This window comes from Scardinius erythrophthalmus (genome assembly GCF_964197995.2).
Source record: "Scardinius erythrophthalmus genome assembly, chromosome: 8".
Taxonomy (NCBI): domain Eukaryota; kingdom Metazoa; phylum Chordata; class Actinopteri; order Cypriniformes; family Leuciscidae; genus Scardinius; species Scardinius erythrophthalmus.
Window position 1 is genome coordinate 27287953 of NC_138228.1, and position 144179 is coordinate 27432131.

Sequence of the window (144179 nt, forward strand, 5' to 3'; positions counted from 1 at the left end):
AAAACTTTCATGGACGTCGGGCCATTGGTGGCGCTTTAACTGTCATAAAGGTGAGAAGGCCTCTGTATTACCCTATGCAAAATGACATTTAAATGACTGAAAAATGGGGGGAAAAGAGCAGAGCTTCACCAAATTAGCTGAGCACATGCGCCATATTATTCTAAAGAAGCGTGCAAACTTTTATGGAGATCGGGCCATCAGTGGGGGTGTCACAGTTTAAAAGGTAAAAAAAAAAATGCACCACATTTCCATGATAAATGAGCTAAAAGGGCAACAAACGTTCTTTTTCCTCTCCGAGGCACATGTTAGAAGGCTGGATAAAGTTTTTGGAACGCAGCAGCGCAGACGGCAAGCGCCTAGACCCTATAGTTTTTTTTTAGAGGCCTTTTTTGTGGCCCTTTTTTAGCCACTTATTAGGGGTTCAAGCACTTCAGTGCTGAACACCTATTGTAATTGTTAATTTTCCCATGATGCAACATTCAGACATAAAACTGATCGGGCAGACCAAACCGTAAGTCGTGGAGACTTGAAACTTTGGGGGCTGATAGTACTCACACCGCCTACAGCGTCACCAAGGCCCGCCCCGATCGGCCTGACGGGGGCGCTACAGCGGGCAAAAGTACGAAACGGCTCATAACTCATCAACCGTGAGGCGTAGGCTCAAGTGTCTTATATCGCTGGAATCCTTGGCTCGAGGCGGACCAGATGCATGCCTCGGATTTGCTCGTCACCCTGGGAAAATTTTAGGGTATTTGGGGTTTTTCCAAAAACCTACTTTCGCGAACTAGTCCTAGGTTTTTGGCCCGACCGGAACCAAACCAGTGCGGCAAGATTCTCTGGAGTCTGATTGTCAATAATTATCAAAAAAAGTGTAAATTTCGCTTCACGGTCCCTAAGGGCCGCCAAAATGTTCGAAGTGGGAGGAGCCCATTTTGCTTAATTGGCTATAACTCGTGAACGGAACGAGATTTTTGCACCAAACTCAGCACACGCATGTACGAGCTCATTCTGTGGTCACGTGAAAAAGGGCGCAGCGACTGGCCACTTGGTGGCGCTATAACTGTTAAAAGGGTGTCAAAATGATGTATTTCTATGGAAAAAACACATGAAATGGCTGAAAGCGGCCATCTTGCTGTCTGATTTGCATACAAGCTCACAAAATCGGGCATGCGCATGCGTCACGTGATCCTGAAGAAGCTTGAAAACTTTCATGGACGTCGGGCCATTGGTGGCGCTTTAACTGTCATAAAGGTGAGAAGGCCTCTGTATTACCCTATGCAAAATGACATTTAAATGACTGAAAAATGGGGGGAAAAGAGCAGAGCTTCACCAAATTAGCTGAGCACATGCGCCATATTATTCTAAAGAAGCGTGCAAACTTTTATGGAGATCGGGCCATCAGTGGGGGTGTCACAGTTTAAAAGGTAAAAAAAAAAATGCACCACATTTCCATGATAAATGAGCTAAAAGGGCAACAAACGTTCTTTTTCCTCTCCGAGGCACATGTTAGAAGGCTGGATAAAGTTTTTGGAACGCAGCATCGCAGACGGCAAGCGCCTAGACCCTATAGTTTTTTTTTAGAGGCCTTTTTTGTGGCCCTTTTTTAGCCACTTATTAGGGGTTCAAGCACTTCAGTGCTGAACACCTATTGTAATTGTTAATTTTCCCATGATGCAACATTCAGACATAAAACTGATCGGGCAGACCAAACCGTAAGTCGTGGAGACTTGAAACTTTGGGGGCTGATAGTACTCACACCGCCTACAGCGTCACCAAGGCCCGCCCCGATCGGCCTGACGGGGGCGCTACAGCGGGCAAAAGTACGAAACGGCTCATAACTCATCAACCGTGAGGCGTAGGCTCAAGTGTCTTATATCGCTGGAATCCTTGGCTCGAGGCGGACCAGATGCATGCCTCGGATTTGCTCGTCACCCTGGGAAAATTTTAGGGTATTTGGGGTTTTTCCAAAAACCTACTTTCGCGAACTAGTCCTAGGTTTTTGGCCCGACCGGAACCAAACCAGTGCGGCAAGATTCTCTGGAGTCTGATTGTCAATAATTATCAAAAAAAGTGTAAATTTCGCTTCACGGTCCCTAAGGGCCGCCAAAATGTTCGAAGTGGGAGGAGCCCATTTTGCTTAATTGGCTATAACTCGTGAACGGAACGAGATTTTTGCACCAAACTCAGCACACGCATGTACGAGCTCATTCTGTGGTCACGTGAAAAAGGGCGCAGCGACTGGCCACTTGGTGGCGCTATAACTGTTAAAAGGGTGTCAAAATGATGTATTTCTATGGAAAAAACACATGAAATGGCTGAAAGCGGCCATCTTGCTGTCTGATTTGCATACAAGCTCACAAAATCGGGCATGCGCATGCGTCACGTGATCCTGAAGAAGCTTGAAAACTTTCATGGACGTCGGGCCATTGGTGGCGCTTTAACTGTCATAAAGGTGAGAAGGCCTCTGTATTACCCTATGCAAAATGACATTTAAATGACTGAAAAATGGGGGGAAAAGAGCAGAGCTTCACCAAATTAGCTGAGCACATGCGCCATATTATTCTAAAGAAGCGTGCAAACTTTTATGGAGATCGGGCCATCAGTGGGGGTGTCACAGTTTAAAAGGTAAAAAAAAAAATGCACCACATTTCCATGATAAATGAGCTAAAAGGGCAACAAACGTTCTTTTTCCTCTCCGAGGCACATGTTAGAAGGCTGGATAAAGTTTTTGGAACGCAGCAGCGCAGACGGCAAGCGCCTAGACCCTATAGTTTTTTTTTTAGAGGCCTTTTTGTGGCCCTTTTTTAGCCACTTATTAGGGGTTCAAGCACTTCAGTGCTGAACACCTATTGTAATTGTTAATTTTCCCATGATGCAACATTCAGACATAAAACTGATCGGGCAGACCAAACCGTAAGTCGTGGAGACTTGAAACTTTGGGGGCTGATAGTACTCACACCGCCTACAGCGTCACCAAGGCCCGCCCCGATCGGCCTGACGGGGGCGCTACAGCGGGCAAAAGTACGAAACGGCTCATAACTCATCAACCGTGAGGCGTAGGCTCAAGTGTCTTATATCGCTGGAATCCTTGGCTCGAGGCGGACCAGATGCATGCCTCGGATTTGCTCGTCACCCTGGGAAAATTTTAGGGTATTTGGGGTTTTTCCAAAAACCTACTTTCGCGAACTAGTCCTAGGTTTTTGGCCCGACCGGAACCAAACCAGTGCGGCAAGATTCTCTGGAGTCTGATTGTCAATAATTATCAAAAAAAGTGTAAATTTCGCTTCACGGTCCCTAAGGGCCGCCAAAATGTTCGAAGTGGGAGGAGCCCATTTTGCTTAATTGGCTATAACTCGTGAACGGAACGAGATTTTTGCACCAAACTCAGCACACGCATGTACGAGCTCATTCTGTGGTCACGTGAAAAAGGGCGCAGCGACTGGCCACTTGGTGGCGCTATAACTGTTAAAAGGGTGTCAAAATGATGTATTTCTATGGAAAAAACACATGAAATGGCTGAAAGCGGCCATCTTGCTGTCTGATTTGCATACAAGCTCACAAAATCGGGCATGCGCATGCGTCACGTGATCCTGAAGAAGCTTGAAAACTTTCATGGACGTCGGGCCATTGGTGGCGCTTTAACTGTCATAAAGGTGAGAAGGCCTCTGTATTACCCTATGCAAAATGACATTTAAATGACTGAAAAATGGGGGGAAAAGAGCAGAGCTTCACCAAATTAGCTGAGCACATGCGCCATATTATTCTAAAGAAGCGTGCAAACTTTTATGGAGATCGGGCCATCAGTGGGGGTGTCACAGTTTAAAAGGTAAAAAAAAAAATGCACCACATTTCCATGATAAATGAGCTAAAAGGGCAACAAACGTTCTTTTTCCTCTCCGAGGCACATGTTAGAAGGCTGGATAAAGTTTTTGGAACGCAGCAGCGCAGACGGCAAGCGCCTAGACCCTATAGTTTTTTTTTTAGAGGCCTTTTTTGTGGCCCTTTTTTAGCCACTTATTAGGGGTTCAAGCACTTCAGTGCTGAACACCTATTGTAATTGTTAATTTTCCCATGATGCAACATTCAGACATAAAACTGATCGGGCAGACCAAACCGTAAGTCGTGGAGACTTGAAACTTTGGGGGCTGATAGTACTCACACCGCCTACAGCGTCACCAAGGCCCGCCCCGATCGGCCTGACGGGGGCGCTACAGCGGGCAAAAGTACGAAACGGCTCATAACTCATCAACCGTGAGGCGTAGGCTCAAGTGTCTTATATCGCTGGAATCCTTGGCTCGAGGCGGACCAGATGCATGCCTCGGATTTGCTCGTCACCCTGGGAAAATTTTAGGGTATTTGGGGTTTTTCCAAAAACCTACTTTCGCGAACTAGTCCTAGGTTTTTGGCCCGACCGGAACCAAACCAGTGCGGCAAGATTCTCTGGAGTCTGATTGTCAATAATTATCAAAAAAAAGTGTAAATTTCGCTTCACGGTCCCTAAGGGCCGCCAAAATGTTCGAAGTGGGAGGAGCCCATTTTACTTAATTGGCTATAACTCGTGAACGGAACGAGATTTTTGCACCAAACTCAGCACACGCATGTACGAGCTCATTCTGTGGTCACGTGAAAAAGGGCGCAGCGACTGGCCACTTGGTGGCGCTATAACTGTTAAAAGGGTGTCAAAATGATGTATTTCTATGGAAAAAACACATGAAATGGCTGAAAGCGGCCATCTTGCTGTCTGATTTGCATACAAGCTCACAAAATCGGGCATGCGCATGCGTCACGTGATCCTGAAGAAGCTTGAAAACTTTCATGGACGTCGGGCCATTGGTGGCGCTTTAACTGTCATAAAGGTGAGAAGGCCTCTGTATTACCCTATGCAAAATGACATTTAAATGACTGAAAAATGGGGGGAAAAGAGCAGAGCTTCACCAAATTAGCTGAGCACATGCGCCATATTATTCTAAAGAAGCGTGCAAACTTTTATGGAGATCGGGCCATCAGTGGGGGTGTCACAGTTTAAAAGGTAAAAAAAAAAATGCACCACATTTCCATGATAAATGAGCTAAAAGGGCAACAAACGTTCTTTTTCCTCTCCGAGGCACATGTTAGAAGGCTGGATAAAGTTTTTGGAACGCAGCAGCGCAGACGGCAAGCGCCTAGACCCTATAGTTTTTTTTTTAGAGGCCTTTTTGTGGCCCTTTTTTAGCCACTTATTAGGGGTTCAAGCACTTCAGTGCTGAACACCTATTGTAATTGTTAATTTTCCCATGATGCAACATTCAGACATAAAACTGATCGGGCAGACCAAACCGTAAGTCGTGGAGACTTGAAACTTTGGGGGCTGATAGTACTCACACCGCCTACAGCGTCACCAAGGCCCGCCCCGATCGGCCTGACGGGGGCGCTACAGCGGGCAAAAGTACGAAACGGCTCATAACTCATCAACCGTGAGGCGTAGGCTCAAGTGTCTTATATCGCTGGAATCCTTGGCTCGAGGCGGACCAGATGCATGCCTCGGATTTGCTCGTCACCCAGGAAAATTTTCGGGTATTTGGGGTTTTTCCAAAAACCTACTTTCGCGAACTAGTCCTAGGCTTTTGGCCCGACCGGAACCAAACCAGTGCGGCAAGATTCTCTGGAGTCTGACTGTCAATAATTATCAAAAAAAAGTGTAAATTTCGCTTCACGGTCCCTAAGGGCCGCCAAAATGTTTGAAGTGGGAGGAGCCCATTTTGCTTAATTGGCTATAACTCGTGAACGGAACGAGATTTTTGCACCAAACTCAGCACACGCATGTACGAGCTCATTCTGTGGTCACGTGAAAAAGGGCGCAGCGACTGGCCACTTGGTGGCGCTATAACTGTTAAAAGGGTGTCAAAATGATGTATTTCTATGGAAAAAACACATGAAATGGCTGAAAGCGGCCATCTTGCTGTCTGATTTGCATACAACCTCACAAAATCGGGCATGCGCATGCGTCACGTGATCCTGAAGAAGCTTGAAAACTTTCATGGACGTCGGGCCATTGGTGGCGCTTTAACTGTCATAAAGGTGAGAAGGCCTCTGTATTACCCTATGCAAAATGACATTTAAATGACTGAAAAATGGGGGGAAAAGAGCAGAGCTTCACCAAATTAGCTGAGCACATGCGCCATATTATTCTAAAGAAGCGTGCAAACTTTTATGGAGATCGGGCCATCAGTGGAGGTGTCACAGTTTAAAAGGTAAAACAAAAAATGCACCACATTTCCATGATAAATGAGCTAAAAGGGCAACAAACGTTCTTTTTCCTCTCCGAGGCACATGTTAGAAGGCTGGATAAAGTTTTTGGAACGCAGCAGCGCAGACGGCAAGCGCCTAGACCCTATAGTTTTTTTTTTAGAGGCCTTTTTGTGGCCCTTTTTTAGCCACTTATTAGGGGTTCAAGCACTTCAGTGCTGAACACCTATTGTAATTGTTAATTTTCCCATGATGCAACATTCAGACATAAAACTGATCGGGCAGACCAAACCGTAAGTCGTGGAGACTTGAAACTTTGGGGGCTGATAGTACTCACACCGCCTACAGCGTCACCAAGGCCCGCCCCGATCGGCCTGACGGGGGCGCTACAGCGGGCAAAAGTACGAAACGGCTCATAACTCATCAACCGTGAGGCGTAGGCTCAAGTGTCTTATATCGCTGGAATCCTTGGCTCGAGGCGGACCAGATGCATGCCTCGGATTTGCTCGTCACCCAGGAAAATTTTCGGGTATTTGGGGTTTTTCCAAAAACCTACTTTCGCGAACTAGTCCTAGGCTTTTGGCCCGACCGGAACCAAACCAGTGCGGCAAGATTCTCTGGAGTCTGATTGTCAATAATTATCAAAAAAAAGTGTAAATTTCGCTTCACGGTCCCTAAGGGCCGCCAAAATGTTCGAAGTGGGAGGAGCCCATTTTGCTTAATTGGCTATAACTCGTGAACGGAACGAGATTTTTGCACCAAACTCAGCACACGCATGTACGAGCTCATTCTGTGGTCACGTGAAAAAGGGCGCAGCGACTGGCCACTTGGTGGCGCTATAACTGTTAAAAGGGTGTCAAAATGATGTATTTCTATGGAAAAAACACATGAAATGGCTGAAAGCGGCCATCTTGCTGTCTGATTTGCATACAAGCTCACAAAATCGGGCATGCGCATGCGTCACGTGATCCTGAAGAAGCTTGAAAACTTTCATGGACGTCGGGCCATTGGTGGCGCTTTAACTGTCATAAAGGTGAGAAGGCCTCTGTATTACCCTATGCAAAATGACATTTAAATGACTGAAAAATGGGGGGAAAAGAGCAGAGCTTCACCAAATTAGCTGAGCACATGCGCCATATTATTCTAAAGAAGCGTGCAAACTTTTATGGAGATCGGGCCATCAGTGGGGGTGTCACAGTTTAAAAGGTAAAAAAAAAAATGCACCACATTTCCATGATAAATGAGCTAAAAGGGCAACAAACGTTCTTTTTCCTCTCCGAGGCACATGTTAGAAGGCTGGATAAAGTTTTTGGAACGCAGCAGCGCAGACGGCAAGCGCCTAGACCCTATAGTTTTTTTTTTAGAGGCCTTTTTGTGGCCCTTTTTTAGCCACTTATTAGGGGTTCAAGCACTTCGGTGCTGAACACCTATTGTAATTGTTAATTTTCCCATGATGCAACATTCAGACATAAAACTGATCGGGCAGACCAAACCGTAAGTCGTGGAGACTTGAAACTTTGGGGGCTGATAGTACTCACACCGCCTACAGCGTCACCAAGGCCCGCCCCGATCGGCCTGACGGGGGCGCTACAGCGGGCAAAAGTACGAAACGGCTCATAACTCATCAACCGTGAGGCGTAGGCTCAAGTGTCTTATATCGCTGGAATCCTTGGCTCGAGGCGGACCAGATGCATGCCTCGGATTTGCTCGTCACCCTGGGAAAATTTTAGGGTATTTGGGGTTTTTCCAAAAACCTACTTTCGCGAACTAGTCCTAGGTTTTTGGCCCGACCGGAACCAAACCAGTGCGGCAAGATTCTCTGGAGTCTGATTGTCAATAATTATCAAAAAAAAGTGTAAATTTCGCTTCACGGTCCCTAAGGGCCGCCAAAATGTTCGAAGTGGGAGGAGCCCATTTTGCTTAATTGGCTATAACTCGTGAACGGAACGAGATTTTTGCACCAAACTCAGCACACGCATGTACGAGCTCATTCTGTGGTCACGTGAAAAAGGGCGCAGAGACTGGCCACTTGGTGGCGCTATAACTGTTAAAAGGGTGTCAAAATGATGTATTTCTATGGAAAAAACACATGAAATGGCTGAAAGCGGCCATCTTGCTGTCTGATTTGCATACAAGCTCACAAAATCGGGCATGCGCATGCGTCACGTGATCCTGAAGAAGCTTGAAAACTTTCATGGACGTCGGGCCATTGGTGGCTCTTTAACTGTCATAAAGGTGAGAAGGCCTCTGTATTACCCTATGCAAAATGACATTTAAATGACTGAAAAATGGGGGGAAAAGAGCAGAGCTTCACCAAATTAGCTGAGCACATGCGCCATATTATTCTAAAGAAGCGTGCAAACTTTTATGGAGATCGGGCCATCAGTGGGGGTGTCACAGTTTAAAAGGTAAAAAAAAAAATGCACCACATTTCCATGATAAATGAGCTAAAAGGGCAACAAACGTTCTTTTTCCTCTCCGAGGCACATGTTAGAAGGCTGGATAAAGTTTTTGGAACGCAGCAGCACAGACGGCAAGCGCCTAGACCCTATAGTTTTTTTTTTTAGAGGCCTTTTTGTGGCCCTTTTTTAGCCACTTATTAGGGGTTCAAGCACTTCAGTGCTGAACACCTATTGTAATTGTTAATTTTCCCATGATGCAACATTCAGACATAAAACTGATCGGGCAGACCAAACCGTAAGTCGTGGAGACTTGAAACTTTGGGGGCTGATAGTACTCACACCGCCTACAGCGTCACCAAGGCCCGCCCCGATCGGCCTGACGGGGGCGCTACAGCGGGCAAAAGTACGAAACGGCTCATAACTCATCAACCGTGAGGCGTAGGCTCAAGTGTCTTATATCGCTGGAATCCTTGGCTCGAGGCGGACCAGATGCATGCCTCGGATTTGCTCGTCACCCGGGAAAATTTTAGGGTATTTGGGGTTTTTCCAAAAACCTACTTTCGCGAACTAGTCCTAGGTTTTTGGCCCGACCGGAACCAAACCAGTGCGGCAAGATTCTCTGGAGTCTGATTGTCAATAATTATCAAAAAAAAGTGTAAATTTCGCTTCACGGTCCCTAAGGGCCGCCAAAATGTTTGAAGTGGGAGGAGCCCATTTTGCTTAATTGGCTATAACTCGTGAACGGAACGAGATTTTTGCACCAAACTCAGCACACGCATGTACGAGCTCATTCTGTGGTCACGTGAAAAAGGGCGCAGCGACTGGCCACTTGGTGGCGCTATAACTGTTAAAAGGGTGTCAAAATGATGTATTTCTATGGAAAAAACACATGAAATGGCTGAAAGCGGCCATCTTGCTGTCTGATTTGCATACAAGCTCACAAAATCGGGCATGCCCATGCGTCACGTGATCCTGAAGAAGCTTGAAAACTTTCATGGACGTCGGGCCATTGGTGGCGCTTTAACTGTCATAAAGGTGAGAAGGCCTCTGTATTACCCTATGCAAAATGACATTTAAATGACTGAAAAATGGGGGGAAAAGAGCAGAGCTTCACCAAATTAGCTGAGCACATGCGCCATATTATTCTAAAGAAGCGTGCAAACTTTTATGGAGATCGGGCCATCAGTGGGGGTGTCACAGTTTAAAAGGTAAAAAAAAAAATGCACCACATTTCCATGATAAATGAGCTAAAAGGGCAACAAACGTTCTTTTTCCTCTCCGAGGCACATGTTAGAAGGCTGGATAAAGTTTTTGGAACGCAGCAGCGCAGACGGCAAGCGCCTAGACCATATAGTTTTTTTTTTAGAGGCCTTTTTGTGGCCCTTTTTTAGCCACTTATTAGGGGTTCAAGCACTTCAGTGCTGAACACCTATTGTAATTGTTAATTTTCCCATGATGCAACATTCAGACATAAAACTGATCGGGCAGACCAAACCGTAAGTCGTGGAGACTTGAAACTTTGGGGGCTGATAGTACTCACACCGCCTACAGCGTCACCAAGGCCCGCCCCGATCGGCCTGACGGGGGCGCTACAGCGGGCAAAAGTACGAAACGGCTCATAACTCATCAACCGTGAGGCGTAGGCTCAAGTGTCTTATATCGCTGGAATCCTTGGCTCGAGGCGGACCAGATGCATGCCTCGGATTTGCTCGTCACCCTGGGAAAATTTTAGGGTATTTGGGGTTTTTCCAAAAACCTACTTTCGCGAACTAGTCCTAGGTTTTTGGCCCGACCGGAACCAAACCAGTGCGGCAAGATTCTCTGGAGTCTGATTGTCAATAATTATCAAAAAAAAGTGTAAATTTCGCTTCACGGTCCCTAAGGGCCGCCAAAATGTTCGAAGTGGGAGGAGCCCATTTTGCTTAATTGGCTATAACTCGTGAACGGAACGAGATTTTTGCACCAAACTCAGCACACGCATGTACGAGCTCATTCTGTGGTCACGTGAAAAAGGGCGCAGCGACTGGCCACTTGGTGGCGCTATAACTGTTAAAAGGGTGTCAAAATGATGTATTTCTATGGAAAAAACACATGAAATGGCTGAAAGCGGCCATCTTGCTGTCTGATTTGCATACAACCTCACAAAATCGGGCATGCGCATGCGTCACGTGATCCTGAAGAAGCTTGAAAACTTTCATGGACGTCGGGCCATTGGTGGCGCTTTAACTGTCATAAAGGTGAGAAGGCCTCTGTATTACCCTATGCAAAATGACATTTAAATGACTGAAAAATGGGGGGAAAAGAGCAGAGCTTCACCAAATTAGCTGAGCACATGCGCCATATTATTCTAAAGAAGCGTGCAAACTTTTATGGAGATCGGGCCATCAGTGGAGGTGTCACAGTTTAAAAGGTAAAACAAAAAATGCACCACATTTCCATGATAAATGAGCTAAAAGGGCAACAAACGTTCTTTTTCCTCTCCGAGGCACATGTTAGAAGGCTGGATAAAGTTTTTGGAACGCAGCAGCGCAGACGGCAAGTGCCTAGACCCTATAGTTTTTTTTTTAGAGGCCTTTTTGTGGCCCTTTTTTAGCCACTTATTAGGGGTTCAAGCACTTCAGTGCTGAACACCTATTGTAATTGTTAATTTTCCCATGATGCAACATTCAGACATAAAACTGATCGGGCAGACCAAACCGTAAGTCGTGGAGACTTGAAACTTTGGGGGCTGATAGTACTCACACCGCCTACAGCGTCACCAAGGCCCGCCCCGATCGGCCTGACGGGGGCGCTACAGCGGGCAAAAGTACGAAACGGCTCATAACTCATCAACCGTGAGGCGTAGGCTCAAGTGTCTTATATCGCTGGAATCCTTGGCTCGAGGCGGACCAGATGCATGCCTCGGATTTGCTCGTCACCCAGGAAAATTTTCGGGTATTTGGGGTTTTTCCAAAAACCTACTTTCGCGAACTAGTCCTAGGCTTTTGGCCCGACCGGAACCAAACCAGTGCGGCAAGATTCTCTGGAGTCTGACTGTCAATAATTATCAAAAAAAAGTGTAAATTTCGCTTCACGGTCCCTAAGGGCCGCCAAAATGTTCGAAGTGGGAGGAGCCCATTTTGCTTAATTGGCTATAACTCGTGAACGGAACGAGATTTTTGCACCAAACTCAGCACACGCATGTACGAGCTCATTCTGTGGTCACGTGAAAAAGGGCGCAGCGACTGGCCACTTGGTGGCGCTATAACTGTTAAAAGGGTGTCAAAATGATGTATTTCTATGGAAAAAACACATGAAATGGCTGAAAGCGGCCATCTTGCTGTCTGATTTGCATACAACCTCACAAAATCGGGCATGCGCATGCGTCACGTGATCCTGAAGAAGCTTGAAAACTTTCATGGACGTCGGGCCATTGGTGGCGCTTTAACTGTCATAAAGGTGAGAAGGCCTCTGTATTACCCTATGCAAAATGACATTTAAATGACTGAAAAATGGGGGGAAAAGAGCAGAGCTTCACCAAATTAGCTGAGCACATGCGCCATATTATTCTAAAGAAGCGTGCAAACTTTTATGGAGATCGGGCCATCAGTGGAGGTGTCACAGTTTAAAAGGTAAAACAAAAAATGCACCACATTTCCATGATAAATGAGCTAAAAGGGCAACAAACGTTCTTTTTCCTCTCCGAGGCACATGTTAGAAGGCTGGATAAAGTTTTTGGAACGCAGCAGCGCAGACGGCAAGTGCCTAGACCCTATAGTTTTTTTTTTAGAGGCCTTTTTGTGGCCCTTTTTTAGCCACTTATTAGGGGTTCAAGCACTTCAGTGCTGAACACCTATTGTAATTGTTAATTTTCCCATGATGCAACATTCAGACATAAAACTGATCGGGCAGACCAAACCGTAAGTCGTGGAGACTTGAAACTTTGGGGGCTGATAGTACTCATACCGCCTACAGCGTCACCAAGGCCCGCCCCGATCGGCCTGACGGGGGCGCTACAGCGGGCAAAAGTACGAAACGGCTCATAACTCATCAACCGTGAGGCGTAGGCTCAAGTGTCTTATATCGCTGGAATCCTTGGCTCGAGGCGGACCAGATGCATGCCTCGGATTTGCTCGCCCTTTAGGCGTCAATTTTGATTAAATTGAGGTTTTTTGAAAAACCTACTTTTGCGAACTACTCCTAGATTTTTCGCCCGATCGAAACCAAACCAATGCAGAAATATTCTCTGGACAGAGACTATCAATAATCATCAAAAAAATTCTTAATTTAAATTCACGGTCGCTAAGGGAAATCAAAATGTTTGATGGCACCAGGGCCACTTTTACTAAAACAATTATAACTCGTGAACGGAAAGAGATATTTTCGCTAATCTTGGGAAACGTGTTTATGAGATCAATCTGAGATTACTTGAAAAAAATCGTGACGATTGGCCACTTGGTGGCGCCACAACATGGAAAAAACTTTATGAAAATGGCTATAAACGCACCCAACCGTTAGTCCTTTGAAATCCTCAATCCTTCCCGAGTCCAACAATACCAAATATGCCAGGTTTCTCCTTATAGTTTGTGTATCATTGTCATTAAGCACTTAAAAAACTTGCAATTATCTTCGAAACCGTTAGTCCAAATTTCGTGAAATTTGAAAACATAGATCAATAGCTAAACAATAACGCCCAAATGTCACAATTAAGATAGGAACTGACAAAAATAAATAAACAAATAAAATTTTTAAATCATTGTCACCCATGGATCATTTTTATTCTCTCATAAACAGAAGTGTCTAAACTTCAAAACAAAATGAGATATTTACAACAAATTTGACAGACCTGCATGGGCACACTTTGAGGACACTTAACAAAAGTGGTGGAGATCAGGCAAGATGTGGTGCTATAACTGTCAAAAAAACTTTCCTCAGTAAATTGCCTGTATTGGCTGTAAATGGTATTTTCCATCAATGATATAAGTTTATTTGTCTATTTGGATCCCCATTAGCCTCTTTCTAGGCAGTGGCTACTCTTCCTGGGGTCCCAAAAAGTAAATCATACAAAACTACATTTAATCAACAACAATTAAAAGTCAAGTCAATGAAACGCACTAACCCATCATCCATTCCAAATATCAAAATCAACAATTTAATATATTTTGCCATTAAATATTCCTTTAAATATTTTTTATAAAACTAATTTTTCTTGTAAAAATGTGTGATATCAATGGTAAATGATTCCATATTTTCATTCCTCTATACATTACAGTCCGTTGGTTTCCAGTGGTTTTCGAAACAGGAAATAAAAAACATTCCTTTTATTCATGCCTGGTGTAAAAAAATATGACTAGTACTATTATACAAAAGTTGAGAGTACAGCGCATTAGGAACTCTAGACACAGAAATATTTCTTATAAAATAAAGCAGAGAGACAATCCTTCACCAGTTCATTCTCAGTATATTAGCTCTTCTATAACAGTTTAAATTCAGTCCTGTCGCTCTGTTCTGGACAAATTTATTTTTTCAATTACATCCATTTTTTTTATTTACTTGATGCACTGGTAAAAACCACTGGGCAAAAACACGCGAGTCGTCCAATCACTGATTGTGCTGCAGTGACTGCCACCCCTGAGAGCCAACAGTAGCGGCATATTCTTAAGGCCCGCCCACTGTTCGCGCAGGCGCTGCCGCTGTCAGCATGATGAGAGAACAGAATAGATCAGATGAGACAGCAGCACGGAAACTTTCTTCAGAAACTCCTTGTACTAAATGATCATCATAATCTATCGGGAACTGTGATTGTGTGCACTTGGAAACTTTGGATGCATCAACTTGTCGTCAGAGAAAGATGTAAAAGGTGAAATCGGAGTAAGATTTATAGTGTGATAATCTTTATTGAACAATCTTCTTAAATTGAATATGTGATGCAGTCTCGTTTTGGTGAGTGACTTTTTTTGTCATATGTTATCTTATGACAGATATCTATTTCAGAAATGATTTGATATGAGCTGAGTTGACTAGGCCGCAGTCACAGCGCGAGCTGAACTAGTTAGCCGTGGGCTAAAGCTACCGCGTGTAGCTAACATCTTTGTATCATGAGTTGTGACAGTGACTGTTTTATGAGTGTCGAATCGATGTGTTAAATAAATTTGGATTAATGTGTCATTTGAGCTGTGCATGTCATTTGTTACTGAAATGTTGAGTCAGAAATTAATTATTGTACGTTTGCCTTGTGTTTTCCAAGGCTGCGTTTTCTTGTTCTCTATTTTTTTTCCCTATGTGAACGTGATCGTCAAGTGTATCCTGTTTTGTGCCATAAATAATCCTGTGAAGGTGAATCGTCTGCCTAGTGGATGCAATTACATGCACAAATGCTAACCAGTGCCCATGGACCTGTTTCCCATTTGAACTGTAATTTGAAACCATCAACTGGTAGGATAACTACAATTTTCTTTTGTTTGTTTTTGTTTTTTATATTTATGTGTTGCTATATAAATAAGTGTTACGATGTGTATAGCATGCACAAAAATCAAGGACATTTTTTGTAACGAATGTAGCGAAAACTAAACAGCGTCTCTGCGCATTGAAAGGCTGTCACTCAGTGCACAGTCACATTGTTACAGCAACGGATTGTCTTTGAGTCATTAAACCGCAGAGGTGGAAAGAGTAACAAAATTTTGTACTCAAGTAAAAGTACTGTTACTTATGTGAAATTTTACTGAAGTACAAGTAAAGTTACCAGTCTAAAAAATTACTCAAGTAAAAGTAAAAAGTAGCTCATTAAAAATGTACTCAGAGTAAAAGTTACCGAGTTACTTTTTTAACAGCTGGGTGGGGTGCGGGATTCTAGTGTAGTTAAAAAAAGACAAGGGAAAATAAATCTCAATCTAGTTGTTTTTAATTGAAGGAAGACCTTTACAAATTAAAGTGTTATAGTAAAAATAATACAATAAAAATAAAAGAGATAGATGATTTTAGTGCAGATCATCCAATAAAACATTTTAAACATTACTACAACCACTAAATATGGCATGAACTGTGGATTCAGAAGAGCATCCTTTTCTTAAACAGAAAAGACAGACTAACTACAAAACATTAAATCTAAATTGGGTCAGGGACCTTCAAGTATTTAAAGACCAAACTGTGCCATTGTCAGATAACAGACCTGTCGAATAACAAAACATCAAATGAACAACGTGGTCTATTCTTTTCTGTATATCTTTACACTATGAATTTTTTGTTAAGTTTGAGTAGCAGTTGGTTTTCAAAGTTAGTAGATTTCATCCTTGCCCGCTTTGCAGTGAATAACAGTCCAGCACTGCTGAAAAGACGCTCACAGGCAGCTGAGGCAGGAAGACCAGTGTTGAGTTTGAGAGAGAGGTTTTTGATGTGTGGAAATGAGTTCAACAGATCCATTTTGTTTGAGTTACAAGCAAGGTACCCATCTAGCTCCCCTGTACCTTGTGACCTTCTGGACTTCATTGAGGAGAAGAAATCTTCTTCATCTGATGAATGTTGCCCAACTTGCTCCACTTCTGCCTCTGCCATCTGGTCAATGTGTTGTCTCACATAGACCAGACCTGTTGAACGACAACACAACAATGCATATTTAATATTTCTATCAATGCAGAAACTGCAAAGATTCATTTTACTGTACTTACACAACACTGGATTATTAAGTAGTAACAAAATATACAAAACTGGGATTGATAATTAGCAACTGATAACACTGATATAAAACAATAAAATTATACCTGCTTCTATGATTTCAGTCCTCTCAGTCCAGGTGTTCTTGAACTTTGGCAGAAGGATTGCTGCAGCAATCAGTTCAGGGTCTTGCATCATCCCACCAAAACGCTTTTGGACACCATCCTGCACTGCTCTGATAAGGGGCAGACACATTTTGGAGGATGTCTCCAATCTGCTGAGTTTTGCTTGTAACTGGAAGATCACCGGCAGGAGCCACCCCATGTGTGTGTTGGTCTCAGACTGAAGAATGTTCAATGCCTTCACAACAGGTTTCATAACAGTGCAATACTCAGTCAGGAAAACAATTTCAGCTGGACTCAGCCTGTAGGACATACAACAAATGCAATTTTTAGACATTTCTTGCAGGAATAGGTGTGGATTAAATGTAAAAAATATATATATATAAGAAGAGGAACTTTGGGAAATTATTTTAATTTGTGTTATTTTATACTTATTTGAATATATTGATTATATTGATTAAATTATATTTAAAAAAAACTCACATTTTCACTTTGAATTCTTCACAGACATTTCTGATAGCGTCTTCGCCTTTGTCTTGTATGATCCTTAAGATTCTCTCCACAGCCATGTATGTAGAGTTCCACCTAGTCTGATTTGGCCGGATGAGCTGGAGCTTGCATTTCTCTTCAACAGTTTCTGCTGCCATGTATGACCGACCTGTCTTGTTCCACATTGCTTGGCATTTCCCAAAGGCAGCTCGTGATAGCCGTTTGTATGTGTCATTGTTCTTTTCTGCCAAGGCAGCATCGGTTGTGGCGACTAAATTTAACAAGTGGCATGCACACCTTTGATGTGGAGGAAGCTGGTACTCAAGACCGCTGTCTTGTTCCAGGATGTCAAATGTGTCCAGGTACTCAGCTTCAGGCTCTTCAGAAGAGTCTTGTTCTGATTCGGACTCTGCTTCCTTAGTTTGGCTTTTCTCACCAAAAATACTAAATGCCTTGATAAAGTTTGAGCCGCTGTCTGTTGTGGTTCTTACCACTTTTCCCCTTATTCTGTACTGACAATGAATGTCATCAAGAGTGCCTGCCAGGACATCAAAGGTGTGTGACCCTCTCAATCTCTGGCAAGCAAGTGCGGCGGATCTCCTCTCCAATGTTTCCTCATCAATCCAATGAGCTGTCACCCCTATGAAACTTTGCTGGTGCGCAGTCCAGCAATCAGTAGTCGTGGCAACATAGCTGACTTTACTGAGGTGTGACAGCAAAGTCTTCTTCAACTGAATGGCAGCATCATCAATTCTGGTCCGGAGAGTGGGTCTGGATATGACTTTGAAGTGTGGATTCAGTGCAAGTAAAAGTTCTTTAAAAGCAGGTTGTTCAACCAAAGAAAATGGATGAAGACCATCACAAATAAAGTTGATCATGAGCTTGTCAACCTTTGCCTGTGACACACATTTGTTTGCACCCGGTGCAAATACGTCACTTATTTTTGCTTGCTTGGCTGGGATTTTTGGTGGTTCCAGGGTTCGCTTCCGTGTTGCCACAAAGTCACTGAAGGCCTTCAGCTTTGATGGATGTTTTCTCTGTAACCAAACAATTTTAATCATTTAAATCAATGTCATGTTCATTAAACATGCTGAATTAAAAATATTTACATTCATTGATAAAATGTTTTCTACACACATTACATTTTGTCTTTACATTTCATAGTGCACAATTCTTGCTCACTGAACAGTAAGACGAGAATATGACTATGAAAAAAATGGATATATTAACATGTCTAAATGTCTAAAGGGAAGGGTACAGTAGAAATGTACCTGTGGCCTTCCTACCAGTCTAACATGATATACAGAAATATAAACTGTCTCCGCTGCATAATTAATAATAAATTAAATATGGAATAACTTCTTCTTAAAGCTACACTTTTCTCCGTTACCTTTGTTCTTTGATTTACTTTAAATACAGAAATCGTTAGTGTCTGTCTGCTGTCACTTTAAGATCTGCGCGCTATCACGCGAGTCTAATTTTTTCCACAACTATTATAAGTTCATTTCGTTTTTTTTTACTCATTTAAGACAATACTCGACAAAATGGGCATTTTGGCATAATTCTGTGTTTTATTGTACGCGAAGAGAACTCGATTCTGGCTCGTCTTTCAGACAAGTCTTGCAGTAGTGAAGGCACTGATCATGGATTTGCCACAATCTTGTACACGATATAGCCTACTGATTCACCACCTAGTTAACTAGGAGCTGATTGAGACGCAACCAGGACATTAGAGACAGCGGGTTCTCTTTCGTCTTGTAACACTGAAATGTTTTTTAAAGCATATTGCACGAATAGGAGCGTGATCATATAACGCTAGACGGATGATATAAAAATATAATTGTGGGTTAATTCTGGGTTAATTGTGTTTATATATATATATATATATATATATATATATATATATATATATATATATATATATATATATATATATATAATTAATCGCCTGCGTTAAAGCGCTTATTTTGACAGCACTAATTAGTCTACAGCAATGCTTAAAATGCAAAATCAGCAGATCTAACGTTACACCAAATAACACTTTAATTCATTTTATATGACAGTTAAATAATGACACTGGAAATAGAGCTAGCTTAATTGTGCATTGACAATTTTGCACCAGCTAATCACCGACTCTCATGCTAACAAGCTCACGAACTGATGCAACGCAAGAGTATGCTACTACAACAATTATGTAAACTAACTAAAGTACAAGTAATATTATACAAGTATACAAGTAATATATTAACTTACCTCAACATGTTTGCGGAGGTTTGATGTAGAGTTTTTATAAGCTGCCAGTTCAGTCGACTTGGGCAAACACAGTTTACACTGCATGATAAAGTTGTCGCCTTTCTTGCACTTGAAGTCAAAGTGGTCGCTTAAATATGGCCAGGGGTTTGCTTCAAAAGAAGTTGATGGTATTTCGATTTCAGCTGGGTTTGCATCTGTTTTGTCCGTCTCCATCATTCTTGTTTAGCGCATTCGTTCTCCCGCTCATCAATCAATCAGTGCAGTAACGTTAGTTTCCTGGGCGCGATTTTTTTTTTTTTCTTTGCATTTTTTTTTCCCTTTGCATTTTTTTGTTTTTACTCAGTAACGGATATGATTTAAAATGTAGCGAAGTACAATACTTCACACAAAAAATACTTAAGTAAAAGTAAAATTACAGATTTTAAAAAATACTTTAAAAAGTAGAAGTACACAAAAAAACTACTCAATTACAGTAACGCGAGTAAATGTAATTCGTTACTTTCCACCTCTGTTAAACCGTACATGTACAAACATGTTCAAAAACACTGATTCGTTAAAAAGATAGATGTGATGAAACTAGGTGGTAATTATTTTTAACTTTAAGCTCCACTTTCGAACTTCACCTAATTTAATCGAAGCTTTTAGGCTGTTGAATCATTAAAAAGAAACAAGTCGGTGATGTCTGTTTTCATTTACTAACTCTCTATTGTTCTTATTTGTCACTCATCTTTCTGAAACAAACTACAAAGAGAACTTTTTAATTTATCAATATCATTTTCTCTTTGAATCAGAACAAAATTGTCAACTATTTGCTCTCCTGTTGCACCATTTCCTCCCTCCAGTAGATGATCCTTGCTTCTGATTTAATTATGCCCTACCGAATACTATATCTACGTGTAGCACATCAAGTCAAGTTGCGCACTACATGCTACACAGTGTTGTGTAGGGCTGGGTTTCGATTCAAATTTCAAGAATCGATTCGATTCCGATTCTCAAGATCTTGAATCGATTATCATTATTCGATCCGATCTGATCCGATCTTCGAGATTTAGATAATGTTAATTTCCGCCATGATAAATTTTCCACCATTTTGAATTTTGTCAACAACGTACTTTTACTAACTAGTCCTAGGTTTTTCGCCCCAAACCAGTGCAGAAATGTATAGAAATCCTATAAATGTTAAACAGCTTTAAAACCATGTATTTCCTGTTACATTGCCTGTATTGGCTGTAAATGGTCTTTTCCATCTATTATGTCAGTGGTTACATGCTTGCTAAATAAAACTTAATAGATTTTAAAGCTTTTGTGCTTTAAGGCCTTAAAGGCCTTAACTGCTTGAACCCCGATAAATGCTGCTTGCAGCTTTAATTAGGGGTTCAAGCACGAAGTGCTGAAACCCTATTGTAATTGTACTGATTTTTATTATTATTATTATTATTATTATTATTATTTTCCCCTAAAACGCATTGTGCAGACCAAACCGTAAGAGCTGGAACCTTGAAACTTGGCCAAATGGTAGTCCTCAATTTGGGGAGAACCTATAAAAGTATGACCCCGATTGGCCCATAGGTGGCGCTATAGCAACCAAAAGCGCAAAACTGCTCATAACTACTAGACCGTATGACGTAGACTCAAGTGTCTTATATCATTGGAAAGCTGGACGCCTGACGAACAAAACGTATATCTCCGATTTCATTTCCGCCATGATAGATTTTCCGCCATTTTGAATTTTGTCAAAAACATACTTTTGCGAACTAGTCCTAGGTTTTTCGCCCGATCGGAACCAAACCAGTGCAGAAATGTTCTCTAGAGTCTGAATATCAAAAACTATCGAAAAAAAGTTGAAATTTCGATTCACGGACGCTAAGGGCCGCCAAAACGTACGTTGTGGGCGGGGCCTATTTTACTAAAATGGCTATAACTCCAGAAGTAAATGAGGTATCTTCACCAAACTTGGTACACATGTGTAAGAGGTCAATCTGAGGTCACAGTAAAAAAATCGCGACGATTGGCCTCATGGTGGCGCTATAACATGAAAAAAACATAAAACAGGCTATAACCACCTGACCGTTAGTCCGATTGACTTGAAAATTGGTATGCAGTGTCTTGGTCCAAGGTGCCATGTATGTGTATGAGGACATTGGCGTATCTCAAAAAACATGGCCGCCATCGGCCAATGAAGTTTGAGCACCTATTAGACAAGGTTAACGGAGACCGATCGGAACGAAACTCGATGGGCATGTTCGACTCAAGGCCCTAGAGGTCTGTAAGAATTTTGAAAGAAATCGGCCACTAGTTGGCGCTAACGAGTTTTACGGCTCTGTAATCACGTGGTGTTACAAATATCCACACAATATGTATATCATTTCATAGATCTCCTCATCCTGAACAACTTTGCCTCAAGAACCATTGCTGTCAATCAAACCATTCATTAAATATTTGCAAACATGTTAAAAACCTACTTTTGCGAACTAGTCCTAGGTTTTTCACCCGATCGGAACCAGACCAGTCTAGGACAATTCTCTGGACTCTCTAGATCAAAAACTATCAAAAAAAAGTTGAAATTTTGCATTTGGATGGCTCTAATAGGGTCATTTATAAAATGGGCGTGGCAAAATACATTAAATATCCTATAAATCCTAAATAAAAACTCAGAACTTCACAAAAATCGGTGAGCATATGTGACATAACATCATTAACAAGCATGCCAAATTTTATGGAGATCGGACCATAGGTGGTGCTATAACTGTTAAAAAGCTTTAAAACCATATATTTCCTATGGTAAACTGCCTGTATTGGCTGTAAAAGGTCTTTTCCATCTCTGATCATATAATTTTCATATCATAATGTTCAAAACTAGTGCAATACAATTCTCTGGACTCACTAGGTCAATAATTGTCAGAAAAAGTTGAACTACTTCATTTGGATAGTTATAATAGGTTCACTTCAAAATGTAGCCTTTACCAAGTGTCCCCGAAAGCCTATATCTCTTTAATGAATGACTCAGACCTTCTTAAAAAGCCAGTGAAATATCACTCTGAACATGCATGAAAATTTTCAGACCGATCGGACAAAATTTGCCTCTATAACAGTTAAAAAGGTGAAAATTATATGAATATAATGGCATATTAAGCCAATAAGTTGTATTTTACTGCCCCCTGCTGTTTAAAATTTATAAAATCACTATTTTAACATTTACAATTACAATTACATTTAGTCAAAATCCATCCGTTAAAGCAGGGATCAGCAACTCCGGTCCTGGAGGGCCACTGTCCTGCAGAGTTTAGCTTCAGCCCTGATAAAAACTCACCTGCCTGTATCTATCTAGTAATCCTGAAAACACTGATTGCCTTGTTCAGGTGTGTTTAATTAGGGTTGGAGCTAAACTCTGCAGGACAGTGGCCCTCCAGGACCGGAGTTGCTGATCCCTGCGTTAAAGTATTAGTATTGACAGTTTGATCACATCATATAGTTCAAATGTCTGTATCTACAACATAATGTGTTTGTGTAGTCTTAGGTTTCTGAATAAATTCTGAATCTTCTGATTAATAGCTTACAAAGACTTTGTGAAATGTTTATAGACCATTCAAATATATTTTCATTATGACATATCCCAATAGCATTGAAAAAACAACAACAACATTTGTCTTTGTGTGTGTGTGTGTGTGTGTGTGTGTGTGTGTGTGTGTGTGTGTGTGTGTAAGCATGCATTATTGAGTTAACATGGAAAAACTGATTTGATTTAGTGCAGAAAACTGGTAAAAATAATGAAATTTAAAGTGAAACTGAGCCAATAAGTGGTCTTCTAGTGCCCTCTGCTGGCCATTCTACTTATGAAGTCTTTTCACATGTGCTTTGTGCAAATCACTTATATAACAATAACTATTATAACAAAATCATATTTTGACAGTGTTTATCACTTCATTTGCACTGACACTTCACATAATTGCTAGTAATGTGGTAAATCATGGTAAATCACGCTAGAAACATGGTAAATCATAGTAAATCATACTAGAATGTGGTGTATCAAGGTAAATCATGCTAGAATCCTGGTAAATCATTCTAGAACGTGATATATCATGGTAAATCATGCTAGAACAGGGTAAATCATGGTAAACCATGGTAAATCATGATAAACTATGGTAAATCATGCTAGAATGTGGTATATCATGGTAAATCATGCTAGAACATGGTAAATTAAGGTAAACTAAGATAAATTCATGGTAAACTATGCTAGAACAGGGTAAATCATGATAAACTATGGTAAATCTTGCTAGAATGTGGTATATCATGGTAAATCATGCTAGAACATGGTAAATCAAGGTAAACTGAGATAAATTCATGGTAAACTATGCTAGAACAAGGTAAATCATGGTAAACCATGGTAAATCATGATAAACTATGGTAAATCATGCTAGAATGTGGCATATCATGGTAAATCATGCTAGAACATGGTCTTTTCCATCTATGATGTCATGCTTGCTAAATAAAACTTTATAACTTTTGATGCTTTTGTGCTTAAAGTCCTTAACGGCCTTAACTGCTTGAACCCCGATAAATGCTGCTTGCAGCTTTATTAGGGGTTCAAGCACGAAGTGCTGAAACCCTATTGTAATTGTACTGATTTTTATTATTATTAGGGGTTCAAGCACGAAGTGCTGAAACCCTATTGTAATTGTGCTGATTTTTATTATTAGGGGTTCAAGCACGAAGTGCTGAAACCCTATTGTAATTGTACTGATTTTTATTATTAGGGGTTCAAGCACGAAGTGCTGAAACCCTATTGTAATTGTACTGATTTTTAGGGGTTCAAGCACGAAGTGCTGAAACCCTATTGTAATTGCCCTGATTTTTAGGGGTTCAAGCACGAAGTGCTGAAACCCTATTGTAATTGTACTGATTTTTATTATTATTATTATTATTATTATTCTGCCGTAAAACGCATCGTGCAGCCCAAACCGTAAGGGCTAGAGCATTGAAACTTTGCCAGATGGTAGTACAAAAATCGAGGAGAGGTTCAGAGATTATGACCCCGATTGGCCCATAGGTGGCGCTATAGCAACCAAAAGCGCGAAACTGCTCATAACTCCTAGACCGTATGTCGCAGACTCAAGTGTCTTATATCATTGGAAAGCTGGACGCCTGACGAACAAAACGTATATCTCCGATTTCATTTCCGTCATGATAGATTTTCCGCCATTTTGAATTTTGTCGAAAATCTACTTTTGCGAACTAGTCCCTGGTTTTTTGCCCGATCGGAGCCAAACCAGTGCAGAAATGTTCTCTGGAGTCTGAAGATCAATAATTATCGAAAAAATGTTGAAATTTCGATTCATGGACGCTAGGGGGCGCAAAATAATCGTTGTGGGAGGAGCCTATTTTACTAAAATGGCTATAACTTAAAAAGTAAATAAGATAGCTTCACCAAACTCGGTACACATGTGTATGGGTTCATTCTGGGGTCACAGTAAAAAAATCGCGACGATTGAACACTAGGTGGCGCTATAACATGAAAAAAACATGAAAAGGGCTATAACCACCTGACCGTTAGTCCGATTGACTGGAAAATTGGTATGCAGTGTCTTGGTCCAAGGTGCCATGTATGTCTATGAGGACATTGGCGTATCTCAAAAAACATGGCCGCCATTGGCCAATGAAGTTGAGCACCTATTAGACAAGGTTAACGGAGGCCGATCGGAACGAAACTCGATGGGCATGTTCGACTCATGGCCCTAGAGGTCTGTAAGAATTTTGAAAGAAATCGGCCACTAGTTGGCGCTAACGAGTTTTTTGGCTCTGTAATCACGTGGTGTTACACTTATCGTCACAAAAAGCATATCATTTGATATATCTGCTCATGCTGAACAACTTTGCCTCAAGAACCATTTCTGTCAATCAAACCGTTCATTAAATATTCATGAATATGTTTAAAACCTACTTTTGCGAACTAGTCCTAGGTTTTTTGCCCGATCGAAACCAGACCAGTCTAGGACAATTCTCTGGACTCTCTAGATCAATAATTATCAAAAAAAAGTTGAACTTTTGCATTTGGATGGCTGTAATAGGATCATTTATAAAATGGGCATGGAAAAATACATTAAAAAGCCTATAAATCCTAAATAAAAACCCAGAACTTCACAAAAATTGGTGAACTTATGTGACATAACATCATTAACAAGCATGCAAAATTTCATGGAGATCGGACGATAGGTGGCGCTATAACTGTTAAAAATCTTTAAAACCATATATTTCCTATGGTAAACTGCCTGTATTGACTGTAAATGGTCTTTTCCATCTCTGAATATATAATTTTCATATCATAATGTTAAAAACTAGTGCAATACAATTCTCTGGACTCACTAGAACAATAATTGTCAGAAAAAGTTGAACTACTTCATTTGGGTAGCTATAATAGGTTCACTTCAAAATGTGGCCTTTACCAAGTGTCCCCGAAAGCCTATATCTCTTTAATGAATGTTCAAACCTTCTTAAAAACAAGTCAGAACATGTGAAATATCACTCTGAACATGCATGAAAATTTTCAGACAGATCTGACAAAATTTGCCTCTATAACAGTTAAAAAGGTGAAAATGATATGAATATAATGACATATTAAGCCAAGAAGTGGTATTTTACTGCCCCCTGCTGTTTAAAATAGTCATGTTGTCATATTGTTCTATAATTTATATTTAGACTTTATAAAATCACTATTTTAACATTTACAATTACATTTAGTCAAAAATCCATCTGTTAAATTATTAGTATTGACAGTTTGATCACATCATATATTTCAAATGTCTGTATCTACAATATAATGTGTGTGTGTAGTCTTAGGTTTCTGAATAAATTCTGAATGATCTGATTAATAGCTTACAAAGACTTTGTGAAATGTTTATAGACCATTCAAATATATTTTCATAATGACATATCCCAATAGCATTGAAAAAACAACATTTGTCTTGTGTGTGTGTGTGTGTGTGTGTGTTAACATGCATTATGGATTTAAAATGGAAAAACTGCTTTGCTTTAGTGCAGAAAAATGGTGAAAATCAAGAAGTTTAAAGTGAAAGTGAGCCAATATGTGGTCTTCTACTGCCCTCTGCTGGCCATTCTACTTATTAATGTCTACCCACATATGCTTTTGCATTCATTAGACACTAAAAATCACTTATATAACAATAAAACACTAAAAAATCACTTATATAACAATTACTATTGTAGCACAATCATATTTTGTCAGAGTTTATCACTTCATTTTTACTGATACTTCACATAATTGCTAGCAATGTGGTAAATCATGGTTAAATCACACTAAAAACATGGTAAATCAATAAATGATACTAGAATGTGGTGTATCAAGGTAAATCATACTACAATCCTGGTACATCATTCTAGAACATAGTATATCATGGTACATCATGCTAGAACATGGTAAATCATGGTAAACTATGCTAGAACAGGGTAAATCATGGTAAGCCATGATAAATCATAATAAACTATGGTAAATCATGTTAGAATGTGGTATATCATGGTAAATCATGCTAGAACATGGTAAATCATGGTAAACTATGCTAGAACAGGGTAAATCATGGTAAACTATGATAAATTATGATAAACTATGGTAATCCATGCTAGAATCACAGTAAACAATGGTAAATCATACTAGAATGTAGTATATCATGGTAAATTATGCTAGAATATGGCAAATCATGCTAGAATCATAGTAAATAATACTAGAATGTGCTAAATTGTTGTGGGAGGAGCCTATTTTACTAAAATGGCTATAACTCAAGAAGTAAATGAGATATCTTCACCAAACTCAGTACACATGTGTATGGGTTCAATTTGAGGTCACAGTAAACAATTCTATGGAGATCGGACCATAGGTGGCGCTATAACTGTTAAAAAGCTTTAAAACCATATATATCCCATGGTAAACTGCCTGTATTGGCTGTAAATGGTCTTTTCCATCTATTATGTCCGTGGTTACATGCTTGCTAAATAAATCTTAACTTTTGATGCTTTTGTGCTTAAATGCTTAAAAGGCTTTAACTGCTTGAACCCCGATAAATGCTGCTTGCAGCTTTAATTAGGGGTTCAAGCACGAAGTGCTGAAACCCTATTGTAATTGTGCTGATTTTTATTAGGGGTTCAAGCACGAAGTGCTGAAACCCTATTGTAATTGTGCTGATTTTTATTATTATTATTATTATTATTATTCTGCCGTAAAACGCATCGTGCAGCCCAAACCGTAAGGGCTAGAGCTTTGAAACTTTGCCATATGGTAGTACAAAAATCGAGGAGAGGTTATCAAATTATGACCCCGATTGGCCCATAGGTGGCGCTATAGCAACCAAAAGCGCGAAACTGCTCATAACTCCTAGACCGTAAGTCATAGACTCAAGTGTCTTATATCATTGGAAAGCTGGACGCCTGACGAACAAAACGTATATCTCCGATTTTATTTCCGTCATGATAGATTTTCCGCCATTTTGAATTTTGTCGAAAACCTACTTTTGCGAACTAGTCCCTGGTTTTTTGCCCGATCGGAACCAAACCAGTGCAGAATTGTTCTGTGGAGTCTGAAGATCAATAATTATCGAAAAAAAGTTGAAATTTCGATTCACGGTCGCTAGGGGGTGCAAAATTAACGTTGTGGGAGGAGCCTATTTTACTAAAATGGCTATAACTCAAGAAGTAATTCAGTAAACTTCACCAAACTTGGTAAACATGTGTAGAAGGTCAATCTGAGGTCACAGTAAAAAAAATGCGTCGATTGGCCACATGGTGGCGCTATAAAACAAAAAAAACATGTAGACACCTGACCGTTAGTCCGATTGACTTGAAATTTGGTATGCAGTGTCTTGGCCCAAGGGGCCATGTATGTCTAAAAGGATATTGGCATATCTCGAAAAACATGGCCGCCATTGGCCAATGAGGTTTGAGCACCTATTAAACAAGGTTAACGGAGGCCGATCGGAACGAAACTCGATGGGCATGTTCGACTCATGGCCCTAGAGGTCTGTAAGAGTTTTGAAAGAAATCGGCCACTAGTTGGCGCTAACGAGTTTTATGGCTCTGTAATCACGTGGTGTTACACTTATCGTCACAAAATGCATATCATCTGATAGATCTGCTCATGCTGAACAACTTTGCCTCTAGAACTAATGCTGTCAATTAAACCGTTTATTAAATATTCGTAATTATGTTAAAAACCTACTTTTACGAACTAGTCCTAGGTTTATCGCCCGATCGAAACCAGACCAGTCTATGACAATTCTCTGGACACTCTAGATCAATAATTATCAAAAAAAAGTTGAACTTTTGCATTTTGCGCATGGGTATATTGGGTCATAAAGAAAATGGGCGTGGCAAAATGCACTCAAAAGCCTATAAATCCTAAACGAAAACTCAGAACTTCACGAAAATTGGTGAGCATATGTGCCACAACATCATTAACAAGCATGCAAAATATCATGGAGATCGGACTATAGGTGGCGCTATAACTGTTAAAAAGCTTGCCTGTATTGGCTGTAAATGGACTTTTCCATCTATTATTTCAGTGGTTAAAAGCTTTCTAAATAAATCTTAATGTCTTAAATGCTTATGTGCTTAAAGGCCTTAAATGCTTGAACCCCGATAAATGCTGCTTGCAGCTTTAATTATTATTATTATTATTATTATTATTCTGCCGTAAAACGCATCGTGCAGCCCAAACCGTAAGAGCTGGAACTTTGAAACTTTGACAGATGGTAGTACAAAAATCGAGGGAAGGTTCAGAGATTATGACCCCGATTGGCCCATAGGTGGCGCTATAACAACCAAAAGCGCGAAACTGCTCATAACTCCTAGACCGTATGGCGTAGACTCAAGTGTCTTATATCATTGGAAAGCTGGATGCCTGACGAACAAAACGTATATCTCCGATTTTATTTCCGCCATGATAGATTTTCCGCCATTTTGAATTTTGTCAAAAATCTACTTTTGCGAACTAGTCCCTGGTTTTTTGCCCGATTGGAACCAAACTAGTGCAGAAATGTTCTCTGGAGACTGAATATCAATAATTATCGAAAAAAAGTGGAAATTTCGATTCACGGTCGCTAAGGGGCGCCAAAACGTACGTTGTGGGAGGGGCCTATTTTACTAAAATGGCTATAACTCCCGATGTAAATGAGGTATCTTCACCAAACTTGGTACACATGTGTATGAGTTCAATCTGGGGTCACAGTAAAAAAATCGCGACGATTGGCCTCATGGTGGCGCTATAAAATGAAAAAAACATAAAACAGGCTATAACCACCTGACCGTTAGTCCGATTGACTTGAAAATTGGTATGCAGTGTCTTGGTCCAAGGTGCCATGTATGTGTATGAGGACATTGGCGTATCTCAAAAAACATGGCCGCCATCGGCCAACGAAGTTTGAGCACCTATTAGACAAGGTTAACGGAGGCCGATCGGAACGAAACTCAATGGGCATGTTCGGCTCATGGCCCTAAAGGTCTGTAAGAATTTTGAAAGAAATCGGCCACTAGTTGGCGCTAACGAGTTTTACGGCTCTGTAATCACGTGGTGTTACAAATATCCACACAATATGCATATCATTTGATAGATCTCCTCATCCTGAACAACTTTGCCTCAAGAACCATTGCTGTCAATCAAACTGTTCATTAATTATTCATTAATATGTTAAAAACCTACTTTTGCGAACTAGTCCTAGGTTTTTTGCCCGATCGGAACCAGACCAGTGTAGGACAATTCTCTGGACTCTCTAGATCAATAATTATCAAAAAAAAGTTGAACTTTTGCATTTGGATGGCTGTAATAGGGTCATTTATAAAACGGGCGTGTCAAAATACATTAAAAAGCCTATAAATCCTAAATAAAAACTCAGAACTTCACAAAAATTGGTCAGCATATGTGACATAACATCATTAACAAGCATGAAAAATTCTATGGAGATCGGACGATAGTTGGCGCTATAACTGTTAAAACGCTTTAAAACCATATATTTCCTATGGTAAATTGCCTGTATTTGCTGTAAATGATGTCTTCTATCTTTTATCATATAATGTTCATATCATAATGTTCAAAACCAGTGCAGCACAATTCTCTGAACTCTCTAGATCAATAATTATCAGAAAAAAAGTTTAACTTCTTCAAAAGGTGATTTTATATGAATATAATGACATATTAAGCCAATAAGTGGTATTTTACTGCCCCCTGCTGTCATTTCATCATACTACTCCCTAATATTGTTATAAAATTCATATTTAGACTTTTTAAAATCATTATTTTAACATTTACAATCACATTTTGTCAAAACTCATCTATTGAGTATTACTATTGACAATTGTGTTACACTGAGATATGGAAATGGACGAAAGTAAATGAATGAAATGAAACGAAAGTATAACGGCATTTAAGCCACGCCCCCGAATACAAATCCATTCATAACTCGAAAACGGAAAGTCGTTGCGCGCTCAAATTTTGATGGTGAGGACCTCTCCGGGCTCTTGATCGAAACGTGTCGTCGCGGGCCTCGGGAGCGCGCCCCCCGCGCATCGCGAATCCGCGGGACCCCCGATTTTGAACGGCCATTACTCCCGACCCAGACCACCCCGAACATTGTGTGAGAGCTCGTTGGAAAGGGCGCGTCCTTGGCTAGCTTCGATTCAAATGTGGTGTTATTTGCCCTGGGCATTCCAGAGATAATAGCCCGAACAGATATGCCTTATAACAGTCATAACTCCCAGCCCCAATCGCCCAAAAACACATTGATGGTCTCATTCAACAGGGCTCCTCAAGCACTATCTATGCTCTGAGTTTCAGAATTTTTCGCCTTTTGGTTCCTGAGATATAAGTAAAAAAACAAATTCCCATTCATTCAAACACTTCAACTGTAAAATGTAAGCTATAATACCACTGTTGTCCACTAGAGGGAGCAGCAGGATTACGCATGATCTTTTAATTCGCTTCAGTATTGGAAATAAACAAATGCTTTAAGAAGCAATCTTTTTTATTATGATGTTTTTTTTATTATTATGATATTTGTATATATTTTTTTTTTTTTATTATGATTATGAACGGTTTGATTGACATTAGTGATTCTTGAGGCAAAGTTGTTCAAGATGAGGAGATGAAGATATTTTCACAATATCACATCCTAAAAACATTGAAAACATATTTGTCTTTGTGTGTGTGTGTGTGTGTGTGTGTGTGTGTGTGTGTGTGGGTTTGTGTGTGTGTCTGTGTGTGTGTAAGCATGCTTAATGGAAAGAACATGAAGAAACTGCTTTGTTTTACTGGTGGATAAAAAAGTATTTCAAATGAAAGTGAGTCAATTAGTGGTCTTCTACTGCCCTCTGCAGGACATTCTACTTAATAAAATATTTTCATCTGTGCTTTTGCATTAGTTTTTGGACTATATCAAATTACTTGCATGAAAATCACCTATTATAACACAGTCATGTTTTGTCAAAGTTTATCACTTCATTTTTACTGAGCTCTCAGTTTGAACAATTCTGCCTCTCAGTGATTAATTTGAAATCTGAAAATGGTGTTATACAGAGGAGATTTGCAATTATCATTTTGTTACCTATCTTTTATTTTAAATATCTCCATCTACAACAAAATGTGTGTGCATGTGTGTGTTCAAGCATGGTTAGTGTATTAAGTATTATTGTTTAAGTATTATTGTTTTCATTTACATTTTAACCACCAGAAGAAGAACACTCATTGGTTCATTCTGCTCACTAAAATATTATTTTTAATTTTTTTTTCCATTTGAAATATTGTTTAAACTTAATAAAATCATTAAAATAACATTTCAAATCATATTTTGTCTGTTTATAAATCCCACAGACTCACATTGGCTGCAATACTAATGTTTTTGTAAAACACAGACCTGATAGTCTAATCTGTGTGTATTGTGCATATATTATTGATATTATTACTATTGCAAATCATGTTATTGTAACTCATATCTTAATAGAATATTATTTGTAATTTTAATTCTTTATTTCTTAAGTGTTTTTTTTTATGATTACTACAGATATTATCACCAAAGATATCAACTACACCTTCACTTTTAGTATTGACACGCTGCACACACAGCACAATCACACACTCACTAATGCATTCAAATAAATGTAATCTTATTGTGCTACTTTATTTGTACATGATTAGAATGAACAGAAATCTAAGACTATTTTTCTTCTTTTGTTAAAGCCATTTCAGACTCCAAGTAAGCATTATATTACTAATCATCTATTTTACAGGTGCCATACAATTGAAAACTGTATTTATCTTGGCATAGTTGAATGATAAGAGTTCTGGACATGGAACTGACATACCGTGAGCCTCAAACACCATTGTTTCCTCCTTCATGTGTAAATCTCCTGTTTGCAAAAGACCGCTGAAAAATGAGTGAATCCCACCATAACACCGACTGTGACGTTGGAGTCAGGATCATTAATATTTATACCCCCCAAATTTGCATTTTCCAGTCCATGTTCTAGGCCAGGCAGTGTTAATGTGGACCTGCACAGCCGAATCATCAGAAGATCTGCAGGTATTGTGAAGAAGCAAGCAAGGACAATAGTGAAAATGGCAGATCATGGATATAAATGTTATGTCTGAGGCTGTGCTGTGGATTTGAGAACTTTTCATTCCCTTCCCACAAAACTGTCAACAGGCATGGTTGATGTTTACAACAGGATACCTCACCATTTTAATTCAAAGCTGTTAGTTTGCTCTTAACGGAGGCCGATCAGAACGAAACTCGATGGGCATGTTCGACTCGTGGCCCTAGAGGTCTGTAAGAATTTTGAAAAATCAGCCACTAGTTGACGCTAACAGGTTTTACGGCTATGTAATCACGTGATGCATATCATTTGATAGATCTCCTCATACTGAACAACTTTGCCTCAAGAACTACTGCTGTCAATCAATTTGTTCATTAAATACTTGCTATTATGTTAAAAACCTACTTTTGCGAACTAGTCCTAGGTTTTTCGCCCGATCGGAAATATACCAGTGCAGTACAATTCTCTGGAAGCTCTAGATTATTAATTATATAAAAAACTTTAACTTTACCCATTGGGTAGCCATAACAGGATCATTTAGAAAATGGGTATGGCAAAAAACACTCAAAAGCCTGTAAATCCTAAACAAAAACTCAGACAACTCACTAGACTGCCTTATGTGCTTAAAGACCCTAAATGCTTGAACCCCGCTAAATGCTGCTTGCAGCTTTAATTATTATTATTATTCTGCCGTAAAACGCATCGTGCAGCCCAAACCGTAAGGGCTAGAGCTTTGAAACTTTGCCAGATGGTAGTACAAAAATCGAGGAGAGGTTATCAAATTATGACCTCGATTGGCCCATAGGTGGCGCTATAACAACCAAAAGCGCGAAAGTGGTCATAACTCCTGGACCGTATGTCGTAGACACAAGTGTCTTATATCATTGGAAAGCTGGTCGTCTGACGAACAAAACGTATATCTCCGATTTCATTTCCGTCATGATAGATTTTCCGCCATTTTGAATTTTGTCGAAAACCTACTTTTGCGAACTAGTCCCTGGTTTTTTGCTCGATCGGAACCAAACCAGTGCAGAATTGTTCTCTGGAGACTGAAGATCAATAATTATCGAAAAAAAGTTGAAATTTCGATTCAGGGTCGCTAGGGGGCGCAAAATTAACGTTGTGGGCGGAGCCTATTTTACTAAAATGGCTATAACTCCAGAAGTAAATGAGGTATTTTCAACAAACTTGGTACACATATGTAAGAGGTCAATCTGAGGACACGGTAAAAAAATCGCGGCGATTGGCCACATGGTGGCGCTATAACATGAAAAAAACATAAAACAGGCTATAACCACCTGACCGTTAGTCCGATTGACTTGAAAATTGGTATGCAGTGTCTTGGTCCAAGGTGCCATGTATGTCTATGAGGACATTGGTGTATCTCAAAAAACATGGCCGCCATTGGCCAATGAAGTTGAGCACCTATTAGACAAGGTTAACGGAGGCCGATCGGAACGAAACTCGGTGGGCATGTTCGACTCATGGCCCTAGAGGTCTGTAAGAATTTTGAAAGAAATCGGCCACTAGTTGGCGCTAACGAGTTTTATGGCTCTGTAATCACGTGGTGTTAGATATATTGTCACAAAATGCATATCATTTGATAGATCTGCTCATGCTGAACAACTTTGCCTCTAGAACCATTGCTGTTAATCAAACCGTTCATTAAATATTCATGAATATGTTAAAAACCTACTTTTGCGAACTAGTCCCTGGTTTTTTGCCCGATCGGAACCAGACCAGTCTAGGACAATTCTATGGACTCTCTAGATCAATAATTATCAAAAAAAAGTTGAACTTTTGTATTTGTATGGCTGTAATAGGGTCATTTATAAAATGGGTGTGGCAAAATACACTCAAAAGCCTATAAATCCTAAATGAAAACTCAGAACTTCACAAAAATTGGTGAGCATATGTGTCATAACATCACAAACAAGCTTGCAAAATTTTATGGAGATTGGACAATAGTTGGCGCTATAACTGTTAAAAAGCTTTAAAACCATATATTTCCTATGGTAAACTGCCTGTATTGGCTGTAAATGGTCTTTTCCATGTCTGATCATATAATTTTCATATCATAATGTTCAAAACTAGTGCAATACAATTCTCTGGACTCACTAGATCAATAATTGTCAGAAAAAGTTGAACTACTTCATTTGGATAGCTATAATAGGTTCACTTCAAAATCTGGCCTTTACCAAGTGTCCCCGAAAGCCTATATCTCTTTAATCAATGCTCAGACCTTCTTAAAAACAAGTCAGAACGTGTGAAATATCACCCTGAACAAGCATGAAAATTTTCAGACAGATCGGACAAAATTTGCCTCTATAACAGTTAAAAAGGTGAAAATGATATGATTTAATGGCATGTTAAGCCAATAAGTGGTATTTTACTGCCCCCTGCTGTTTAAAATAGTCATTTTCTCATATTGGTATTGGTATCAGCCATGGTAAATCATGATAAATGATGGTGTGTGTGTGTGTGTGTGTGTGTGTGTGTGTGTGTGTGTGTGTGTGTGTGTGTGTGTGTGTGTGTGTGTGTGTGTGTGTGTGTGTGGTACAAATATAACAAAGGTTTTATTTTCCAACATGAAAACAAACATAACAGAGTGCTAGTGCACAAACAATAACCGACAATGATAATGGATGAGAGGGGAACTTAAATACACAGATCAAGACAAGGACAACAGGTGACGGTTATGATGATGAGCAGGTGATGATGAGGAGGGTGATGAGGAGCAGGTGCAGGTGATGACGACAGATGGTGAATGTGATGAAGACAGAAGGTGAATGTGATGAAGGTGAATGTGACACCAATATCACTGAAACATTTGTGTGTGTGTGTGTGTGTGTGTGTGTGTGTGTGTGTGTGTGTGTGTGTGTGTGTGTGTGTGTGTGTGTGTGTGTGTGTGTAGCATTATTGTGTGTAGCATATGTAGCAATTATGCATTATTGAGTTAACATGGAAACACTGGTTTGCTTTAGTGCAGAAAACTGGTCAAAATCATGAGGTTTAAAGTGAAAGTGAGCCAATAAGTGGTCTTCTACTGCCCTCTGCTGGCCATTCTACTTATTAATTAATTTTTTCCACATGTGCTTGCATTTATACTTGAATACACACTAAAAATCACTTATATAGCAATAACTATTATAACACAATCATATTTTGTCAGTGTTAATCACTTTATTTGCACTGACACTTCAAATAATTGCTAGTAATGTGGTAAATCATGGTAAATCATGGTTAACTATGCTCTGTGTGTGTGTGTGTGTGTGTGTGTGTGTGTGTGTGTGTGTGTGTGTGTGTGTGTGTGTGTAAGCATGCATTGAGTTAACATGGATAAACTGGTTTGCTTTAGTGCAGAAAACTGGTTTAAAGTGAAAGTGAGCCAATAAGTGGTCTTCTACTGCCCTCTGCTGGCCATTCTACTTATTAATGAAATATTTCAACATGTGCTTGCATTCATACTTGAATACACAAAAAAAAAATCACTTATATAGCAATAACTATTATAACACAATCATATTTTGTCAGTGTTAATCACTTTATTTGCACTGACACTTCAAATAATTGCTAGTAATGTGATAAATCAGGCTAGAAACATGGTAAATCAAAGTAAATAATACTAGATTGTCGTTTATCTCCTGGTAAATAATACTAGAACGTGGTATATCATGGTAAATCATGGTTAACTATGCTGTGTGTGTATGTGTGTGTGTGTGTGTGTGTATGTGTGTGTGTGTGTGTGTGTGTGTGTGTGTGTGTGTGTGTGTGTGTGTGTGTGTGTGTGTGTGTTTGTGTGTGTGTGTGTGTGTGTGTGTGTGTGTGTGTGTGTGTGTGTGTGTGTGTGTGTAAGCATGCATTGAGTTAACATGGAAAAACTGGTTTGCTTTAGTGCAGAAAACTGGTTTAAAGTGAAAGTGAGCCAATAAGTGGTCTTCTACTGCCCTCTGCTGGCCATTCTACTTAATAATGAAATATTTTACATGTGCTTTTGCATTCATACTTGGACACACACTAAAAATCACGTATATAACTAACTATTATAACACAATAATATTTTGTCAGTGTTCATCACCTCATTTGCACTGACACTTCACATATTTGCTAGTAATGTGGTTAATCATGCTAGAAACATTGTAAATCATAGTAAATAATACTGAAATGAGGTGTATCAAGGTAAATCATGCTAGAATCCTAATAAATCATTCTGGAACATGGTATATGATAGTAAATCATGCTAGAATCATATTAAATAATTCTAGAATGTGGCAAATCGTTGTGGGAGGAGCCTATTTTACTCAAATGGCTATAACTCAAGAAGTAAATGAGATATCTTCACCAAACTCAGTACACATGTGTATGGGTTCAATTTGAGGTCACAGTAAACAATTCTATGGAGATCGGAGCATAGGTGGCGCTATAACTGTTAAAAAGCTTTAAAACCATATATATCCCATGGCAAATTGCCTGTATTGGCTGTAAATGGTCTTTTCCATCTATTATGTCAGTGGTTACATGCTTGCTAAATAAATCTTAATAACTTTTGATGCTTTTGTGCTTAAATGCCTTAAAGGCCTTAACTGCTTGAACCCCGATAAATGCTGCTTGCAGCTTTAATTATTATTATTATTATTATTATTATTCTGCCGTAAAACGCATCGTGCAGCCCAAACCGTAAGGGCTAGAGCTTTGAAACTTTGCCATATGGTAGTACAAAAATCGAGGAGAGGTTATCAAATTATGACCCCGATTGGCCCATAGGTGGCGCTATAGCAACCAAAAGCGCGAAACTGCTCATAACTCCTAGACCGTAAGTCATAGACTCAAGTGTCTTATATCATTGGAAAGCTGGACGCCTGACGAACAAAACGTATATCTCCGATTTTATTTCCGCCATGATAGATTTTCCGCCATTTTGAATTTTGTCGAAAATCTACTTTTGCGAACTAGTCCCTGGTTTTTTGCCCGATCGGAACCAAACCAGTGCAGAATTGTTCTCTGGAGTCTGAATATCAATAATTATCAAAAAAAAGTTGAAATTTCGATTCACGGTCGCTAGGGGGTGCAAAATTAACGTTGTGGGAGGAGCCTATTTTACTAAAATGGCTATAACTCCAGAAGTAAAAGAGGTATTTTAACCAAACCTGGTACACATGTGTAAGACGTCAATATGAGGTCACGGTAAAAAAATCGCGGCGATTGGTCACATGGTGGCGCTATAACATGAAAAAAACATAAAACAGGCTATAACCACCTGACCGTTAGTCCGATTGACTTGAAAATTGGTATGCAGTGTCTTGGTCCAAGGTGCCATGTATGTCTATGAGGACATTGGTGTATCTCAAAAAACATGGCCGCCATCGGCCAATGAAGTTTGAGCACCTATTAGACAAGGTTAACGGAGGCCTATCGGAACGAAACTCGGTGGGCATGTTCGACTCATGGCCCTAGAGGTCTGTAAGAATTTTAAAAGAAATCGGCCACTAGTTGGCGCTAACGAGTTTTATGGCTCTGTAATCACGTGGTGTTACACTTATTGTCACAAAATGCATACCATTTGATAGATCTCCTCTTGTTGAACAACTTTGCCTCAAGAACCATTGCTGTCAATCAAACCGTTCATTAAATATTCGTAATTATGTTAAAAACCTACTTTTGCGAACTAGTCCTAGGTTTTTCGCCCGATCAGAACCAAACGAGTCTAGGACAATTCTATGGACTCTCTAGATCAATAATTATCAAAAAAAAGTTGAACTTTTGCATTTTTCGCATGGGTATATTGGGTCATAAAGAAAATGGGCGTGGCAAAATGCACTCAAAAGCCTATAAATCCTAAACGAAAACTCAGAACTTCACGAAAATTGGTGAGCTTATGTGCCATAACATCATTAACAAGCATGCAAAATTTCATGGAGATCGGACTATAGATGGTGCTATAACTGTTAAAAAGCTTTAAAAAACACATATTTCCTATGGTAAATTGCCTGTATTGGCTGTAAATGGACTTTTCCATCTATTATTTCAGTGGTTAAAAGCTTTCTAAATAAATCTTAATGTCTTAAATGCTTATGTGCCTAAAGGCCTTAAATGCTTGAACCCCGATAAATGCTGCTTGCAGCTTTAATTATTATTATTATTATTATTCTGCCGTAAAACGCATCGTGCAGCCCAAACCGTAAGGGCTAGAGCTTTGAAACTTTGCCATATGGTAGTACAAAAATCGAGGAGAGGTTATCAAATTATGACCCCGATTGGCCCATAGGTGGCGCTATAGCAACCAAAAGCGCGAAACTGCTCATAACTCCTAGACCGTAAGTCATAGACTCAAGTGTCTTATATCATTGGAAAGCTGGACGCCTGACGAACAAAACGTATATCTCCGATTTTATTTCCGCCATGATAGATTTTCCGCCATTTTGAATTTTGTCGAAAATCTACTTTTGCAAACTAGTCCCTGGTTTTTTGCCCGATCGGAACCAAACCAGTGCAGAATTGTTCTCTGGAGTCTGAATATCAATAATTATCAAAAAAAGTTGAAATTTCGATTCACGGTCGCTAGGGGGTGCAAAATTAACGTTGTGGGAGGAGCCTATTTTACTAAAATGGCTATAACTCCAGAAGTAAAAGAGGTATTTTAACCAAACCTGGTACACATGTGTAAGACGTCAATATGAGGTCACGGTAAAAAAATCGCGGCGATTGGTCACATGGTGGCGCTATAACATGAAAAAAACATAAAACAGGCTATAACCACCTGACCGTTAGTCCGATTGACTTGAAAATTGGTATGCAGTGTCTTGGTCCAAGGTGCCATGTATGTCTATGAGGACATTGGTGTATCTCAAAAAACATGGCCGCCATCGGCCAATGAAGTTTGAGCACCTATTAGACAAGGTTAACGGAGGCCTATCGGAACGAAACTCGGTGGGCATGTTCGACTCATGGCCCTAGAGGTCTGTAAGAATTTTAAAAGAAATCGGCCACTAGTTGGCGCTAACGAGTTTTATGGCTCTGTAATCACGTGGTGTTACACTTATTGTCACAAAATGCATACCATTTGATAGATCTCCTCTTGTTGAACAACTTTGCCTCAAGAACCATTGCTGTCAATCAAACCGTTCATTAAATATTCGTAATTATGTTAAAAACCTACTTTTGCGAACTAGTCCTAGGTTTTTCGCCCGATCAGAACCAAACGAGTCTAGGACAATTCTATGGACTCTCAAGATCAATAATTATCAAAAAAAAGTTGAACTTTTGCATTTTTCGCATGGGTATATTGGGTCATAAAGAAAATGGGCGTGGCAAAATGCACTCAAAAGCCTATAAATCCTAAACAAAAACTCAGAACTTCACGAAAATTGGTGAGCTTATGTGCCATAACATCATTAACAAGCATGCAAAATTTCATGGAGATCGGACTATAGATGGTGCTATAACTGTTAAAAAGCTTTAAAAAACACATATTTCCTATGGTAAATTGCCTGTATTGGCTGTAAATGGACTTTTCCATCTATTATTTCAGTGGTTAAAAGCTTTCTAAATAAATCTTAATGTCTTAAATGCTTATGTGCCTAAAGGCCTTAAATGCTTGAACCCCGATAAATGCTGCTTGCAGCTTTAATTATTAGGGGTTCAAGCACGAAGTGCTGAAACCCTATTGTAATTGTGCTGATTTTTATTATTATTATTATTATTATTATTCTGCCGTAAAACGCATCGTGCAGCCCAAACCGTAAGGGCTAGAGCTTTGAAACTTTGCCATATGGTAGTACAAAAATCGAGGAGAGGTTATCAAATTATGACCCCGATTGGCCCATAGGTGGCGCTATAGCAACCAAAAGCGCGAAACTGCTCATAACTCCTAGACCGTAAGTCATAGACTCAAGTGTCTTATATCATTGGAAAGCTGGACGCCTGACGAACAAAACGTATATCTCCGATTTTATTTCCGCCATGATAGATTTTCCGCCATTTTGAATTTTGTCGAAAATCTACTTTTGCGAACTAGTCCCTGGTTTTTTGCCCGATCGGAACCAAACCAGTGCAGAATTGTTCTCTGGAGTCTGAATATCAATAATTATCAAAAAAAAGTTGAAATTTCGATTCACGGTCGCTAGGGGGTGCAAAATTAACGTTGTGGGAGGAGCCTATTTTACTAAAATGGCTATAACTCCAGAAGTAAAAGAGGTATTTTAACCAAACCTGGTACACATGTGTAAGACGTCAATATGAGGTCACGGTAAAAAAATCGCGGCGATTGGTCACATGGTGGCGCTATAACATGAAAAAAACATAAAACAGGCTATAACCACCTGACCGTTAGTCCGATTGACTTGAAAATTGGTATGCAGTGTCTTGGTCCAAGGTGCCATGTATGTCTATGAGGACATTGGTGTATCTCAAAAAACATGGCCGCCATCGGCCAATGAAGTTTGAGCACCTATTAGACAAGGTTAACGGAGGCCTATCGGAACGAAACTCGGTGGGCATGTTCGACTCATGGCCCTAGAGGTCTGTAAGAATTTTAAAAGAAATCGGCCACTAGTTGGCGCTAACGAGTTTTATGGCTCTGTAATCACGTGGTGTTACACTTATTGTCACAAAATGCATACCATTTGATAGATCTCCTCTTGTTGAACAACTTTGCCTCAAGAACCATTGCTGTCAATCAAACCGTTCATTAAATATTCGTAATTATGTTAAAAACCTACTTTTGCGAACTAGTCCTAGGTTTTTCGCCCGATCAGAACCAAACGAGTCTAGGACAATTCTATGGACTCTCAAGATCAATAATTATCAAAAAAAAGTTGAACTTTTGCATTTTTCGCATGGGTATATTGGGTCATAAAGAAAATGGGCGTGGCAAAATGCACTCAAAAGCCTATAAATCCTAAACAAAAACTCAGAACTTCACGAAAATTGGTGAGCTTATGTGCCATAACATCATTAACAAGCATGCAAAATTTCATGGAGATCGGACTATAGATGGTGCTATAACTGTTAAAAAGCTTTAAAAAACACATATTTCCTATGGTAAATTGCCTGTATTGGCTGTAAATGGACTTTTCCATCTATTATTTCAGTGGTTAAAAGCTTTCTAAATAAATCTTAATGTCTTAAATGCTTATGTGCCTAAAGGCCTTAAATGCTTGAACCCCGATAAATGCTGCTTGCAGCTTTAATTATTATTATTATTCTGCCGTAAAACGCATCGTGCAGCCCAAACCGTAAGGGCTAGAGCTTTGAAACTTTGCCAGATGGTAGTACAAAAATCGAGGAGAGGTTATCAAATTATGACCTCGATTGGCCCATAGGTGGCGCTATAACAACCAAAAGCGCGAAAGTGGTCATAACTCCTGGACCGTATGTCGTAGACACAAGTGTCTTATATCATTGGAAAGCTGGTCGTCTGACGAACAAAACGTATATCTCCGATTTCATTTCCGTCATGATAGATTTTACGCCATTTTGAATTTTGTCGAAAACCTACTTTTGCGAACTAGTCCCTGGTTTTTTGCTCGATCGGAACCAAACCAGTGCAGAATTGTTCTCTGGAGACTGAAGATCAATAATTATCGAAAAAAAGTTGAAATTTCGATTCAGGGTCGCTAGGGGGCGCAAAATTAACGTTGTGGGCGGAGCCTATTTTACTAAAATGGCTATAACTCCAGAAGTAAATGAGGTATTTTCACCAAACTTGGTACACATATGTAAGAGGTCAATCTGAGGACACGGTAAAAAAATCGCGGCGATTGGCCACATGGTGGCGCTATAACATGAAAAAAACATAAAACAGGCTATAACCACCTGACCGTTAGTCCGATTGACTTGAAAATTGGTATGCAGTGTCTTGGTCCAAGGTGCCATGTATGTCTATGAGGACATTGGTGTATCTCAAAAAACATGGCCGCCATTGGCCAATGAAGTTGAGCACCTATTAGACAAGGTTAACGGAGGCCGATCGGAACGAAACTCGGTGGGCATGTTCGACTCATGGCCCTAGAGGTCTGTAACAATTTTGAAAGAAATTGGCCACTAGTTGGCGCTAACGAGTTTTATGGCTCTGTAATCACGTGGTGTTAGATATATTGTCACAAAATGCATATCATTTGATAGATCTGCTCATGCTGAACAACTTTGCCTCTAGAACCATTGCTGTCAATCAAACCGTTCATTAAATATTCATGAATATGTTGAAAACCTACTTTTGCGAACTAGTCCCTGGTTTTTTGCCCGATCGGAACCAGACCAGTCTAGGACAATTCTATGGACTCTCTAGATCAATAATTATCAAAAAAAAGTTGAACTTTTGTATTTGTATGGCTGTAATAGGGTCATTTATAAAATGGGTGTGGCAAAATACACTCAAAAGCCTATAAATCCTAAATGAAAACTCAGAACTTCACAAAAATTGGTGAGCATATGTGTCATAACATCACAAACAAGCTTGCAAAATTTTATGGAGATTGGACAATAGTTGGCGCTATAACTGTTAAAAAGCTTTAAAATCATATATTTCCTATGGTAAACTGCCTGTATTGGCTGTAAATGGTCTTTTCCATGTCTGATCATATAATTTTCATATCATAATGTTCAAAACTAGTGCAATACAATTCTCTGGACTCACTTGATCAATAATTGTCAGAAAAAGTTGAACTACTTCATTTGGATAGCTATAATAGGTTCACTTCAAAATCTGGCCTTTACCAAGTGTCCCCGAAAGCCTATATCTCTTTAATCAATGCTCAGACCTTCTTAAAAACAAGTCAGAACGTGTGAAATATCACCCTGAACAAGCATGAAAATTTTCAGACAGATCGGACAAAATTTGCCTCTATAACAGTTAAAAAGGTGAAAATGATATGAATTAATGGCATGTTAAGCCAATAAGTGGTATTTTACTGCCCCCTGCTGTTTAAAATAGTCATTTTCTCATATTGGTATTGGTATCAGCCATGGTAAATCATGATAAATGATGGTGTGTGTGTGTGTGTGTGTGTGTGTGTGTGTGTGTGTGTGTGTGTGTGTGTGTGTGTGTGTGTGTGTGTGTGTGTGGTACAAATATAACAAAGGTTTTATTTTCCAACATGAAAACAAACATAACAGAGTGCTAGTGCACAAACAATAACCGACAATGATAATGGATGAGAGGGGAACTTAAATACACAGATCAAGACAAGGACAACAGGTGACGGTTATGATGATGAGGAGCAGGTGATGATGAGGAGGGTGATGAGGAGCAGGTGCAGGTGATGACGACAGATGGTGAATGTGATGAAGACAGAAGGTGAATGTGATGAAGGTGAATGTGACACCAATATCACTGAAACATTTGTGTGTGTGTGTGTGTGTGTGTGTGTGTGTGTGTGTGTGTGTGTGTGTGTGTAGCATTATTGTGTGTAGCATATGTAGCAAGTATGCATTATTGAGTTAACATGGAAACACTGGTTTGCTTTAGTGCAGAAAACTGGTCAAAATCATGAGGTTTAAAGTGAAAGTGAGCCAATAAGTGGTCTTCTACTGCCCTCTGCTGGCCATTCTACTTATTAATTAAATTTTTCCACATGTGCTTGCATTTATACTTGAATACACACTAAAAATCACTTATATAGCAATAACTATTATAACACAATCATATTTTGTCAGTGTTAATCACTTTATTTGCACTGACACTTCAAATAATTGCTAGTAATGTGGTAAATCATGGTAAATCATGGTTAACTATGCTGTGTGTGTGTGTGTGTGTGTGTGTGTGTGTGTGTGTGTGTGTGTGTGTGTGTGTGTGTGTGTAAGCATGCATTGAGTTAACATGGATAAACTGGTTTGCTTTAGTGCAGAAAACTGGTTTAAAGTGAAAGTGAGCCAATAAGTGGTCTTCTACTGCCCTCTGCTGGCCATTCTACTTATTAATGAAAAATTTTAACATGTGCTTGCATTCATACTTGAATACACACTAAAAAAATCACTTATATAGCAATAACTATTATAACACAATCATATTTTGTCAGTGTTAATCACTTTATTTGCACTGACACTTCAAATAATTGCTAGTAATGTGATAAATCAGGCTAGAAACATGGTAAATCAAAGTAAATAATACTAGATTGTCGTTTATCTCCTGGTAAATAATACTAGAACGTGGTATATCATGGTAAATCATGGTTAACTATGCTGTGTGTGTATGTGTGTGTGTGTGTGTATGTGTGTGTGTGTGTGTGTGTGTGTGTGTGTGTGTGTGTGTGTGTGTGTGTGTGTGTGTGTAAGCATGCATTGAGTTAACATGGAAAAACTGGTTTGCTTTAGTGCAGAAAACTGGTTTAAAGTGAAAGTGAGCCAATAAGTGGTCTTCTACTGCCCTCTGCTGGCCATTCTACTTAATAATGAAATATTTTACATGTGCTTTTGCATTCATACTTGGACACACACTAAAAATCACGTATATAACTAACTATTATAACACAATAATATTTTGTCAGTGTTCATCACCTCATTTGCACTGACACTTCACATATTTGCTAGTAATGTGGTTAATCATGCTAGAAACATTGTAAATCATAGTAAATAATACTGAAATGAGGTGTATCAAGGTAAATCATGCTAGAATCCTAATAAATCATTCTGGAACATGGTATATGATAGTAAATCATGCTAGAATCATATTAAATAATTCTAGAATGTGGCAAATCGTTGTGGGAGGAGCCTATTTTACTCAAATGGCTATAACTCAAGAAGTAAATGAGATATCTTCACCAAACTCAGTACACATGTGTATGGGTTCAATTTGAGGTCACAGTAAACAATTCTATGGAGATCGGAGCATAGGTGGCGCTATAACTGTTAAAAAGCTTTAAAACCATATATATCCCATGGCAAATTGCCTGTATTGGCTGTAAATGGTCTTTTCCATCTATTATGTCAGTGGTTACATGCTTGCTAAATAAATCTTAATAACTTTTGATGCTTTTGTGCTTAAATGCCTTAAAGGCCTTAACTGCTTGAACCCCGATAAATGCTGCTTGCAGCTTTAATTATTATTATTATTATTATTCTTCTCCGCTAAAACGCATCGTGCAGCCCAAACCGTAAGTGCTGGAGACTTGAAACTTTGTCAGATGGTAGTACAAAAATCGAGGAAAGGTTCAGAGAGTATGACCCCGATTGGCCTATAGGTGGCGCTATAGCAACCAAAAGCGCGAAACTGCTCATAACTCCTAGACCGTATGTCGTAGACTCAAGTGTCTTATATCATTGGAAAGCTGGACGCCTGACGAACAAAACGTATATCTCCGATTTCATTTCCGTCATGATAGATTTTCCGCCATTTTGAATTTTGTCGAAAATCTACTTTTGCGAACTAGTCCCTGGATTTTTGCCCGATCGGAACCAAACCAGTGCAGAAATGTTCTCTGGAGTCTGAAGATCAATAATTATCGAAAAAAGTTGAAATTTCGATTCATGGTCGCTAGGGGGCGCAAAATAATCGTTGTGGGAGGAGCCTATTTTACTAAAATGGCTATAACTTAAAAAGCAAATAAGATAGCTTCACCAAACTCGGTACACATATGTATGGGTTCTGTCTGGGGTCACAGTAAAAAAATCGCGACGATTGAACTCTAGGTGGCGCTATAACATGAAAAAAACATAAAACAGGCTATAACCACCTGACTGTTTGTCCGATTGACTTGAAAATTGGTATGCCGTGTCTTGGTCCAAGGTGCCATGTATGTCTATGAGGACATTGGCGTATCTCAAAAAACATGGCCGCCATTGGCCAATGAAGTCGAGCACCTATTAGACAAGGTTAACGGAGGCCGATCGGAACGAAACTCGATGGGCATGTTCGACTCATGGCCCTAGAGGTCTGTAAGAATTTTGAAAGAAATCGGCCACTAGTTGGCGCTAACGAGTTTAATGGCTCTGTAATCACGTGGTGTTACACTCATCCACACAATATGCATATCATTTGATAGATCTGCTTATGCTGAACAACTTTGCCTCAAGAACCATTGCTGTCAATCAAACCGTTCATTAATTATTTGCGAATATGTTATAAACCTACTTTTGCGAACTAGTCCTAGGTTTTTCGCCCGATCGGAACCAGACCAGTCTAGGACAATTCTCTGGACTCTCTATATCAATAATTATCGAAAAAAAGTTGAACTTTTGCATTTGGATGGCTGTAATAGGGTCATTTATAAAATGGGCGTGGCAAAATACACTAAAAACCCTATAAATCCTAAATGAAAACTCAGAACTTCACAGAAATTGGTGAGCATATGTGAAATAACATCTTTAACAAGCATGCAAAATTTTATGGAGATCGGACCAAAGGTGGCGCTATAACTGTTAAAAGGCTTTAAAACCATATATTTCCTATGGTAAACTGCCTGTATTGGCTGTAAATGGTCTTTTCCATCTCTGATCATATAATTTTCATATCATAATGTTCAAAACTAGTGCAATACAATTCTCTGGACTCACTAGGTCAATAATTGTCAGAAAAAGTTGAACTACTTCATTTGGATAGTTATAATAGGTTAGCAAGTATCCCTGAAAGCCTATATCTCTTTAATGAATGACTCAGACCTTCTTAAAAAGCCAGTGAAATATCACTCTGAACATGCATGAACATTTTCAGACTGATCGGACAAAATTTGCCTCTATAACAGTTAAAAAGGTGAAAATTATATCAATATAATGGCATATTAAGCCAATAAGTTGTATTTTACTGCCCCCTGCTGTTTAACCCCTTAACTGTCACCGTCCCGTATACGGGACGCCTAACTTTACTTCCCTATATTACTATTTAATCCTAATCTAATTATGACAAACTATATATCATTGGAAAGTTCTAAGACTCCTAAATAGATATTTAGGACTGTTTTTTTGTTATAAATTATGTAGGAACAGAAATAGATGAATTTATGACAAGAGTGCACCTCAAAAAATCTACGTAATAACAGGAGTTCTGACCTTCGTCACAAAAAGTTGACGCACCCACTTTTAATAATTGATATGTTGGTTTTTATGCTAAAATTTCATTAGAAAATATATAATCTAGTATTTGTCAATAAAAAATAATAAAATAATATTATCTTCTAAAAAGTATAATATATATATTATCCTCTAAAATATTGTATTATATTTTTTTATCGCTTTTTTTTATTACATTACATATTTTATTAGTTATGATCTCAGAATTCATCCTGTGAAAACTGTTTTGAAATTGGACATTGTGTTACCATAGAAACGGTACTCTAAATTATTTTATCAGGCTCCTCCCCTTTTGGGCATCCTTATGTTTCATAATTTATGATCAAAATATTTTCTGATCTTGACAAAACACATATTGTCAGAAAGGTCTGAGTCTCAAGGTTCCATATTTTATGACAGAAGTGATATTTGGACAGAAATTTATTAATTTGTTATGGTAGAATGCATACAGTAAAATTCAATGGAATTCAATGACACCCGGTGGCTATTTTTGGTAATACGCCTAAACAAAATCTCATGGGAACTTCATTTTTTGTGATATCAACTTCAAATTTGGAACACAACTTGGTTAGATATTTGGTTTTGATTTTATAGTAATTTTTTTGTAAAACATATTTTGTAAAATATATATTTTATATAAAATAAAAATATTAAATAAATTATATTTGATTTAATGTAAATTTAAACTTCCATAACTTTTTCATACTTTAATTTTTTGAAGTGCTTTCACTTCAACAATAATCTGCTATTTTTTACCTTTAAAACAAGACCAAACTTAGGTCTATACTCCAAAGCATTCTTGAATTACAACCATTTAAGCTTGAATAGTGCATTTTAATGTAAATTCTCAAAAAGGGGGGTGACAGCTAAGGGGTTAAAATAGTCATTTTGTCATATTGTTCTATAATTTATATTTAGACTGTATAAAATCACTATTTTAACATTTACAATTACATTTAGTCAAAATCCATCTGTTAAAGTATTAGTATTGACAGTTTGATTACATCATATAGTTCAAATGTCTGTATCTACAACATATGTGTGTGTAGTCTTAGGTTTCTGAATAAATTCTGAATCTTCTGATTAATAGCTTACAAAGACTTTGTGAAATGTTTATAGATCATTCAAATATATTTTCATTATGACATATCCCAATAGCATTGAAAAAACAACAACAACATTTGTCTTTGTGTGTGTGTGTGTGTGTGTGTGTGTGTGTGTGTGTGTGTGTGTAAGCATGCATTATTGAGTTAACATGGAAAAACTGGTTTGCTTTAGTGCAGAAAACTGGTAAAAATAATTAAATTTAAAGTGAAACTGAGCCAATAAGTGGTCTTCTAGTGCCCTCTGCTGGCCATTCTACTTATGAAGTCTTTTCACATGTGCTTTGTGCAAATCACTTATATAACAATAACTATTATAACACAATCATATTTTGTCAGTGTTTATCACTTCATTTGCACTGACACTTCACATAATTGATAAATTCATGGTAAACTATGCTAGAACAGGGTAAATAATGGTAAACCGTGGTAAATCAAGATAAACTATGGTAAATCATGCTAGAATGTGGTATATCATGGTAGATCATGCTAGAACATGGTAAATCAAGGTAAACTAAGATAAATTCATGGTAAACTATGCTAGAACAGGGTAAATCATGGAAAACCATGGTAAATCATGCTAGAATGTGGTATATCATGGTAAATCATGCTAGAACATGGTAAATCAAGGTAAACTAAGATAAATTCATGGTAAACTATGCTAGAACAGGGCAAATCATGGAAAACCATGGTAAATCATGCTAGAATGTGGTATATCATGGTTAATCATGCTAGAACATGGTAAATCAAGGTAATCTAAGATAAATTCATGGTAAACTATGCTAGAAAAGGGTAAATCATGGTAAACCATGGTAAATCAAGATAAACTATGGTAAATCATGCTAGAAAAAGGTATATCATGGTAAATCATGCTAGAACATGGTAAATCAAGGTAAACTAAGACAAATGAGTGGTAAACTATGCTTGAACAGGGTAAAAGATGGTAAACTATGGTAAATCAAGTTAAACTATGATAAATCATGCTAGAATGTGGTATTTCATGGTAAATCATGCTAGAACATGGTAAATCAAGGTAAACTAAGATAAAGTCATGGTAAACTATGCTAGAACAGGGTAAATCATGGTAAATCATGATAAACTATGGTAAATCATGCTAGAATGTGGTATATCATGGTAAATCATGCTAGAACATGGTAAATCAAGGTAAACTAAGATAAATTCATGGTAAACTATGCTAGAACAGGGTAAATCATGGTAAATCATGCTAGAATGTGTTATAACATGATAAATCATGCTAAAACATGGTATTTTCCATCTATGATGTCAGTGGTTACATGCTTGCTACATAAAACTTAATAACTTTTGATGCTTTTGTGCTTAAAACCTTAAAAGCCTTAATAGCTTGAACCCCGATAAATGCTGCTTGCAGCTTTAATTAGGGGTTCAAGCACGAAGTGCTGAAACCCTATTGTAATTGTACTGATTTTTATTATTATTATTATTATTATTATTATTATTATTATTATTTTTCTTCTGCCGTAAAACTCATCGTGCAGCCCAAACCGTAAGAGCTGGAGCTTTGAAACTTTGCCAGATGGTAGTACAAAAATCGAGGAGAGGTTCAGAGAATATGACCCCAATTGGCCCATAGGTGGCGCTATAGCAACCAAAAGCGCGAAACTGCTCATAACTCCTAGACCGTATGACGTAGACTCAAGTGTCTTATATCACTGGAAAGCTGGAAACCTGAAGGTCAAAACGTATATCTCCGATTTCATTTCCTGTATGCAAATTGTCCGCCATTTTGAATTTAGTTAAAAACCTACTTTTGCGAACTAGTCCTAGGTTTTTTGTCCAATTGGATCCAAAACAGTGCAGAAATGTTCTCTGGAGTCTGAATATCAATAATTATCGAAAAAAAGTCGAAATTTCGATTCCTGATCGCCGGGGGGTGATAAATTAATGTTGTGGGAGGAGCCTATTTTACTAAAATGGCTATAACTCGAGAATGAAATTAGATATCTTCACCAAACTTGGTGCACATGTGTATGAGTTCAATCTGGGGTCACAGTAAAAAAATCGCGACGATTGATTACTAGGTGGCGCTATAACATGAAAAAAACATGAAAACGGCTATGACCACGTGACCGTTAGTCCGATTGACTTGAAAATTGGTATGCAGTGTCTTGGTCCAAGGTACCATGTATGTCTATGAGGACATTGGCGTATCTCGAAAAACATGGCCGCCATCGACCAATGAAATTTGAGCACCTATTAGACAAGGTTAACGGAGGCCGATCGGAACGAAACTCGATGGGCATGTTCGACTCATGGCCCTAGAGGTCTCTAAGAGTTTTGAAAGAAATCGGCCACTAGTTGGCGCTAACGAGTTTTATGGCTCTGTAATCACGTGGTGTTACACTTATCGTCACAAAATGCATATCATCTGATAGATCTGCTCATGCTGAACAACTTTGCCTCAAGAACTAATGCTGTCAATTAAACCGTTTATTAAATATTCGTAATTATGTTAAAAACCTACTTTTGCAAACTAGTCCTAGGTTTTTCGCCCGATCGAAACCAGACCAGTCTAGGACAATTCTCTGGACACTCTAGATCAATAATTATCAAAAAAAAGTTGAACTTTTGCATGTAGATGGCTGTAATAGGGTCATTTAGAAAAGGGGCATGGCAAAAAAACACTAAAAAGCCTATAAATCCTAAATGAAAACTCAGAACTTCACAAAAATTGGTGAGCATATGTGACATAACATCATTAACAAGCATGCCAATTTTTATGGAGATCGGACCATAGGTGGCGCTATAACTGCTAAAAAGCTTTAAAACCATATATTTCCTATGGTATTTCCTGTAAATGGTCTTTTCCATCTATTATGTCAGTAGTTACATGCTTGCTAAATAAAACTTAATCACTTTTGATGCTTTTGTGCTTAAAGGCCTTAACTGCTTGAACCCCGATAAATGCTGCTTGCAGCTTTAATTATTATTATTATTCTGCCGTAAAACGCATCGTGCAGCCCAAACCGTAAGAGCTGGAACTTTGAAACTTTGCCAGATGGTAGTACAAAAATCGAGGAAAGGTTCAGAGATTATGACCCCGATTGGCCCATAGGTGGCGCTATAACAACCAAAAGCGCGAAACTGCTCATAACTCCTAGACCGTAGGTCGTAGACTCAAGTGTCTTATATCATTGGAAAGCTGCACGCCTGACGAACAAAACGTATATCTCCGATTTCATTTCCGCCATGATAGATTTTCCGCCATTTTGAATTTTGTCAAAAACCTACTTTTGCGAACTAGTCCCTGGTTTTTTACCCGATTGGAACCAAACCAGTGCAGAAATGTTCTCTGGAGACTGATTATCAATAATTATCGAAAAAAAGTTGAAATTTCGATTCACGGTCGCTAAGGGGCGCCAAAACGTACGTTGTGGGAGGGGCCTATTTTATTAAAATGGCTATAACTCCCGAAGTAAATGAGTTATCTTCACCAAACTTGGTACACATGTGTATGAGTTCAATCTGGGGTCACAGTAAAAAAATCGCGACGATTGGCCTCATGGTGGCGCTATAACATGAAAAAAACATAAAACAGGCTATAACCACCTGACCGTTAGTCCGATTGACTTGAAAATTGGTATGCAGTGTCTTGGTCCAAGGTGCGATGTATGTGTATGAGGACATTGGCGTATCTCAAAAAACATGGCCGCCATCGGCCAATGAAGTTTGAGCACCTATTAGACAAGGTTAACGGAGGCCGATCGAAACGAAACTCAATGGGCATGTTCGGCTCATGGCCCTAGAGGTCTGTAAGAATTTTAAAAGAAATTGGCCACTAGTTGGTGCTAACGAGTTTTACGGCTCTGTAATCACGTGGTGTTACAAATATCCACACAATATGCATATCATTTGATAGATCTCCTCATCCTGAACAACTTTGCCTCAAGAACCATTGCTGTCAATCAAACTGTTCATTAATTATTCATGAATATGTTAAAAACCTACTTTTGCGAACTAGTCCTAGGTTTTTTGCCCGATCGGAACCAGACCAGTCTAGGACAATTCTCTGGACTCTCTAGATCAATAATTATCAAAAAAAAGTTGAAATTTTGCATTTGGATGGCTGTAATAGGGTCATTTATAAAATGGGCGTGGCAAAATACACTAAAAACCCTATAAATCCTAAATGAAAACTCATAACTTCACAAAAGTTGGTGAGCATATGTGACATAACATCATTAACAAGCATGCAACATTTTATGGAGATCGGTCCAAAGGTGGCGCTATAACAGTTAAAAGGCTTTTAAACCATATATTTCCTATGGCAAACTGCCTGTATTGGCTGTAAATGGTCTTTTCCATGTCTGATCATATAATTTTCATATCATAATGTTAAAAACTATCGCATAACCATTCTCTGGACTCACTAGAACAATAGTTGTCAGAAAAAGTTGAACTTCTTCATTTGGATAGCTATAATAGGTTCACTTCAAAATGTGGCCTTTACCAAGTGTCCCCGAAAGCCTATATCTCTTTAATCAATGATCAGACCTTCTTAAAAACAAGTCAGAACGTGTGAAATATCACCCTGAACAAGGAAGAAAAATTTCAGACAGATCGGACAAAATTTGCCTCTGTAACAGTTAAAAAGGTGAAAATGATATGAATTAATGGCATATTAAGCCAATAAGTGGTATTTTACTGCCCCCTGCTGTTTAAAATAGTCATTTTGTCATATTGTTCTATAATTTATATTTAGACTTTATAAAATCCCTATTTTAACATTTACAATTACATTTACTCAAAATCCATCTGTTAAAGCAGGGGTCGGCAAGTAACTTTGGCCGCGGGCCAATATTTTTTTTAGCCAGTAGATGGCGGGCCAGCTACACAGAGTAGGCCTATGGATACAAATTAAATACTCTTATATAGGCCTATAATTGCGGAATATGATGGGTCCGTCACCGTCCGTGGATCATTCATTCAATCGTTTTTTTTTTTTTTCAAATTAAAACCAAAAATAAAAAGATGAAAAACGACTTGTTTTTCCATTATTTATTTCCTAAACTGAAATGAAAAAAAAAAAAATAAGGACGGGTTTTCTGATTTTCTGATTGTGCTCAGATCAAAAATAGAAAAAATGAATTACTGGATTAGACAAATTTAAATTTTGATTTTTAAGTTTTAATTTAACACCTTATGCATATATCAAGGAAACCATTTTAAACAGATCAAGTAGGCTACTATTGTGGTAACATATTACAGCCATTTTAATAAAGGTGTGAATAGCAATCATGCCTCATTCCGTACAGTCCGACTTTTGAACTTTATTCCTTTTTTATTATTATTATTTATTCGGGGACACACACATACACACCTAAGGTTTAAGGAGGTCTGCGTGGGACTGTTTTTTTTCGTCCCGCTCCCACAAGGTTCTATTCAGCAACCGCTTAAAATACACTCGGTGTTCACCCGCTTTATTTCCCGACCTGACGGGTCCACAAAATTTAGATCTCGTTTCCATAATCTCACATTCAAATGTCTCTAATGGAAAGAAGGAGATTGGAGTAGCCTATAATAATTATAAATGCTATACAAAAATTGTGTTCGTGTCAGTATAAATATTAGGCTATTTTAACATTGTACTGTCAGCAGAGAAAAAAAATGTCACAGAAAAAAAATATGAAATATAAATAACATGAATTAAATAGGACAAAGCCTATCACTCAAGTTTCTAAGCAACATAAACGAAAATCATATTGCCCTACTGACGAAATGAAGTAGGCTATTTTCTGTCGAACTATTTCAAACATCCTTGCAAAAAAAGAATGTTGTTGACTGACAATGGTTTCAGTACCAAACAGCTCCTCAGAGCTAGGTGTACAGGCGGTCAGAATTAAGTGCGGATACGCTGTCAAAAGATGTCGGGAGTTGGCTATTGTCAGTCAGACCGCACGCTCCGTCCAAAGTACACCAGAGTTCTGACCGCTACCGTCTTTTGACGCGCGAATGGACACAAAGTGGTCAAGCGTATAACTAGACGCGGCAGGCGCGAATTTGACGCGCTATTCACGTCCGTTGTGAACGCACAGTTATACTTTAAAACGTAATCCCGCGCCGCATTATTCCCTATGGGCGTTTCACACAGTATGCGGCGGTGAAATCGCCGCGCGACTACGGCTTTTCTCAAGTAGTGGAAGAGTTTTGTACAGCATTTAGGACTGCCAAAATAATCCGGCGGGCCAGAAAATATTGCTGACGGGCCAGTTTTGGCCCGCGGGCCGCCAGTTGCCGTTCCCTGTGTTAAAGTATTAGTATTGACAGTTTGATCACATCATATATTTCAAATATCTGTATCTACAACATAATGTGTGTGTGTAGTCTTAGGTTTCTAAATAAATTCTGAATAATCTGATTAATAGCTTACAAAGACTTTGTGAAATGTTTATAGACCATTGAAATATATTTTCATAATGACATATCCCAATAGCATTGAAAAAACAACAACATTTGTCTTTGTGTGTGTGTGTGTGTGTGTGTGTGTGTGTGTGTGTGTGTGTGTGTGTGTGTGTGTGTGTGTGTGTGTGTAAACATGCATTATGGAGTTAAAATGGAAAAACTGGTTTGCTTTAGTACAGAAAAATGGTGAAAATCATGAAGTTTAAAGTGAAAGTGAGCCAATAACTGGTCTTCTACTGCCCTCTGCTGGTCTTTCTACTTATTAATGAAGTCTACTCACATATGCTTTTGCATTCATTATACACTAAAAATCACTTGTATAACAATAAGACACTAAAAAATCACTTATATAACAATTACTATTATAGCACAATCATGCTAGAATCATAGTAAATAATACTAGAATGTGGTAAATTGTTGTGGGAGGAGCCTATTTTACTAAAATGGCTATAAGTCAAGAAGTAAATGAGATATCTTCACCAAACTCAGTACACATGTGTATGGGTTCAATTTGAGGTCACAGTAAGCAATTTTATGGAGATCGGACCATAGGTGGCGCTATAACTGTTAAAAAAGCTTTAAAACCATATATTTCCTATGGTACATTGCCTGTATTGGCTGTAAATAGTCTTTTTCATCTATTATGTCAGTGGTTAGATGCTTGCTAAATAAAACTAATAACTTTTGATGCTTTTGTGCTTAAAGGCCTTAAAGGCCTTAACTGCTTGAACCCCGATAAATGCTGCTTGCAGCTTTAATTAGGGGTTCAAGCACGAAGTGCTGAAACCCTATTGTAATTGTGCTGATTTTTATTATTATTATTATTATTATTATTCTGCCGTAAAACGCATCGTGCAGCCCAAACCGTAAGGGCTAGAGCTTTGAAACTTTGCCATATGGTAGTACAAAAATCGAGGAGAGGTTATCAAATTATGACCCCGATTGGCCCATAGGTGGCGCTATAGCAACCAAAAGCGCGAAACTGCTCATAACTCCTAGACCGTAAGTCATAGACTCAAGTGTCTTATATCATTGGAAAGCTGGACGCCTGACGAACAAAACGTATATCTCCGATTTTATTTCCGCCATGATAGATTTTCCGCCATTTTGAATTTTGTCGAAAATCTACTTTTGCGAACTAGTCCCTGGTTTTTTGCCCGATCGGAACCAAACCAGTGCAGAATTGTTCTCTGGAGTCTGAATATCAATAATTATCAAAAAAAAGTTGAAATTTCGATTCACGGTCGCTAGGGGGTGCAAAATTAACGTTGTGGGAGGAGCCTATTTTACTAAAATGGCTATAACTCCAGAAGTAAAAGAGGTATTTTAACCAAACCTGGTACACATGTGTAAGACGTCAATATGAGGTCACGGTAAAAAAATCGCGGCGATTGGTCACATGGTGGCGCTATAACATGAAAAAAACATAAAACAGGCTATAACCACCTGACCGTTAGTCCGATTGACTTGAAAATTGGTATGCAGTGTCTTGGTCCAAGGTGCCATGTATGTCTATGAGGACATTGGTGTATCTCAAAAAACATGGCCGCCATCGGCCAATGAAGTTTGAGCACCTATTAGACAAGGTTAACGGAGGCCTATCGGAACGAAACTCGGTGGGCATGTTCGACTCATGGCCCTAGAGGTCTGTAAGAATTTTAAAAGAAATCGGCCACTAGTTGGCGCTAACGAGTTTTATGGCTCTGTAATCACGTGGTGTTACACTTATTGTCACAAAATGCATACCATTTGATAGATCTCCTCTTGTTGAACAACTTTGCCTCAAGAACCATTGCTGTCAATCAAACCGTTCATTAAATATTCGTAATTATGTTAAAAACCTACTTTTGCGAACTAGTCCTAGGTTTTTCGCCCGATCAGAACCAAACGAGTCTAGGACAATTCTATGGACTCTCAAGATCAATAATTATCAAAAAAAAGTTGAACTTTTGCATTTTTCGCATGGGTATATTGGGTCATAAAGAAAATGGGCGTGGCAAAATGCACTCAAAAGCCTATAAATCCTAAACAAAAACTCAGAACTTCACGAAAATTGGTGAGCTTATGTGCCATAACATCATTAACAAGCATGCAAAATTTCATGGAGATCGGACTATAGATGGTGCTATAACTGTTAAAAAGCTTTAAAAAACACATATTTCCTATGGTAAATTGCCTGTATTGGCTGTAAATGGACTTTTCCATCTATTATTTCAGTGGTTAAAAGCTTTCTAAATAAATCTTAATGTCTTAAATGCTTATGTGCCTAAAGGCCTTAAATGCTTGAACCCCGATAAATGCTGCTTGCAGCTTTAATTATTATTATTATTCTTCTGCCGTAAAACGCATCGTGCAGCCCAAACCGTAAGGGCTAGAGCATTGAAACTTTGCCAGATGGTAGTACAAAAATCAAGGAGAGGTTCAGAGATTATGACCCCGATTGGCCCATAGGTGGCGCTATAGCAACCAAAAGCGCGAAACTGCTCATAACTCCTAGACCGTATGTCGCAGACTCAAGTGTCTTATATCATTGGAAAGCTGGACGCCTGACGAACAAAACGTATATCTCCGATTTCATTTCCGTCATGATAGATTTTCCGCCATTTTGAATTTTGTCGAAAATCTACTTTTGCAAACTAGTCCCTGGTTTTTTGCCCGATCGGAGCCAAACCAGTGCAGAAATGTTCTCTGGAGTCTGAAGATCAATAATTATCGAAAAAATGTTGAAATTTCGATTCATGGACGCTAGGGGGCGCAAAATAATCGTTGTGGGAGGAGCCTATTTTACTAAAATGGCTATAACTTAAAAAGTAAATAAGATAGCTTCACCAAACTCGGTACACATGTGTATGGGTTCATTCTGGGGTCACAGTAAAAAAATCGCGACGATTGAACACTAGGTGGCGCTATAACATGAAAAAAACATGAAAAGGGCTATAACCACCTGACCGTTAGTCCGATTGACTTGAAAATTGGTATGCAGTGTCTTGGTCCAAGGTGCCATGTATGTCTATGAGGACATTGGCGTATCTCAAAAAACATGGCCGCCATTGGCCAATGAAGTTGAGCACCTGTTAGACAAGGTTAACGGAGGCCGATCGGAACGAAACTCGATGGGCATGTTCGACTCATGGCCCTAGAGGTCTGTAAGAATTTTGAAAGAAATCGGCCACTAGTTGGCGCTAACGAGTTTTTTGGCTCTGTAATCACGTGGTGTTACACTTATCGTCACAAAAAGCATATCATTTGATATATCTGCTCATGCTGAACAACTTTGCCTCAAGAACCATTTCTGTCAATCAAACCGTTCATTAAATATTCATGAATATGTCTAAAACCTACTTTTGCGAACTAGTCCTAGGTTTTTTGCCCGATCGGAACCAGACCAGTCTAGGACAATTCTCTGGACTCTCTAGATCAATAATTATCAAAAAAAAGTTGAACTTTTGCATTTGGATGGCTGTAATAGGATCATTTATAAAATGGGCATGGAAAAATACATTAAAAAGCCTATAAATCCTAAATAAAAACCCAGAACTTCACAAAAATTGGTGAACTTATGTGACATAACATCATTAACAAGCATGCAAAATTTCATGGAGATCGGACGATAGGTGGCGCTATAACTGTTAAAAATCTTTAAAACCATATATTTCCTATGGTAAACTGCCTGTATTGACTGTAAATGGTCTTTTCCATCTCTGAATATATAATTTTCATATCATAATGTTAAAAACTAGTGCAATACAATTCTCTGGACTCACTAGAACAATAATTGTCAGAAAAAGTTGAACTACTTCATTTGGATAGCTATAATAGGTTCACTTCAAAATGTGGCCTTTACCAAGTGTCCCCGAAAGCCTATATCTCTTTAATGAATGTTCAAACCTTCTTAAAAACAAGTCAGAACATGTGAAATATCACTCTGAACATGCATGAAAATTTTCAGACAGATCTGACAAAATTTGCCTCTATAACAGTTAAAAAGGTGAAAATGATATGAATATAATGACATATTAAGCCAAGAAGTGGTATTTTACTGCCCCCTGCTGTTTAAAATAGTCATGTTGTCATATTGTTCTATAATTTATATTTAGACTTTATAAAATCACTATTTTAACATTTACAATTACATTTAGTCAAAAATCCATCTGTTAAATTATTAGTATTGACAGTTTGATCACATCATATATTTCAAATGTCTGTATCTACAATATAATGTGTGTGTGTAGTCTTAGGTTTCTGAATAAATTCTGAATGATCTGATTAATAGCTTACAAAGACTTTGTGAAATGTTTATAGACCATTCAAATATATTTTCATAATGACATATCCCAATAGCATTGAAAAAACAACATTTGTCTTGTGTGTGTGTGTGTGTGTGTGTGTGTGTGTGTGTGTGTGTGTGTGTGTGTGTGTGTGTGTGTGTTAACATGCATTATGGATTTAAAATGGAAAAACTGGTTTGCTTTAGTGCAGAAAAATGGTGAAAATCAAGAAGTTTAAAGTGAAAGTGAGCCAATATGTGGTCTTCTACTGCCCTCTGTTGGCCATTCTACTTATTAATGTCTACCCACATATGCTTTTGCATTCATTAGACACTAAAAATCACTTATATAACAATAAAACACTAAAAAATCACTTATATAACAATTACTATTGTAGCACAATCATATTTTGTCAGAGTTTATCACTTCATTTTTACTGATACTTCACATAATTGCTAGCAATGTGGTAAATCATGGTTAAATCACACTAAAAACATGGTAAATCAATAAATGATACTAGAATGTGGTGTATCAAGGTAAATCATACTACAATCCTGGTACATCATTCTAGAACATAGTATATCATGGTACATCATGCTAGAACATGGTAAATCATGGTAAACTATGCTAGAACAGGGTAAATCATGGTAAGCCATGATAAATCATAATAAACTATGGTAAATCATGTTAGAATGTGGTATATCATGGTAAATCATGCTAGAACATGGTAAATCATGGTAAACTATGCTAGAACAGGGTAAATCATGGTAAACTATGATAAATCATGATAAACTATGGTAATCCATGCTAGAATCACAGTAAACAATGGTAAATCATACTAGAATGTAGTATATCATGGTAAATTATGCTAGAATATGGCAAATCATGCTAGAATCATAGTAAATAATACTAGAATGTGCTAAATTGTTGTGGGAGGAGCCTATTTTACTTAAATGGCTATAACTCAAGAAGTAAATGAGATATCTTCACCAAACTCAGTACACATGTGTATGGGTTCAATTTGAGGTCACAGTAAACAATTCTATGGAGATCGGACCATAGGTGGCGCTATAACTGTTAAAAAGCTTTAAAACCATATATATCCCATGGTAAACTGCCTGTATTGGCTGTAAATGGTCTTTTCCATCTATTATGTCCGTGGTTACATGCTTGCTAAATAAATCTTAACTTTTGATGCTTTTGTGCTTAAATGCTTAAAAGGCTTTAACTGCTTGAACCCCGATAAATGCTGCTTGCAGCTTTAATTAGGGGTTCAAGCATGAAATGCTGAAACCCTATTGTAATTGTGCTGATTTTTATTATTATTATTATTATTCCGCCGTAAAACGCATCGTGCAGTCTAAACCGTAAGTGCTAGAGACTTGAAACTTGGCCAGAAGGTAGTACAAAAATCGAGGAGAGGTTCAGAGAATATGAGCTAGATTGGCCAATAGGTGGCGCTACAGTGCAAAAAACAAAAAAATTGCATATTTTTGCTTAAATCTCATCAACCCTTTGTCACAGACTCAAGTGTCTTATATCTTTGGAATCCTTGGGTCAAGCCGAACAAAAAAGGCCTCAAGGATTTCATTTCCGGTATGCAAATTTTTCCGCCATTTTGGATTTTGTCCAAAACCTACTTTTGCGAACTAGTCCCTGGTTTTTCGCCCGATCGGAACCAAACCAGTGCAGAAATATTCACAGGAGTCTGAATATCAATAATTATCGAAAAAAAGTTAAAATTTCGATCCACGGTTGCTAAGGGGCATCAAAACGTTCGCAGGAGGCGGAGCTAATTATACAAAAATGGCTATAACTCGTGAACGAAATGAGATATTTTCACCAAACTCGGTACACATATGTATGAGCTCAAGTTGAGGTCACAGTAAAAAAATCGCGGTGATTGGCCTCATGGTGGCGCTATAATATGAAAAAAACATAAAACAGGCTATAACCACCTGACCGTTAGTCCGATTGACTTGAAAATTGGTATGCAGTGTCTTGGTCCAAGGTGCCATGTATGTCTATGAGGACATTGGTTTATCTCAAAAAACATGGCCGCTATCGGCCAATGAAGTTTGAGCACCTATTAGACAAGGTTAACGGAGGCCGATCGGAACAAAACTCAGTGGGCATGTTCGGCTCAAGCCCCTAGAGGTCTGTAAGAATTTTGAAAGAAATCGGCCACTAGTTGGCGCTAACGAGTTTTATGGCTCTGTAATCACGTGGTGTTACACTTATCGTCACAAAATGCATATCATATGATAGATCTGCTCATGCTGAACAACTTTGCCTCTAGAACCATTGCTGTCAATCAAACAGTTCATTAAATATTCATGAATATGTTAAAAACCCACTTTTGCGAACTAGTCCTAGGTTTTTTGCCCGATCGGAACCAGACCAGTCTAGGACAATTCTCTGGACTATCTAGATCAATAATTATCAAAAAAAAGTTGAACTTTTGCATTTGGATGGCTGTAATAGGGTAATTTATAAAATGGGCGTGTCAAAATACATTAAAAAGCCTATAAATCCTAAATAAAAACTCAGAACTTCACAAAAATTGGTCAGCATATGTGACATAACATCATTAACAAGCATAAAAAATTCTATGGAGATCGGACGATAGGTGGCGCTATAACTGTTAAAAAGCTTTAAAATCATATATTTCCTATGGTAAACTGCCTGTATTGGCTGTAAATGGTCTTTTCCATCTCTGATCATATAATTTTCATATCATAATGTTAAAAAACTAGTGCAATACAATTCTCTGGACTCACTAGATCAATAATTGTCAGAAAGTTGAACTACTTCATTTGGATAGCTATAATAGGTTCACTTCAAAATCTGGCCTTTACCAAGTGTCCCCGAAAGCCTATATCTCTTTAATCAATGCTCAGACCTTCTTAAAAACAAGTCAGAACGTGTGAAATATCACCCTGAACAAGCATGAAAATTTTCAGACAGATCGGACAAAATTTGCCTCTATAACAGTTAAAAAGGTGAAAATGATATGAATTAATGGCATGTTAAGCCAATAAGTGGTATTTTACTGCCCCCTGCTGTTTAAAATAGTCATTTTCTCATATTGGTATTGGTATCAGCCATGGTAAATCATGATAAATGATGGTGTGTGTGTGTGTGTGTGTGTGTGTGTGTGTGTGTGTGTGTGTGTGTGTGTGTGTGTGTGTGTGTGTGTGTGTGTGTGTGGTACAAATATAACAAAGGTTTTATTTTCCAACATGAAAACAAACATAACAGAGTGCTAGTGCACAAACAATAACCGACAATGATAATGGATGAGAGGGGAACTTAAATACACAGATCAAGACAAGGACAACAGGTGACGGTTATGATGATGAGGAGCAGGTGATGATGAGGAGGGTGATGAGGAGCAGGTGCAGGTGATGACGACAGATGGTGAATGTGATGAAGACAGAAGGTGAATGTGATGAAGGTGAATGTGACACCAATATCACTGAAACATTTGTGTGTGTGTGTGTGTGTGTGTGTGTGTGTGTGTGTGTGTGTGTGTGTGTGTGTGTGTAGCATTATTGTGTGTAGCATATGTAGCAAGTATGCATTATTGAGTTAACATGGAAACACTGGTTTGCTTTAGTGCAGAAAACTGGTCAAAATCATGAGGTTTAAAGTGAAAGTGAGCCAATAAGTGGTCTTCTACTGCCCTCTGCTGGCCATTCTACTTATTAATTAAATTTTTCCACATGTGCTTGCATTTATACTTGAATACACACTAAAAATCACTTATATAGCAATAACTATTATAACACAATCATATTTTGTCAGTGTTAATCACTTTATTTGCACTGACACTTCAAATAATTGCTAGTAATGTGGTAAATCATGGTTAACTATGCTGTGTGTGTGTGTGTGTGTGTGTGTGTGTGTGTGTGTGTGTGTAAGCATGCATTGAGTTAACATGGATAAACTGGTTTGCTTTAGTGCAGAAAACTGGTTTAAAGTGAAAGTGAGCCAATAAGTGGTCTTCTACTGCCCTCTGCAGGCCATTCTACTTATTAATGAAATATTTCAACATGTGCTTGCATTCATACTTGAATACACACTAAAAAAATCACTTATATAGCAATAACCATTATAACACAATCATATTTTGTCAGTGTTAATCACTTTATTTGCACTGACACTTCAAATAATTGCTAGTAATGTGATAAATCAGGCTAGAAACATGGTAAATCAAAGTAAATAATACTAGATTGTCGTTTATCTCCTCGTAAATAATACTAGAACGTGGTATATCATGGTAAATCATGGTTAACTATGCTGTGTGTGTGTGTGTGTGTGTGTGTGTGTGTGTGTGTGTGTGTGTGTGTGTGTGTGTGTGTGTAAGCATGCATTGAGTTAACATGGAAAAACTGGTTTGCTTTAGTGCAGAAAACTGGTTTAAAGTGAAAGTGAGCCAATAAGTGGTCTTCTAGTGCCCTCTGCTGGCCATTCTACTTAATAATGAAATATTTTACATGTGCTTTTGCATTCATACTTGGACACACACACAAAAATCACGTATATAACTAACTATTATAACACAATAATATTTTGTCAGTGTTCATCACCTCATTTGCACTGACACTTCACATAATTGCTAGTAATGTGGTTAATCATGCTAGAAACATTGTAAATCATAGTAAATAATACTGAAATGAGGTGTATCAAGGTAAATCATGCTAGAATCCTAATAAATCATTCTGGAACATGGTATATGATAGTAAATCATGCTAGAATCATATTAAATAATTCTAGAATGTGGCAAATCGTTGTGGGAGGAGCCTATTTTACTCAAATGGCTATAACTCAAGAAGTAAATGAGATATCTTCACCAAACTCAGTACACATGTGTATGGGTTCAATTTGAGGTCACAGTAAACAATTTTATGGAGATCGGACCATAGGTGGCGCTATAACTGTTAAAAAGCTTTAAAACCATATATATCCCATGGCAAATTGCCTGTATTGGCTGTAAATGGTCTTTTCCATCTATTATGTCAGTGGTTACATGCTTCCTAAATAAATCTTAATAACTTTTGATGCTTTTGTGCTTAAATGCCTTAAAGGCCTTAACTGCTTGAACCCCGATAAATGCTGCTTGCAGCTTTAATTAGGGGTTCAAGCACGAAGTGCTGAAACCCTATTGTAATTGTACTGATTTTTATTATTATTATTATTATTATTATTATTATTATTATTATTTTTCTTCTGCCGTAAAACTCATCGTGCAGCCCAAACCGTAAGAGCTGGAGCTTTGAAACTTTGCCAGATGGTAGTACAAAAATCGAGGAGAGGTTCAGAGAATATGACCCCAATTGGCCCATAGGTGGCGCTATAGCAACCAAAAGCGCGAAACTGCTCATAACTCCTAGACCGTATGACGTAGACTCAAGTGTCTTATATCACTGGAAAGCTGGAAACCTGAAGGTCAAAACGTATATCTCCGATTTCATTTCCTGTATGCAAATTGTCCGCCATTTTGAATTTAGTTAAAAACCTACTTTTGCGAACTAGTCCTAGGTTTTTTGTCCAATTGGATCCAAAACAGTGCAGAAATGTTCTCTGGAGTCTGAATATCAATAATTATCGAAAAAAAGTCGAAATTTCGATTCCTGATCGCCGGGGGGTGATAAATTAATGTTGTGGGAGGAGCCTATTTTACTAAAATGGCTATAACTCGAGAATGAAATTAGATATCTTCACCAAACTTGGTGCACATGTGTATGAGTTCAATCTGGGGTCACAGTAAAAAAATCGCGACGATTGATTACTAGGTGGCGCTATAACATGAAAAAAACATGAAAACGGCTATGACCACGTGACCGTTAGTCCGATTGACTTGAAAATTGGTATGCAGTGTCTTGGTCCAAGGTACCATGTATGTCTATGAGGACATTGGCGTATCTCGAAAAACATGGCCGCCATCGACCAATGAAATTTGAGCACCTATTAGACAAGGTTAACGGAGGCCGATCGGAACGAAACTCGATGGGCATGTTCGACTCATGGCCCTAGAGGTCTCTAAGAGTTTTGAAAGAAATCGGCCACTAGTTGGCGCTAACGAGTTTTATGGCTCTGTAATCACGTGGTGTTACACTTATCGTCACAAAATGCATATCATCTGATAGATCTGCTCATGCTGAACAACTTTGCCTCTAGAACCATTGCTGTCAATCAAACCGTTCATTAAATATTCGTAATTATGTTAAAAACCTACTTTTGCGAACTAGTCCCTGGTTTTTTGCCCGATCGGAACCAGACCAGTCTAGGACAATTCTATGGACTCTCTAGATCAATAATTATCAAAAAAAAGTTGAACTTTTGTATTTGTCTGGCTGTAATAGGGTCATTTATAAAATGGGTGTGGCAAAATACACTCAAAAGCCTATAAATCCTAAATGAAAACTCAGAACTTCACAAAAATTGGTGAGCATATGTGTCATAACATCACAAACAAGCTTGCAAAATTTTATGGAGATTGGACAATAGTTGGCGCTATAACTGTTAAAAAGCTTTAAAACCATATATTTCCTATGGTAAACTGCCTGTATTGGCTGTAAATGGTCTTTTCCATGTCTGATCATATAATTTTCATATCATAATGTTCAAAACTAGTGCAATAGAATTCTCTGGACTCACTAGATCAATAATTGTCAGAAAAAGTTGAACTACTTCATTTGGATAGCTATAATAGGTTCACTTCAAAATCTGGCCTTTACCAAGTGTCCCCGAAAGCCTATATCTCTTTAATCAATGCTCAGACCTTCTTAAAAACAAGTCAGAACGTGTGAAATATCACCCTGAACAAGCATGAACATTTTCAGACAGATCGGACAAAATTTGCCTCTATAACAGTTAAAAAGGTGAAAATGATATGATTTAATGGCATGTTAAGCCAATAAGTGGTATTTTACTGCCCCCTGCTGTTTAAAATAGTCATTTTCTCATATTGGTATTGGTATCAGCCATGGTAAATCATGATAAATGATGGTGTGTGTGTGTGTGTGTGTGTGTGTGTGTGTGTGTGTGTGTGTGTGTGTGTGTGTGGTACAAATATAACAAAGGTTTTATTTTCCAACATGAAAACAAACATAACAGAGTGCTAGTGCACAAACAATAACCGACAATGATAATGGATGAGAGGGGAACTTAAATACACAGATCAAGACAAGGACAACAGGTGACGGTTATGATGATGAGGTGCAGGTGATGATGAGGAGGGTGATGAGGAGCAGGTGCAGGTGATGACGACAGATGGTGAATGTGATGAAGACAGAAGGTGAATGTGATGAAAGTGAATGTGACACCAATATCACTGAAACATTTGTGTGTGTGTGTGTGTGTGTGTGTGTGTGTGTGTGTGTGTGTGTGTGTGTGTGTGTGTGTGTGTGGTACAAATATAACAAAGGTTTTATTTTCCAACATGAAAACAAACATAACAGAGTGCTAGTGCACAAACAATAACCGACAATGATAATGGATGAGAGGGGAACTTAAATACACAGATCAAGACAAGGACAACAGGTGACGGTTATGATGATGAGGAGCAGGTGATGATGAGGAGGGTGATGAGGAGCAGGTGCAGGTGATGACGACAGATGGTGAATGTGATGAAGACAGAAGGTGAATGTGATGAAGGTGAATGTGACACCAATATCACTGAAACATTTGTGTGTGTGTGTGTGTGTGTGTGTGTGTGTGTGTGTGTGTGTGTGTGTGTGTGTGTAGCATTATTGTGTGTAGCATATGTAGCAAGTATGCATTATTGAGTTAACATGGAAACACTGGTTTGCTTTAGTGCAGAAAACTGGTCAAAATCATGAGGTTTAAAGTGAAAGTGAGCCAATAAGTGGTCTTCTACTGCCCTCTGCTGGCCATTCTACTTATTAATTAAATTTTTCCACATGTGCTTGCATTTATACTTGAATACACACTAAAAATCACTTATATAGCAATAACTATTATAACACAATCATATTTTGTCAGTGTTAATCACTTTATTTGCACTGACACTTCAAATAATTGCTAGTAATGTGGTAAATCATGGTAAATCATGGTTAACTATGCTGTGTGTGTGTGTGTGTGTGTGTGTGTGTGTGTGTGTGTGTGTGTGTGTGTGTGTGTGTGTGTGTGTGTGTGTGTGTGTGTGTGTGTGTGTAAGCATGCATTGAGTTAACATGGATAAACTGGTTTGCTTTAGTGCAGAAAACTGGTTTAAAGTGAAAGTGAGCCAATAAGTGGTCTTCTACTGCCCTCTGCTGGCCATTCTACTTATTAATGAAATATTTCAACATGTGCTTGCATTCATACTTGAATACACACTAAAAAAATCACTTATATAGCAATAACTATTATAACACAATCATATTTTGTCAGTGTTAATCACTTTATTTGCACTGACACTTCAAATAATTGCTAGTAATGTGATAAATCAGGCTAGAAACATGGTAAATCAAAGTAAATAATACTAGATTGTCGTTTATCTCCTGGTAAATAATACTACAACGTGGTATATCATGGTAAATCATGGTTAACTATGCTGTGTGTGTATGTGTGTGTGTGTGTGTGTATGTGTGTGTGTGTGTGTGTGTGTGTGTGTGTGTGTGTGTGTGTGTGTGTGTGTGTGTGTGTGTGTGTGTGTGTAAGCATGCATTGAGTTAACATGGAAAAACTGGTTTGCTTTAGTGCAGAAAACTGGTTTAAAGTGAAAGTGAGCCAATAAGTGGTCTTCTAGTGCCATAGGTGGCGCTATAACTGTTAAAAAGCTTTAAAACCATATATATCCCATGGCAAATTGCCTGTATTGGCTGTAAATGGTCTTTTCCATCTATTATGTCAGTGGTTACATGCTTGCTAAATAAATCTTAATAACTTTTGATGCTTTTGTGCTTAAATGCCTTAAAGGCCTTAACTGCTTGAACCCCGATAAATGCTGCTTGCAGCTTTAATTATTATTATTATTCTCCGCTAAAACGCATCGTGCAGCCCAAACCGTAAGTGCTGGAGACTTGAAACTTTGTCAGATGGTAGTACAAAAATCGAGGAAAGGTTCAGAGAGTATGACCCCGATTGGCCTATAGGTGGCGCTATAGCAACCAAAAGCGCGAAACTGCTCATAACTCCTAGACCTTATGTCGTAGACTCAAGTGTCTTATATCATTGGAAAGCTGGACGCCTGACGAACAAAACGTATATCTCCGATATCATTTCCGTCATGATAGATTTTCCGCCATTTTGAATTTTGTCAAAAATCTACTTTTGCGAACTAGTCCGTGGTTTTTCGTCCGATCGGAACCAAACCAGTGCAGAAATGTTCTCTGGAGTCTGAAGATCAATAATTATCGAAAAAAAGTTGAAATTTCGATTCCTGGTCGCTAGGGGGCGCAAAATAATCGTTGTGGGAGGAGCCTATTTTACTAAAATGGCTATAACTTAAAAAGTAAATAAGATAGCTTCACCAAACTCGGTACACATATGTATGGGTTCAGTCTGGGGTCACAGTAAAAAAATGGCGACGATTGAACACTAGGTGGCGCTATAACATGAAAAAAACATAAAACAGGCTATAACCACCTGACTGTTTGTCCGATTGACTTGAAAATTGGTATGCAGTGTCTTGGTCCAAGGTGCCATGTATGTCTATGAGGACATTGGCGTATCTCAAAAACCATGGCCGCCATTGGCCAATGAAGTTGAGCACCTATTAGACAAGGTTAACGGAGGCCGATCGGAACGAAACTCGATGGGCATGTTCGACTCATGGCCCTAGAGGTCTGTAAGAATTTTGAAAGAAATCGGCCACTAGTTGGCGCTAACGAGTTTAATGGCTCTGTAATCACGTGGTGTTACACTCATCCACACAATATGCATATCATTTGATAGATCTGCTTATGCTGAACAACTTTGCCTCAAGAACCATTGCTGTCAATCAAACCGTTCATTAATTATTTGCGAATATGTCTAAAACCTACTTTTGCGAACTAGTCCAAGGTCCCCGAAAGCCTATATCTCTTTAATGAATAACTCAGACCTTCTTAAAAACAAGTCAGAACATGTGAAATATCACTCTGAACATGCATGAACATTTTCAGACAGATCGGACAAAATTTGCCTCTATAACAGTTAAAAAGGTGAAAATGATAAGAATATAATGTTCATATTAAGCCAATAAGTGGTATTTTACTGCCCCCTGCTGTTTAAAATTGTCATTTTGTCATATTGCTCTATAACTTATATTTAGACTTTATAAAATCACTATTTTAACATTTACAATTACATTTAGTCAAAATCCATCTGTTAAAGTATTAGTATTGACAGTTTGATCACATCATAATGTCCAAATGTCTGCATCTACAACAGAATGTGTGTGTGTGTAGTCTTAGGTTTCAGAATACATTCTGAATAATCTGATTAATAGTTTACAAAGACTTTGTGAAATGTTTATATACCATTCAAAAATATTTTAATAATGACATATCCCAATAGCATTGTAAAAACAACATTTGTGTGTGTGTGTGTGTGTGTGTGTGTGTGTGTCTGTGTGTGTAAGCATGCATTATTGAGTTAACATGGAAAAACTGGTTTTCTTTAGTGCAGAAAACTGGTGAAAATCAAAAGGTTTAAAGTGAAAGTGAGGCAATAAGTGGTCTTCTACTGCCCTCTGCTGGCCATTCTACTTATTAATGAAGTCTACTCACATGTTTTTGCATTCATTAGACACTAAAAAATCACTTATATAAAAATAAGACACTAAAAAAACACTTATATAACAATTACTATTGTAGCACAATCATATTTTGTCAGAGTTTATCACTTCATTTGTATTGATACTTCACATAATTGCTAGCAATGTGGTAAATCATGGTAAATCACGCTAAAAAACATGCTAAATCATAGTAAATAATACTAGAATGTGGTGTATCAAGGTAAATCATACTAGAATCCTGATACATCATTCTAGAATGTGGTATATCATGGTACATCATGCTAGAACATGGTAAATCATGGTAAACTATGCTAGAACAGGGTAAATCATGGTAAACCATGATAAATCATGATAAACTATGGTAAATCATGTTAGAATATGGTATATCATTGTAAATCATGCTAGAACATGGTAAATCATAGTAAACTATGCTAGAACAGGGTAAATCATGGTAAACTATGATAAATCATGGTAAAATATGGTAAACCATGCTAGAATCACAGTAAACAATGGTAGTATATGATATACTACATATAAATGCAAACTCAGAACTTCACAAAAATTGTTAAAAAGCTTTAAAACCATATATTTCCTATGGTACATTGCCTAAATTGGCTGTAAATGGTCTTTTCCATCTATTATGTCAGTGGTTACATGCTTGCTAAATAAAACTTAATAGCTTTTGATGCTTTTGTGCTTCAAGGCCTTAAAGGCCTTAATTGCTTGAACCCCGATAAATGCTGCTTGCAGCTTTAATTATTATTTTTCTTCTGCCGTAAAACGCATCGTGCAGCCCAAACCGTAAGAGCTGGAACGTTGAAACTTTACCAGATGGTAGTACAAAAATCGAGGAGAGGTTATCAAATTATGACCCCGATTGGCCAATAGGTGGCGCTATAGCAACCAAAAGCACGAAACTGCTCAGAACTCCTAGACCGTATGTCGTAGACTCAAGTGTCTTATATCATTGGACAGCTGGACGCCTGACGAACAAAACGTATATCTCCGATTTCATTTCCGCCATGATAGATTTTCCGCCATTTAGAATTTTGTCAAAAACCTACTTTTGCGAACTAGTCCTAGGTTTTTCGCCCGATCGGAACCAAACCAGTGCAGAAATGTTCTCTGGAGACTTAATATCAATAATTATCGAAAAAAGTCGAAATTTCGATTCACGGACGCTAAGGGGCGCCAAAACGTACGTTGTGGGAGGGGCCTATTTTACTAAAATGGTTATAACTCCAGAAGTAAATGAGGTATCTTCACCAATCTCGGTACACATATGTATGAGCTCAATATGAGGTAACAGTAAAAAAATCGCGGCGATTGGCCACATGGTGGCGCTATAATATGAAAAAAACATAAAACAGGCTATAACCACCTGACCGTTAGTCCGATTGACTTGAAAATTGGTATGCAGTGTCTTGGTCCAAGGTGTCATGTATGTCTATGAGGACATTGGCATATCTCAAAAAACATGGCCGCCATCGGCCAATGAATTTTGAGCACCTATTAGACAAGGTTAACGGAGGCCGATCGGAAAGAAACTCGGTGGGCATGTTCGACTCATGGCCCTAGAGGTCTGTAAGAATTTTAAAAGAAATCGGCCACTAGTTGGCGCTAACGAGTTTTATGGCTCTGTAATCACGTGGTGTTACACTTATTGTCACAAAATGCATAACATTTGATAGATCTCCTCTTGTTGAACAACTTTGCCTCAAGAACCATTGCTGTCAATCAAACCGTTCATTAAATATTTGTAATTATGTTAAAAACCTACTTTTGCAAACTAGTCCTAGGTTTTTCGCCCGATCAGAACCAAACGAGTCTAGGACAATTTTATGGACTCTCTAGATCAATAATTATCAAAAAAAAGTTGAACTTTTGCATTTTTCGCATGGGTATATTGGGTCATAAAAAAATGGGCGTGGCAAAATACACTAAAAAGCCTATAAATCCCAAATGAAAACTCAGAACTTCACCAAAATTGATGAGCATATGTGTCAGAACATGGCGAGGAAGCATGCAGAGTTTCATGTAGATCGGACCATAGGTGGCGCTATATCTGGCAAAAAGCCTTCATTCTTATTAGGGGTTCAAGCATGAAATGCTGAAACCCTATTGTAATTGTAAGGATTCGTAAAACGCATCGTGCAGGCCAAACCGTAAGGCCTAGAGACGTGAAACCTGGCCAGATGGTAGGCCTCAATTTGGGGACAACCTATCAGAGTATGACCCCGAATGGCCCATAGGTGGCGCTACAGCAGCCAAAAGTTCAAAATTGCTCATAACTCTTAGACCGTTTGTCCCAGGATCAAGTGCCCCATATCGTTGGAATTCTTGGCTCAAGGCGGACAAAATGGCTATCTCCGATTTTGATTTAGGCAGGGAAAATTTTCTGTTATGTCGAATTTTGTCCAAAACCTACTTTTGCGAACTAGTCCCTGGTTTTTCGCCCGATCGGAACCAAACCAGTCTAGGACATTTCTCTGGACTCTCTAGATCAATAATTATCGAAAAAAAGTTGAACTTTTGCATTTGGGTGGCTGTAACAGGGTCATTTAGAAAAGGGGCGTGGCAAAATACACTAAAAAGCCTATAAATCCCAAATGAAAACTCAGAACTTCACCAAAATTGATGAGCATATGTGTCAGAACATGGCGAGGAAGCATGCAGAGTTTCATGGAGATCGGACCATAGGTGGCGCTATAACTGGCAAAAAGCCTTCATTCTTATTAGGGGTTCAAGCATGAAATGCTGAATTACAATGCTATTGTAATTGTAAGGATTCGTAAAACGCATCGTGCAGGCCAAACCGTAAGGCCTAGAGACGTGAAACCTGGCCAGATGGTAGGCCTCAATTTGGGGACAACCTATCAGAGTATGACCCCGAATGACCCATAGGTAACCAGATGCCATTCTTTCTAATGTGGCTCTTCAGCTATCAGGATAACCATAAGCTACATTAGCATTAAGCTAGCTTAGCATGCTAATATCGTTAACATGATTTTGTGTGCTCATTTATACACTGAATCCTCTCCTCTGCAGCTTTGTAAAACATGTCCTCTGGGTGGCGCAAGTGGTTCAACCATGTGTCATGAATCCCGAACCATTCTGGTCGTGGGTTCGAGACCAGTGTGGGGCGACTTTGAAATTGTGTATAAAATAGTCATTTAAATTCCTTCCGGCTCTGCACTGCTGTTGGTGCTCAAATGCTAGCTGTGCTGCTGTAATTGATGTGCTCACAGTGCTTGATGTACATTACATTTCTGATGTTTTGCTCTTCTGGCTCTGCATTGTGCTACAGCGATTCTACCTTCAACATCTTAAGTCTCTGTAAAATTATTAAGCAAACCACAGTGTATGAGTGTAAACCAAATACTAAGTAAAGCAAAAGGCTTTAACTTTGAAGATTGTTAAATCATTTCCAATGTGTAGCAAATGTTAAACCATGTGAATTGTGCAATGTTCAAAAGATTCCTAGTAAAAAATAATGTATCCAAACAAGCCAAACAACCAGAAGGACTTGGCCCCGGAAAGGCTGCTTGCAGCTTTAATTAGGGGGCAAGCCCCGAAGGGGCAAGGCACCTATTGTATCTGTTAGTTTTCTTATTATTATTATTATTAGGGGCCAAGCCCCAAAGGGGCTGAGGCACCTATTGTATCTGTTATTTTTTTTATTATAAGGGGCCAAGCCCCGAAGGGGATAGCCCCTATTGTATCTGTTAGTTTTCTTCTTCTTATTATTATTCCGTAAATGGAAGTCTATGGCAGCCCTATGAACCGTACATAGGAAAATGATGAAATTTGGCACACTTGTATTGATGACCATGAATAGTAAATGTAGCAATTTTTGTGTCTCTAGGACCTACTCTATAGCGCCACCACCAGTTCAAAAATTCAACATTGAAATGGTTATAACTTTTGAACCCTTTGATCCACAGAAATGAGACATAGTACACCTGATTGCTCTCATCATGCTGATCACAACCAATTCCTTACATTAAGACTCCGCCCATTACAGTAGTGGCCATTTTGAAAAGTACAGTATTCAGTTTTTTCGCTACTCCTCCTTCAAATTTTGTCCAATTTTGTCCAAACATGTGCTCAAATGATCTTCGGACTGAGCCGCACAGAAATGACTGAACAGATTTTTTTTATTCATCTTTGTTCAAAAGTTATGGTGTTGCAAACTTAACAAGGTCGACCCAAAATTGGCTAAGAGGCTGTATCTCGGCCAAAGTTTGATCAATCGAAACGAAAATTGGTACAATTCATTGGAAGCATGTTCTGAGGGTCCATGCCAAAGTTGGGAACAGCGCCACCTACGGGTCATGAGATATGAAAAATTGCTACTTTGGTCAATAACTTTTGAACAGTTTGTCAGAAAACCATAAATGTGGTATCTATGGATTCCTTGGGTCATGCCAAATCCGTGGATACCGAATTATCTGAGATTAGATGTACCACGTGTCCGCCATTTTGAATTTTGTCATAATTTGCTAAAAACTTTTTTAGATTTTTGATATTCGCTACCGTTCCCGAGATATTCGTCTTATGCTAGTTAGCTTAGCATAATAATTGGTTAACATGCTAACCAGATGCCATTCTTTCTAATGTGGCTCTTCAGCTATCAAGATAACCATAAGCTACATTAGCATTAAGCCAGCTTAGCATGCTAATCTTGTTAACATGTATTTTGTCTGCTTATTCTTACACTGAAACCTCTGCTCTGCAGCTTTGTAAACCATGTCCTGTGGGTGGCGCAATCTGTTCAACCATGCGTCATGAATCCCGAACCATTCTGGTCGTGGGTTCGAGACCAGTGTGGGGCGACTCTGAAATTGTGTATAAAATTGTCGTTTGAACTCATTTATTATCTGGGTAAGAGCTGTACTAATGTTTCTAACACTGGGATTAGAAATAAGTGTATTTTTTTTTCTACATTCTGTGTTCGTTCTCATCAGAACTTCTGTTCATTTTGATTTCATCTTATCTGTACCTCTGAACCCATCTGTTCTTCATGTACATTCTATTTCTGCTGTTTTTGCTCTTCTGGCTCCGCATTGCGCTACAGCCCTACTGTGCTACAGCGGCTTGGCCCCGTATTGCTGCTTGCAGCTATATTTAGGGGCCAAGCCCCGAAGGGGATAGCCCCTATTGTATCTGTTAGTTTTCTTATTATTATTCTTCTTCTTCCGCCAATAGAAGTCTATGGCAGCCCTATGAACCGTACATAGGAAAATGATGAAATTTGGTACACTTCTAGTGATGCTAATGAATAGTAATTGGACCAATTTTTGAGCCTCTAGGACCAACTCTATAGCGCCACCACCAGTTCAAAATTTCAACATTTAAATGGTTATAACTTCTGAACCCTTTGATCTAGAGACATGAAACTTAATACATCAGATTCCTCTCATCATCGTGATCCCAACCAATACCTTACATTAAGACTCCGCCCATTACACTAGTGGCCATTTTGAAAAGTACAGTATTCAGTTTTTTCGCTACTCCTCCTTCAAAATTTGTCCAATTTTCTCCAAAATTTGCTCAAATGATCATTGGACTGAGCCGCACATAAGTGAGTGAACAGATTTTTTTATTCATTTCTGTTCAAAAGTTATGATGTCGCAAACTTAACAAGGTCCACCCAAAATCAGCTAAGAGGCTGTATCTCGGCCAAACTTTGATCAATCGAAACGAAAATTGGTACACTTCATCAGAAGCATGATCTTAGGTTCCATGCCAAAGTTGGGAACAGCGCCACCTACGGGTCATGAGATCTGGAAAATTGCTATTTTGGCCAATAACTTTTGATCAGTTTGTCAGAAAATCATAAATGTGGTATCTATGGATTCCTTGCATCATGCCGAATCCGTGGATACCAAATTATCCAAGATCAGATGAACCACGTGTCCGCCATTTAGAATTTTGTCATAATTTTCAATAATTTTTAAACTATTTGACATATCTTCACAAAATTTAGTATGGATCATCGACACAATGTCCTGAAGGTGCCTGAGAAGATTGAGCACAGCGTCACCTAGTGTTCCAGAGATATAAGGTCTTTTGCAAAAACGCTTATAACTCTTGAAAACATTGTTCAAATTTTAATTTCTTTACGTCACTACGTTCGTTGGCTTATGCCGATTCCGCCGACATCTCATTTGTCATTTTCCAAAAATGTGACTGTCCGCCATATTGGAACAAATGAAAAACAGTTTTTTCGCTACTCCTCTTTCAAATCTTGCTCAATTTTGCCTAAATTTTGATCAGATGTTCTTCGGACCAAGCCGCACAGAAGTGAGTGAACAGATTTTTGATTTTCGCTACCGTTCCCGAGATAGTCATCTTCAAAGTTGACCTAGCCTGCATTTTTTGCCTTATGCTAGTTAGCTTAGCAAAATAATTGGTTAGCATGCTAACCAGATGCCATTCTATCTAATGTGGCTCTTCAGCTATCAGGATAACCATAAGCTACATTAGCATTAAGCTAGCTTAGCATGCTATTCTCGTTAATATGATTTTGTGTGCTTATTCTTACACTGAAGCCTCTCCTCTGCAGCTTTGTTATTTACGTCCTCTGAGTGGCGTAAGTTGCTAAACCACGTATCATGAATCCTGAACCATTCCGGTCGTGGGTTCGGGTTTGTCCTATGTGGGACAACTTTAAAATTGGGTATAAAGTTGTCATTTAAATTCATTTATTATATAGGTTAAGAGCTGTACTAATGTTTCTTACACTGGGATCAGAAATAAGTGTATTTATTTCTACATTCTGTATTCGTTCTCATCAGAACTTCTGTTCATTTTGATTTCATCCTCTCTGTACTTCTGAACCCATCTGTTCTTCATGTACATTCTATTTCTGTTGTTTTTTCTCTTCCGGCTGTGCACTGCTTTTGGTGCTTAAATGCTTGATGCACTGCTGTGCTTACAGGACTTGCTGTGCTGCTGTACTTGATGTGCTGCTCTGCTAGCTTTACTTGCTGTACTTGTAACTTGCTGTACTTGTTCTGCTTGCGGTGCCTTCAAGGGCTTGGCCCCTGATTGCTGCTTGCAGCTATATTTGTCAATTGTATTCGACGATGGTGGTCCTGACAAAAATGACCCTGAACGCTTGCTTTGACGCATTGCTCACTTTAATCTGTAGAAACGATAAAATGACGTAATTATGTCCCACGGTCCGATCGGAAACCAAGCCAGGGTCCTGAACCATTTGAAAATCGCTGTACTATACCATGTAACCAACAAAAGTAATTATTTAAAACACTGTTTTCACTGTAACAGGGGTCACTTCCATATCGCACAGCTTTTTTAGTAATATCTTACATGTATTCTATAACTGTGATAGAAATGGTCCTCAATTTCTACGAATTTTCCCAGAATTTCTACTGTATATTTTTTAACTTCACTCATAAATAGATATTTTAGATACCAGTTTCAATTATTTTTTGAAGGGCTTATAATGGCATGAAAGAGATTTAACACTAGAAGTGCCAGAATTCCATAACTACTAGAACTGCCGCAAGCAGTCATTTTGACCGCTATATTCCAAACTCTATATCTTTAATGATAAATACCCAATTGAGAGATTAATGCATTTATTGTGTTAATATGTCTTTAAAAAACAAAACAACACCAAACTGTACATTTAAACAAGTTTAATTATACATTTATAAATAAATAATATCCGTAGATGTCCTGAACAAAATGACGGAGTAGCCCATATTTGTTTACACAGTTCGATCGCGTCCGCGTCCGCACCCGCCGACACACACACACACACACACACACACACACACACACACACACACACACACACACACACACACACACACACACACACACCAACCATATTCCAGTAGCCTATTGCATCTTGACATTGCAGCCTGTTCATTATAGCCACAATAAAATATAATAATGAAATAGTCAACCTAACATATAAAAATTCCACTGCTCTGTTTGTAGCCTATAGTAGGCTATACCTACAATTCGTACCATTTTGCGCATGTGAAGAGGATGATTTTTTCCGTCGATATTGGATCGTGAGTGAAGTACAAAGCCTATAATAAAGAAATAGTTTACAATCCAAATACATCGCAAATGTTGAAACATTTTGATTCTAATTAGAGAGTTACGTGAGCCTATAACGCCGCTTACTTTCACTTTCGCTTATAACGCATTTCATTTTGGCTTGTTTATAGTTATTTTTTTCATTCTTGTTCTGTTCTGAATATCATTACATTTAAATGATTTGTTGTTGAATATGTTTAGTGTATTTTTAACCACATTTTATTGTTGTGTATATTGGTTTAGCCTATAATAATACCGCGAAATTCCGTGCGGTCAATATGACCGTCTATGGCCGAAATAGGTAAATATGTTCATTTATTTTTTTGCCTTATGTGTAATTTATATGAAAAACATTTTAAATGAAAATACAGACACTTTTAGGAAAAGTCAGGTACCAGCAGCATTGTATTTATTTTTTCAACAAAGTTATTGCAGATATAAAATTCAAAACGGTCAAAATGACCGCCATGGCCGTTCTAGTGTTAAATTTCTTGTATATTCCTGTATCTGTAGAACGGACAACAAATTATTTTTCAAAGACTGCAATCTTTTTTCACCTATTCTTTTATAGCGCATGTCCTGTGGGATCATTTTTCCTAAATGACGCATACTACTGATGTGATACAAAAGTTCAAATGGTGTATCAGGTCATTGGCATTTGGAAGATGCATCTGAGATCAATCAGTAGGATTCTCATCTTTTTTTGCGTACACCTATTTTATTATTGCCTTCATACAAAGGCAAAAAAGAACATTTGTCATATGATGGGAGACTCAAAATACCCGCTGCTGTCTAAAGATGGAGATGTAACTATTGGAACACTTTTTGCAATCCACAGTAAAGAAACATTACCGTCATTTGACTTTACACAAAAACCTCAACGTCTGCTTTGCTCTAGGTTTGTTACATTGGGAAGATAATGCATTTGATAAAAATATATTTGTTATCTAAATTAATTTGTAGCATATATAAATATATGTATTTAACTTTGTTTACTCATGCAAAACTTAAATGTTTTCACAGTGTGAATCTAATAGATTTTCGGATGGCTCAAACAATGATCTTTGCCATAGAGGAGATTAACACAAGTGAAAATTTGCTCCCAAATGTTTCTATTGGCTACAGAATATATGATACCTGTGGTTCAAGACTGTCTTCAATGAGTGCAACTATGGCATTGATGAATGGTCCGGAGTTTTCAGAAGAGGACATATGCAATGGACAGTCTCCTATACATGCTATCATAGGTGAAACAGAGTCTTCAGCCACAGTGATTATGTCCAGAACTACAGGACCTTTTAAAATTCCAGTGGTAAGAAGCAATAATAGTACAAGTCTGACCATAGTGAAACTATACTGATTATGAACTGTTTATTTGTTTCCTGTGCTTTCTTTTCAGATAAGTCCTTCAGCCACATGTGAATGCCTTAGTAATAGGAATAATTACCCATCATTCTTCAGGACTATTGCTAGTGATTACCACCAGAGCACAGCACTTGCATACATAGTCAAGCACTTTGGCTGGTCTTGGGTGGGAGCTGTGAACAGTGACAATGACTATGGAAACAATGGAATAGCCATATTTCTGAAAACAGCCCAGGAGGAGGGGATTTTTGTGGAGTACTCTGTGAAATTCTATCGAACAGAGCCTGAAAAACTCCAAAAGGTGGTACAGATAATAAAAAAAAGCACTGCAAAAGTAATTGTGGCATTTCTTTCTCAAGTTGAGATGGGCAATCTGTTTGATCAGCTAAGTATTGAGAACATTACAGACTTCCAATTGATTGGAGTGGAGGCTTGGATAACTGCAAAAAGTTTGATGACTCCAAACAGTTTTCAAGTTCTGGGAGGGTCACTGGGGTTTGCAGTGAGACAAATTGATATTGAAGGGTTTGCAGATTATGTTTTAAAAAAATTCTGGAACACAGCATTCCCATGCTCACAGACTGAGGGGAATTCTTCTCAATATGCATTAAATTGTAGCGGATATCAGGATCTGATTGCATTGAAAAATTACAATGAAGATGTGACTGAACAAAGATATTCAAGCAATGTATACAAAGCAGTTTATGCCGTGGCCTACTCATTACACAGTCTGCTACAGTGCACGAAACAAGGAGATTGTGAAAAAGGTCTGACAATACAACCACAGCAGGTAAAAAAACTGTGATGAAAGCAGAGCTGGCAGGTAAAATATTTATCTCTTTGGTAACATCAAAATGTCTCTGAATTGTCTTTTTTTTCAATAGGTAGTTGAGGCTCTGAAAAAGATCAATTCCACCATAAAAACAGGAGATAGTGTGTGGTTTGACAGAACTGGAGCAGTTGTAGCACAGTATGAAGTCGTGAACTGGCAGCAAGACTTGGATGGATCAGTCCAATTTAAAACAGTGGGATACTATGATGCCTCACTGCCCCCTGATCAGCGCTTTGTGCTCAACACTGAAAACATAATCTGGGCTGGAGGAAAGCTGAAGGTAAATAGGTTGTGTTGTATTAATCATTAGAATATAATAATTTTATATTATACTTTATGTACTCCTCAAATCTCTGCCTCTCAGAAAATTCAGGAAATAAAACCTTTTTTATATTTTATAATAAAACATTTTATATTAATACCATTTGCATTTATAAACGGTATAACCTCTAGTTGATTTAGAACTGGTTAGAAGCTAACATAATGTCAAGAGCAAAAAAAAACAGTTCTTAGTTTTTCCAGTGGTTTCTCAATGCAATAGCTGTCATTCCATTTTTGCGTGATTTTACACATCAAAGATACAATATTCTGTTCTCTATAATACTGATAGATTTATCGTCATCATATCACATAGACCATGTAATACCATGTCTAATTTTATTTTACTTTGTAGAAGCCAAGGTCTGTGTGCAGTGTGAGCTGTCATCCAGGCACTAGGAAGGCTGCACAGACAGGAAGACCTGTCTGCTGTTATGACTGTATTCCATGTGCAGAAGGAGAAATCAGTAATGAGACAGGTAATCTTCAGCCCATCTCAAAGCTTCAAAGAAAATTGGTTAGCTGTTTTTTTTGTATTTTCCTTATACTGTTAAGGATGCAGGTTCTTATCAAGAGACTTTATCAATGAAGTAATTTTTCCTTTGTCTCTAACTATAGTAAACACAACTTCCTTTCCAGATTCAAATAACTGCAAGCAGTGTCCAGGGGAATACTGGTCTAATGCTGAAAAAGATAAATGTGTTTTAAAGGCTATAGAGTTTCTGTCATTCTCTGAAGTTATGGGTGTAGTGCTAGTCTTTTTCTCACTGTTTGGAGTGGGATTAACTGTGCTGGTGGCCATCCTGTTTTACAGCAAGAAGGACACCCCCATAGTAAAAGCCAACAACTCCGAGCTGAGCTTCCTGCTGCTCTTCTCATTGACACTGTGTTTCCTCTGTTCACTTACTTTCATTGGTCGCCCCACTGAGTGGTCCTGTATGTTGCGTCACACAGCGTTTGGGATCACTTTTGTCCTCTGTATCTCCTGTGTTCTGGGAAAAACAATAGTGGTGTTAATGGCCTTTAAGGCTACACTTCCAGGAAGAAATATCATTAAATGGTTTGGGCCTGCACAACAACAACTCAGTGTTCTTGCTTTTACACTTATACAGGTTATTATCTGTGTGCTTTGGATAACAATATCTCCTCCTGTTTCCTACAAAAACATGAAATATTATCATGAAAAGATCATTCTTGAGTGCAGTCTGGGTTCCACTATAGGTTTCTCTGCTGTGCTTGGTTATATTGGTCTACTGGCTGTCTTGTGCTTCTTGCTGGCCTTTCTGGCTCGCACACTACCTGATAACTTTAATGAAGCCAAATTCATCACATTCAGTATGCTCATATTCTGTGCTGTTTGGATCACATTCATTCCAGCTTATGTCAGTTCTCCTGGAAAATTTACTGTAGCTGTGGAGATATTTGCTATTTTAGCCTCAAGCTTTGGTTTACTGTTTTGCATATTTGGACCTAAATGTTATATCATCCTGTTTAAGCCTGAACAAAACACAAAGCAACATCTGATGGGAAAGAATCCACCTAAATCCTTTTGAGATTAAATAAAGTGTATATTAACAGTGTCCTTTATTATTATTTAAAGAAAAATGTTTCTGATGCATGAAATTTACAAAAGTAATTTTAAATTTCAGTAATAAATACACTTATGCATTTATGTAAATTATAACAAGTATCAAAATAATAATAAAAAAAAAATAATAATAATATGATGGTGATGCATTCGTAAAGAATCCTAGCCTCATGTTTACATGTCAGTGTGGTGATGTTACGTCAATTTAATCATACGCAATTCTTTCATGTCATTTTGAACAGGCTCCATTGCTGATTATAATATGTAATATTAATTTGTTATCTGTACTTGTCAGCTCTGCTAATTGTAACTGCCAGAAAAGTTTCTTATTAATGCTGCAAATCAAAGTTCTTAAGTCCTGCTCCTGGAGGGCCACTGTTCTGCATAGTTTGACTCCAACCCAAATCCGACACTCCTGAAGTAGCTAATCAAGATCTTAAGGATAACTAGAAAATTACGGACAGGCAGGTTTGATTAGGATTTGAAATGAAATTCTACAGAACAGTGTCCTTCCAGCTTGCAAGGTAGTGCTTATTCAAGAAATCCGTTTTTGAAGTATAGTTGCTGTTGCCACACTTGCAGTTTTATTAATGTTGTGAGCTATGTGCTATGGGATTTAGAAAATATATTATCATGGTAGTGTTAACCAGGTAGTGTCACATTCACGTTAGTTTGGACTCGTTATGTTTTGTCATCAACTGCCTTTGTCACTCATTTGTTGTCACGGACACTAATTACATTCAGCTGCACTCATCAGTCACCATCATTAATGTAAATATGTTCAGTTCTGTTTGAGTTCAGTGTCCGCTGTTGTCAATGTTAAGTGTGTGTTGTTCTTTGTTTGCTTTGTTGTTGGATCTCATATTAATAAACCTTCATGTTGGATATTATCCGTCTTCCTCATCTGTCAATTAACATTTATTTATATAGCGCTTTTTACAATACAGATTGTTTCAAAGCAGCTTTACAAAGGTAACAGGAAAATAATGCAAAAAAAGTTTGTTTCCAGAAGAAAATAGCTTCACAGTCCAGCTTAAGTAAGTTCAGTGATGTTTCATTTTTGTTTTAAAAAAGTTATTAATTTAGTTAATTTATGTATATATAGCCGCTCTGGAGAAAACTGTGATGTCATCGTCCAGCTCAGTTCAGTTCTTGTATAATGGTGTCAATGCAGGCAGATCAATATTATTGTTGAATATTAAATGAAATGTTAAATTTAATGTCCCCAACTAAGCAAGCCAAGCCAATGGCAACAAGGGTGAAAAGGCGACAAAGGCGACAGTGGCAAGGAACAAAACCTCCATCAGGTGACAGAATGGAGAAAAAAACCTTGGGAGAAACTAGGCTCAGTCAGGGGGCCAGTTCTCCTCTGGCCAATGAACGAACAGTGTATGATTATGATTCATGCAGCATTATAGGTCAGAAGTCAGATTGGTTTGGAACAATCAGAATATTATCCAGTTCCATCTGGTTGAAGATTGGAGTCACACCGGTATGGAGACGGGGGAAGACTGTTCCAGAGTTTAGGCGCTAAAGGCGGGCATACACTGTGCGATTTTCGTCTGATTTTGAGCCGAATTCTGACTCGTGCGACTCTTTTTCGGGTCGGGCAGATTTTCAGCTTTGTCGTGCGTCGTTTGTCGTGCAGTATTCGTGCAGTGTACAGGGGGAAACGAGAGGCGATTAACCTCTCACAACCGGCAATCGGATGGTCGGATGAATTTCTGGCATGTTAGAAATTTTGGTCGCTCCTCGTGACTATATCGCACAGTTGAAGCAGAGCTACGAACCGATTGCCCTAAACTCAGTGTTTTTTCCCTCACTGCGCCTGTGCGAAAACAGTTTCATCTGCAGCAAAAAAAAAAAAAAAACGAAAAGAGGGAGATCTTTAAGTTCTGTAGTTCAAAGCTACAAATTACTGTTGCTTACCTCCAGTTCGTGTTGCAAAATGGATTAACCATTACCCACTTCTTCCAAGCCACCTGCGATGTACACTTTGCCTCTTTTATTGTTAAAAAATGTTTTTGAAATAAAGCTGTTTTTAATTTTCATTGATGAATTATTGCAGTGTTCGGACATATTATAGACTGTTAATAATTAATTATATGTATATAATTCATTGTAATCGACCTAAATGTTTTAGGCAATTTTTAATGAGGAGAAGTAAGCTTCTTTGTAATATTTTATTATCCTCACAGCGCATTGGTTATGCGGTGATGCGCTATGAAATTGTTGCGTGGCAAATTTAATTATAATAGCCTATCACTTTAATAATAAAAGTAGCCTAGGACTTCCCTAATAATAATAATAATAATAATAATAATTAAAGCTGCAAGCAGCATTTATCAGGGTTCAAGCAGTTAAGGCCTTTAAGGCCTTTACGCACAAAAGCATCAAAAGTTATTAAGTTGTATTTAGCAAGCATGTAACCACTGACATCATAGATGGAAAAGACCATGTTCTAGCATGATTTACCATGATATACCACATTCTAGCATGTTTTACCATAGTTTATCATGATTTACTATGGTTTACCATGATTTACCCTGTTCTAGCATAGTTTACCATGATTTTATCTTAGTTTACCTAGATTTACCATGTTCTAGCATGATTTACCATGATATACCACATTCTAACATGATTAACCATAGTTTATCATGATTTATCATGATTTACCATGATTTACCCTGTTTTAGCATAGTTTACCATGATTTTATCTTAGTTTATCTAGATTTACCATGTTTTAGCATGTTTTAGCATGATTTACCATGATATACCACATTCTAACATGATTAACGATAGTTTATCATGGTTTACCATGATTTACCCTGTTCTAGAATAGTTTACCATGATTTACTATGTTCTAGCATGATTTACCATGATATACCACGTTCTAGAATGATTTACCAGGATTCTAGCATGATTTACCTTGATACACCACATTCTAGTAATATTTACTATGATTTACCATGTTTCTAACGTGATTTACCATGATTTACCACATTACTAGCAATTATGTGAAGTGTCAGTGCAAATGAAGTGATAAACACTGACAAAATATGATTGTGTTATAATAGTTATTGTTATATAAGTTGTTTTTTTAATGTCTAAATATGAATGATGCAAAAGCACATGTGAAAAGACTTCATTAATAAGTAGAATGGCCAGCAGAGGGCAGTGGAAGACCACTTATTGGCTCACTTTCACTTTAAACTTCATGATTTTCACCAATTTTCTGCACTAAAGCAAACCAGTTTTTCCATGTTAACTCAATAATGCATGCTTACACACACACACACACACACACACACACACACACACACACACACACACACACACACACACACAAACATACACACACAAATACAAATATGTTTTTGGGATATGTTATTGAGAAAATATATTTAATTGTCTATAGGCATTTCTTTGTGATCTAATAATATAAAACAATATTACCAGTATAGGGCTGTAACGATTCCTCGATTAAAGTCAAGTACTCGATTTAAAAAAATCCTCGATTGCAATTTACCCGTCGAGTTATCGGCAAAATACCGGAAGTGGTGCATTCCACAGAAGAGAATCCATCAACCGCAGAATTGCACAGTATTCAAAGACAACGCGATATATTTAAAACCATTTACAGTCATAATATAGCATAGTGCTTGTGGCGAGCAGGACGAGGTCGAGGGCCGTGGGAGAACGGCACGAGGCCGGTGGCGTGATTGCAAATGAGCGACACCTGCGCGACGCACCGGTCTCGCATCTCTCACGGAGGAGCGGAAGCATAAAGGAGGAGCGACGACAGTGAAGAGCGAGAGAGGACAGGCCTGTGTTTTAGTTGATGTTTTGTTTTTGTTGGTGTTGCCAGCAGTCGTCCGTGAGGGGCTGCTGGCTTTTACTTTCATTTTTGTATTTTTGTATTTTATTATTAAATATTGTTGAACGTTCGCCGGTTCCCCCCTCCTTCTTCCCATAACATCTGAACCCCGTTACAGTGCTATTGTGAAATCACAAAGGCTGTGATTCAGTTACATAAATATATCCTTTGTTTTTTTGTTTGTTTTTTTTTTTTTCACAGAGAAGACGCTTTAATTACATGAGTGTAGATTACATGTTAAAATTACCTCAGCTCCGTCCACAGTAAACGCTGTTCCAAGCAAACTCAGTCTCTGAAGTGCTGTTTGTTTAGGTTTCCAATAACGTGCATTTGGGAACGCAAGTCGGACGCAGTTTGTGTTTCATAGTTGCACTGTTATCATTTATATTTGTGGAGCGCGTCTCGGGTTTCTCAAACTGCTTCTTGGTTTCTCGAATTGCTGTTCACCGAGATTTCAAAATAAAAGTTTAAACATCGCGATTTCAAAATAAAAGTTTAAACATCGCAATTTCAAAATAAAAGTTTAAACTCTCGCTCTGAGTTTGCATGTTTTGATGTGCACATGTTCTTGTTCAAGAAATTACAGTGGCTGCATTCTATCATACAGAAGTGGCCAAATATTAAAGGTTAAGTTAACATTTGAATTAAATGTTGTTTGGCCAATATTAAACAAGGATTTGATAATGCCTTAGTGTAACAACAACCAGGCCGCTGGCGTCCTCTGCAGGCATGTGTTATTTATGTACATAAGTTATGTTTATATTAGTTTATATCATTTATTTTACATGGGTATATTTTAACAGTGTTGTTCAATAAAACCCATATAATTACTTACTTTGATACTTTACTTGAACCAATTATTATTGCTTGTTATTATATATTTGTATTTTAAGTCATTTTAAAGGCTGTTGTTAACTTGAATCTGTTTTTTACCACAATTTTTTTTATCCGATTACTTGAACAGAATACTGGATTACTAAAATAATCGATAGCTACAGCCCTATACCAGTACATAATAATAAAAAATATTGCTTTTTAAAGCATTTGTTTGTTTTCCAATACTGAAAGCAAATAAAAAGATCATGTGTAATCTTGCTGCTCCCTCTAGTGGACAACAGTGGAATTACAGCTTTCATCTTATAGTTGAAGTGTTTGTTTGAATGAATGAATGAATGAATGAATGGAAATTTGGATTTTCACTTATATCTCGGGAACCAGAAGGCGAAAAATTCTGAAACTCAGAGCATAGATAGTGCTTGAGGAGCCCTGTTGAATGAGACCATTGGGCGATTGGGTCCGGGAGTTATGACCATTCAAAGGCATATCTTTTGGGGCTTTTATCTCTGGAATGCTTAGGGCAAATTACACCACATTTGAATCGAAGCTAGCCAAGGACGGGCCCTTTCCAACGAGCTCTCACAAAGGGTTCGGGGTGCTCTGGGTCGGGAGTTACGGCCGCTCAAAGTCGGGGGTGAAGTTGAAGGTGGTGAAGATACCTCATTTACTTCGGGAGTTATAGCCATTTTAGTAAAATAGGCCCCTCCCACAACGTTAATTTTGCACCCCCTAGCGACCGTGAATCGAAATTTCAACTTTTTTTCGATAATTATTGATCTTCAGACTCCAGAGAACAATTCTGCACTGGTTTGGTTCCGATCGGGCGAAAAACCAGGGACTAGTTCGCAAAAGTAGATTTTCGACAAAATTCAAAATGGCGGAAAATCTGTCGTGGCGGAAATAAAATCGGAGATATACGTTTTGTTCGTCAGGCGACCAGCTTTCCAATGATATAAGACACTTGAGTCTATGACTTACGGTCTAGGAGTTATGAGCAGTTTCGCTCTTTTGGTTGCTATAGCGCCACCTATGGGCCAATCGGGGTCATAATTTGATAACCTCTCCTCGATTTTTGTACTACCATATGGCAAAGTTTCAAAGCTCTAGCCCTTACGGTTTGGGCTGCATGATGCGTTTTACGGCGGAATAATAATAATAATAATAATTAAAGCTGCAAGCAGCATTTATCGGGGTTCAAGCAGTTATGCATTTTGTTACGATAAGTGTAACACCACGTGATTACAGAGCCGTAAAACTCGTTAGCGCCAACTAGTGGCCGACTTCTTTCAAAACTCTTACAGACCTCTACGGCCATGAGTTGAACATGCCCATCGAGTTTTGTTCCGATCGGCCTCCATTAACCTTGTCTAATAGGTGCTCAAATTTCATTGGTCGATGGCGGCCATGTTTTTTTGAGATACATGAGATACGTTAATATCTAACGGTCAGGTAGTCATAGCCCTTTTCAAGTTTTTTTCATGTTATAGCGCCACCTAGTGTTCAATCATCGCGATGTCTTTACTGTGACCCCAGACTGAACTTATACACATGTGTACCAAGTTTGGTGAAGATATCTCATTTACTTCTCGAGTTATAGCTATTTTAGTAAAATAGGCTCCTCCCACAACATGAATTTAGCAACCTCTAGTGACCAGGAACCGAAATTTCAACTTTTTTTTGATAATTATTGACATTCAGACTCCAGGGAACATTTCTGTACTGGTTTGGTTACAATCGGACACAAATCCAGGGACTAGTTCGCAAAAGTAGGTTTTTAACATATTCGTGAATATTTAATGAACTGTTTGATTGACAGCAATTGTTCTTGAGGCAAAGTTGTTCAGAATGAGGAGACCTATCAAATGATATGCATTTTATGACAATAAGTGTAACACCACGTGATTACAGAGCCATAAAACTTGTTAGCGCCAACTAGTGGCCGATTTCTTTCAAAATTCTTACAGACCTCTAGGGCCATGAGTCGAACATGCCCATCGAGTTTCGTTCCGATCGGCCTCCGTTAACCTTGTCTAATAGGTGCTCAAACTTCATTGGCTGACGGCAGCCATGTTTTTTGAGATACGCCAATGTCCTCATAAACATACATGGCACCTTGGACCAAGACACTGCATACCAATTTTCAAGTCAATCGGACTAACGGTCAGGTAGTTATAGCCCTTTTCATGTTTTTTTCATGTTATAGCGCCACCTAGTGTTCAATCGTCGTGACTTTGTTACCGTGACCCCAAATTGAACTCATACACATATGTACCAAGTTTGGTGAAGATATCTAATTTACTTCTCGAGTTATAGCCATTTTAGTAAAATAGGCTCTTTCCACAACGATCAATTAGCGCCCCCTAGAAACCATGAATCGAAATTTCAACTTTTTTTTGATAATTATTGATATTCAGACTCCAGAGAACATTTCTGCACTGGTTTGGTTCCGATCGGACACAAAACCAGGGACTAGTTCGCAAAAGTAGGTTTTTGACATAATTCAAAATGGCGGAAAAATTTACATACCGTAAATGAAATCGGAGATATACGTTTTGACCTTCAGGCGTCCATCTTTCCAATGATATAAGACACTTGAGTCTACGACATAGGGTCTAGGAGTTATGAGCAGTTTTGCGCTTTTGGTTGCTATAGCGCCACCTATGGGCCAATCGGGGTCATACTTTGATAGGTTCTCCCCAAATTGAGGACTACCATTTGGCCAAGTTTCAAGGTTCCAGCTCTTACGGTTTGGTCTGCACGATGCGTTTTAGCGGAAAATAATAATAATAATAATAATTAAAGCTGCAAGCAGCATTTATCGGGGTTCAAGCAGTTAAGGCCTTTAAGCACAAAAGCATCAAAAGTTATTAGTTTTATTTAGCAAGCATCTAACCACTGACATAATAGATGAAAAAGACCATTTACAGCCAATACAGGCAATGTACCATATTAAATATATGGTTTTAAAGCTTTTTAACAGTTATAGCGCCACCTATGGTCCGATCTCCATAAAATTGTTTACTGTGACCTCAAATTGAACCCATACACATGTGTACTGAGTTTGGTGAAGCTATCTCATTTACTTCTTGACTTATAGCCATTTTAGTAAAATAGGCTCCTCCCACAACAATTTACCACATTCTAGTATTATTTATTATGATTCTAGCATGATTGTGCTACAATAGTAATTGTTATATAAGTGATTTTTTAGTGTCTTATTGTTATATAAGTGATTTTTAGTGTCTAAAGAATGTAAAAGCATATGTGAGTAGACTTCATTAATAAGTAGAATGGCCAGCAGAGAGCAGTAGAAGACCACATATTGGCACACTTTCACTTTAAACTTCTTGATTTTCACCATTTTCTGCACTAAAACAAACCAGTTTTTCCATTTTAACTCCATAATGCATTTTACACACACACACACACACACACACACACACACACACACACACACACACACACACACACACACACACACACAAATGTTTCAGTGATATTAGTGTCACATTCACCTTCATCATATTCACCTTCTGTCTTCATCACATTCACCATCTGTCGTCATCACCTGCACCTGCTCCTCATCACCCTCATCATCATCATCACCTGCTCCTCATCATCATAACCGTCACCTGTTGTCCTTGTCTTGATCTGTGTATTTAAGTTCCCCTCTCACCCATTATCATTGTAGGTTATTGTTTGTGCACTAGCACTCTGTTATGTTTGTTTTCATGTTGGAAAATAAAATCTGTTATATTTGTACCACACACACACACACACACACACACACACACACACACACACACACACACACACACACACACACACACACACACACACAGGCAAATGTTGTTGTTGTTGTTTTTTCAATCATTGACATCATAGATGGGAAAGACCATGTTCTAGCATGATTTAACATGATATAACACATTGTAGCATGATTTACCATAGTTTATCATGATTTACTATGGCTAATACCAATACCAATATGACAAAATGACTATTTTAAACAGCAGGGGGCAGTAAAATACCACTTATTGGCTTAACATGCCATTAATTCATATCATTTTCACCTTTTTAACTGTTATAGAGGCAAATTTTGTCCGATCTGTCTGAAATTTTTCATCCTTGTTCAGGGTGATATTTCACACGTTCTGACTTGTTTTTAAGAAGGTCTGAGCATTGATTAAAGAGATATAGGCTTTCGGGGACACTTGGTAAAGGCCACATTTTGAAGTAAACCTATTATAGCTATCCAAATGAAGTAGTTCAACTTTTTCTGACAATTATTGATCTAGTGAGTCCAGAGAATTGTATTGCACTAGTTTTGAACATTATGATATGAAAATTATATGATCAGAGATGGAAAAGACCATTTACAGCCAATACAGGCAGTTTACCATAGGAAACATATGGTTTAAAAGCCTTTTAACTGTTATAGCGCCACCTTTGGTCCGATCTCCATAAAATTGTGCATGCTTGTTAATGATGGTATGTCACATATGCTCACCAACTTTTGTGAAGTTCTGAGTTTTCATTTATGATTTATAGGCTTTTGAGTGTATTTTGCCACGCCCATTTTATAAATTACCCTATTACAGCCATCCAAATGCAAAAGTTCAACTTTTTTTTGATAATTATTGATCTAGAGAGTCCAGAGAATTGTCCTAGACTGGTCTGGTTCCGATCGGGCAAAAATCCTAGGACTAGTTCGCAAAAGTAGGTTTTTAACATATTCGTAAATAATTAATGAACAGTTTGATTGACAGCAATGGTTCTTGAGGCAAAGTTGATCAGGATGAGGAGATCTATCAAATGATATGCATATTGTGTGGATATTTGTAACACCACGTGATTACAGAGCCGTAAAACTCGTTAGCGCCAACTAGTGGCCGATTTCTTTTAAAATTCTTACAGACCTCTAGGGCCATGAGCCGAACATGCCCATTGAGTTTCATTTCGATCGGCCTCCGTTAACCTTGTCTAATAGGTGCTCAAACTTCATTGGCCGATGGCGGCCATGTTTTTTGAGATACGCCAATGTCCTCATACACATACATGGCACCTTGGACCAAGACACTGCATACCAATTTTCAAGTCAATCGGACTAACGGTCAGGTGGTTATAGCCTGATTTATGTTTTTTTCATGTTATAGCGCCACCATGAGGCCAATCGTCGCGATTTTTTTACTGTGACCCCAGATTGCACTCATACACATGTGTACCAAGTTTGGTGAAGATACCTCATTTACTTCGGGAGTTATAGCCATTTTAGTAAAATAGGCCCCTCCCACAACGTACGTTTTGGCGCCCCTTAGCGACCGTGAATCGAAATTTCAACTTTTTTTCGATAATTATTGATATTCAGTCTCCAGAGAACATTTCTGCACTGGTTTGGTTCCAATCGGGTAAAAAACCAGGGACTAGTTCGCAAAAGTAGGTTTTTGACAAAATTCAAAATGGCGGAAAATCTATCATGGCGGAAATGAAATCGGAGATATACGTTTTGTTTGTCAGGCGTCCAGCTTTCCAATGATATAAGACACTTGAGTCTACGACATACGGTCTAGGAGTTATGAGCAGTTTCGCGCTTTTGGTTGTTATAGCGCCACCTATGGGCCAATCGGGGTCATAATCTCTGAACCTTTCCTCGATTTTTGTACTACCATCTGGCAAAGTTTCAAAGCTCTAGCCCTTACGGTTTGGGCTGCACGATGCGTTTTACGGCGGAATAATAATAATAATAATAATAATTAAAGCTGCAAGCAGCATTTATCGGGGTTCAAGCATTTAAGGCCTTTAGGCACATAAGCATTTAAGACATTAAGATTTATTTAGAAAGCTTTTAACCACTGAAATAATAGATGGAAAAGTCCATTTACAGCCAATACAGGCAATTTACCATAGGAAATATGTGTTTTTTAAAGCTTTTTAACAGTTATAGCACCATCTATAGTCCGATCTCCATGAAATTTTGCATGCTTGTTAATGATGTTATGGCACATAAGCTCACCAATTTTCGTGAAGTTCTGAGTTTTTGTTTAGGATTTATAGGCTTTTGAGTGCATTTTGCCACGCCCATTTTCTTTATGACCCAATATACCCATGCGAAAAATGCAAAAGTTCAACTTTTTTTTGATAATTATTGATCTTGAGAGTCCATAGAATTGTCCTAGACTCGTTTGGTTCTGATCGGGCGAAAAACCTAGGACTAGTTCGCAAAAGTAGGTTTTTAACATAATTACGAATATTTAATGAACGGTTTGATTGACAGCAATGGTTCTTGAGGCAAAGTTGTTCAACAAGAGGAGATCTATCAAATGGTATGCATTTTGTGACAATAAGTGTAACACCACGTGATTACAGAGCCATAAAACTCGTTAGCGCCAACTAGTGGCCGATTTCTTTTAAAATTCTTACAGACCTCTAGGGCCATGAGTCGAACATGCCCACCGAGTTTCGTTCCGATAGGCCTCCGTTAACCTTGTCTAATAGGTGCTCAAACTTCATTGGCCGATGGCGGCCATGTTTTTTGAGATACACCAATGTCCTCATAGACATACATGGCACCTTGGACCAAGACACTGCATACCAATTTTCAAGTCAATCGGACTAACGGTCAGGTGGTTATAGCCTGTTTTATGTTTTTTTCATGTTATAGCGCCACCATGTGACCAATCGCCGCGATTTTTTTACCGTGACCTCATATTGACGTCTTACACATGTGTACCAGGTTTGGTTAAAATACCTCTTTTACTTCTGGAGTTATAGCCATTTTAGTAAAATAGGCTCCTCCCACAACGTTAATTTTGCACCCCCTAGCGACCGTGAATCGAAATTTCAACTTTTTTTTGATAATTATTGATATTCAGACTCCAGAGAACAATTCTGCACTGGTTTGGTTCCGATCGGGCAAAAAACCAGGGACTAGTTCGCAAAAGTAGATTTTCGACAAAATTCAAAATGGCGGAAAATCTATCATGGCGGAAATAAAATCGGAGATATACGTTTTGTTCGTCAGGCGTCCAGCTTTCCAATGATATAAGACACTTGAGTCTATGACTTACGGTCTAGGAGTTATGAGCAGTTTCGCGCTTTTGGTTGCTATAGCGCCACCTATGGGCCAATCGGGGTCATAATTTGATAACCTCTCCTCGATTTTTGTACTACCATATGGCAAAGTTTCAAAGCTCTAGCCCTTACGGTTTGGGCTGCACGATGCGTTTTACGGCAGAATAATAATAATAATTAAAGCTGCAAGCAGCATTTATCGGGGTTCAAGCATTTAAGGCCTTTAGGCACATAAGCATTTAAGACATTAAGATTTATTTAGAAAGCTTTTAACCACTGAAATAATAGATGGAAAAGTCCATTTACAGCCAATACAGGCAATTTACCATAGGAAATATGTGTTTTTTAAAGCTTTTTAACAGTTATAGCACCATCTATAGTCCGATCTCCATGAAATTTTGCATGCTTGTTAATGATGTTATGGCACATAAGCTCACCAATTTTCGTGAAGTTCTGAGTTTTTGTTTAGGATTTATAGGCTTTTGAGTGCATTTTGCCACGCCCATTTTCTTTATGACCCAATATACCCATGCGAAAAATGCAAAAGTTCAACTTTTTTTTGATAATTATTGATCTTGAGAGTCCATAGAATTGTCCTAGACTCGTTTGGTTCTGATCGGGCGAAAAACCTAGGACTAGTTCGCAAAAGTAGGTTTTTAACATAATTACGAATATTTAATGAACGGTTTGATTGACAGCAATGGTTCTTGAGGCAAAGTTGTTCAACAAGAGAAGATCTATCAAATGGTATGCATTTTGTGACAATAAGTATAACACCACGTGATTACAGAGCCATAAAACTCGTTAGCGCCAACTAGTGGCCGATTTCTTTTAATATTCTTACAGACCTCTAGGGCCATGAGTCGAACATGCCCACCGAGTTTCGTTCCGATAGGCCTCCGTTAACCTTGTCTAATAGGTGCTCAAACTTCATTGGCCGATGGCGGCCATGTTTTTTGAGATACACCAATGTCCTCATAGACATACATGGCACCTTGGACCAAGACACTGCATACCAATTTTCAAGTCAATCGGACTAACGGTCAGGTGGTTATAGCCTGTTTTATGTTTTTTTCATGTTATAGCGCCACCATGTGACCAATCGCCGCGATTTTTTTACCGTGACCTCATATTGACGTCTTACACATGTGTACCAGGTTTGGTTAAAATACCTCTTTTACTTCTGGAGTTATAGCCATTTTAGTAAAATAGGCTCCTCCCACAACGTTAATTTTGCACCCCCTAGCGACCGTGAATCGAAATTTCAACTTTTTTTGATAATTATTGATATTCAGACTCCAGAGAACAATTCTGCACTGGTTTGGTTCCGATCGGGCAAAAAACCAGGGACTAGTTCGCAAAAGTAGATTTTCGACAAAATTCAAAATGGCGGAAAATCTATCATGGCGGAAATAAAATCGGAGATATACGTTTTGTTCGTCAGGCGTCCAGCTTTCCAATGATATAAGACACTTGAGTCTATGACTTACGGTCTAGGAGTTATGAGCAGTTTCGCGCTTTTGGTTGCTATAGCGCCACCTATGGGCCAATCGGGGTCATAATTTGATAACCTCTCCTCGATTTTTGTACTACCATATGGCAAAGTTTCAAAGCTCTAGCCCTTACGGTTTGGGCTGCACGATGCGTTTTACGGCAGAATAATAATAATAATAATAATTAAAGCTGCAAGCAGCATTTATCGGGGTTCAAGCAGTTAAGGCCTTTAAGGCATTTAAGCACAAAAGCATCAAAAGTTATTAAGATTTATTTAGCAAGCATGTAACCACTGACATAATAGATGGAAAAGACCATTTACAGCCAATACAGGCAATTTGCCATGGGATATATATGGTTTTAAAGCTTTTTAACAGTTATAGCGCCACCTATGGTCCGATCTCCATAAAATTGTTTACTGTGACCTCAAATTGAACCCATACACATGTGTACTGAGTTTGGTGAAGATATCTCATTTACTTCTTGAGTTATAGCCATTTGAGTAAAATAGGCTCCTCCCACGACGATTTGCCACATTCTAGAATTATTTAATATGATTCTAGCATGATTTACTATCATATACCATGTTCCAGAATGATTTATTAGGATTCTAGCATGATTTACCTTGATACACCTCATTTCAGTATTATTTACTATGATTTACAATGTTTCTAGCATGATTAACCACATTACTAGCAATTATGTGAAGTGTCAGTGCAAATGAGGTGATGAACACTGACAAAATATTATTGTGTTATAATAGTTAGTTATATACGTGATTTTTAGTGTGTGTCCAAGTATGAATGCAAAAGCACATGTAAAATATTTCATTATTAAGTAGAATGGCCAGCAGAGGGCACTAGAAGACCACTTATTGGCTCACTTTCACTTTAAACCAGTTTTCTGCACTAAAGCAAACCAGTTTTTCCATGTTAACTCAATGCATGCTTACACACACACACACACACACACACACACACACACACACACACACAAATGTTTCAGTGATATTGGTGTCACATTCACCTTCATCACATTCACCTTCTGTCTTCATCACATTCACCATCTGTCGTCATCACCTGCACCTGCTCCTCATCACCCTCCTCATCATCACCTGCACCTCATCATCATAACCGTCACCTGTTGTCCTTGTCTTGATCTGTGTATTTAAGTTCCCCTCTCATCCATTATCATTGTCGGTTATTGTTTGTGCACTAGCACTCTGTTATGTTTGTTTTCATGTTGGAAAATAAAACCTTTGTTATATTTGTACCACACACACACACACACACACACACACACACACACACACACACACACACACACACACACACACACACACACACACACACACCATCATTTATCATGATTTACCATGGCTGATACCAATACCAATATGAGAAAATGACTATTTTAAACAGCAGGGGGCAGTAAAATACCACTTATTGGCTTAACATGCCATTAAATCATATCATTTTCACCTTTTTAACTGTTATAGAGGCAAATTTTGTCCGATCTGTCTGAAAATTTTCATGCTTGTTCAGGGTGATATTTCACACATTCTGACTTGTTTTTAAGAAGGTCTGAGCATTGATTAAAGAGATATAGGCTTTCGGGGACACTTGGTAAAGGCCAGATTTTGAAGTGAACCTATTATAGCTATCCAAATGAAGTAGTTCAACTTTTTCTGACAATTATTGATCTAGTGAGTCCAGAGAATTGTATTGCACTAGTTTTGAACATTATGATATGAAAATTATATGATCAGACATGGAAAAGACCATTTACAGCCAATACAGGCAGTTTACCATAGGAAATATATGGTTTTAAAGCTTTTTAACAGTTATAGCGCCAACTATTGTCCAATCTCCATAAAATTTTGCAAGCTTGTTAGTGATGTTATGACACATATGCTCACCAATTTTTGTGAAGTTCTGAGTTTTCATTTAGGATTTATAGGCTTTTGAGTGTATTTTGCCACACCCATTTTATAAATGACCCTATTACAGCCATACAAATACAAAAGTTCAACTTTTTTTGATAATTATTGATCTAGAGAGTCCATAGAATTGTCCTAGACTGGTCTGGTTCCGATCGGGCGAAAAACCAGGGACTAGTTCGCAAAAGTAGGTTTTTAACATATTCATGAATATTTAATGAACGGTTTGATTGACAGCAATGGTTCTAGAGGCAAAGTTGTTCAGCATGAGCAGATCTATCAAATGATATGCATTTTGTGACAATATATCTAACACCACGTGATTACAGAGCCATAAAACTCGTTAGCGCCAACTAGTGGCCGATTTCTTTCAAAATTCTTACAGACCTCTAGGGCCATGAGTCGAACATGCCCACCGAGTTTCGTTCCGATCGGCCTCCGTTAACCTTGTCTAATAGGTGCTCAACTTCATTGGCCAATGGCGGCCATGTTTTTTGAGATACACCAATGTCCTCATAGACATACATGGCACCTTGGACCAAGACACTGCATACCAATTTTCAAGTCAATCGGACTAACGGTCAGGTGGTTATAGCCTGTTTTATTTTTTTTTCATGTTATAGCGCCACCATGTGGCCAATCGCCGCGATTTTTTTACCGTGTCCTCAGATTGACCTCTTACATACGTTTACCAAGTTTGGTGAAAATACCTCATTTACTTCTGGAGTTATAGCCATTTTAGTAAAATAGGCTCCGCCCACAACGTTAATTTTGCGCCCCCTAGCGACCCTGAATCGAAATTTCAACTTTTTTTCGATAATTATTGATCTTCAGTCTCCAGAGAACAATTCTGCACTGGTTTGGTTCCGATCGAGCAAAAAACCAGGGACTAGTTCGCAAAAGTAGGTTTTCGACAAAATTCAAAATGGCGGAAAATCTATCATGACGGAAATAAAATCGGAGATATACGTTTTGTTCGTCAGGCGTCCAGCTTTCCAATGATATAAGACACTTGAGTCTATGACTTACGGTCTAGGAGTTATGAGCAGTTTCGCGCTTTTGGTTGCTATAGCGCCACCTATGGGCCAATCGGGGTCATAATTTGATAACCTCTCCTCGATTTTTGTACTACCATATGGCAAAGTTTCAAAGCTCTAGCCCTTACGGTTTGGGCTGCACGATGCGTTTTACGGCAGAATAATAATAATAATAATAATAATTAAAGCTGCAAGCAGCATTTATCGGGGTTCAAGCATTTAAGGCCTTTAGGCACATAAGCATTTAAGACATTAAGATTTATTTAGAAAGCTTTTAACCACTGAAATAATAGATGGAAAAGTCCATTTACAGCCAATACAGGCAATTTACCATAGGAAATATGTGTTTTTTAAAGCTTTTTAACAGTTATAGCACCATCTATAGTCCGATCTCCATGAAATTTTGCATGCTTGTTAATGATGTTATGGCACATAAGCTCACCAATTTTCGTGAAGTTCTGAGTTTTCGTTTAGGATTTATAGGCTTTTGAGTGCATTTTGCCACGCCCATTTTCTTTATGACCCAATATACCCATGCGAAAAATGCAAAAGTTCAACTTTTTTTTGATAATTATTGATCTTGAGAGTCCATAGAATTGTCCTAGACTCGTTTGGTTCTGATCGGGCGAAAAACCTAGGACTAGTTCGCAAAAGTAGGTTTTTAACATAATTACGAATATTTAATGAACGGTTTGATTGACAGCAATGGTTCTTGAGGCAAAGTTGTTCAACAAGAGGAGATCTATCAAATGGTATGCATTTTGTGACAATAAGTGTAACACCACGTGATTACAGAGCCATAAAACTCGTTAGCGCCAACTAGTGGCCGATTTCTTTTAAAATTCTTACAGACCTCTAGGGCCATGAGTCGAACATGCCCACCGAGTTTCGTTCCGATAGGCCTCCGTTAACCTTGTCTAATAGGTGCTCAAACTTCATTGGCCGATGGCGGCCATGTTTTTTGAGATACACCAATGTCCTCATAGACATACATGGCACCTTGGACCAAGACACTGCATACCAATTTTCAAGTCAATCGGACTAACGGTCAGGTGGTTATAGCCTGTTTTATGTTTTTTTCATGTTATAGCGCCACCATGTGACCAATCGCCGCGATTTTTTTACCGTGACCTCATATTGACGTCTTACACATGTGTACCAGGTTTGGTTAAAATACCTCTTTTACTTCTGGAGTTATAGCCATTTTAGTAAAATAGGCTCCTCCCACAACGTTAATTTTGCACCCCCTAGCGACCGTGAATCGAAATTTCAACTTTTTTTTGATAATTATTGATATTCAGACTCCAGAGAACAATTCTGCACTGGTTTGGTTCCGATCGGGCAAAAAACCAGGGACTAGTTCGCAAAAGTAGATTTTCGACAAAATTCAAAATGGCGGAAAATCTATCATGGCGGAAATAAAATCGGAGATATACGTTTTGTTCGTCAGGCGTCCAGCTTTCCAATGATATAAGACACTTGAGTCTATGACTTACGGTCTAGGAGTTATGAGCAGTTTCGCGCTTTTGGTTGCTATAGCGCCACCTATGGGCCAATCGGGGTCATAATTTGATAACCTCTCCTCGATTTTTGTACTACCATATGGCAAAGTTTCAAAGCTCTAGCCCTTACGGTTTGGGCTGCACGATGCGTTTTACGGCAGAATAATAATAATAATAATAAAAATCAGCACAATTACAATAGGGTTTCAGCACTTCGTGCTTGAACCCCTAATTAAAGCTGCAAGCAGCATTTATCGGGGTTCAAGCTATTAAGGCTTTTAAGGTTTTAAGCACAAAAGCATCAAAAGTTATTAAGTTTTATGTAGCAAGCATGTAACCACTGACATCATAGATGGAAAATACCATGTTTTAGCATGATTTATCATGTTATAACACATTCTAGCATGATTTACCATGGTTTACCATGATTTACCATGATTTACCCTGTTCTAGCATAGTTTACCATTAATTTATCTTAGTTTACCTTGATTTACCATGTTCTAGCATGATTTACCATGATATACCACATTCTAGCATGATTTACCATAGTTTATCATGATTTACCATGATTTACCCTGTTCTAGCATAGTTTACCATGACTTTATCTTAGTTTACCTTGATTTACCATGTTCTAGCATGATTTACCATGAAATACCACATTCTAGCATGATTTATCATAGTTTAACTTGATTTACCATAGTTTACCATCTTTTACCCTGTTCAAGCATAGTTTACCACTCATTTGTCTTAGTTTACCTTGATTTACCATGTTCTAGCATGATTTACCATGATATACCTTTTTCTAGCATGATTTACCATAGTTTATCTTGATTTACCATGGTTTACCATGATTTACCCTTTTCTAGCATAGTTTACCATGAATTTATCTTAGATTACCTTGATTTACCATGTTCTAGCATGATTAACCATGATATACCACATTCTAGCATGATTTACCATGGTTTTCCATGATTTGCCCTGTTCTAGCATAGTTTACCATGAATTTATCTTAGTTTACCTTGATGTACCATGTTCTAGCATGATTTACCATGATATACCACATTCTAGCATGATTTACCATGGTTTTCCATGATTTACCCTGTTCTAGCATAGTTTACCATGAATTTATCTTAGTTTACCTTGATTTACCATGTTCTAGCATGATCTACCATGATATACCACATTCTAGCATGATTTACCATAGTTTATCTTGATTTACCACGGTTTACCATTATTTACCCTGTTCTAGCATAGTTTACCATGAATTTATCAATTATGTGAAGTGTCAGTGCAAATGAAGTGATAAACACTGACAAAATATGATTGTGTTATAATAGTTATTGTTATATAAGTGATTTGCACAAAGCACATGTGAAAAGACTTCATAAGTAGAATGGCCAGCAGAGGGCACTAGAAGACCACTTATTGGCTCAGTTTCACTTTAAATTTAATTATTTTTACCAGTTTTCTGCACTAAAGCAAACCAGTTTTTCCATGTTAACTCAATAATGCATGCTTACACACACACACACACACACACACACACACACACACACACACACACACACACACAAAGACAAATGTTGTTGTTGTTTTTTCAATGCTATTGGGATATGTCATAATGAAAATATATTTGAATGATCTATAAACATTTCACAAAGTCTTTGTAAGCTATTAATCAGAAGATTCAGAATTTATTCAGAAACCTAAGACTACACACACATATGTTGTAGATACAGACATTTGAACTATATGATGTAATCAAACTGTCAATACAAATACTTTAACAGATGGATTTTGACTAAATGTAATTGTAAATGTTAAAATAGTGATTTTATACAGTCTAAATATAAATTATAGAACAATATGACAAAATGACTATTTTAAACAGCAGGGGGCAGTAAAATACAACTTATTGGCTTAATATGCCATTATATTGATATAATTTTCACCTTTTTAACTGTTATAGAGGCAAATTTTGTCCGATCAGTCTGAAAATGTTCATGCATGTTCAGAGTGATATTTCACTGGCTTTTTAAGAAGGTCTGAGTCATTCATTAAAGAGATATAGGCTTTCAGGGATACTTGCTAACCTATTATAACTATCCAAATGAAGTAGTTCAACTTTTTCTGACAATTATTGACCTAGTGAGTCCAGAGAATTGTATTGCACTAGTTTTGAACATTATGATATGAAAATTATATGATCAGAGATGGAAAAGACCATTTACAGCCAATACAGGCAGTTTACCATAGGAAATATATGGTTTTAAAGCCTTTTAACAGTTATAGCGCCACCTTTGGTCCGATCTCCATAAAATTTTGCATGCTTGTTAAAGATGTTATTTCACATATGCTCACCAATTTCTGTGAAGTTCTGAGTTTTCATTTAGGATTTATAGGGTTTTTAGTGTATTTTGCCACGCCCATTTTATAAATGACCCTATTACAGCCATCCAAATGCAAAAGTTCAACTTTTTTTCGATAATTATTGATATAGAGAGTCCAGAGAATTGTCCTAGACTGGTCTGGTTCCGATCGGGCGAAAAACCTAGGACTAGTTCGCAAAAGTAGGTTTTTAACATATTCGCAAATAATTAATGAACGGTTTGATTGACAGCAATGGTTCTTGAGGCAAAGTTGTTCAACATAAGCAGATCTATCAAATGATATGCATATTGTGTGGATGAGTGTAACACCACGTGATTACAGAGCCATTAAACTCGTTAGCGCCAACTAGTGGCCGATTTCTTTCAAAATTCTTACAGACCTCTAGGGCCATGAGTCGAACATGCCCATCGAGTTTCGTTCCGATCGGCCTCCGTTAACCTTGTCTAATAGGTGCTCGACTTCATTGGCCAATGGCGGCCATGTTTTTTGAGATACGCCAATGTCCTCATAGACATACATGGCACCTTGGACCAAGACACGGCATACCAATTTTCAAGTCAATCGGACAAACAGTCAGGTGGTTATAGCCTGTTTTATGTTTTTTTCATGTTATAGCGCCACCTAGCGTTCAATCGTCGCGATTTTTTTACTGTGACCCCAGACAGAACCCATACATATGTGTACCGAGTTTGGTGAAGCTATCTTATTTGCTTTTTAAGTTATAGCCATTTTAGTAAAATAGGCTCCTCCCACAACGATTATTTTGCGCCCCCTAGCGACCATGAATCGAAATTTCAACTTTTTTTCGATAATTATTGATCTTCAGACTCCAGAGAACATTTCTGCACTGGTTTGGTTCCGATCGGGCAAAAATCCAGGGACTAGTTCGCAAAAGTAGATTTTCGACAAAATTCAAAATGGCGGAAAATCTATCATGACGGAAATGAAATCGGAGATATACGTTTTGTTCGTCAGGCGTCCAGCTTTCCAATGATATAAGACACTTGAGTCTACGACATACGGTCTAGGAGTTATGAGCAGTTTCGCGCTTTTGGTTGCTATAGCGCCACCTATAGGCCAATCGGGGTCATACTCTCTGAACCTTTCCTCGATTTTTGTACTACCATCTGACAAAGTTTCAAGTCTCCAGCACTTACGGTTTGGGCTGCACGATGCGTTTTAGCGGAGAAGAATAATAATAATAATAATAATTAAAGCTGCAAGCAGCATTTAGCGGGGTTCAAGCATTTAGGGTCTTTAAGCACATAAGGCAGTCTAGTGAGTTGTCTGAGTTTTTGTTTAGGATTTACAGGCTTTTGAGTGTTTTTTGCCATACCCATTTTCTAAATGATCCTGTTATGGCTACCCAATGGGTAAAGTTAAAGTTTTTTATATAATTAATAATCTAGAGCTTCCAGAGAATTGTACTGCACTGGTATATTTCCGATCGGGCGAAAAACCTAGGACTAGTTCGCAAAAGTAGGTTTTTAACATAATAGCAAGTATTTAATGAACAAATTGATTGACAGCAGTAGTTCTTGAGGCAAAGTTGTTCAGTATGAGGAGATCTATCAAATGATATGCATCACGTGATTACATAGCCGTAAAACCTGTTAGCGTCAACTAGTGGCTGATTTTTCAAAATTCTTACAGACCTCTAGGGCCACGAGTCGAACATGCCCATCGAGTTTCGTTCTGATCGGCCTCCGTTAAGAGCAAACTAACAGCTTTGAATTAAAATGGTGAGGTATCCTGTTGTAAACATCAACCATGCCTGTTGACAGTTTTGTGGGAAGGGAATGAAAAGTTCTCAAATCCACAGCACAGCCTCAGACATAACATTTATATCCATGATCTGCCATTTTCACTATTGTCCTTGCTTGCTTCTTCACAATACCTGCAGATCTTCTGATGATTCGGCTGTGCAGGTCCACATTAACACTGCCTGGCCTAGAACATGGACTGGAAAATGCAAATTTGGGGGGTATAAATATTAATGATCCTGACTCCAACGTCACAGTCGGTGTTATGGTGGGATTCACTCATTTTTCAGCGGTCTTTTGCAAACAGGAGATTTACACAAGAAGGAGGAAACAATGGTGTTTGAGGCTCACGGTATGTCAGTTCCATGTCCAGAACTCTTATCATTCAACTATGCCAAGATAAATACAGTTTTCAATTGTATGGCACCTGTAAAATAGATGATTAGTAATATAATGCTTACTTGGAGTCTGAAATGGCTTTAACAAAAGAAGAAAAATAGTCTTAGATTTCTGTTCATTCTAATCATGTACAAATAAAGTAGCACAGTAAGATTACATTTATTTGAATGCATTAGTGAGTGTGTGATTGTGCTGTGTGTGCAGCGTGTCAATACTAAAAGTGAAGGTGTAGTTGATATCTTTGGTGATAATATCTGTAGTAATCATAAAAAAAAACACTTAAGAAATAAAGAATTAAAATTACAAATAATATTCTATTAAGATATGAGTTACAATAACATGATTTGCAATAGTAATAATATCAATAATATATGCACAATACACACAGATTAGACTATCAGGTCTGTGTTTTACAAAAACATTAGTATTGCAGCCAATGTGAGTCTGTGGGATTTATAAACAGACAAAATATGATTTGAAATGTTATTTTAATGATTTTATTAAGTTTAAACAATATTTCAAATGGAAAAAAAAATTAAAAATAATATTTTAGTGAGCAGAATGAACCAATGAGTGTTCTTCTTCTGGTGGTTAAAATGTAAATGAAAACAATAATACTTAAACAATAATACTTAATACACTAACCATGCTTGAACACACACATGCACACACATTTTGTTGTAGATGGAGATATTTAAAATAAAAGATAGGTAACAAAATGATAATTGCAAATCTCCTCTGTATAACACCATTTTCAGATTTCAAATTAATCACTGAGAGGCAGAATTGTTCAAACTGAGAGCTCAGTAAAAATGAAGTGATAAACTTTGACAAAACATGACTGTGTTATAATAGGTGATTTTCATGCAAGTAATTTGATATAGTCCAAAAACTAATGCAAAAGCACAGATGAAAATATTTTATTAAGTAGAATGTCCTGCAGAGGGCAGTAGAAGACCACTAATTGACTCACTTTCATTTGAAATACTTTTTTATCCACCAGTAAAACAAAGCAGTTTCTTCATGTTCTTTCCATTAAGCATGCTTACACACACACAGACACACACACAAACCCACACACACACACACACACACACACACACACACACACACACACACACACACACACACACACACACACACACAAAGACAAATATGTTTTCAATGTTTTTAGGATGTGATATTGTGAAAATATCTTCATCTCCTCATCTTGAACAACTTTGCCTCAAGAATCACTAATGTCAATCAAACCGTTCATAATCATAATAAAAAAAAAAAAATATATACAAATATCATAATAATAAAAAAAACATCATAATAAAAAAGATTGCTTCTTAAAGCATTTGTTTATTTCCAATACTGAAGCGAATTAAAAGATCATGCGTAATCCTGCTGCTCCCTCTAGTGGACAACAGTGGTATTATAGCTTACATTTTACAGTTGAAGTGTTTGAATGAATGGGAATTTGTTTTTTTACTTATATCTCAGGAACCAAAAGGCGAAAAATTCTGAAACTCAGAGCATAGATAGTGCTTGAGGAGCCCTGTTGAATGAGACCATCAATGTGTTTTTGGGCGATTGGGGCTGGGAGTTATGACTGTTATAAGGCATATCTGTTCGGGCTATTATCTCTGGAATGCCCAGGGCAAATAACACCACATTTGAATCGAAGCTAGCCAAGGACGCGCCCTTTCCAACGAGCTCTCACACAATGTTCGGGGTGGTCTGGGTCGGGAGTAATGGCCGTTCAAAATCGGGGGTCCCGCGGATTCGCGATGCGCGGGGGGCGCGCTCCCGAGGCCCGCGACGACACGTTTCGATCAAGAGCCCGGAGAGGTCCTCACCATCAAAATTTGAGCGCGCAACGACTTTCCGTTTTCGAGTTATGAATGGATTTGTATTCGGGGGCGTGGCTTAAATGCCGTTATACTTTCGTTTCATTTCATTCATTTACTTTCGTCCATTTCCATATCTCAGTGTAACACAATTGTCAATAGTAATACTCAATAGATGAGTTTTGACAAAATGTGATTGTAAATGTTAAAATAATGATTTTAAAAAGTCTAAATATGAATTTTATAACAATATTAGGGAGTAGTATGATGAAATGACAGCAGGGGGCAGTAAAATACCACTTATTGGCTTAATATGTCATTATATTCATATAAAATCACCTTTTGAAGAAGTTAAACTTTTTTTCTGATAATTATTGATCTAGAGAGTTCAGAGAATTGTGCTGCACTGGTTTTGAACATTATGATATGAACATTATATGATAAAAGATAGAAGACATCATTTACAGCAAATACAGGCAATTTACCATAGGAAATATATGGTTTTAAAGCGTTTTAACAGTTATAGCGCCAACTATCGTCCGATCTCCATAGAATTTTTCATGCTTGTTAATGATGTTATGTCACATATGCTGACCAATTTTTGTGAAGTTCTGAGTTTTTATTTAGGATTTATAGGCTTTTTAATGTATTTTGACACGCCCGTTTTATAAATGACCCTATTACAGCCATCCAAATGCAAAAGTTCAACTTTTTTTTGATAATTATTGATCTAGAGAGTCCAGAGAATTGTCCTACACTGGTCTGGTTCCGATCGGGCAAAAAACCTAGGACTAGTTCGCAAAAGTAGGTTTTTAACATATTAATGAATAATTAATGAACAGTTTGATTGACAGCAATGGTTCTTGAGGCAAAGTTGTTCAGGATGAGGAGATCTATCAAATGATATGCATATTGTGTGGATATTTGTAACACCACGTGATTACAGAGCCGTAAAACTCGTTAGCGCCAACTAGTGGCCGATTTCTTTCAAAATTCTTACAGACCTTTAGGGCCATGAGCCGAACATGCCCATTGAGTTTCGTTCCGATCGGCCTCCGTTAACCTTGTCTAATAGGTGCTCAAACTTCGTTGGCCGATGGCGGCCATGTTTTTTGAGATACGCCAATGTCCTCATACACATACATGGCACCTTGGACCAAGACACTGCATACCAATTTTCAAGTCAATCGGACTAACGGTCAGGTGGTTATAGCCTGTTTTATGTTTTTTTCATTTTATAGCGCCACCATGAGGCCAATCGTCGCGATTTTTTTACTGTGACCCCAGAGTAAGCTCATACACATGTGTACCAAGTTTGGTGAAGATACCTCATTTACATCGGGAGTTATAGCCATTTTAGTAAAATAGGCCCCTCCCACAACGTACGTTTTGGCGCCCCTTAGCGACCGTGAATCGAAATTTCCACTTTTTTTCGATAATTATTGATATTCAGTCTCCAGAGAACATTTCTGCACTAGTTTGGTTCCAATCGGGCAAAAAACCAGGGACTAGTTCGCAAAAGTAGATTTTTGACAAAATTCAAAATGGCGGAAAATCTATCATGGCGGAAATAAAATCGGAGATATACGTTTTGTTCGTCAGGCATCCAGCTTTCCAATGATATAAGACACTTGAGTCTACGCCATACGGTCTAGGAGTTATGAGCAGTTTCGCGCTTTTGGTTGTTATAGCGCCACCTATGGGCCAATCGGGGTCATAATCTCTGAACCTTTCCTCGATTTTTGTACTACCATCTGTCAAAGTTTCAAAGTTCCAGCTCTTACGGTTTGGGCTGCACGATGCGTTTTACGGCAGAATAATAATAATAATAATAATAATTAAAGCTGCAAGCAGCATTTAGCGGGGTTCAAGCATTTAGGGTCTTTAAGCACATAAGGCAGTTTAGTGAGTTGTCTGAGTTTTTGTTTAGGATTTACAGGCTTTTGAGTGTTTTTTGCCATACCCATTTTCTAAATGATCCTGTTATGGCTACCCAATGGATAAAGTTAAAGTTTTTTATATAATTAATAATCTAGAGCTTCCAGAGAATTGTACTGCACTGGTATATTTCCGATCGGGCGAAAAACCTAGGACTAGTTCGCAAAAGTAGGTTTTTAACATAATCGCAAGTATTTAATGAACAAATTGATTGACAGCAGTAGTTCTTGAGGCAAAGTTGTTCAGTATGAGGAGATCTATCAAATGATATGCATCACATGATTACATAGCCGTAAAACCTGTTAGCATCAACTAGTGGCTGATTTTTCAAAATTCTTACAGACCTCTAGGGCCACGAGTCGAACATGCCCATCGAGTTTCGTTCTGATCGGCCTCCGTTAAGAGCAAACTAACAGCTTTGAATTAAAATGGTGAGGTATCCTGTTGTAAAAATCAACCATGCCTGTTGACAGTTTTGTGGGAAGGGAATGAAAAGTTCTCAAATCCACAGCACAGCCTCAGACATAACATTTATATCCATGATCTGCCATTTTCACTATTGTCCTTGCTTGCTTCTTCACAATACCTGCAGATCTTCTGATGATTCAGCTGTGCAGGTCCACATTAACACTGCCTGGCCTAGAACATGGACTGGAAAATGCAAATTTGGGGGGTATAAATATTAATGATCCTGACTCCAACGTCACAGTCGGTGTTATGGTGGGATTCACTCATTTTTCAGCGGTCTTTTGCAAACAGGAGATTTACACATGAAGGAGGAAACAATGGTGTTTGAGGCTCACGGTATGTCAGTTCCATGTCCAGAACTCTTATCATTCAACTATGCCAAGATAAATACAGTTTTCAATTGTATGGCACCTTTAAAATAGATGATTAGTAATATAATGCTTACTTGGAGTCTGAAATGGCTTTAACAAAAGAAGAAAAATATTCTTAGATTTCTGTTCATTCTAATCATGTACAAATAAAGTAGCACAGTAAGATTACATTTATTTGAATGCATTAGTGAGTGTGTGATTGTGCTGTGTGTGCAGCGTGTCAATACTAAAAGTGAAGGTGTAGTTGATATCTTTGGTGATAATATCTGTAGTAATCATAAAAAAACAATTAAGAAATAAAGAATTAAAATTACAAATAATATTCTATTAAGATATGAGTTACAATAACATGATTTGCAATAGTAATAATATCAATAATATATGCACAATACACACAGATTAGACTATCAGGTCTGTGTTTTACAAAAACATTAGTATTGCAGCCAATGTGAGTCTGTGGGATTTATAAACAGACAAAATATGATTTGAAATGTTATTTTAATGATTTTATTAAGTTTAAATAATATTTCAAATGGAAAAAAAATGAAATATAATATTTTAGTGAGCAGAATGAACCAATGAGTGTTCTTCATCTGGTGGTTAAAATGTAAATGAAAACAATAATACTTAAACAATAATACTTAATACACTAACCATGCTTGAACACACACATGCACACACATTTTGTTGTAGATGGAGATATTTAAAATAAAAGATAGGTAACAAAATGATAATTGCAAATCTCCTCTGTATAACACCATTTTCAGATTTCAAATTAATCACTGAGAGGCAGAATTGTTCAAACTGAGAGCTCAGTACAAATGAAGTGATAAACTTTGACAAAACATGACTGTGTTATAATAGGTGATTTTCATGCAAGTAATTTGATATAGTCCAAAAACTAATGCAAAAGCACAGATGAAAATATTTTATTAAGTAGAATGTCCTGCAGAGGGCAGTAGAAGACCACTAATTGACTCACTTTCATTTGAAAGACTTTTTTATCCACCAGTAAAACAAAGCAGTTTCTCCATGTTCTTTCCATTAAGCATGCTTACACACACAGACACACACACAAACACAAACACATCCACACACACACACACACACACACACACACACACACACACACACACAAAGACAAATATGTTTTCAATGTTTTTAGGATGTGATATTGTGAAAATATCTTCATCTCCTCATCTTGAACAACTTTGCCTCAAGAATCACTAATGTCAATCAAACCGTTCATAATCATAATAAAAAAATAAAATATATACAAATATCATAATAAAAAAAACATCATAATAAAAAAGATTGCTTCTTAAAGCATTTGTTTATTTCCCAATACTGAAGCGAATTAAAAGATCATGCGTAATCCTGCTGCTCCCTCTAGTGGACAACAGTGGTATTATAGCTTACATTTTACAGTTGAGGTGTTTGAATGAATGAATGGGAATTAGTTTTTTTACTTATATCTCAGGAACCAAAAGGCGAAAAATTCTGAAACTCAGAGCATAGATAGTGCTTGAGGAGCCCTGTTGAATGAGACCATCAAGGTGTTTTTGGGCGATTGGGGCTGGGAGTTATGACTGTTATAAGGCATATCTGTTCGGGCTATTATCTCTGGAATGCCCAGGGCAGATAACACCACATTTGAATCGAAGCTAGCCAAGGACGTGCCCTTTCCAACGAGCTCTTACACAATGTTCGGGGTGGTCTGGGTCGGGAGTAATGGCCGTTCAAAATCGGGGGTCCCGCGGGCTGGCGATGCGCGGGGGGCGCGCTCCCGAGGCCCGCGACGACACGTTTCGATCAAGAGCCCGGAGAGGTCCTCACCATCAAAATTTGAGCGCGCAACGACTTTCCGTTTTCGAGTTATGAATGAATTTGTATTCGGGGGCGTGGCTTAAATGCCGTTATACTTTCGTTTCATTTCATTCACTTACTTTCGCCCATTTCCATATCTCAGTGTAACACAATTGTCAATAGTAATACTCAATAGATGAGTTTTGACAAAATGTGATTGTAAATGTTAAAATAATGATTTTATAAAGTCTAAATATGAATTTTATAACAATATTAGGGAGTAGTATGATGAAATGACAGCAGGGGGCAGTAAAATACCACTTATTGGCTTAATATGTCATTATATTCATATAAAATCACCTTTTGAAGAAGTTAAACTTTTTTTCTGATAATTATTGATCTAGAGAGTTCAGAGAATTGTGCTGCACTGGTTTTGAACATTATGATATGAACATTATACGATAATAGATAGAAGACACCATTTACAGCAAATACAGGCAATTTACCATAGGAAATATATGGCTTTAAAGCATTTTAACAGTTATAGCGCCACCTATGCTCCGATCTCCATAAAAATGTCCATGCTTCTTTAGCATGTTATGTCACATATGCTCATCAATTTTTGTGAAGTTCTGAGTTTTCATTTAGGATTTATAGGCTTTTTAGTGTATTTTGCCACGCCCATTTTCTAAATGACCCTATTACAGCCATCCAAATGCAAAAGTTCAACGTTTTTTCGATAATTATTGATCTAGAGAGTCCAGAGAATTACCCTAGACTGGTCTGGTTCTGATCGGGCAAAAAACCAGGGACTAGTTCGCAAAAGTAGGTTTTTAACATGTTTGCGAATATTTAATGAACAGTTTGATTGACAGTAGTGGTTCTTGAGGCAAAGTTGTTCAGCATGAGCAGATCTATCAAATGATATGCATAATGTGACAATAAGTTTAACACCACGTGATTACAGAGCCATAAAACTCGTTAGCGCCAACTAGTGGCCGATTTCTTTCAAAAATCTTACATACCTCTAGGGCCATGAGTTGAACATGCCCATCGAGTTTTGTTCCGATCGGCCTCCGTTAACCTTGTCTAATAGGTGCTCAACTTCATTGGCCGATGGCGGCCATGTTTTTCGAGATACGCCAATGTCATCATAGATATACATGGCACCCTGGACCATGAGACTGCATACCAATTTTCAAGTCAATTGGACTAACGGTCAGGTGGTTATAGCCCTTTTCATGTTTTTTTCATGTTATAACGCCACCTAGTGTTCAATCGTCGCGATTTTTTTACTGTGACCCCAGATTGAACTCATACACATGTGTTCCGAGTTTGGTGAAAATATCTAATTTCGTTCATGAGTTATAACCATTTTAGTAAACTGGCTCCGCCTCCTGCGAACGTTTTGACGCCCCTTAGCAACCGTGGATCGAAATTTCAACTTTTTTTCGATAATTACTGATAATCAGACTCCAGAGAACATTTCTGCACTGGTTTGGTTCCGATTGGCCAAAAAAAACCTCTACTAGTTTGCAAAAGTAGGTTTTAGACAAAATTCAAAATGGCGGAAAAATTTGCATACCGGAAATGAAATTGAAGATATACATTTTGTCCGTCTTGAGACAAGGATTACAGTGATATAAGACACTTGAGTCTGTGACAAAGGGTTAAGGAGATTTAAGCAAAACCGTGATTTTTTTTGGTTTTTGGCACTATAGCGCCACCTATGGGCCAATCGGGGTCATACTCTCTGAACCTCTCCTCGATTTTTGTACTACCTTCTGGCCAAGTTTCAAGTCTCTAGCACTTACGGTTTGGGCTGCACGATGCGTTTTACGGCAGAAGAATAATAATAATAATAAAAATCAGTACAATTACAATAGGGTTTCAGCACTTCGTGCTTGAACCCCTAATAAAAATCCTTACAATTACAATAGGGTTTCAGCATTTCATGCTTGAACCCCTAATTAAAGCTGCAAGCAGCATTTATCGGGGTTCAAGCATTTAAGGCCTTTAAGCACATAAGCATTTAAGACATTAAAATTTATTTAGAAATCTTTTAACCACTGAAATAATAGATGGAAAAGTCAATTTACAGCCAATACAGGCATTTTACCATAGGAAATACATGGTTTTAAAGCTTTTTAACAGTTATAGCGCCACCTATCATCCGATGTCCATAACATTGTTCATGCTTGTTAATGATGTTATTGTACATATGCTCACCAATTTTTGTGAAGTTCTGAGTTTTCATTTAGGATTTATAGGCTTTTTAGTGTATTTTGCCACGCCCATTTTCTAAATGACCCTGTTACAGCCACCCAAATGTAAAAGTTCAACTTTTTTTTGATAATTATTGATCTAGAGAGTCCAGAGAATTGTCCTAGACTGGTTTGGTTCTGATCGGGCGAAAAACCTAGGACTAGTTCGCAAAAGTAGGTTTTTAACATATTCATGAATATTTAATGAACTGTTTGATTGACAGCAATAGTTCTTGAGGCAAAGTTGTTCAAGATGAGGAGGTCTATCAAATGATATGCATTTTGTGACAATAAGTGTAACACCACGTGATTACAGAGCCATAAAACTCGTTAGCGCCAACTAGTGGCCGATTTCTTTCAAAATTCTTACAGACCTCTAGGGCCATGAGTCGAATATGCCCATCGAGTTTCGTTCCGATTGGCCTCCGTTAACCTTGTCTAATAGGTGCTCAAACTTCATTGGCCGATGGCGGCCATGTTTTTCAAGATACGCCAATGTCCTCATACACATACATGGCACCTTGGACCAAGACACTGCATACCAATTTTCAAGTCAATCGGACTAACGGTCAGGTGGTTATAGCCTGTTTTATGTTTTTGTCATGTTATAGCGCCACCATGTGGCCAATCGCCGCGATTTTTTTACTGTGACCTCAGATTGACCTCTTACACATGTGTACCGAGTTTGGTGAAGATACCTGATTTACTTCTGGAGTTATAGCCATTTTAGTAAAATAGGCTCCGCCTTCTTCGAACGTTTTGGCGCCCCTTAGTGACCGTGAATCGAAATTTCAACTTTTTTTCAATAATTATTGATATTCAGACTCCAGACAACATTTCTGCACTGGTTTGGTTCCGATCGGGCGAAAAACCTAGGACTAGTTCGCAAAAGTAGGTTTTGGACAAAATCCAAAATGGCGGAAAAATTTGCATACCGGAAATGAAATCCTTGAGGCCAATTTTGTTCGGCTTGACCCAAGGATTCCAATGATATAAGACACTTGAGTCTGTGACAAACGGTTAATGACATTTAAGCAAAAATGTGCAATTTTTTTGTTTTTTGCGCTGTAGCGCCACCTATTGGCCAATCTGGGTCATATTCTCTGAACCTCTCCTCGATTTTTGTACTACCTTCTGGCCAAGTTTCAAGTCTCTAGCACTTACGGTTTGGGCTGCACGATGCGTTTTAGCGGAGAAGAAAAATAATAATAATAAAAATCCTTACAATTACAATAGGGTTTCAGCATTTCATGCTTGAACCCCTAATTAAAGCTGCAAGCAGCATTTATCGGGGTTCAAGCAGTTAAGGCCTTTAAGACCTTTAAGCACAAAAGCATCAAAAGTTATTAAGTTTTATTTAGCAAGCATTTAACCACTGACATATATGACTCCAACGTCACAGTCAGTGTTATGCTGGGATTCACTCATTTTTCAGCGGTCTTTTGCAAACAGGAGATTTACACATGAAGGAGAAAACAATGGTGTTTGAGGCTCACGGTATGTCAGTTCCATGTCCAGAACTCTTATCATTCAACTATGCCAAGATAAATACAGTTTTCAATTGTATGGCACCTTTAAAATAGATGATTAGTAATATAATGCTTACTTGCAGTCTGAAATGGCTTTAACAAAAGAAGAAAAATATTCTTAGATTTCTGTTCATTCTAATCATGTACAAATAAAGTAGCACAGTAAGATTACATTTATTTGAATGCATTAGTGAGTGTGTGATTGTGCTGTGTGTGCAGCTTATCAATACTAAAAGTGAAGGTGTAGTTGATATCTTTGGTGATAATATCTGTAATCATAAAAAACAAAAACAATTAAGAAATAAAGAATTAAAATTACAAATAATATTCTATTAAGATATGAGTTACAATTACATGATTTGTAATAGTAATAATATCAATAATATATGCACAATACACACAGTTTAGACTATCAGGTCTGTGTTTTACAAAAACATTAGTATTGCAGCCAATGTGAGTCTGTGGGATTTATGTAAACAGACAAAATATGATTTGAAATGTTATTTTAATGATTTTATTAAGTTTAAACAATATTTCAAATGGGAAAAAAAATGAAAAATAATATTTTAGTGGGTAGAATGAACCAATGAGTGTTCTTCTTCTGGTGGTTAAAATGTAAATGAAAACAATAATACTTAAACAATAATACTTAATACACTAACCATGCTTGAACACACACATGCACACACATTTTGTTGTAGATGTAGATATTTAAAATAAAAGATAGGTAACAAAATGATAATTGCAAATCTCCTCTGTATAACACCATTTTCAGATTTCAAATTAATCACTGAGAGGCAGAATTGTTCAAACTGAGAGCTCAGTACAAATGAAGTGATAAACTTTGACAAAACATGATTGTGTTATAATAGGTGATTTTCATGCAAGTAATTTTATATAGTCCAAAACTTAATGCAAAAGCACAGATGAAAATATTTTATTAAGTAGAATGTCCTGCAGAGGGCAGTAGAAGACCACTAATTGACTCACTTTCATTTGAAAGACTTTTTTATCCACCAGTAAAACAAAGCAGTTTCTCCATGTTCTTTCCATTAAGCATGCTTACACACACAGACACACACACAGACACAAACACATCCACACACACACACACACAAAGACAAATGTTTTCAATGTTTTTAGGATGTGATATTGTGAAAATATCTTCATCTCCTCATCCTGAACAACTTTGACTCAAGAATTACTAATGTCAATCAAACCGTTCATAATCATAATAAAAAAAAAAAAATATATATATATATACAAATATCATAATAAAATAAAAAAAACATCATAATAAAAAAAGATTGCTTCTTAAAGCATTTGTTTATTTCCCAATACTGAAAGCGAATTAAAAGATCATGCGTAATCCTGCTGCTCCCTCTAGTGGACAACAGTGGAATTACAGTCTCCATCTTACAGTTGAAGTGTTTGAATGAATGAATGGGAATTTGGTTTTTCACTTATATCTCGGGAACCAGAAGGCGAAAAATTCTGAAACTCAGAGCATAGATAGTGCTTGAGGAGTCCTGTTGAATGAGACCATCGCAGTGTTTTTGGGCGATTGGGCCCGGGAGTTATGAGGCATATTATTTTGGGGCTTTTATCTCTGGAATGCCCAGGGCAAATTACACCACATTTGAATCGATGCTAGCCAAGGACGCGCCCTTTCCAACGAGCTCTCACACAAGGTTCGGGGTGGTCTGGGTCGGGAGTTACGGGCGTTCAAAGTCGGGGTCCCGCGGACTAACGATCCGCGGGGGGGGGGGGCGCTCCCGAGGCCCGCGACCATACGTTTCGATCAAGAGCCCGGAGACGTCCTTACCATCAAAATTTGAACGCGCAGCGACTTTCCGTTTTCGAGTTATGAGTGAATTTGTACTGGGGGGGCGTGGCCTAAATGGCGGCCTCCGTTTTTACTTTCGTTTCTGGATTCCATTCATTAATGTGACACAATTGTCAATAGTAATACTTCAATAGATGAGTTTTGACAAAATGTGATTGTAAATGTTAAAATAATGATTTTATAAAGTCTAAATATGAATTATATAGCAATATTAGGGAGTAGTATGATGAAATGACAGCAGGGGGCAGTACAATACCACTTATTGGCTTAATATGCCATGTTATATATTTTTTTACATTTTTAACTGTTATAGAGGCAAATTTTGTCCGATCTGTCTGAAATTTTTCATACTTCTTAAGAGTCACATGTTCTGACTTGTTTTTATTAAAGAAATATAGGCTTTTGGAGACACTTGGTCAAGGCTACATATTGAAGTGACACTATTATAGCCATCCAAATGAAGAAGTTATACTTTTTCTGATAATTATTGATCTAGAGAGTCCAGAGAATTGCACTGCACTGGTTTTGAACATTATTATATGAACATTATATGATTATAGATGGAAAATACCATTTACAGCCAGTACGGGCAATTTACCATATAATATATGATTTTAAAGCGTTTTAACAGTTATAGCGCCACCTATTGTCCGATCTCCATGAAATGTTGCATGCTTGTTAAGGATGTTATGTCACATATGCTCACCAATTTTTGTGAAGTTCTGAGTTTTTATTTAGGATTTATAGACTTTTTAGTGTATTTTGCCACGCCCATTTTATAAATGACCCTATTACAGCCATTCAAATACAAAAGTTCAACTTTTTTTCGATAATTATTGATCTAGAGAGTCCAAAGAATTGTCCTAGACTGGTTTGGTTCCGATCGGGCGAAAAACCAGGGACTAGTTTGCAAAAGTAGGTTTTTAACATGTTCGCGAATATTTAATGAACGGTTTGATTGACAGCAATGGTTCTAGAGGCAAAGTTGTTCAGCATAAGCAGATCTATCAAATGATATGCATTTTGTGATGATAAGTGTAACACCACGTGATTACAGAGCCATAAAACTCATTAGCGCCAACTAGTGGCCGATTTCTTTCAAAATTCTTACAGACCTTTAGGGCCATGAGCCGAACATGCCCATTGAGTTTTGTTCCGATCGGCCTCCGTTAACCTTGTCTAATAGGTGCTCAAACTTCATTGGCCGATGGCGGCCATGTTTTTTGAGATACGCCAATGTCCTCATACACATACATGGCACCTTGGACCAAGACACTGCATACCAATTTTCAAGTCAATCGGACTAACGGTCAGGTGGTTATAGCCTGTTTTATGTTTTTTTCATTTTATAGCGCCACCATGAGGCCAATCGTCGCGATTTTTTTACTGTGACCCCAGATTGAACTCATACACATGTGTACCAAGTTTGGTGAAGATACCTCATTTACATCGGGAGTTATAGCCATTTTAGTAAAATAGGCCCCTCCCACAACGTACGTTTTGGCGCCCCTTAGCGACCCTGAATCGAAATTTCCACTTTTTTTCGATAATTATTGATATTCAGACTCCAGAGAACATTTCTGCACTGGTTTGGTTCCAATCGGGCAAAAAACCAGGGACTAGTTCGCAAAAGTAGGTTTTTGACAAAATTCAAAATGGCGGAAAATCTATCATGGCGGAAATGAAATCGGAGATATACGTTTTGTTCGTCAGGCATCCAGCTTTCCAATGATATAAGACACTTGAGTCTACGACATACGGTCTAGGAGTTATGAACAGTTTCGCGCTTTTGGTTGCTATAGCGCCACCTATGGGCCAATCGGGGTCATAATCTCTGAACCTTTCCTCGATTTTTGTACTACCATCTGTCAAAGTTTCAAAGTTCCAGCTCTTACGGTTTGGGCTGCACGATGCGTTTTACGGCGGAATAATAATAATAATAATAATAATAAAAATCAGCACAATTACAATAGGGTTTCAGCACTTCGTGCTTGAACCCCTAATTAAAGCTGCAAGCAGCATTTATCGGGGTTCAAGCAGTTAAGGCCTTTAAGGCATTTAAGCACAAAAGCATCAAAAGTTATTAAGATTTATTTAGCAAGCATGTAACCACTGACATAATAGATGGAAAAGACCATTTACAGCCAATACAGGCAATTTGCCATGGGATATATATGGTTTTAAAGCTTTTTAACAGTTATAGCGCCACCTATGCTCCAATCTCCATAGAATTGTTTACTGTGACCTCAAATTGAACCCATACACATGTGTACTGAGTTTGGTGAAGATATCTCATTTACTTCTTGAGTTATAGCCATTTGAGTAAAATAGGCTCCTCCCACAACGATTTGCCAAATTCTAGAATTATTTAATATGATTCTAGCATGATTTACTATCATATACCATGTTCCAGAATGATTTATTAGGATTCTAGCATGATTTACCTTGATACACCTCATTTCAGTATTATTTACTATGATTTACAATGTTTCTAGCATGATTAACCACATTACTAGCAAATATGTGAAGTGTCAGTGCAAATGAGGTGATGAACACTGACAAAATATTATTGTGTTATAATAGTTAGTTATATACGTGATTTTTAGTGTGTGTCCAAGTATGAATGCAAAAGCACATGTAAAATATTTCATTATTAAGTAGAATGGCCAGCAGAGGGCACTAGAAGACCACTTATTGGCTCACTTTCACTTTAAACCAGTTTTCTGCACTAAAGCAAACCAGTTTTTCCATGTTAACTCAATGCATGCTTACACACACACACACACACACACACACACACACACACACACACACACACACACACACACAAACACACACACACACACACACACACACACACACACACACACACACACACACACATACACACACAGCATAGTTAACCATGATTTACCATGATATACCACGTTCTAGTATTATTTACCAGGAGATAAACGACAATCTAGGATTATTTACTTTGATTTACCATGTTTCTAGCCTGATTTATCACATTACTAGCAATTATTTGAAGTGTCAGTGCAAATAAAGTGGTTAACACTGACAAAATATGATTGTGTTATAATAGTTATTGCTATATAAGTGATTTTTTTAGTGTGTATTCAAGTATGAATGCAAGCACATGTTGAAATATTTCATTAATAAGTAGAATGGCCAGCAGAGGGCAGTAGAAGACCACTTATTGGCTCACTTTCACTTTAAACCAGTTTTCTGCACTAAAGCAAACCAGTTTATCCATGTTAACTCAATGCATGCTTACACACACACACACACACACACACACACACACAAACACACACACACACACACACACACACACACACACACACACACACACACACACACACACACACACACACACACACACACACACACACACACACACACACAGCATAGTTAACCATGATTTACCATGATTTACCACATTACTAGCAATTATTTGAAGTGTCAGTGCAAATAAAGTGATTAACACTGACAAAATATGATTATGTTATAATAGTTATTGCTATATAAGTGATTTTTAGTGTGTATTCAAGTATAAATGCAAGCACATGTGGAAAAATTTAATTAAATAGAATGGCCAGCAGAGGGCAGTAGAAGACCACTTATTGGCTCACTTTCACTTTAAACCTCATGATTTTGACCAGTTTTCTGCACTAAAGCAAACCAGTGTTTCCATGTTAACTCAATAATGCATACTTGCTACATATGCTACACACAATAATGCTACACACACACACACACACACACACACACACACACACACACACACAAATGTTTCAGTGATATTGGTGTCACATTCACCTTCATCACATTCACCTTCTGTCTTCATCACATTCACCATCTGTCGTCATCACCTGCACCTGCTCCTCATCACCCTCCTCATCATCACCTGCTCCTCATCATCATAACCGTCACCTGTTGTCCTTGTCTTGATCTGTGTATTTAAGTTCCCCTCTCATCCATTATCATTGTCGGTTATTGTTTGTGCACTAGCACTCTGTTATGTTTGTTTTCATGTTGGAAAATAAAACCTTTGTTATATTTGTACCACACACACACACACACACACACACACACACACACACACACACACACACACACACACACACCATCATTTATCATGATTTACCATGGCTGATACCAATACCAATATGAGAAAATGACTATTTTAAACAGCAGGGGGCAGTAAAATACCACTTATTGGCTTAACATGCCATTAAATCATATCATTTTCACCTTTTTAACTGTTATAGAGGCAAATTTTGTCCGATCTGTCTGAAAATTTTCATGCTTGTTCAGGGTGATATTTCACACGTTCTGACTTGTTTTTAAGAAGGTCTGAGCATTGATTAAAGAGATATAGGCTTTCGGGGACACTTGGTAAAGGCCAGATTTTGAAGTGAACCTATTATAGCTATCCAAATGAAGTAGTTCAACTTTTTCTGACAATTATTGATCTAGTGAGTCCAGAGAATTGTATTGCACTAGTTTTGAACATTATGATATGAAAATTATATGATCAGACATGGAAAAGACCATTTACAGCCAATACAGGCAGTTTACCATAGGAAATATATGGTTTTAAAGCTTTTTAACAGTTATAGCGCCAACTATTGTCCAATCTCCATCACATTTTGCAAGCTTGTTTGTGATGTTATGACACATATGCTCACCAATTTTTGTGAAGTTCTGAGTTTTCATTTAGGATTTATAGGCTTTTGAGTGTATTTTGCCACACCCATTTTATAAATGACCCTATTACAGCCATACAAATACAAAAGTTCAACTTTTTTTGATAATTATTGATCTAGAGAGTCCATAGAATTGTCCTAGACTGGTCTGGTTCCGATCGGGCGAAAAACCAGGGACTAGTTCGCAAAAGTAGGTTTTTAACATATTCATGAATATTTAATGAACGGTTTGATTGACAGCAATGGTTCTAGAGGCAAAGTTGTTCAGCATGAGCAGATCTATCAAATGATATGCATTTTGTGACAATATATCTAACACCACGTGATTACAGAGCCATAAAACTCGTTAGCGCCAACTAGTGGCCGATTTCTTTCAAAATTCTTACAGACCTCTAGGGCCATGAGTCGAACATGCCCACCGAGTTTCGTTCCGATCGGCCTCCGTTAACCTTGTCTAATAGGTGCTCAACTTCATTGGCCAATGGCGGCCATGTTTTTTGAGATACACCAATGTCCTCATAGACATACATGGCACCTTGGACCAAGACACTGCATACCAATTTTCAAGTCAATCGGACTAACGGTCAGGTGGTTATAGCCTGTTTTATGTTTATTTCATTTTATAGCGCCACCATGAGGCCAATCGTCGCGATTTTTTTACCGTGACCTCATATTGACGTCTTACACATGTGTACCAGGTTTGGTTAAAATACCTCTTTTACTTCTGGAGTTATAGCCATTTTAGTAAAATAGGCTCCTCCCACAACGTTAATTTTGCACCCCCTAGCGACCGTGAATCGAAATTTCAACTTTTTTTTTGATAATTATTGATATTCAGACTCCAGAGAACAATTCTGCACTGGTTTGGTTCCGATCGGGCAAAAAACCAGGGACTAGTTCGCAAAAGTAGATTTTCGACAAAATTCAAAATGGCGGAAAATCTATCATGGCGGAAATAAAATCGGAGATATACGTTTTGTTCGTCAGGCGTCCAGCTTTCCAATGATATAAGACACTTGAGTCTATGACTTACGGTCTAGGAGTTATGAGCAGTTTCGCGCTTTTGGTTGCTATAGCGCCACCTATGGGCCAATCGGGGTCATAATTTGATAACCTCTCCTCGATTTTTGTACTACCATATGGCAAAGTTTCAAAGCTCTAGCCCTTACGGTTTGGGCTGCACGATGCGTTTTACGGCAGAATAATAATAATAATAATAATAATAAAAATCAGCACAATTACAATAGGGTTTCAGCACTTCGTGCTTGAACCCCTAATAAAAATCAGCACAATTACAATAGGGTTTCAGCACTTCGTGCTTGAACCCCTAATTAAAGCTGCAAGCAGCATTTATCGGGGTTCAAGCATTTAAGGCCTTTAAGCACATAAGCATTTAAGACATTAAGTTTTATTTGTAAAGCTTTTAACCACTGAAATAATAGATGGAAAAGACCATTTACAGCCAAAACAGGCAATTTACCATAGGAAATATATGGTTTTCAAAGCTTTTTAACAGTTATAGCGCCACCTATCGTACGATCTTCATGAAATTTTACATGCTTGTTTAGACTGTTATGGTACATATGCTCACCAATTTTTGTGAAGTTCTGAGTTTTCGTTTAGGATTTATAGGCTTTTAAATGCATTTTGCCACGCCCATTTTCATTATGACCCAATATACCCATGCGAAAAATGCTAAAGTTGAACTTTTTTTTGATAATTATTGATCTAGAGAGTCCAGAGAATTACCCTAGACTGGTTTTGTTCCGATCGGGCAAAAAACCTAGGACTAGTTCGCAAAAGTAGGTTTTTAACATAATTGCGAATATTTAATGAACGGTTTGATTGACAGCAATGGTTCTTGAGGCAAAGTTGTTCAGCATGAGCAGATCTATCAAATGATATGCATTTTGTGACAATAAGTGTAACACCACGTGATTACAGAGCCATAAAACTCGTTAGCGCCAACTAGTGGCCGATTTCTTTCAAAATTCTTACAGACCTCTAGGGCCATGAGTTGAACATGCCCATCGAGTATCGTTCCGATCGGCCTCCGTTAACCTTGTCTAATAGGTGCTCAAATTTCATTGGTCGATGGCTGTCATGTTTTTCGAGGTACGCCAATGTCCTCATAGACACACATGGCACCTTGGACCAAGACACTGCATACCAATTTTCAAGTCAATCGGACAAACGGTCACGTGGTCATAGCCCTTTTCATGTTTTTTTCATGTTATAGCGCCACCATGTGATCAATCGTCGAATTTTTTTTACTATGACCCCAAATTGAACTCATACACATGTGTACCAAGTTTGGTGAAGATATCTCATTTCCTTTTTGAGTTATAGCCATTTTAGTAAAATAGGCTCCTCCCACAACATTAATTTATCACCCGCTAGCGACCAGGAATCGAAATTTCGACTTTTTTTCGATAATTATTGATCTTCAGACTCCAAAGAACATTTCTGCACTGGTTTGGTTCCGATCGGGCGAAAAACCAGGGACTAGTTCGCAAAAGTAGGTTTTTGACAAAATTCAAAATGGCGGAAAAATTTGCATACCTGAAATAAAATCGGAGATATACGTTTTGACCTTCAGGCGTCCAGCTTTCCAATGATATAGGACACTTGAGTCTACGACATACGGTCTAGGAGTTATGAGCAGTTTCGCGCTTTTGGTCGCTATAGCGCCACCTATGGGCCAATCTGGGTCATACTTTGATAGGTTCTCCCCAAATTGAGGACTACCATTTGGCCAAGTTTCAAGGTTCCAGCTCTTACGGTTTGGGCTGCACGATGCGTTTTAGGGGAGAATAATAATAATAATTAAAGCTGCAAGCAGCATTTATCGGGGTTCAAGCAATTAAGGCCTTTAAGGCCTTAAAGCACAAAAGCATCAAAAGCTATTAAGTTTTATTTAGCAAGCATCTAACCACTGACATAATAGATGGAAAAGACCATTTTCAGCCAATACAGGCAATGTACCATAGGAAATACAGGGTTTTCAAAGCTTTTTAACAGTTATAGCGCCACCTATCTTCCGATCTACATGAAATTTTGCATGCTTCTTTAGAATGTTATGGTACATATGCTCACCAATTTTCGTGAAGTTCTGAGTTTTCGTTTAGGATTTATAGGCTTTTGAGTGCATTTTGCCACGCCCATTTTCTTTATGACCCAATATACCCATGCGAAAAATGCAAAAGTTCAACTTTTTTTTGATAATTATTGATTTTGAGATTCCATAGAATTGTCCTAGACTCGTTTGGTTCCGATCGGGCGAAAAACCTAGGACTAGTTCGCAAAAGTAGGTTTTTAACATAATTACGAATATTTAATGAACGGTTTGATTGACAGCAATGGTTCTTGAGGCAAAGTTGTTCAGCATGAGCAGATCTATCAAATGATATGCATTTTGTGACAATAAGTGTAAAACCACGTGATTACAGAGTCATAAAACTCGTTAGCGCCAACTAGTGGCCGTTTTCTTTCAAAATTCTTACAGACCTCTAGGGCCATGAGTCGAACATGCCCACCGAGTTTCGTTCCGATCGGCTTCCGTTAACCTTGTCTAATAGGTGCTCAAACTTCATTGGCCGATGGCGGCCATGTTTTTTGATATACACCAATGTCCTCATAGACATACATGACACCTTGGACCAAGACACTGCATACCAATTTTCAAGTCAATTGGACTAATGGTCAGGTGGTTATAGCCAGTTTTATGTTTTTTTCATGTTATAGCGCCACCATGTGGCCAATCGCCGCAATTTTTTACTCTGACCTCAGATTGACCTCATAAATAATTGTACCGAGTTTGGTGAAGATACCTCATTTACTTCTGGAGTTATGGCCGTTTTAGTGAAATAGGCTCCTCCCACAACATACAATTTGGCGCCCCTTAGCGACCGTGAATCGAAATTTCAACTTTTTTTCGATAATTATTGATATTCAGACTCCAGAGAACATTTCTGCACTGGTTTGGTTCCGATCGGTCGAAAAACCTAGGACTAGTTCGCAAAAGTAGGTTTTTGACAAAATTCAAAATGGCGGAAAAATTTGCATACCGGAAATAAAATCGGAGATATACGTTTTGTTTGCCATGAGGTCTTGATTACATTGATATAAGACACTTGAGTCTACAACATAAAGTCTAGGAGTTATGAGCAGTTTCGCGCTTTTGGTCGCTGTAGCGCCACCTATGGGCCGATTTGGCTAAGTCCGTGTATCTGAGTAGCGAGCAATACTACTACCATTTGACCAAGTATCACATCTCTAGGCCTTACGGTTTTGGCTGCACGATGCGTTTTAGGGAAGAATAATAATAATAATAAAAATCAGGGCAATTACAATAGGGTTTCAGCACTTCGTGCTTGAACCCCTAATAATAATAAAAATCAGTACAATTACAATAGGGTTTCAGCACTTCGTGCTTGAACCCCTAATAATAAAAATCAGGGCAATTACAATAGGGTTTCAGCACTTCGTGCTTGAACCCCTAATTAAAGCTGCAAGCAGCATTTATCGGGGTTCAAGCATTTAAGGCCTTTAGGCACATAAGCATTTAAGACATTAAGATTTATTTAGAAAGCTTTTAACCACTGAAATAATAGATGGAAAAGTCCATTTACAGCCAATACAGGCAATTTACCATAGGAAATATGTGTTTTTTAAAGCTTTTTAACAGTTATAGCACCATCTATAGTCCGATCTCCATGAAATTTTGCATGCTTGTTAATGATGTTATGGCACATAAGCTCACCAATTTTCGTGAAGTTCTGAGTTTTTGTTTAGGATTTATAGGCTTTTGAGTGCATTTTGCCACGCCCATTTTCTTTATGACCCAATATACCCATGCGAAAAATGCAAAAGTTCAACTTTTTTTTGATAATTATTGATCTTGAGAGTCCATAGAATTGTCCTAGACTCGTTTGGTTCTGATCGGGCGAAAAACCTAGGACTAGTTCGCAAAAGTAGGTTTTTAACATAATTACGAATATTTAATGAACGGTTTGATTGACAGCAATGGTTCTTGAGGCAAAGTTGTTCAACAAGAGGAGATCTATCAAATGGTATGCATTTTGTGACAATAAGTGTAACACCACGTGATTACAGAGCCATAAAACTCGTTAGCGCCAACTAGTGGCCGATTTCTTTTAAAATTCTTACAGACCTCTAGGGCCATGAGTCGAACATGCCCACCGAGTTTCGTTCCGATAGGCCTCCGTTAACCTTGTCTAATAGGTGCTCAAACTTCATTGGCCGATGGCGGCCATGTTTTTTGAGATACACCAATGTCCTCATAGACATACATGGCACCTTGGACCAAGACACTGCATACCAATTTTCAAGTCAATCGGACTAACGGTCAGGTGGTTATAGCCTGTTTTATGTTTTTTTCATGTTATAGCGCCACCATGTGACCAATCGCCGCGATTTTTTTACCGTGACCTCATATTGACGTCTTACACATGTGTACCAGGTTTGGTTAAAATACCTCTTTTACTTCTGGAGTTATAGCCATTTTAGTAAAATAGGCTCCTCCCACAACGTTAATTTTGCACCCCCTAGCGACCGTGAATCGAAATTTCAACTTTTTTTTGATAATTATTGATATTCAGACTCCAGAGAACAATTCTGCACTGGTTTGGTTCCGATCGGGCAAAAAACCAGGGACTAGTTCGCAAAAGTAGATTTTCGACAAAATTCAAAATGGCGGAAAATCTATCATGGCGGAAATAAAATCGGAGATATACGTTTTGTTCGTCAGGCGTCCAGCTTTCCAATGATATAAGACACTTGAGTCTATGACTTACGGTCTAGGAGTTATGAGCAGTTTCGCGCTTTTGGTTGCTATAGCGCCACCTATGGGCCAATCGGGGTCATAATTTGATAACCTCTCCTCGATTTTTGTACTACCATATGGCAAAGTTTCAAAGCTCTAGCCCTTACGGTTTGGGCTGCACGATGCGTTTTACGGCAGAATAATAATAATAATAATAATTAAAGCTGCAAGCAGCATTTATCGGGGTTCAAGCATTTAAGGCCTTTAGGCACATAAGCATTTAAGACATTAAGATTTATTTAGAAAGCTTTTAACCACTGAAATAATAGATGGAAAAGTCCATTTACAGCCAATACAGGCAATTTACCATAGGAAATATGTGTTTTTTAAAGCTTTTTAACAGTTATAGCACCATCTATAGTCCGATCTCCATGAAATTTTGCATGCTTGTTAATGATGTTATGGCACATAAGCTCACCAATTTTCGTGAAGTTCTGAGTTTTTGTTTAGGATTTATAGGCTTTTGAGTGCATTTTGCCACGCCCATTTTCTTTATGACCCAATATACCCATGCGAAAAATGCAAAAGTTCAACTTTTTTTTGATAATTATTGATCTTGAGAGTCCATAGAATTGTCCTAGACTCGTTTGGTTCTGATCGGGCGAAAAACCTAGGACTAGTTCGCAAAAGTAGGTTTTTAACATAATTACGAATATTTAATGAACGGTTTGATTGACAGCAATGGTTCTTGAGGCAAAGTTGTTCAACAAGAGGAGATCTATCAAATGGTATGCATTTTGTGACAATAAGTGTAACACCACGTGATTACAGAGCCATAAAACTCGTTAGCGCCAACTAGTGGCCGATTTCTTTTAAAATTCTTACAGACCTCTAGGGCCATGAGTCGAACATGCCCACCGAGTTTCGTTCCGATAGGCCTCCGTTAACCTTGTCTAATAGGTGCTCAAACTTCATTGGCCGATGGCGGCCATGTTTTTTGAGATACACCAATGTCCTCATAGACATACATGGCACCTTGGACCAAGACACTGCATACCAATTTTCAAGTCAATCGGACTAACGGTCAGGTGGTTATAGCCTGTTTTATGTTTTTTTCATGTTATAGCGCCACCATGTGACCAATCGCCGCGATTTTTTTACCGTGACCTCATATTGACGTCTTACACATGTGTACCAGGTTTGGTTAAAATACCTCTTTTACTTCTGGAGTTATAGCCATTTTAGTAAAATAGGCTCCTCCCACAACGTTAATTTTGCACCCCCTAGCGACCGTGAATCGAAATTTCAACTTTTTTTTGATAATTATTGATATTCAGACTCCAGAGAACAATTCTGCACTGGTTTGGTTCCGATCGGGCAAAAAACCAGGGACTAGTTCGCAAAAGTAGATTTTCGACAAAATTCAAAATGGCGGAAAATCTATCATGGCGGAAATAAAATCGGAGATATACGTTTTGTTCGTCAGGCGTCCAGCTTTCCAATGATATAAGACACTTGAGTCTATGACTTACGGTCTAGGAGTTATGAGCAGTTTCGCGCTTTTGGTTGCTATAGCGCCACCTATGGGCCAATCGGGGTCATAATTTGATAACCTCTCCTCGATTTTTGTACTACCATATGGCAAAGTTTCAAAGCTCTAGCCCTTACGGTTTGGGCTGCACGATGCGTTTTACGGCAGAATAATAATAATAATAATAATAATAAAAATCAGCACAATTACAATAGGGTTTCAGCACTTCGTGCTTGAACCCCTAATAATAAAAATCAGCACAATTACAATAGGGTTTCAGCACTTCGTGCTTGAACCCCTAATTAAAGCTGCAAGCAGCATTTATCGGGGTTCAAGCATTTAAGGCCTTTAGGCACATAAGCATTTAAGACATTAAGATTTATTTAGAAAGCTTTTAACCACTGAAATAATAGATGGAAAAGTCCATTTACAGCCAATACAGGCAATTTACCATAGGAAATATGTGTTTTTTAAAGCTTTTTAACAGTTATAGCACCATCTATAGTCCGATCTCCATGAAATTTTGCATGCTTGTTAATGATGTTATGGCACATAAGCTCACCAATTTTCGTGAAGTTCTGAGTTTTTGTTTAGGATTTATAGGCTTTTGAGTGCATTTTGCCACGCCCATTTTCTTTATGACCCAATATACCCATGCGAAAAATGCAAAAGTTCAACTTTTTTTTGATAATTATTGATCTTGAGAGTCCATAGAATTGTCCTAGACTCGTTTGGTTCTGATCGGGCGAAAAACCTAGGACTAGTTCGCAAAAGTAGGTTTTTAACATAATTACGAATATTTAATGAACGGTTTGATTGACAGCAATGGTTCTTGAGGCAAAGTTGTTCAACAAGAGGAGATCTATCAAATGGTATGCATTTTGTGACAATAAGTGTAACACCACGTGATTACAGAGCCATAAAACTCGTTAGCGCCAACTAGTGGCCGATTTCTTTTAAAATTCTTACAGACCTCTAGGGCCATGAGTCGAACATGCCCACCGAGTTTCGTTCCGATAGGCCTCCGTTAACCTTGTCTAATAGGTGCTCAAACTTCATTGGCCGATGGCGGCCATGTTTTTTGAGATACACCAATGTCCTCATAGACATACATGGCACCTTGGACCAAGACACTGCATACCAATTTTCAAGTCAATCGGACTAACGGTCAGGTGGTTATAGCCTGTTTTATGTTTTTTTCATGTTATAGCGCCACCATGTGACCAATCGCCGCGATTTTTTTACCGTGACCTCATATTGACGTCTTACACATGTGTACCAGGTTTGGTTAAAATACCTCTTTTACTTCTGGAGTTATAGCCATTTTAGTAAAATAGGCTCCTCCCACAACGTTAATTTTGCACCCCCTAGCGACCGTGAATCGAAATTTCAACCTTTTTTTGATAATTATTGATATTCAGACTCCAGAGAACAATTCTGCACTGGTTTGGTTCCGATCGGGCAAAAAACCAGGGACTAGTTCGCAAAAGTAGATTTTCGACAAAATTCAAAATGGCGGAAAATCTATCATGGCGGAAATAAAATCGGAGATATACGTTTTGTTCGTCAGGCGTCCAGCTTTCCAATGATATAAGACACTTGAGTCTATGACTTACGGTCTAGGAGTTATGAGCAGTTTCGCGCTTTTGGTTGCTATAGCGCCACCTATGGGCCAATCGGGGTCATAATTTGATAACCTCTCCTCGATTTTTGTACTACCATATGGCAAAGTTTCAAAGCTCTAGCCCTTACGGTTTGGGCTGCACGATGCGTTTTACGGCAGAATAATAATAATAATAATAATAATTAAAGCTGCAAGCAGCATTTATCGGGGTTCAAGCAGTTAAGGCCTTTAAGGCATTTAAGCACAAAAGCATCAAAAGTTATTAAGATTTATTTAGCAAGCATGTAACCACTGACATAATAGATGGAAAAGACCATTTACAGCCAATACAGGCAATTTGCCATGGGATATATATGGTTTTAAAGCTTTTTAACAGTTATAGCGCCACCTATGCTCCGATCTCCATAGAATTGTTTACTGTGACCTCAAATTGAACCCATACACATGTGTACTGAGTTTGGTGAAGATATCTCATTTACTTCTTGAGTTATAGCCATTTGAGTAAAATAGGCTCCTCCCACAACGATTTGCCACATTCTAGAATTATTTAATATGATTCTAGCATGATTTACTATCATATACCATGTTCCAGAATGATTTATTAGGATTCTAGCATGATTTACCTTGATACACCTCATTTCAGTATTATTTACTATGATTTACAATGTTTCTAGCATGATTAACCACATTACTAGCAAATATGTGAAGTGTCAGTGCAAATGAGGTGATGAACACTGACAAAATATTATTGTGTTATAATAGTTAGTTATATACGTGATTTTTAGTGTGTGTCCAAGTATGAATGCAAAAGCACATGTAAAATATTTCATTATTAAGTAGAATGGCCAGCAGAGGGCAGTAGAAGACCACTTATTGGCTCACTTTCACTTTAAACCAGTTTTCTGCACTAAAGCAAACCAGTTTTTCCATGTTAACTCAATGCATGCTTACACACACACACACACACACACACACACACACACACACACACACACACACACACACACACACACACACACACACACACACACACACACACACACACACACACATACACACACAGCATAGTTAACCATGATTTACCATGATATACCACGTTCTAGTATTATTTACCAGGAGATAAACGACAATCTAGGATTATTTACTTTGATTTACCATGTTTCTAGCCTGATTTATCACATTACTAGCAATTATTTGAAGTGTCAGTGCAAATAAAGTGGTTAACACTGACAAAATATGATTTTGTTATAATAGTTATTGCTATATAAGTGATTTTTTTAGTGTGTATTCAAGTATGAATGCAAGCACATGTTGAAATATTTCATTAATAAGTAGAATGGCCAGCAGAGGGCAGTAGAAGACCACTTATTGGCTCACTTTCACTTTAAACCAGTTTTCTGCACTAAAGCAAACCAGTTTATCCATGTTAACTCAATGCATGCTTACACACACACACACACACACACACACACACACACACACACACACACACACACACACACACACACACACACACACACACACACACACACACACACACACACACACACAGCATAGTTAACCATGATTTACCATGATTTACCACATTACTAGCAATTATTTGAAGTGTCAGTGCACATAAAGTGATTAACACTGACAAAATATGATTATGTTATAATAGTTATTGCTATATAAGTGATTTTTAGTGTGTATTCAAGTATAAATGCAAGCACATGTGGAAAAATTTAATTAAGTAGAATGGCCAGCAGAGGGCAGTAGAAGACCACTTATTGGCTCACTTTCACTTTAAACCTCATGATTTTGACCAGTTTTCTGCACTAAAGCAAACCAGTGTTTCCATGTTAACTCAATAATGCATACTTGCTACATATGCTACACACAATAATGCTACACACACACACACACACACACACACACACACACACACACACACACACACACACACACACACACACACACACACACACACACAATGTTTCAGTGATATTGGTGTCACATTCACCTTCATCACATTCACCTTCTGTCTTCATCACATTCACCATCTGTCGTCATCACCTGCACCTGCTCCTCATCACCGTCCTCATCATCACCTGCTCCTCATCATCATAACCGTCACCTGTTGTCCTTGTCTTGATCTGTGTATTTAAGTTCCCCTCTCATCCATTATCATTGTCGGTTATTGTTTGTGCACTAGCACTCTGTTATGTTTGTTTTCATGTTGGAAAATAAAACCTTTGTTATATTTGTACCACACACACACACACACACACACACACACACACACACACACACACACACACACACACCATCATTTATCATGATTTACCATGACTGATACCAATACCAATATGAGAAAATGACTATTTTAAACAGCAGGGGGCAGTAAAATACCACTTATTGGCTTAACATGCCATTAATTCATATCATTTTCACCTTTTTAACTGTTATAGAGGCAAATTTTGTCCGATCTGTCTGAAAATTTTCATGCTTGTTCAGGGTGATATTTCACACGTTCTGACTTGTTTTTAAGAAGGTCTGAGCATTGATTAAAGAGATATAGGCTTTCGGGGACACTTGGTAAAGGCCAGATTTTGAAGTGAACCTATTATAGCTATCCAAATGAAGTAGTTCAACTTTTTCTGACAATTATTGATCTAGTGAGTCCAGAGAATTGTATTGCACTAGTTTTGAACATTATGATATGAAAATTATATGATCAGAGATGGAAAAGACCATTTACAGCCAATACAGGCAGTTTACCATAGGAAATATATGATTTTAAAGCTTTTTAACAGTTATAGCGCCACCTATCGTCCGATCTCCATAGAATTTTTCATGCTTGTTAATGATGTTATGTCACATATGCTGACCAATTTTTGTGAAGTTCTGAGTTTTTATTTAGGATTTATAGGCTTTTTAATGTATTTTGACACGCCCGTTTTATAAATGACCCTATTACAGCCATCCAAATGCAAAAGTTCAACTTTTTTTTGATAATTATTGATCTAGAGAGTCCAGAGAATTGTCCTACACTGGTCTGGTTCCGATCGGGCAAAAAACCTAGGACTAGTTCGCAAAAGTAGGTTTTTAACATATTAATGAATAATTAATGAACAGTTTGATTGACAGCAATGGTTCTTGAGGCAAAGTTGTTCAGGATGAGGAGATCTATCAAATGATATGCATATTGTGTGGATATTTGTAACACCACGTGATTACAGAGCCGTAAAACTCGTTAGCGCCAACTAGTGGCCGATTTCTTTCAAAATTCTTACAGACCTTTAGGGCCATGAGCCGAACATGCCCATTGAGTTTCGTTCCGATCGGCCTCCGTTAACCTTGTCTAATAGGTGCTCAAACTTCGTTGGCCGATGGCGGCCATGTTTTTTGAGATACGCCAATGTCCTCATACACATACATGGCACCTTGGACCAAGACACTGCATACCAATTTTCAAGTCAATCGGACTAACGGTCAGGTGGTTATAGCCTGTTTTATGTTTTTTTCATTTTATAGCGCCACCATGAGGCCAATCGTCGCGATTTTTTTACTGTGACCCCAGAGTAAGCTCATACACATGTGTACCAAGTTTGGTGAAGATACCTCATTTACATCGGGAGTTATAGCCATTTTAGTAAAATAGACCCCTCCCACAACGTACGTTTTGGCGCCCCTTAGCGACCGTGAATCGAAATTTCCACTTTTTTTCGATAATTATTGATATTCAGTCTCCAGAGAACATTTCTGCACTAGTTTGGTTCCAATCGGGCAAAAAACCAGGGACTAGTTCGCAAAAGTAGATTTTTGACAAAATTCAAAATGGCGGAAAATCTATCATGGCGGAAATGAAATCGGAGATATACGTTTTGTTCGTCAGGCATCCAGCTTTCCAATGATATAAGACACTTGAGTCTACGACATACGGTCTAGGAGTTATGAGCAGTTTCGCGCTTTTGGTTGTTATAGCGCCACCTATGGGCCAATCGGGGTCATAATCTCTGAACCTTTCCTCGATTTTTGTACTACCATCTGTCAAAGTTTCAAAGTTCCAGCTCTTACGGTTTGGGCTGCACGATGCGTTTTACGGCAGAATAATAATAATAATAATAATAATAAAAATCAGCACAATTACAATAGGGTTTCAGCACTTCGTGCTTGAACCCCTAATAAAAATCAGCACAATTACAATAGGGTTTCAGCACTTCGTGCTTGAACCCCTAAAAATCAGCACAATTACAATAGGGTTTCAGCACTTCGTGCTTGAACCCCTAATAATAATAATAATAATTAAAGCTGCAAGCAGCATTTATCAGGGTTCAAGCTATTAAGGCCTTTAAGGGTTTTTAAGCACAAAAGCATCATAAGTTATTAAGTTTTATTTAGCAAGCATGTAACCTCTGACATAATAGATGAAAAAGACCATTTACAGCCAATACAGGCAATGTACCATAGGAAATATATGGTTTTAAAGCTTTTTAACAGTTATAGCGCCAACTATGGTCCGATCTCCGAATTGAACCCATACACATGTGTACTGAGTCTGGAGAAGATATTGCCATATTCTAGCATGATTTACCATGATATACTACATTCTAGTATGATTTACCATTGTTTAATGTGATTCTAGCATGGTTTACCATAGTTTATCATAGTTTACCATGATTTATCATAGTTTACCATGATTTACCCTGTTCTAGCATAGTTTACCATGATTTACCATGTTCTAGCATGATGTACCATGATATACCACGTTCTAGAATGATGTATCAGGATTCTAGTATGATTTACCTTGATACACCACATTCTAGTATTATTTACTATGATTTACCATGTTTTCAGCATGATTTACCATGATTTACCACATTGCTAGCAATTATGTGAAGTATCAATACAAATGAAGTGATAAACTCTGACAAAATATGATTGTGCTACAATAGTAATTGTTATATAAGTGATTTTTTAGTGTCTTATTTTTATATAAGTGATTTTTTAGTGTGTAATGAATGCAAAAGCATATGTGAGTAGACTTCATTAATAAGTAGAATGGCCAGCAGAGGGCAGTAGAAGACCACTTATTGCCTCACTTTCACTTTAAACCTCTTGATTTTCACCAGTTTTCTGCACTAAAGAAAAAAAGTTTTTCCATGTTAACTCAATAATGCATGCTTACACACACACACACACACACACACACACACAAATGTTGTTTTTTCAATGCTATTGGGATATGTCATTATTAAAATATATTTGAATGGTCTATAAACATTTCACAAAGTCTTTGTAAACTATTAATCAGATTATTCAGAATTTATTCAGAAACCTAAGACCACACACACACACACATTCTGTTGTAGATGCAGACATTTGGATATTATGATGTGATCAAACTGTCAATACTAATACTTTAACAGATGGATTTTGACTAAATGTAATTGTAAATGTTAAAATAGTGATTTTATAAAGTCTAAATATAAATTATAGAACAATATGACAAAATGACAATTTTAAACAGCAGGGGGCAGTAAAATACCACTTATTGGCTCAATATGCCATTATATTCTTATCATTTTCACCTTTTTAACTGTTATAGAGGCAAATTTTGTCCGATCTGTCTGAAAATGTTCATGCATGTTTAGAGTGATATTTCACATGTTCTGACTTGTTTTTAAGAAGGTCTGAGCATCTTAAAAGATATAAGCTTTCGGGGACACTTGGTCAAGGCCACATATTGAAGTGACCCTATTATAGTCATCCAAATTAAGTAGTTCAACTTTTTCTGATAATTATTGATCTAGAGAGTCCAGATAATTGTACTGCACTAGTTTTGACCATTATGATATGAAAATTATTTGATCATAGATGAAACAGACCATTTGCAGCCAATACAGGCAATTTACCATAGGAAATATATGGTTTTAAAGCTTTTTAACAATTATAGCACCAACTATGGTCCGATCTCCATAAAATTTGGCATGCTTGTTAAAGATGTTATGACACATATTCCCACCAATTTTTGTGAAGTTCTGAGTTTTCATTTATGATTTATAGGCTTTTTAGTGCATTTTGCCACACCCCTTTTCTTTATGACCCTATTATAGCCATGCGCAAAATGCAAAAGTTCAACTTTTTTCGATAATTATTGATCAAGAGAGTCCAGAGAATTGTTCTAGACTGGTCTGGTTCCGATCGGGCGAAAAACCAGGGACTAGTTCGCAAAAGTAGGTTTTTAACATATTCGCGAATAATTAATGAACGATTTGATTGACAGCAATGGTTCTTGAGGCAAAGTTGTTCAGCATGAGCAGATCTATAAAATGATATGCATTTTGTGACAATAAGTGTAACACCACGTGATTACAGAGCCGTAAAACTCGTAAGCGCCAACTAGTGGCCGATTTCTTTCAAAATTCTTACAGACCTCTAGGGCTATGAGTTGAACATGCCCATCGAGTTTCGTTCCGATCGGCCTCCGTTAACCTTGTCTAATAGGTGCTCAAACTTCATTGGCCGATGGCGGCCATGTTTTTTGAGATACACCAATTTCCTCATAGACATACATGACACCTTGGGCCAAGACACTGCATACCAATTTTCAAGTCAATCGGACTAACGGTCAGGTGGTTAAAGCCTGTTTTATGTTTTTTTCAAGTTATAGCGCCACCATGTGGCCAATCGCCGCGATTTTTTTACTGTGACCTCAGATTGACCTCTTACATATGTGTACCGAGTTTGGTGAAGATACCTCATTTACTTCTGGAGTTATAGCCATTTTAGTAAAATAGGCCCCTCCCACAACGTACGTTTTGGCGCCCCTTAGTGTCCGTGAATCGAAATTTCAACTTTTTTTCGATAATTATTGATATTCAGACTCCAGAGAACATTTCTGTACTGGTTTGGTTCCGATCGGGCGAAAAACCTAGGACTAGTTCGCAAAAGTAGGTTTTTGGCAAAATTCAAAATGGCGGAAAATCTATCATGGCGGAAATGAAATCGGAGATATACGTTTTGTTCGGCAGGCATCCAGCTTCCCAATGATATAAGACACTTGAGTCTACGACATACGGTCTAGGAGTTCTGAGCAGTTTCGCGCTTTTGGTTGCTGTAGCGCCACCTATGGGCCGATTTGGCTAAGTCCGTGTATCTGAGTAGCGAGCAATACTACTACCATTTGACCAAGTATCACGTCTCTAGGCCTTACGGTTTTGGCTGCACGATGCGTTTTAGGGAAGAATAATAATAATAATAAAAATCAGGGCAATTACAATAGGGTTTCAGCACTTCGTGCTTGAACCCCTAAAAATCAGTACAATTACAATAGGGTTTCAGCACTTCGTGCTTGAACCCCTAATAATAATAATAATAATTAAAGCTGCAAGCAGCATTTATCGGGGTTCAAGCAGTTAAGGCCTTTAAGCACAAAAGCATCAAAAGTGATTAAGTTTTATTTAGCAAGCATGTAACTACTGACATAATAGATGGAAAAGACCATTTAAAGGAAATACCATAGGAAATATATGGTTTTAAAGCTTTTTAGCAGTTATAGCGCCACCTATCGTCCGATCTCCATAAAAATTGGCATGCTGGTTAATGATGTTATGTCACATATGCTCACCAATTTTTGTGAAGTTCTGAGTTTTCATTTAGGCTTTATAGGCTTTTTAGTGTTTTTTTGCCACGCCCCTTTTCTAAATGACCCTATTACAGCCATCTACATGCAAAAGTTCAACTTTTTTTTGATAATTATTGATCTAGAGTGTCCAGAGAATTGTCCTAGACTGGTCTGGTCGAAAAACCTAGGACGAGTTCGCAAAAGTAGGTTTTTAACATAATTACAAATATTTAATAAACGGTTTAATTGACAGCATTAGTTCTTGAGGCAAAGTTGTTCAGCATGAGCAGATCTATCAGATGATATGCATTTTGTGACGATAAGTGTAACACCACGTTATTACAGAGCCATAAAACTCGTTAGCGCCAACTAGTGGCCGATTTCTTTCAAAACTCTTATAGACCTCTAGGGGCTTGAGCTGAACATGCCCACCAAGATTCGTTCTGATCGGACTTCGTTAACCTTGTTTAATAGGTGCTCAAACCTCATTGGCCAATGGCGGCCATGTTTTTCGAGATACGCCAATATCCTTTTAGGCATACATGGCCCCTTGGGCCAAGACACTGCATACCAAATTTCAAGTTAATCAGACTAACGGTCAGGTGTCTATATGTTTTTTTTGTTTTATAGCGCCACCATGTGGCCAATCGACGCAATTTTTTTACTGTGACCTCAGATTGACCATCTACACATGTTTACCAAGTTTGGTGAAGTTTACTGAATTACTTCTTGAGTTATAGCCATTTTAGTAAAATAGGCTCCTCCCACAACGTTAATTTTGCACCCCCTAGCGACCGTGAATCGAAATTTCAACTTTTTTTCGATAATTATTGATCTTCAGACTCCACAGAACAATTCTGCACTGGTTTGGTTCCGATCGGGCGAAAAACCAGGGACTAGTTTGCAAAAGTAGGTTTTTGACAAAATTCAAAATGGCGGAAAATCTATTATGGCGGAAATAAAATCGGAGATATACGTTTTGTTCGTCAGGCGTCCAGCTTTCCACTGATATAAGACACTTGAGTCTATGACTTACGGTCTAGGAGTTATGAGCAGTTTCACGCTTTTGGTTGCTATAGCGCCACCTATGGGCCAATCGGGGTCATAATTTGATAACCTCTCCTCGATTTTTGTACTACCATCTGGCAAAGTTTCAAAGCTCCAGCTCTTACGGTTTGGGCTGCACGATGCGTTTTACGGCAGAAGAAAAATAATAATAATAATAATAATAATAATTAAAGCTGCAAGCAGCATTTAGCGGGGTTCAAGCATTTAGGGTCTTTAAGCACATAAGGCAGTTTAGTGAGTTGTCTGAGTTTTCGTTTAGGATTTACAGGCTTTTGAGTGTTTTTTTGCCATACACATTTTCTAAATGATCCTATTATGGCTACCCAATGGGTAAAGTTTAAGTTTTTTATATAATTATTGATCTAGAGCTTCCAGAGAATTGTACTGCACTGGTATATTTCCGATCGGGTGAAAAACATAGGACTAGTTTGCAAAAGTAGGTTTTTAACCCTCAGAGGTCGGAGATCACGCCGGCGTGATCTGCTCGCTTTTTTCCTTATGAGTTGAATTGAGACCCCAAATACTCTTTTGACTTTGATTTTATAAAACAAGTTTCATACATCAATCGATTCTGTTAAATGTGTATTATTTTTGTGTATACTCACAATAAAAACAAAATGTTGTGCTTTTTGCCAAATAAAGAAAAATAATCACGAAACGAGTTCTGCCTTCTCTCTGTCCGTGTAGTCCATTCTGAAACGCGTCCGAAAATGAATCATAACTCAGCGAATACTTCTCACACAGGCACGTGAGATATGTCTTTATGAAGCTTGAAATCTCCTCTTTTAAATGAAGTAATTTATATAAAAAACAAATGTTTTTAACTCATGTAATCCCTTTGAAAGCAAGGAGAGGTACCGTTTTTCCTTCTCCCTTCATTATCTCTAAATGAGCTGCAGCCGCCCCGCCCCCGGCGCGATTCACATGTAAATAGTTTACCTGATCTAGTATGCATCGCATACGCCCCCCGATCAATGCCATAAAAACGCAGTTTGTTCATCAGACTTCAGACTGATAGTTCATCGCGTTTTGAGTATGACACGCTTCTCCGGTAATAAAGACTCCCTTCAGATGATTCTGGACAGCGAGGAAGAATGCACCTTTTCCTCAGAGGACGAACGGCAGCATTTTGAAGAGCGAATTCCGCCGAGAACACAATTTCAGAGTAAGTTTTACTTAAAAGTCTTTTGTCTTTTATTTTTCGTGTTCGCATTTATGAGGAAAAAACAATATTACGTGACAGTTCTCCATTATGGACGCGAGCGCTCTAAAAAAAGCACTAAAAGACTTTCAAACTTTCACAGAGACCTCAAAACAGAAAGTACAAATCCTTTCTTTAAAACGAATTTCGTTTTGTATCAATTGTATCTTAATTTTAATAATTTTTTCATTAACAAATTTCCTGGATTTAAAGTAAATATAGGCTAGCAATCACAACATAAGGTGCTTGAACTGGAGATCATCATGAACCAGACCGTAGCCTATTCTCGCCTCACATGTCTAAAAAATGTGAAATATATTTACAGAAAGCTGGTTCTAAACAAACCATCCAAAACACTAGCCTACTGCGAAGATCGCGAGTCAATAGCCTATCGTCAACTTCATCTTTGCCAGAAGTTAAATTTAAATCGCGTGTGTGAATGAATGATGATGTTTTAGCAAACTGAATTGCTACTGAGATGAGTAAAAATCGACTGAAATATGAATACATAGATAAAATGTAGGCCTATAATCTTTTTTTTTTTTTTACAAAGAAAGAGTACACTTGAAATATTGTTGAAATTGTAATTATTGTTGTAATTGTAACCTTTTTAATAAAATAGCAAAACATATTTACAAGATAGATGTAAGCAAAATCTTAAATGGTCAATATAAGTCTTCTAAATATATCTGTTGTTCTTGTATTGTGGCTCAGTCAGTTTCACACCTGAGTGAATGGCTCATCATTATGCAAAGTGGGTGGGACACTGTAATCTAAGGTGTAAACTACTCCTCCCCCTCGCATATTGGCTTTCCAAGCAAAACCTGTTTTACATCAATTTAAATCAATGTATGGTTTTATGTGAACGATAAAGCAAGACTATTTTCACATAATTTTGAAGAAAAAACACTAGGCGAGGACATCCATTTGTCAAAAGTCTTATTGACACATATTTACTATGTGTTTTGTGGCCTTATTTCAGAATTTTTATTTTTTATTTTTTTCAATAACCACGCATAAACATTATTCTCTCAAAAATGAAAACATGTACATACACATGGCTCACATATTATGGTAGCCCTGTTTGTGCTTTATAGAGTGAATTTACACCTTTGCCATTAATATGTTTATAAGCAACTGAAAAAAGCACAAATGTCAGGGCATGTCAGAACATCTCAAGGGCCCCAAAAACAGCCCAGACCCCAGAGGGTTAACATAATCGCAAGTATTTAATGAACAAATTAATTGACAGCAGTAGTTTTTGAGGCAAAGTTGTTCAGTATGAGGAGATCTATCAAATGACACGCATCACGTGATTACAGAGCAGTAAAACCTGTTAGCGCCAACTAGTGGCTGATTTCTTTCAAAATTCTTACAGACCTCTAGGGCCACGAGTCGAACATGCCCACCGAGTTTCGTTCCAATCGGCCTTCGTTAACCTTGTCTAAGAGGTGCACAAACTTTATTGGCCGATGGCGGCATAGACATACATGGCACCTTGGACCAAGACACTGCATACCAATTTTAAAGTCAATCGAACTAATGGTCAGGTGGTTATAGCCCTTTTCATGTTTTTGTGATGTTATGGCCTGATCTCCATTTTAAATAATTATTTTAAAGGTGCTGTAGAATGCATTGATATATTTTAAATTGTTCTCTGATATCTCTGAAACAGAAATGTCTTCAACAGTCAAGTAGTGGATAAAATCACTAATGTTACTTTCTGCTTGCGGTAGGGGTTGTAATGGAAATATAACATTAGTTGGAACTGCCCCCTTCTTGAGTATCAAACGATGAGCGAAACCTGCTTGATATTGTCCCAGGTTAGAAAAACTGTCTGGGGTAAAATGGGCAGAGCAAACTAACAGCTTTGAATTAAAATGGTGAGGTATCCTGTTGTAAACATCAACCATGCCTGTTGACAGTTCTCTTTTGTGGGAAGGGAATGAAAAGTTCTCAAATCCGCAGCACAGCCTCAGACATAACATTTATATCCATGATCTGCCATTTTCACTATTGTCCTTGCTTGCTTCTTCACAACACCTGCAGATCTTCTGATGATTCGGCTGTGCAGGTCCACATTAACACTGCCTGGCCTAGAACATGGACTGGAAAATGCAAATTTGGGGGGTATAAATATTAATGATCCTGACTCCAACGTCACAGTCGGTGTTATGGTGGGATTCACTCATTTTTCAGCGGTCTTTTGCAAACAGGAGATTTACACATGAAGGAGGAAACAATGGTGTTTGAGGCTCACGGTATGTCAGTTCCATGTCCAGAACTCTTATCATTCAACTATGCCAAGATAAATACAGTTTTCAATTGTATGGCACCTTTAAAATAGATGATTAGTAATATAATGCTTACTTGGAGTCTGAAATGGCTTTAACAAAAGAAGAAAAATATTCTTAGATTTCTGTTCATTCTAATCATGTACAAATAAAGTAGCACAGTAAGATTACATTTATTTGAATGCATTAGTGAGTGTGTGATTGTGCTGTGTGTGCAGCGTGTCAATACTAAAAGTGAAGGTGTAGTTGATATCTTTGGTGATAATATCTGTAGTAATCATAAAAAAACAATTAAGAAATAAAGAATTAAAATTACAAATAATATTCTATTAAGATATGAGTTACAATAACATGATTTGCAATAGTAATTATATCAATAATATATGCACAATACACACAGATTAGACTATCAGGTCTGTGTTTTACAAAAACATTAGTATTGCAGCCAGTGTGAGTCTGTGGGATTTATAAACAGACAAAATATGATTTGAAATGTTATTTTAATGATTTTATTAAGTTTAAAAAATATTTCAAATGGAAAAAAAATGAAAAATAATAATTTTAGTGAGCAGAATGAACCAATGAGTGTTCTTCTTCTGGTGGTTAAAATGTAAATGAAAACAATAATACTTAAACAATAATACTTAATACATGCTTGAACACACACATGCACACACATTTTGTTGTAGATGTAGATATTTAAAATAAAAGATAGGTAACAAAATGATAATTGCAAATCTCCTCTGTATAACACCATTTTCAGATTTCAAATTAATCACTGAGAGGCAGAATTGTTCAAACTGAGAGCTCAGTAAAAATGAAGTGATAAACTTTGACAAAACATGACTGTGTTATAATAGGTGATTTTCATGCAAGTAATTTGATATAGTCCAAAAACTAATGCAAAAGCACAGATGAAAATATTTTATTAAGTAGAATGTCCTGCAGAGGGCAGTAGAAGACCACTAATTGACTCACTTTCATTTGAAAGACTTTTTTTATCCACCAGTAAAACAAAGCAGTTTCTCCATGTTCTTTCCATTAAGCATGCTTACACACACAGACACACACACAAACACACACACACACACACACAAAGACAAATATGTTTTCAATGTTTTTAGGATGTGATATTGTGAAAATATCTTCATCTCCTCATCTTGAACAACTTTGCCTCAAGAATCACTAATGTCAATCAAACCGTTCATAATCATAATAAAAAAAAAATATATACAAATATCATAATAAAAAAAAAACATCATAATAAAAAAGATTGCTTCTTAAAGCATTTGTTTATTTCCCAATACTGAAGCGAATTAAAAGATCATGCGTAATCCTGCTGCTCCCTCTAGTGGACAACAGTGGTATTATAGCTTACATTTTACAGTTGAAGTGTTTGAATGAATGAATGGGAATTAGTTTTTTTACTTATATCTCAGGAACCAAAAGGCGAAAAATTCTGAAACTCAGAGCATATATAGTGCTTGAGGAGCCCTGTTGAATGAGACCATCAAGGTGTTTTTGGGCGATTGGGGCTGGGAGTTATGACTGTTATAAGGCA

General features: G+C 38.0%; 1 protein-coding gene across 1 annotated transcript; it reads left to right on the forward strand.

Annotated features, from left to right (window-relative positions):
- Window positions 1-79085: 79085 nt before the first annotated feature.
- Window positions 79086-82392, forward strand: LOC308694923 (extracellular calcium-sensing receptor-like; the record flags this gene model as incomplete). Its single annotated transcript, XM_081372735.1, has 6 exons — window positions 79086-79222; window positions 79348-79636; window positions 79724-80479; window positions 80574-80801; window positions 81195-81318; window positions 81479-82392. The coding sequence occupies 6 exons, from the start codon at window positions 79086-79088 to the stop codon at window positions 82390-82392; spliced, it is 2448 nt and encodes an 815-aa protein (XP_081228861.1).
- Window positions 82393-144179: the final 61787 nt, after the last annotated feature.